General features: G+C 48.4%; 3 protein-coding genes across 4 annotated transcripts; 2 read left to right on the top strand and 1 right to left on the bottom strand.

The window, feature by feature from the left end:
* Window positions 1–16,928: 16,928 nt before the first annotated feature.
* Window positions 16,929–48,505, bottom strand: Selt (selenoprotein T). The gene is given in 5 exon segments (XM_077697774.1): window positions 16,929–17,308; window positions 27,378–27,609; window positions 32,581–32,668; window positions 41,387–41,624; window positions 48,293–48,505. Coding segments are annotated over 4 exon segments (615 nt in total). The 5' UTR covers window positions 48,463–48,505; the 3' UTR covers window positions 16,929–17,308; window positions 27,378–27,490.
* Window positions 48,506–48,682: 177 nt separating this feature from the next.
* LOC144168806 (peptidyl-prolyl cis-trans isomerase NIMA-interacting 4) lies at window positions 48,683–77,296 on the top strand. Of its 2 annotated transcripts, none has more exons than XM_077697775.1 (4): window positions 48,683–48,716; window positions 49,299–49,462; window positions 56,392–56,511; window positions 74,226–77,296. In XM_077697775.1, exons 2-4 carry the CDS (start codon window positions 49,310–49,312, stop codon window positions 74,382–74,384), a joined length of 432 nt encoding a protein of 143 aa, XP_077553901.1. In that variant the 5' UTR covers window positions 48,683–48,716; window positions 49,299–49,309; the 3' UTR covers window positions 74,385–77,296. The 2 variants fall into 2 exon arrangements, with proteins under 2 accessions (XP_077553901.1, XP_077553903.1); XM_077697777.1 differs by lacking the exon at window positions 48,683–48,716 and adding an exon at window positions 49,045–49,189.
* Window positions 77,297–84,170: 6,874 nt separating this feature from the next.
* Window positions 84,171–104,032, top strand: LOC144167880 (uncharacterized). Its single transcript, XM_077697024.1, has 4 exons — window positions 84,171–84,478; window positions 86,661–86,864; window positions 89,097–89,341; window positions 104,011–104,032. The coding sequence occupies exons 1-4, from the start codon at window positions 84,284–84,286 to the stop codon at window positions 104,030–104,032; spliced, it is 666 nt and encodes a 221-aa protein (XP_077553150.1). The 5' UTR covers window positions 84,171–84,283.
* Window positions 104,033–144,179: the final 40,147 nt, after the last annotated feature.

The following is a 144,179-nucleotide window of genomic DNA, read 5'->3' on the forward strand; positions in this document are numbered from 1 at the left end:
GTTGTATATATAACTGTTATGCCGTACGACAAACTCTCGCAAAAAAAATGTGCAGTCTGCATTGAAAAAATACAATTTATACATTACATATCAATGTAGATAAGATGTACCGGTCTGGGAAACAACTTTTGCATACTTTTATAAACCATGATCCGATTGGTTCAATACGGACGGGTTTCATGCATTTCAGATTGGCTCAGCGCTTGCTGTGAAATATAGTTTTGTTTGTTTTGTTTTTTATGACGGATAGTATCCAACTATCCCAATTTTCAGCCCTTTTTCAGAGGCAATGTGCTTCGAACTTCAAAAATTCAGGGAGACACATAAGACCGATTTCTTGGGGGATTGCGAACGCGTGACATGTTGTTTGATGATTTGAGGTCCTCTGGTGTTGAACGGTACGTCTGTCATGAGTATGTCTTCTTCTGTTGCGGGCATGTCTTCGTCAGGAGAGAGATATGTATGCCTGCGGTGCATTCCTGGCGTCATAGCGGCTGCGATGGTGTCCACTGGTTCTGGTTTTAGCTGCGCAAGCCCGGTCCCTTTGTTAGCAGGGCGGCGTTTTGTTTTCCTTTGCATTTTCTTTTGAGGCGTACAGCCGGTAAAAGGCTTGTCCATAACACAGCTTTCGTACTATCAGCCCTGTCCTGCCCCGCCGGAGCGGGATTCGAATAAAACTATTGCGGAATTCAGAAGTCTTAGCCCTTCGCTTTTGCCTCCGACATGTTTGGAACGAGTATGTTCCGGCAGTTTTCGAATGTAGCTGGTTGAAGTTGAAATCGCTGTTATAGACAAGCGTTTTACCGACTGTACTTCCGTGGGCAAACACATATTACAGCTCCGGCTGAAGTAGACGCTTCAGGGTCCATCGGCGTAGATAATGCACTGACAGCAGAGGCGTGACCAGTACTGGGACACGACATCTATGCCAGTGCGGTACGCTTTAATTGCATTTATTTCTCATTCATCTCTCATTCTCATTCATTTCTCATTCTCATTCATCCACTGCGTCGTTTGTGTTTTTTAAAGGGTTTCTTCTTTCTACCCCGGGGGGCAGAAGCGCCAACTACGGGGGGGCAGTGGGGCTCGTGCCCCCCCCCGGACGGCTTTACGGGGGGGCAGAGCCCCCTCCGGCCCCGGCTGAGCATTTTTTTAAGGGCTTGGCTCGGCTCTGCGCCCGTCGACATCGGACAGTTGGCCGTCCTGTCTGGCAACTATTGTTTACAATAGGGGTTGGGATCTTGAAAGACAGTTCCGTCCTCCCGATGGGCAGGGGAAAACGCAGGGCCGTGTCGCTTTTCTTCACGGTGAGTTAGATGTGCTCAGTGTGCGGATTGTTGACAACAATGTAGCGCTGCGCTTGGCTATGGTGGCTAGAAGGGTGGCCCTTCTAGCCACCATAGCTTGGCTTCAGCAGCACGGCAGCAAAGCGACATTTTACGGGAGCATAGGTCGGCGCACTCACTCGTGAGTACACTCATATGTACTCATTTGTACTCAAACTCACGAGTGAGTACAATGATGAGTGAGTACGCACACAGATTAAAAAAGTGGGTATACAGGGGTAAGTCCACTACTCGTGAGTACAGATCTCATGAGTATGAGTGCTCATGAGTACAATACTCATGAGCATGAGTACTCATGAGTATGAGTACTGGTGAGTTTGGTACTCATGAGTACACAGTACTCATGATTACAATACTCATGAATACTGTATTTTCGAGTGCTTGCACTCGTGAGTACAGCAGTGCAAACAAGTTCATCGCAAACTCAAGTCTGGACGCACGTGTACGAGTTTCAGACATTTAGCGGTGGTGCTGTGCTGCTTAACTCTCAAGGATGGTAAAATCAGGCAACGAAAACTGCACCTCCCTCCTTTGCCTGTCCTTGTTTGGCGCTGTTAGCGTTTTTCGGCGGTCGCTCGCTAAAGGGTCGTGGTGAAAAGGGAAAAAGTAGGGGGTTAGGTCCCGGTGGGAAGCGCGGCCACAGTTGCTGTTTCTACGGCACCTGTTGATTGGAACAGTTATTTTTGTTTACAAATGCGCGGCCTGGGAATGCGTAGCTGCTTCGTTCCGCTTGCTTCATTCAAATTGTTTTAGGGGAAGCGATGGGGGCTGCTCACAATGCATGCACTACGCGCACCGAAGTCGCCCTTTTTCAGTCTTAAGCAGTTTCCATAGATGCTCGTTTCCATAGTCGTTTCGTGAGCGGAACCGCCCATTTAAACAGTCACAGTTAGTTTACGTGATTCGCGTCAAATTGACTGCATGGTTTGCGTCAACAACATGGTTTTATTAGGCTCCTGTTTTGAAACGTTTTGCTCAGGTTTGGTAGGACTAAGTCCTGGTGCTGTCCGTTTACAAGTGAGCATATAGCACCAGCGTGCAGGTTGTGGGCTGTTAATCGGACATCATAATGTGCAGTCGAACGCGTGTGACGCCTTGTTTCGCCTCGCATATTTTGTCGAACAGCGCTGGCATCTTGCTGCTGGAGGAGCGTCTTGCTTTCGAATGCAAACCCTATGCGCTGCTTCTTGTTTATGCCACCGTCTAATGATGAAGCTGACGACGACGGTGAATTTCGGTGGTTGTTCTTCCTCTACCTTCATCTGCTGTTTACTGGCGGGGCGACCACTCCTCGCTAGCAACTTGTGCCGAGTTTAAGCTCGCACTGTGGAAGGCCTCGTGAAAGGGCCGTTTTATATGATGAATGCCAACGCCAGACGTTGGGGTTTTACCTTTAGCTCGCGTCTTGGAACGTCTCGTAAAACATGTTGCTTGCCCATAACGACGTCACCGCACTTTTTTATCGATAGCTCTCAGCTATCAGCGCTTCTCGAACCAAGAGCTTCAGATTTCCACTGTGCAACCAACGCACCAACACGGGAATACAGTGACGTCAGTGCAAGCTATCACGCATCCGAAAAGCCTGTCTGCAAACTTTGTTTTCGAGGTAACAAAGCACGCGAGAGCAGTTGGCCAGTGCTGTAACGGCTGCCAAGCACCGGCAGCAACTGGGTGCACTGCGGCCGTCGACTGCGAGCGATACCCGCTCCAAGCCTCCGAAACACATTCTCATACACTGTTGGGACTGGGCCATCCCAGCTCAGTCACTACTGTTGCGACGTTGCCCTGCCCAATCCGCTATCGACGCGGCGCAGACCATAGCGACGAAGTAGCCGAGCTGACGGTTATTTGAAGGAGCATTTATATAGAATATATACAAAGGTAGCGAGAGCGTTACATGGTTAAGACAAGAGCGATAGCACTTCTCAACTCAGGGCCTTCGATGAGATGCTGCCGCACCACTGCTGCTTCCGGGCTGGTTTTATACCCCCATGGTTCCGTTGCAGCCGCGTGCAGTTCCAAAGTCTCCAGTCGGAGCTATCACTGGCCGCATTATGAATCTGGCGAATGGAGGCGAAGCGATTGCGTCAGCCGAGCCGCCACGACCAGGAAAGGGAAGGCGACTCTGCGGCGGCGTCTCCAGGCGCTACTTGCTGCGTGTCTGCGGGGATTAGTTCGTCCCAGGCATGATTTGGTCTAGCCGTCGCGATGGGAAAGGGAGAGCAGACTCGGCGGCTCCTTTCCCGCCAAATCGCGGCTCGTCTGACGCGGGTGGTTTGGCCTAGGCACGAATCAACCCCGCCATCGGCACGTCACCAGGTGCAGCGAATTTGTGTCGGGCGCGCTGGCACAACACACACACGGATACAAAAATAAGTGGTCAAAGTCAGACCCGTTTTGGGGGCTCTTAACGGAAATGAACATAGCAGCGCGTAGCGCCCCTGTCGTGTCCCTTTCTTTTTACCCCAGAACTGCCCATTAAAGAAAAACAAATCAACTCGTTTTTTTGTGCTGATGGTTCAGTCATGCAATATTTTTGAATAAATGTGACCAGTAAAACACATATTCAAAGAAATTTCTACTGGATGCGTCAAACCACTGAAGTTCACGGCTCATAGATTTGCGGGACGTCTTATTTGGGGACACCTCGTAGTTAGCCGACACAATGTAAAAGGCCCTCGCTGCTGCAGGTGCCCCTTATGATGATGATGATGGTGATTAGTGGTAGCCTCTTTGTAGCGGGGTGATGACGTGTCATCTCATAGGGACCCCCCCACCGCTTCCTCCCCCCCTCCCTTCGCCGCTTCGAGGCGCACTCCAGGTCTGCCCCCCCCCGGAAAAATGAGAAGTCTACGCCACTGCCGGGGGGTATGGGCGCGCCCACTGAGGGCATTATTTTCTTCTTCGTCATCTTCCTCGCCATTTTAAGGCCTACACACCCCTATTGGCCTAAACGCGCTTCCATACTCGTTTCTGTAGCATGCTCATTCTGTAGACCTCGGTACATACCTGAACCTTTTTGGTTGCTTAACCGGAGTCTCGGTTGGCGTTGCGCGGGATTTGTATTGAACTCGCAATGTGTAGGACCCGGGTAGAATGTAACGCCCTCATAATTTTCTTTTATGCACTTTTAATCCGTTTGCTGTGTCGGCTATCTTTCCGACCGCAATAAGTTATACGCCGACGCCGAACTCCGCCTTTTTGCTTAATGTAATGTAACAGGCCCAATGCCCGTTGTGCGGCGGCGGTTTAGTTACACGTTATCGTCGTGCATATATATTTTTAGCACTGAACCTGCTATGCATGGTGTGTTGGCAACGATGTGTCAGTTTTCTACTCGCACAGAATGTGAAGTTGTGGGTAAAGCCTTGTACTCAACACACCTCTGCGGGCACCAGTGGCGTAGCCAGGCGAGGGAGGGGGGAGGGACGCTGACCGGGCTTTAGCTCCTCCCCCCCCCATCCCCCCGCCCCCCGAAACTTTACTGGCCGGCGACGTGCTGCCTTGTATATAAAAGCCTGCTACGTCGCCTGTGAACAGAGCTGCATATCCTTCGAAAGTGCCGCTATTCACGACTGAATGCCTGCGCCACACAAAACTGAGCGCCTGAGTCAGGATGGTTGCGGAGGCGTGCAGCCCCAAAAGCGATGACATCTACGCGTAAGCTCAGCTCAAGGGACGCCAGAGGCGTGCGTTCTGTCCCTTTATTCTGCGCCCACCCCCCCGCCACCCAAGATACGGGTGTGCGCTGATGTGATTCTGCCTGGATCCACAACTGTTACGTATACATTCTAAAATGTCGCATGAAGGAAATTTTGAGAAGTCTTCAGCATTGCTTAAGTAACCTAAATGACCGAATAATTATTATTGTAAACACCTTCGGAATTTTCAGCAAATCTATCATGTCCTAGCCCGAAGCCATGCTTCTGTTTGAACATCACGGCCGCTGTCACCGAAGGCAATACTTTACTTTAACTGTGCCATTACTGTCCGTTTCATGCTGAAACACGGTAGTCTGTAGCATTTATGTATGCGGGGGCCATGTCATTACGCATATTTTCTTGGTGCACTCCGGGAAAAAAAAATGCTGACTGGTTTCGAGCATCGCAACACGCCCGGAGGTTATGCTGGCTCTGTACAACTGCCCAACGCTCCGTTTTCTGGTAGACCAAAGAGCTTCCCAACCGCGTCTCTAACAAAAACTGCAAAATACCTGTGCGCCATATACATTCCACAGCCGCCCATGCTCATACTCTGCAAAGACTGTTTTATATTTTAGCTTTAAAACCGGCACTGTGTACTCGGCTAAAAAATGGCACCGCACGCATCATCTAAGAAGTATGCCCTTTCATTAAAGCTTGAAACCAAGATGGTCGGACCTCATTATATCTCCTTCCTAAGATCTCACGACAAAATTCCAAACGGAGCAATATTTTGCGGAACTTGCACAGGACATGCCTAACGGCAAGAGTATGGTCGGACACCGCCGTCTTTGCATTGTTATTTTTTCTTGCTAAAGTTAATGTTCGATACCGCATTGAATACTGAACTTTGCAGAAACGTGCTCTACCTTAACCAGGAGTGGCCGCCCCAGAAAAGTAATTGGACAATAGGCAGACAATAGGGCATTTATATGCACGGAGCATTGAAAACTTGATAGAGAATAATGCAATATTTCAGAACACCGGGGGGCAGCTCGTTACCGCAGAGTCGACATTTGAGCTGTGCCGAAATGCCAACCAGATTCACTATGGTACAAAGCCCCAGCTTCTCCTGTCCGCCCGGAGTCCTGATAGAAGCTACTAGATGGACTGCGTTGAGGCTCAAAACCGAAGCGGAAATTTTAAATGGCATGGCTTAACAAATACCAATCGCTGAATTATTCCGCTCTGCCTGCACGGCTCATCCTGCCATGTTCGTGTAATTTTCGCCCTTAACCGCGCTGTTCTTGTGCTGATGTCTGTGTTTAGGGTTGGTATTTGTAGAAATTATTGCTAGTGATATAATGCTTCTGGTATGCATTATTCCTAGCCTCTCGATTTTTTAAGATAATACCTGCGCTACGCATAACGTAAGTTCATAGATTCTAGGTAGGCTGCACAAAACGAGCTCCATTGGCCTTACAATGGAATCTGCTGTACGGGTGTAGAATGCTTATATGCAAAAAAATTTCCTCTGCATTTTGCCCTTATGGCAATTTCTACGTCCAGTCAAAGGAGGCAACAGACTATGTATGTCCTGCGAATGTCCCCTGTGTTAGAATTTCGCCACAGACTTTCTCCGTCCTCCAAGCGTACTTTGTGTTTCAGTCCTCCATGTGTACTGTATATTTCCCGAAGGCGATAGACCCTGTATGTCCTGCGAGTGTCCCCTATATTGAATTTGGCCACTGACTTTCTTCGTCCTCCGGGCGTCCTTTGTGTTTCCGTCCTCCATCTGTACCGTATATTTCCCGAAGGCACTAGGCCTTCTATGCCCTGCGAATGTCCCCTATATTGAAATTTCGCCACCGACTTTCTGCATCCTCCAAGCATCCTTTGATTTTCCAACCTTCACATTTCCTTCAAGCAACCTGCAGGTACCCATCTTCCACATTCTCAGCAACTTTTGAGTTTTCCCAAGTGTTGATAAATGCCTGCCAGATCTATATGGGTTGTGTTCAATGTCTCTACATTGGCTGAGTAGCTCAAGAACAACTTTGTATAACATTTTGTGGTATCTGGGACTGGCAGTGCCAACTCCCACAAGCCACGCAGCAAAAAACAGTGACAGTTATTTTGCCACTTTCATGTTTATTAACCTTATTTAGCCACCTGGCCCCGGACAAGCATAGACGAGAGGGAGCCAGAAATTTCGTTTTCACCAACCCCGAACTCCGAGCAGTAGAAGGCTGAAAAAAAAAAGAGTGAATGCGACAAAACAATTATTTATTTTGCAGGCATCATTATGATATTAAGGTCTACAGAAACACGCAACATGCACACATACTGGCATATATTAGATAAAAGGCGTTCATCAGTAGCTATTTCAATTTATCTAAGCAATTTGTAATAAAGGTCTACATTTGCACTGGCAAATTGCCGAAGTGCTGCACAACATTTTGTAGAGATAATGTGTTCTGAAAATGCGCCTCCACAAGCAGAGCTTTTTAAGGAAACAAACTCTGAAGATATAAAAAGAACACACACGTACCATACACAGTCTCTAGCCTGTTCAGAATGCATAATACACTCAATACTGTTAACTTACAGTTATAGATTGGGAGATGTCAACACAAAATTGTGCAAATACTGCAAAATGTAGAAAATGGGAACAATTGCCACCTGGGCATATGCTTCAAATACAGCTTACTGTCGCCAATGCTAATGCAAAGAAATTCCACATTTCTCTTTCCATCGTACCCGACCCATGGTAGAGTCCTAAAGCTGAAGATGGTAAGCTTAATTTCTTCGATGTCCTAAAAGTACCGGGCGGCCGTTGTATGGCACCACCGCCGCTTCAGCGAACAGCGCCGCCCGTGGCGAACCGCTCGTCAGTGGAATGCCTGTGGCGGTCAGCGCCGCGTAGTTGTGCAAGGCTTTCTGACGTTCTGCTGCGGTGCAGCTTGAAAACCGTAGATAAACACAGACGTTTTTCAGTTCGGTAAATCTTGAAACTAGAGGCGACCTTTGTGTGGCATGCCAAGTGTGTGATTTACACCTATACTCAGTAATTACAAATAGCAGACGATACTCAATGCGCCAAGCTGTACCTCAAGCCGGAAGTGCAGATCCGTTCCTACGTGCAAATTTTTCATGCCTGCATGTAGTTTGGCGATTCGAAGCATATATTGAAGCTAAGTGCTCCTACAAAGCTAATGTGTGCAGCCGATCCAGGAATGCTACGGCGCTGGCCTGTGCCAGTTGAGGACAGAATGGCGTAGAGCACAAGTGAAAGACAAAGTTGGAAGTGCCTTTTAAGTTTTTCCCCAAAACAAAAATTGTGATGGATTTTGTAACTTCGTTAAAAATGTGTTTAATTTCATCGAAATACGCTACAGTCACCGGTGATCGTTAACAGAATAAATACCACACGATAGTGATACGTTGTTGCTTGCCGTGAAAAAGCATTGTTTTACAAGACTTGGTTGCTGGCTAGTTGTAAATGTTTTTTTTTTCAAAAAACAATTCCTGCGCTGGTAAAGAACGAGAGACAGGAGGGTGCCAAAAAAATTCCCCGCATTTCCCCGAGGCGAAGAATGTCAAAGTGCGAATGCACGAGTTGAATTTGCGCGGTTCGGTAATGTTCGCGAAAGAGAGATCACACATACACACAACTACAAAGAAAGAAAGATGCATTTATTCACAGACACCTATTTGTGTTGTCGTTGTACTTGTTGCTAGAGCGGATCTCAGCTTTGAAATTTCGTGTCAGTACTCCTTTAAGCGGGTGCATTAGCCCTTCTCACGCCCGATTCCTGGCCAATCCCCAACGCGGGTATGTGCCATGTCAGCGGCCAGGCAGCGCGCGCCCATCTCCCCCCGTTGCTAGGGAAGACGAGGAGCGCACGCACCCGCAGCTGTTGCTATGCGGACTACGGCGGCGGACGATTCAGGCTCGCTTAAGAAGTGCATTCGCACTTAAAACCTGCCCTCGGTTTCACGACTGAATGCTGCGGTCACGTTTTACAAGCTGCCACCTACGCTTGAAAAATCATGCCCTCCTTCATCTAACGACGATGATGGTTTATTGGAAAGCTTTCTAGCCAAACTTTCTTGGTTGCCTTCTGGATTTAAACTTTGACTTGGTGAGCTTTGAATGTGACCATGGTCTTTTGATCGCAGTGTCTTTGACTGTTACCCTTCTTATTCTATTCGGCACAAAGAAAGCTTCGCGTTCAATCATCGTCGTCGTTAGACGGAAGGCTGGACGATTTTCCTGTAATTATGTACGGTCCATGCACACCTCTCGAAATCCCAATTGCTTCCAGCGTGTCTGAAATGCTTCTGTGCTGGAGGACTCGGGCTAATGCACTTTTATTTGAGAGCCGTGCGTTTTTGGTTTCTTCACAAGGTAATTCACGTTTTTTTTCACAAACCATCGGCATTAATTTTCTCACCATCTCTAGCCAAGCCAAAAATCTTAACCTGTCGAGTATAATTAGGGCTTACATGCTCGACTTCATGTTTACTTGAGTAAGCACAACAGGATTGTTTAGTTTATGGCACTTCAGAAAAAACATGTAAGGCAACAAATAGTTCTTTCTTCCACCCAACGTCCTAGAGGCAACACAAGGGACATAAGTCAGTCTTTCGACTTCATTTTGCCTTCGGTACATGCATGAGCAACAGCATTACGGCACACAGAAAAAGAATTAAAACAGCAAATTTAAGTTCTATCTTCCACCCAATATGCTAGAGGCAACACAGATGAAATAGGCCAGTCTTTTGACTTCATTTTGCCTTGAGTACACAGATGGGCAATAGCATTGCGGAACTCAGAAAGAGAAGAAAGCAAGTCAGCTTTAAAGTTTTATTCTTCTCGTCTGAAATAAAATCTTCGTATGGCAATTTATACTTCATTTTTACCATAGTACATATACATGTACTAGGGTAAAAATGAAGTTTAAATTTATATGTAAAACACCATGGCTGTTTGTCCGGCAGTCAATAAAAAGTACACAGCCTGCGTATCTCCTAGAGGTAACACAAAGTCGGTTGAATGCATCCACTGCTTTATATTGACGCTGCGACATCCCTGGCCCCTCCACGGTCCGTCGGCAAGCCACATGATGACCCCTCGGGGCCGTCCGCTGCGATGGATCCAGCTCACCTGTCGCTAGGCCTAGCAGCCCATTCGGTGTACCACTGCCGTGTTCGCCGCCATGCGGCTATGTCGGACACGTCGGAGAAGCTCGGCGTAGCTCTATCCACGAATCTGTTGGCGACACCCACTGCTACAGAAGCCGCTACTGACATGGCACTCGACGGCTCACTACCAATGGAGGTAACACCACCGCTCCCACTACCTCCGACTGACCCGTCCAGTCTACCGAAGCGCTTGTCGGACCAAACAGCACCCGCCGTCCCGACAGTGGACACAACTGCGCCTGCAGCCAAGAGGGTGTGTACACCAGCCGCAAACCCGTCACTCCCACCGTTGGGTGAACAAGCTACGTCACCGACTGCCCCTCCACCCCATGGAGCGACCGGCGGTTCCCAAGGTGCCACGGGTAAGGCTACAAACCCCTCGACGTACAAGGTTGCAATCAAGCATCGGGAGCGCTTCAACATTTCCTCGCTTCAACGAAGACATTGCAACAGACGCTCGTCAGCTGCCTAGGAACATCTGGTTTTACCGGCTACGCGTGCCACAATCGCACCAACTCAATATCAGTATGGTTGCCATCTCTTGACGCTGTCCAGCGATTGTGCTCCCTGGATTGTATTCCTCTCACGCCTGAAAAGAGCCCGTCTATACAAGCGTACCTGCTATCAGGAACTGACATCAGGCGCTATGTCGTTTCCGGCGTGGACCCAGGAGAAAATCCAGAAGACCTCCTGTCTGGCATCCGGTGCGCCACCCACCAGGCGCTCCTTGTTCGGTACATGGGCGCCGGCCGTACGTGTCTTGTTACTCTACGAGGACCACTGGAGCCACCTCACCGTTTCCTATACAACGGGTGCGTACTTCGCCCACGTCCATACAAAGCCGGAGTGGTGCACTGTTATCGGTGCTTTCGTCAGAGACACACGAGTTTGTCAGTTTGTCACATGAGTTTGTCAGAACTGTTTTGAGTTGGCGAATATTGAACATCATAACTTTGGCCTGTCTGGATGCGAGCTAAATGAGCGTAAAGAAGAACAGAAAATTAACAATAAGGAATGAGAAATCAGCAGTGCCATGGTGGGAACCAAACCCATCTCCTATGTGTAGTAACAGGAGCAGTGATGCTGGTCACGCAAGAGTACACAAAAATCATACACCCTCCCGTCTAACGACGACACTGGTTGAACACGAAACTTTCTTGTGATGGATTCTTTGGTTGACCAATCCCCCACTGCAAGTGTGTGCTACTCTGGAGGTACGCACCGCTTTTCTAGAATCATCACAGCAACTCCCAGGTGTGCACTCCGTAGGCCTGTTTCTGCTTGGCGTTGGCACCGACCATGTCGAAATGGGGCAATGAGATAGACGCCGGCTTCATGACGCGAGGACCCAGGTTCGATTCCGGCCGCGAGGAACGTTTTCTTTTACTTCACCCACGATCATCGATCATCGTCAGAGAAAGTTGGCTTTCCTGCAGGGCGTATCGGCGTACAACGGCATCGGTGAGGGCACCAAAGTTTCACTTTAAAACAAACAGCAATTCCTTGGAGTGTAGATGGAGCAGAATGCTGGGAAGCAGAAAGTGGGCTCGTTGGAATCAGCGACGTGGTAACACCACTGAACAAAATATCGAGTAAGGAAAAAAGGACGACCAAACAAGAGTCGATCCTCACAAGTGCTTGTCCATGTCACACCTGTCTTCACCGCTCATTCTTGCTTCTGCGCTGTCAATATTTGGTTGCACGGAGCACCAAGTCGTCCAAACTTTCACTTTCTTCAGTTCAAGAAAACGCCACGAATATTTGAAACTACAAAGTAGTCATAATAGTGCTATTAATTTCCTGAATGTTCAAGCGCACGTTGATTTTATACAAAGAAGATAAAGTTTAGGCACGACCGTAAGGAAGGTTAAATGAGATATTGCCGCGAACCATGGTGTTGGTTGCAGCGTTCCTTTTCTTCTTCGTCTCCTCCGGTAGTAGACCGGACTCGGGTGGTAAATCTTGCAGGCGGAGGCTGGCTCTTGTTGGACTGGCTTGGCGGCTTCCCGAGGTTGTAGTGGGCATGAAGGGTGCGTACCCCGCACCTCCACCAGATGTCACGAAGACAAGGACGATGCAGTTGTCTTGAATGAGAGACACGTTTATTGGAGCGAACTTGTGCTCCCCTAACAACTCAAAAGAATACAGAGGCGGCGAAGCAGCGGTCAACAAAGTGACTTGCGTCGGCGAGCGTCGCAGAATCGAATGCCCCGGCGTCTGCTCTGCAGGCTTTTTATCTTTCGGCGCGCGTGGTTCTCGAACCGTCGATTCGCATCGAGAACATTGTAGATCCAAGAAGATTATTCCAGGCTGTTCACGTTAGATCGGAATGCTCTCCCTATCAGAACAGATATCCACATGCGGCAAAGAAAGAAAGAATGGAACACGCGCTTCCCTTGGCACAGAGATGACACAGACCGGCGCAGCCGGGCGGTAAAAGCAAAACACAAATAAACAAACCCAATGCATGGTTTGCGGCAATATGAAGCAGAGAGGATGTACTTTCTGTAAACAAAGAATGATTTGGATCAAAATTAAGCAAAAAAAAAAAATTCCCGCGCCTTCCCGCGAGGGGAACACGAGTAAATGCAGAGCATTGGGGCCTCAGTACTGATTGAAGCCAGTGTTGCTTCCATCGCTTCTTCCGTGATGCTGGAGTAGCAGACACGAGTAAACGTGGGCACGAGCGTCAACCAAGGAAGGAAGGAGCAACGCAGTGACTGAAACACGAGCGACCGCTAGCCGCTATATTTGCAGCGCGCGCAGTAGAGGGAGAGCAGTACGGGGGGGGGGAGAGCGCGCATGCGCAAGCAGCGCGCGCCCTTCTACGCCCCACCGCGCAGCTATCACGCACCTGTTACGCCGAGACCGCGACGGAGCAAACGGGCTGACTACGACGCATGCGCGCGCCAGCTGCTGTTGAGAGAGAGGAGGGAAGGAGAGGCGCACCTGCTGCGGACGCGAAACTGTTGACACCGTCCGACGCAGGAACAGGCGAGGCTAAGAAATGCTCTGCATTTAAAAGAGATAAGTGCCACTTGGTTGTTGAGACAGCAGCGCAAGAAACTGTTTATGACTGGGCAATAAAATCAAATGCTGCTCGAGATTGCAGCATTTGTTTAGCACTCTGGAGAACGAAAATTTCGCACTTTCCCATGGGGAAGAAGAAGGGAGAGTATGGTCGCAGGAAGCAAGCTTCTGGGGAAGGAGACCACTGACCCACGAAGCGGCTGAAACCAAGGCGCCATTGAGGGGACATGCGCTAAGGATAACAAAACTCGGTGAGTTCTTTTAGGGGCGAAGCTACTTAAGGGTCGGGCTGTTGGCGTCTCATGTCGTCGCAGTACTAAAACATTGAAACACTCGTTGACGCCTCGCACTGGAACATAATGCACAGTAAAGAAACAAAACACTGGGACACTCGTTTAACCCCTGGCACTAAAACGCTTCGTGCTTCAATGACACGAGACTTTTGCGCCAAAGTTGTGTACCTCTACCACCCAATTGTTTCATCTCCGTTGGCAAAAACACCAAGGTGCCAAGAACACACTTACAGGGGTGAGACAGCTGAATCAGATTCGGGAGCAGTTTTTGGAGCAGCGAAATCTTGATTTTGGAGCAGAAGAACCTTGATTTGGAGCAGAAGAATGACATATTTATCTTATGTCACCTTAGAAGCCTCAAAAATCAAATTTTTGGTAACTCGGGGTGGGGGTGGAGAGTCGACTTGTAGATGCGGCGCATCTCTTGCTCTGAGGCATGTCCCCCCTGCGTCGTCGGCGTCCGTCCGCACGCCACCTGCGCATGCGCGACTCTCCTCCGTTCGTCTCTCCCACAGCTGTGCGCAACACTCTCACTCCGGCGCATTAGCATAACGACAGCTGGTGCGCTTAGTTGGCGCGCGCTTCGCTGCGTTAACGCTGCGTTAACAGCTGCTCCGGTGCGACTCTCTCCCGCAGTGTCCTCTCCTTTAAGCGCTGTGAATATAAAGCGGGTATCGCTCCGCGGCGGTTCAGTCAGCGCTCGCTCTCGTTATTCTCGAACATCGACGATGAAACCAAGATTCGACCACTGCTGCGGCAACCGCTCACTGTGCACTTTACTGACCATAAAGTCATCATTCTTAAATGTAATAAAGAGCTGGGTGGTGGTCGCTAAAACACGTGTACTCTCTCATTTCGCGTATGCATGCGCTGCATCACACCAGGGTTCCCTCGCGGGGAGGTGGGGGCAATTTTTAATCAATTGTGAACGTACATAACACTGGAACAGCCTTTCAATAAAGTTTTTTCTACCAGAGAATCACAAGGTACAAACTGCAATACCTTTATACAAACCATTTTTAAATTCTTAGGCTCTACGCATAGATAGCGTGGAGCTCCACTGAAAATATCGAATTGAAAAACTAAGCAATCGTAAGGCATTTTTATTATCATGTAAATGCTGAAATTATTATTTTTGTAATCCCAGAGTCGGCTTTAAAGGGGCCCTAAATAGGCTGCCAAATGTTACGATTTTGCGTGCGCAGTCACTGGAGTACTATTCAAGGAACGTCATCCCGCAAAAATTGTTTAAATGCGTTAAGTATTAGCCGAGTTATCGCTCATTAAAAGGGGCCGCCCATAATGCCTGGGGTTCTCCTCCTCTAGTAGCTCCTCCGAAGCACTGTGGAAGCCGCGACGTCACCGACCCGGCGCAAGACCACCGAGAGAAACAGGGCAATCCATCACCCTCCTTGATGTACGTGCAGTCATTGGCTGCGCCAAGCCCTGCGCGCTTTTTTTTTTTTTAGCACTCGACGCGCATGCTCCGCCCACCAGATTCCGGTTGCACGGTGAGCGCTGTCGCTGTGGTTCGCGTTCGCGGCGCCGCACTGGGCAGTGTCTCGTGCGTCATAGAGGCGCGTCAGAGCCGGAAAGAACTGCGTCAGAGTGCGCAAGTGTGGCGGCAAGGTATGGTTGGTGAGCCAGGAGAGAAAGTGAAATCTTTTTTTCGTGTTTGTGCGGCCCCTGCTTTACGCAGAGGTGTAATATTTGGTACACGTTGTCGTGAAGGGGTACTCTAGCGATTGCGCGATTGAAATGGCGACCTTCGGAAGCCTATTTAGGGCCCCTTTAAGCACAAGTGCAGAGCCAAGGCAAAGCTTGCGCAAAGCGACGTGACAGTGGGCGCACCCCTCCCCCTCCCCAGCCCTCCCATTTCAGGCGGAGAGTTGGGCGAGTTGGTTGCTGCTGACTAATGAACTCCTACTTCTAGCGAACTTAGCACAAGAAAAAAAAAAAAAAAGACGAAACCCACGCTAGCGTGTGTTCCGTCTTTTTTTTCTTCGTCCTGTGCTAAGTTCGAAGTACGAGTTCATTACTCTCATTTCAATTCCCACAGTGCACGTTCACTACGATCGTAATTTGAGTAACGTTGGTATGTTTAGCTACCTCTCTTTCGGCATTAAATTTCACTTCAGACAGATGAACCATTGCCATATTACTAGCTTGCAATAATAGCCCGTCCCGCAATCGGACACTGCTTGAACATTTTGTGGCGATGTAGCCTGCGTCGCCACTTCTGCATTGTCGATCGTCCCATTCCCGCCGCTCGCAAGGCAGCAATAACTGAGCGTTTTATAACACCGCAATGAGTCCGAAATTTCATTTTAAGCATGCACTGCGCCTCACACTCCAGGCCGAAACACGGCGAATTCGCGGGCACCACGTTGTTTTAGACGAACTTCATCTTTCGAGTAACGCAACTTTCCGCAACAGATCAGACGATTGAATGTAGAACCAGCCACCCCCATAACCACAACCACAGTAGAAATCGGCAAAGAGCACTCTGCCTGAACCACGAGCAACTGCTTCGCCAGGCGGCCATATTTTCGAATCTTCACCACACAAAGACGGCGGCGCCGTTCCGGAGATACGGCGCTCCAAAAATTGCTGTTTTTTCATCTACTTGCGCAAGTAGTTTGTCGCCTTTCTACAGGACTTTTGAATGTTTTTCGATGGGAAAACTTTGAAAACGCACAGAATATAACATGTGCAAACCGACATTGTGACTTTCAAAGAACTATCTCGGGGACAATGTGGGTTTTTTTGTTGAATGATCAATCAATTAAACCTTTACAAACAGCACCATTTCGGGAAAATTATGTCGTCAGTAAGCCTTTTCCCCCACTCAAACTGACGGAAGCATTAAAAGCCTCGGCTCTTATACTGTCTTGGAGCAGTTTGGCGCAATTTTAGCAATTTTCAAGCTTTTGGAGCAGCCCGGCGCAGAAAAACCCATTTGTATCAAAACTGCGCAATATGCGCAGCTGTCTCACCCCTGCACTTATACACTGGCTGCTTCGCCCCTCCATGGTTTCACGTCAGTGGAGATGGTGCAGGATTTTACGTTCTAGATGGTGGTGGTAAAAGTTTTAGCGTTGGGTAGATGAGAAACACTGGGGCAGGGTCAGAAGCAGATGATACACCGCGAAGCATTGCCACCTTGAACACCCCTCCGTTTTCCGACTCACCTGTTTTTGTTCTATCCATAAAAATGTATTGCAAAAGTGGTGGCCGCAAACGATGTATGGTATTTACTGTTCTGCCGCCCATCACAAACCACAGATCCACACCTCCACTGAAAAGCCCCGTAACAGATTGCACGAGCCGACCTACGCAACAGAGCCACGAGCGGTGCTTCGACAGGTTCCCTCGAGTGTCCTTTTGTAAAGGAGGAGCAATTTTCACAGTGGCATTCTAAAAGATGACATTTTATTGAAAAAAAAAGAAACGAAACAATTTGTAACATTCTCAAAGACACTGTGCGTACACGTCAGAGGTCTGTGTTCTGCACTGTTGGGGCCTAAGGTGAAGAAGAAGAAGAGGAGAAAAAAGGAAAGGTCTCATGGGGGGATTAGTGATGGGGGAAGGCTGCCAAGCCGTTGGGCCGAAGACGTAGCCGGTCGCTAGCTGGTCAGTTCCCAGTCATCTGGCGCCAAAGGGTGCATCCGCCGACCACGGACAACTGCGTTGCTTTGTGCGGCCGACTTCATGGGGGCGACGGCCACCGGGGACTTCCAGAGTTAGCGCTCAGCTCGGCAACGGCTCAACAGCATGGCAGGCCTCCAATCTGCGCGCGGTGCAAACGACATTGTCACAGCAGCTTTCGTACACAAATGCACGGCAGGTGCGACATTGCATTCCAAGATAGGTAAAAGTGCGGCACTTCCGGGGCAATGCAAAACGTTAAAGAAATGTGTTGATATGTCGCACCCAATCTCTGAACTGACCGAAACGATACCAAACTAGTTTCAGTTAAGAAAACAATGTACAGTGTAGACCATTTATAACGTAACCACTTATAGTGCGGGACCGGATATAACGCGGGTTTTTGTGACCACCGGTTTGCCTCCCATAGAACTCAATGCATAAGCTTAAGATGCGGTCGGCCGAAGCACAATACCGTTTATAGTGCGGTTTTTCGGCGGGTCTGCTCATCCACCGGCGCAGCTGGGGCATCGTTTTAGGGTAGCAAAAGAAAAAAATAAATGATGAAATCGGCCATCTGACGCAGCGCGCACCCCTTGCTCTCCTCTAACTTCGACACAGAAGCAAAAAATAGGCACCCTTTAGTTCGCGCGTACGTGATAACCACAGCTGTCCTTGCTTGATGCACCTCGGAAGATAGCGACCGGCTCCCCGTCCGCGCGTGGAAAGTTGCTTCTATTAATCGTGAACCGCATGGGCCGTTTTCGCACACGAATTGTGCACATCGGCGTTGCGCGTGCGTTTTTTTCATGCTCGCGTCTACGATTCCGCGCTCGCGGTGGCTTCTTCGCGTGGCAGTGGGAGGAGCCTGACGACTTGCACCAATGGAAACGCACCTAATGGCGGGAGATTCAAAGCGCTCCGAGCCGGCTAGCCGCGCCAGAGGTGTTTAGGCTTAAGTCCCTCGATCAGACGAAGGGACTTTAGTTTAGGCTTATCGCCGCGGTATTTTTTGATGGGCGCTTTCACAAGCAGCGTGGATGGCAGTTTATATTCCACTTTGCGGTCACATTATCAACTCTTTTCTTGCATGAGCATCTTCGCTTGCACCTCGTGCGGCATTTCAGCGAGCGGTTAGAAGTGGTCGCTGGAGCTGCCTGCACCGCTTCACGGCCAGTGCCGACGCCATGTTGCCGCCTCTTACCGCGCCGCACACATTACGTAAGTTGTATCCGCGCCGGCGTCGCCGCGCCTGCAGCGTGCGCTGCACGTTTTCGCGAGAAATCACTCCATGCGGTTCACGCTTTAGAACGTTGTGCAGATAAGCCACCGCTCTTCCCGATCAAGCGAGCCGCGCGAAGATTTCCACCACCAGTACGTTGCGCTGATAAGCAGCCGCCTTCGGCATCGTGAACGCAAGGTGGGGTAAAAAAAAAAAAAAAATCCCGCTGGCCTTTCTTATCATGTCCTGCGACGCAAAATACGCAGCCATGGTCTTTCAAAACACAAACACAACGGAAGTTAAAGCCGCACACGCCGTTTGTAAGACTGCGCTTTTGCAATGTGTGAGACCCGGCAGCAGCGGCTGATGTTAAAAATAATACGAAATGAAGACCCTTCCTTCGTTTTCAGGCGCTGTGCGTGTGGGTGATAAAAAATTTAGGATGACTTGAGAGGTAGGTGGTGATATGGTTGAATTCGTGCACGTTTTGGTTATAGTGCGGTACCGCTTATAGTGCGGATTTTTGCGGCTCCCGCGACATACGTTATAAGCGGTCTACACTGTATTTTCGCGTGTATAACCTGCACCAAAAATGCAAAAAGATCAGTCGCACAGTAGGGGTGTGGATAATACGCGAGGTTTTTGCTTTAGTGCGCTTCACGGCAATGCACGTTGATTCCTTTTAAACTCCTATGCAGTAACACTGAATAAACCTCCCATGGTGGTGAACGCGAAAAACATACAAGGACAAGGACGAGCGCAGTGTAACAACTCAATTTTATATTGTCAATTTATGACTTTCGCGTTGCAGTCAGTGTATTCAACTTGTTAAATATGCGCTTTTTCTGTCTATATAGTACGTGATGTGTTGCTTGAGCAGTAGCTTTGGTGCAGCCTTTCCTGTGTCAAATGTGCGGGCAATACGCGAGGATTTTTTTTTCTTTCCTGGTGGGCGGAAAGTAAGGGTGCAGATTATATGCAGGGATGGGTTATACGCGCAGAAATACGGTAATGCGCACAGTTCAGTTAACTCTTTCGGGACCGCCGGAAAAAGTGATGAAAAAGGGAGGTCTCGGTACAAATTTTTTTCTACATAAAGCAAAGGCACCATCCTGCCTTAGCATACACCAAAATGCAGCTAATTATATGTTCTTTTACATACAATACCAAGTTTTACTTCAACACTGATGATAGAACCATGAAAAAATCTGAAACTAAGAACTTCGTAAAAAAACTACAGAAAAAGATAGAAAAAAGCGTAAATATAAAAATATTAAAAAAGAATAAAATTATTTCAGGATATACAAAATCTAACACAATGCTTTGTTTCTTCATTGAAAAAGTTTGATGCGGCTAGGTGTAACTGGTTTTTTGTTTTGTGTGTGATCTCTTTGGCACTAGGGCCATGGCTACGTCGTCGCCCAGGTACACGCCGGGCTCTTGTCTTGGCGAAAACTTGATCCGTTTCTGCGCTGGTGTCAGGAGATCACCACCATAGGTAGTTAACACCCTAGCGAATAAATATAAACCAGCCAGAACATAGTTCGAGCGCACATACCTACTCCAGAGCCAATTGAAACCGAAACCAACACCCACCTTTGAGCGCGATTTGATGTTCCAGGCTGATCGACACCCGAATCCTCACTCGAGCTGAAATCCGATCTCTAAAGCCGCATTTCAACTCTTCACTGCCACTATCATCGTTAAAATCCACAGTAGAAGGCGAAGATATGCGAGCCGAGACGAGGCGGATTTCTTATCGTGCTCGCACGAGTATGACGCCATGTTTGTTCACATTCGAAACCACTGCCCGTCAGAATAAAATATCTGACGCGTTGCCGCCTGGCGATAAAAAAAGAAACTTCACAAAAGAGAAAACTCCAGTTTTCAAACTATCTCCTAGATGTCGCTAGGTGTTCCATCGAGCGAAAATTTGTATTCTGCAGGCTCGCGAAACCATCGATCATATGTGATCGATGGCCTATGGAGCGGTCCCGAAAGAGTTAAGAGAACATTTTACAATAAAAGAAATCGAAGCATTGGCATTGCTGGGGCTCGAACCAGGGACGTTCGTTCCAAACCCATGATTCTATCCATAGGCTACTGAGGCAGATACGGCCACTAGAGCTGAACACAAAAGTGTCCGTGCGGCATTGGAGAATGCACTGAGAATAGAGGGAAAAAGAAAAAAAATTTGGAAGAACAACAAAACGAAGATGAGTGCATCTCTTGCCTCAGGGGAGGAGACCTCGCAGAAACACGTCACTAAATATCCGTCCTAGAGATGCCCTTCTCACATCTGATTACTGGGTCACGGACTGGGACACAGACACGTCAGCGTTTGTAGCTGGGAAGGCCGTCGTATTGCTCAGAAGAACCGTGACATCTTAGCGCAGCCCACACTGATGCCGAAGTGGCAAGGTGAAGTGCTTGTCACATTTGGTTAAGTCGAAGTTGTCCCCTTTTTTTGCAAATCACTTAGAGTGGGCACGAGACGTGGTCAGTGTGACATTTAAGTTCACGGTGCGCGCGCACAGTCGTCGACCGCGAGCCTCCAAGAGAAAAGCACGGACAACAGCGCTTTTGCCTGTTTCGTACTGTTCTGCCCACTTGGCACCTCATCTTGTTGCACATCGCCCAGAAGCAAGAAGATGCTTCGGCTAATCTGAGCACGCAATTGGCCATGAGAGAGTCGCAGTACGCCTTATGGCTTTTCAACTCGCAGAACAAGAGGAATTTGACAAGAGGGGCGTCAGAGGAACACGGGATACAATTGCAGTTCTTTGATGGCAACAGTGGAATGGGACTACATGAAATCGTTCCTCCTATTGAAATCGTTCCTCCACGAGCAATGAACAACTTGTAGTAGAATGAGAGCCGCACTGTGAAGTTGCTGCAAGGTAACCTAACCGACTTTCAGAAATACAGTAGAATCTCGGTCATACGAATCTCAAGGGGTCGCAAAAATATTCGTATCACCCAAAAATTTGTATCGTCAGAAAACAATAAGAAATGGAATTGTGCCGCGCATGCGACAGGCGGCGGCAACATGGCGTCGGCTCTTGCCGCGCAGAAGTGCAAGTAGCTTCAGCTACCACTTTTAACCTTTTGTTAAAACGCAGCTCAATGTGTAAACTAAATTGCTCATGCGGGAAAGGAGCGGACAGTGTGGGAGAAAATTTCACTATAAAATGTCATCCGCGCCAAATATCCGCCGCAGAGGTGGCCCAGCCAGCTGCTGCGAGCGCTTCGAAATTGCCGCCATGAGGCACACGTCTCCCCATTGCTCCTCCCACTGCCGTTCGCGACAACCGAGGCAGAGGTTGGCGCCAGGGCGGCGGGCTGAATCGTCAACGCGGGCGCCAAAAGGACGCACGCTCATCGCCGACGCGAACCGCGCACACCAACTCAAGCGTTTTTGCAGAGATTGCTGCGCGTCAGCGTTGCATTGTCACGCTCGCGTCAGATTCTACCCCGCTCAGAAAATGACGCGCGTGGGAGGAGCCTGTGGACTTGCGCCAATGGGGAGGCACGCTTTTCATGGCGGCAGTTTGAAAGCGCTCCGGACAGCCCGCTGGCCCCGCCGGAGATGTTTAGACTTACGGCGGTGGCGGATATTTGATTGGAACTTTCCCTAGCCGCGTGGACGATGCTCGTTTTTGCCCACATTATCAGCTTCTTTACTGCACAGGCAACTTCATTTGTTCCTTAACTCTTTCGGGACCGCTCCATAGGCCATCGATCAAGTATGATCGATGGTTTCACGAGCCTGCAGAATACAAATTTTCTCTCGATGGAACACCTAGCGACATCTAGGAGATAGTTTGAAAACTATAGATTCCTCTTTTGTGAAGTTTCTTTTTTTATCGCCAGGCGGCAACGCATCAGATATTTTATTCTGACGGACAGTGGTTTCGAATGTAAACAAACATGGCGTCATACTCGGGCGAGCGCGATAAGAAATCCGCCTCATCTCGTCTCGCATAGCTTCGCCTTTTACTGTGGATTTTAACGATGAGAGTGGCAGTGAAGAGTCGAAATGCGGCTTTGGGGATCGGATTTCAGCTTGAGTGAGGATTCAGGTGTCGATCAGCCTGGAACATCAAATCGCGCTCAAAGGTGGGTGTTGGTTTCGGTTTCAATTGTCTCTGGAGTAGGTATGTGCGCTTGAAATATGGTCTGGCTGGTTTATATTTGTTCGCTAGGGTGTTAACTACCCATGGTGGTGATCTCCTGCCACCATCTCAGAAAGGGATCAAGTTTTTGCCGAGACAAAAGCCCGGCGTGTACCTGGGCGACGACGTAGCCATGGCCCTAGTGCCAAAGAGATCACGCACAAAACAAAAAACCAGTTATGCCTAGCCGCATCAAACTTTCGCTATGAAGAAACAAAGCATTGTGTTAGATTTTGTATATCCTGAAATAATTTTATTCTTTTTTAATATTTTTATATTTATGCTTTTTTCTATCTTTTTCTGTAGTTTTTTTACAAAGTTCTTACTTTAAGATTTTTCATGGTTCTATCATCAATGTTGAAGTAAAACTTGGTATTGTGTGTCAAAGAACATATAATTAGCTGCATTTTGGTATATGCTAAGGCAGGATGGTGCCTTTGCTTTATGTAACAAAAAATTTGTACCGAGACCTCCCTTTTTCATCACTTTTACCGGCGGTCCCGAAAGAGTTGATGAGACTTTCAGCAAGTTAACGAGTTGGCATTAACGAGTCGCATTAACGAGTCGGCGAGTCTGGCAACTATGGTTTACAGAACGGCCACTAGAGGACAACTGCTTCGTTGCCAAACATGTCCGCTTTGTCCTCCGTGTAGGTCTCATAGTTCCAGCGAGCATGCGGCAATGCTTTCGTGGGGTGCTATCAGTTCTGGCAAGAGAAAAGTGTTGTCTTTGAAAAATAAGGCAACATTCATGCAGATGCCAGTGGTAAAAAGAACGCCATCACAGGACACTGTGGAGTCCCACAGAGCTCCCCGTCATCATCAGGCTGTCTACGCGCACTGCAGGGCAAAGGCCTCACCCATAGATCTCCAATTATCCTGGTCGTGTGCTAACTTTATCCCCGCAAACTTCTTGATCTCATGTTCCCACCTAACTTTCTGCCGCCCCCTGCAATGCTTGCCTTCTCTAGGGATCCACTCTGTTACCCTTATGAGCAACGGTTATCCTGCCTTCGCATTACGTGCCCTGCACATACCCATTTCGTCTCCTTAATTTCCACTAATATTTAACATGTGTTAGCTTCCTGACCCACTCCTCTCGTCTTGTCCCTTTATGTTACACCTATCATCCGTTCCATTACTCGCTGAGTCGTCCTCAATTTAAGTTGAACCCTATTTTATTTATTTATTTATTTAGTTATTTATTTGTTCCTCAAGGGCCCCAGCTTGGGGCATTACATGAGGGGTGGGCGTACATACGACATTGGGTGGCATCGCAACACATCACGGGCGTCTTTCAATGGTTCGCCTAGAACACTGGGAATCAATGATAAGGGTGGTTTCGGCAGGCAGGTCGTTCCAGTCTCGAGCAGTGCGCAGAAAAAAAGATTGCCAAAGAGTAGCGGTGCGGGCATACTCGGGATACACTGCGTTAGGATGGGTGCTGCGTGAAATGCGGTGCGCTCTTCCGATGTGCTGATCATCGATGGGCAAAGAATGGAAAAAAATTTGTGATAAAGACAAAGTCGTGCAATTTTGCGGCGGGATATAAGTGTGGAAAGATTCAGTTGGGTTTTCAGGGGGGAGATACTTGAACCGCGAGAGTACTCGGAAAGTATAAATCTTGTTGCGCGATTCTGAACGAATTCCAGAACATTAATGATGTTCATTTGGTGAGGATCGAAAATGGCATTAGCATATTCAAGCTTGGGTCGGACACAAGTTGTGTAGGCAAGAACTTTAACAGCAGGAGATGTCAGGGAAAGATAACGGTGAAGATATCCAAGCACCCGGTTACCAGAATTGGCAACGCAGTTGATGTGAGTGGACGAAGTTAAATCAGATGAAATATGCACACCAAGGTATCTTAACGAATCAGAAGTTTCAATACATTGATTGTTAAGGGTATAATTTGATAAGACATAATTGTGGCAGCACTGAAAGGATATTAGCTTTGTTTTAGAGACGTTTAGAGACATAAGCCAAATGTTATACCAACGTTGGATGCAATTAAGGTCCTCTTGAAGAGCAGAGTTGTCAGAGCTATTAGTTATCAGACGATAAATTACACAATCTTCTGCGAAGAGACGAATGCCAGAGGAAATGTTAGAAGCCAAATCATTGATATACAGTCTAATACCGCTACAACGAAGTCCGCTTCAACAAAATATTTCCAATTCCCCGTCAGCTAGCCATAGAAGTCAATGCAACTAAGTCCTCGCCACAACGAACCATTTGTCTGGCTTGCTTTCGCTTCAACGAAATTTTGGATGATTCGGGCTGGGTTTGAACAACTATTTTACAATAAAATAAGCATAGCACCAGCTATCTGTAACTTTTTATACATTCAGGACGCTTAGTTTCACCGAAAACATGCGGTGCGCCCACACCGGCACAAAAAAAAAAAAAAAAAAAAAAAAAAAAAAAAAAAAAAACCTCATAGGCGGACACTATTGTTTGATGGTGATAACGATGTGACTGGCCATCTTTACACGAGGCGCAGACCCGGTTCGCCAAGCCGGAGCTACAGCCAATCCGTATCCAGTTGAAATCGCAGGAATGTGGTCCGGCACTGCTGGTGCGGCGCTGTCATGTATGCGTTGTGAGCAGCTGTCCTTGCCGTTTCCCTTCTACCATTCTTCAAAGTCAAAAGCATAAATAATGTTTTTGTGTTTAGTCTTGAACCCGCGTCATCCTATCTTTGTCGCGAGCGCGGGGTCGTGGTAAATGCAAGCACGCGTGGCTTGCCTGCGAAGGTCAGTTGCTGCCGTGCCTAGTCAGAGGATAAGATAACGGCGCTGTTCCTGCCACAGGTAAGAGGGGGGCTTCCAACCGCCTAGCAGCTATCTGCAAGTAATCCGCTCGGTGGAAACGCATTGCTGTACAGCAGTACGCTTTGCGCCTGCATTTCTTCACCTCTCCCTTTCTCCTCAGTATCGCGCTCTCTGCGTGCTGGTACAAAAATGGATAACCATTGGTATGTTTGTTATCTGAAGAAACACGACCTTACTGCGTGTCCCTCCTTTTTCTAAACACTGTATCATGCTGCAAATATGCGGAAATATAAGGGGCCTTTTTTCTTGCCCTTCCGTGCTGTGTTGGGGCAGATTTCGCCTCAACGAATTTTCGCTGCAACGAAATTTTTTGCACGTCCCGTCAATTTCCTTGTAGCGGGATTCGACTGTGTATCAAAAAAAGAAGAGGTCCCAGGACCGTACCATGCAGTACACGTGAGAGTACTGGTGCTAATGATGATGAATGAGAATTGACATGACAAACTGCTGTCGGCATGTTAGAAAACCCTGGATCCAGTTAACAACCCACGGGTGAAGGTTTAGGGATGACAATTTAGTAGCAGGCAAGCATGGGGAACTTTATCAAAGGCTTTCTCAAAATTGATAAAAATTGCATCAGTAGGCATATTGCAATCTTTTGAGGTATATTGTGAGTACATTGAGGTATATTGTGAGTTTCTGCCCCGTAGGCGAGTACCGGTAAGATGCAGCTGTCACAAACTTTCTTCTTCAGGCACAATGGTGGGCTGCCATTCATTACCTGAGAATGCCTGCCAAATGCACTCCACCCCATTCTCATCCTTCTAATTATCTCTGCCTCATGGTGGGGATTCTGGGCTTAAGTCAACCCCACTCAAATCGAAGGACACCTACTCGCCTCGTCGCAAAAAGGGACAAGTGGTCAGCCTAAGCAGCTGACGCTGACAGTGTATGGAAATGTGAATGAGGCAGTTTTCACGAGCTCGGTGTCTACCTGGGCACAGAATGGTCTCGTGTCCACTGACCTCCTCCAGCAAAAAGTGAAAGATTTCGACTGCATGCGAAGCTTAGACGGTGTTCACGCAAGCAGTGAACGGCGGCCGAGGTTCAACGCTTGGCCTGCAACTGTCAGCAAAGTGAAGATGATGATGCATCAGACTCCACTGCATGCATTTACGGCAATAAGAAGAGCAAGCTCCGTGTTTCGGTTCTGTTCTGTTGTGCTTCAATACAAACAGCAATGGCAACAAGAGGGCGCTGCTTGTGGTTGGGTAAGAATCCCCACTACTTGCCAACTCCCGGAAGCTCGATAGGACCCACACGTCAAACAGCCATGTGTGGATGACGCGACACATTTTCTGCACCTGGCTTCAAGCCTTGAAGGCTGATATAAAGGGCATTGGTCACAACTTTATTTGGACTGGCTATTTTTTCACGGAAGGGCTTGTCAGGGGAACAGCTTAGACTTGCTTTCAAAAATCTGGATATCCAGACTTGGAAAGTGCGACCAGGGCTGGAACAGCCACTGGTCGCACTGATCAGAAGATTGCACAACACAGCGAGAAACCTGGAAGGCACTGGAGCTGCCCCTGACAATATTGGAGTAGACGACTTTCTGTAGGGCTACTCTGCTCTCATCACTACGGATGAATTGACCGACGAGGCAATCGCAAGCAACGCTCCTGCAGCCTGTGATATGCCCAGCAGCCGTGACGTGGTAGGTGCGATTGCTGTTTTTAGGCGGTTGACCCAGCAAGGAAAAGGTGCGATGCAGGCCATGTGGCTATGAAAACATCACGTGACACCGCTTCTTACGTGTCCCAGAGAGAAGTGACAGACTAATTTCAGCCGAAATAGAGGCCTCTGAGAAGTTATGTGCAAGTGGGAAAAACTTTTTGAATCTTTTTTTCAACACTGAGATGTGAAGAAGTATGACTTTTACTACCTTTGTTACATTTAGTTACTTCAAACATAATTGCACAAACTGTTGACTTGGGGAATTTTCTTGAGAATGAGCCCAATGATCCGTTCCCAGACTCACCTTGGGTACGGGAGGAAGTAGTCCGGGCCCTTCTGATGTGGCGGATAGGGAGAGCGATTCCATGGTGGGGAGGGAGTGTGGGGGAGGGGGAGGGCCGGGCCAAGCCGAGCAGGCTAGCTGTCGGCCAGGCCCAGCACGGAGGACTTGAGGAACACCTGGTTGTCGATGATCTGGAACAGCTCGGGGGGAGACGGGATGCGGCCCGTCTCGATCTTGGACCACACGCGCACATCTGCGGGAAAGGAGGGGAGAAGGAGAACTGTAACAACAGCACAATGCTGCACAGCCTGCAAAACAAAGGGCTACTCGCAGATCCCAGTATTCATGTTAATGAGGGGACACTGGCCTTGAGGACCACAAATCTGCCAAAAATTGAATTTCCGGCATTAATTTTATTTGCAGTCCACGGGCCCAAAAATAGTACCTGCACAATATTATAGCTGTACCATAAGTATTTACAAAGCGGTCCTTTGAAGTTGCCTAAAAGATCATTTTCGCCTATCTTTTCAGACTTTGTGCACATGATGTCAACTGTTGGGTACAATATCTTGGGATGTACCAGTCAGATTTGTATCATTTTCACGGCGTTCAAAAGCTTATGAACTGAATGGTGCAATAAAATCACGAAAACATAGAATTTGCCTTTGATAGCACAGTTTTTCATGCAGTTCGTTTTACTAAAACATTGGTAATTGATGACCGGGCATTTAATAAGTTCACAGCAACTGTATAAACAACGCTAAAATTACTCCAGCGGTATAGTTGCACCCCCTAATCCTTCTAGAGCACAAAGGCATAAAAAGTATCCAAGTATTTTGTTGGTAAATAACACAAAAATTGCTAGGAACCATAAGGCATAACATGTTGCACAATGCTGACCTTACACCACACAAACGAAAACTGACCGTGTATTTATTCTCAGGAAGATAAAATACACTTAATGTGGAAATGTCAAGCACATAGGTTAAAAATAACAAGGATGTCCTCAAGACCAGTGTCCCCCTTTAAGGGGACGTGCTCCTCCAAACAACTTTTTTTTTAATAATGAAGTTAGGAGGCTGAAATTTTCACAGCTTGTAGAGATTGAGCTCCTCTGGTCATATATGTAATCAGATTTTGAATACCTGCTCCGGATAAAATGTTACGCAGCATGACTTTCAGAAAAATGGCTTTTTTGTGCACACTTTTTTTTATAGTAAAAATTTTTTCTGAAACTTTTAAAATAGCCTAGGTGGTTCCTTATGAACTGCAGAGTGCACAAATCTACCTGAAAAAGCCTCATCATCATTTTCCTCACCACGAAAAAAAAATGACTGGTAGTGTGCCTTTTTTTGTTCTGTATATTTTTGTTTTATGACCGTCAGAAATATCTAAGGACACAAATTGCATAATGAACAAGATTTGTGCACTCTACGTGTTATAATGAACATCTGTGCAAAATTTCATCCTGATACGACAACTTTAAGTGGGAAAATAAGTGCGCACAAACTCAGAAAACGGACAAAAACAACAAGCTGAGAAAAACGCAATTGAAAGTTTATTTATTTGGCAGATTCAGAAATTCTTGCTCAAACAACATGAAACTTGGTGGGGATACAGTCTGAAATGTCCACATTGAGGTACTAAAACTAGAATGCTCCTGCTGCATAAGTTGCACCCTCACGGTTTTTGCTGGGGTAGTCCTTGGTATGGGACCGTTTCACCAGGCTGTGGCAATGGGGTTAGCCTTAGCAGTCAGCTTGGCACACATCTGCCTGATCCTCCGCTGGTCACTTGCATTGCTTAGTCTGACCAGTTCTTCTGAAGGGAAGATTCCCAGTTCTTGAGAACTTGCTCAAAGCTAGTGTGGCCCCTGTTGAACCACAACCCTGCGAGGGCAGTGGCAGTCTCCACTACAGTGAACTGCAGGTTGTACGATAGCGTCCTGTGCCAGATGCGCAGTGCTGCTTCCGTCTCCATGGCATGGGATGAGCAGTCGACATTTTTTTCACACACAAGAGGCATGAAAGGCTTGCCACACTTCCTCCTCTTGCTCATCAAGCTTTTGGTGGTGGCTACAAGTACAAGTAGTTTGACAGCACCCCAAAATCCAGGCAGAGACCAGTGTCAAGAGAAATGGCAGTGCCAACACTGTTGTGGCTCGTGTCTTTGCTTCTGCCAAGTACCATCAAAAATCAAACTGAGGTCAGTCTGACCAGCTTGCAACGCAGTTACTTGCCTTGCTTCAGCAAGGTTGTCAGAGACGCCGTTTGTGGCCGCAACATTAACTTTCTTGGCAGTGTTGTAGAACGTCTTTTGATGCTGTGGTTTTGGTAGACCAAGAATGGCACAAAACCTGCACAGCTGATCGTGTCCGATGCCAACCGCGCGTGCAGCGAGTACTGCTTTCACATTGATGGCGAAACTATCACGGGGACTTCCCCTGCAGAGTTCCGGTTTGCGGCCTCCGCGACCGACGGCGGCAGCGCGCTGCGACGAGTAAACAGAAGAAATCACTCCCGCAGCCACTCCCGCAGGGCACTTCTTGTTTTTGCACTTCAGTTCCAGTACCGATGCGAGGCCCTTCCGCTTGTTCGCAACCTCAACTACGACGAGTTCGCACTTCCCGCACGTCGCGCACACGGTGCCACTCAAGGTCAGTCAGAGCGCCGACTTCACAGATAACTGCACCGCTCCCGTGGCTGGCTGTCTCCTCACCTAGGAAGGCTGCCGACTTCTTCTCCGATGCGCTTATAAAGCCGATATCTTCGCTGATAAAATCAGCCCCGCCTGGTAGAGCCGCGCTTGCAACGCTTGAAGGCGTTGCAAGCGCGGCGCCGTTAGGCCTCACGGTGCCGGTCGTGCCGGCATTGGCCGTGGTCGTCACAATGCTGCGCCGCTTGCGCTTTCCTTTGTACCGGCATGAAGTACGCTGCTTCCGGCGTCAAAAGTCACGCTTCTCCTCACCGTTCACGATTAAAAACACACGATAAGGAAACAGAAAAGATAGCGCGAAGTAGCGAACGGAACGATGCGGGTGATGGCGACGATGGCGGCTCACAAACGGCAAGAGCCAATGGCGGTCCCGCTTTCGCGTCACGTGATTTAAATGCCCAGTGGGAGCTCGCAAAACAAGCGGGAAGAAACATTTTTTTATTTTTTTTACGCGGAGATACGAAGCTGGCGAGCGGCTCAATCGAGAGAAGAAGGCTTGATCTACCTCTCTCAAGTGACCGAAATGGCGGCGAGCCACGCTGCCGTGCGGAATAAATTCTCAAACCTGGCCGAAATTTGGCTTGATTGCGCGATTTCTTGGGTCACCGCGAGTCATTCATACACATTTTTCACTAAGTTCTCGTTCGTATTTCGTTTTCATTTTTTTACCCATGAAAGAAGGATAGTCGAAGATGCTAATGCAAGGGAAAACAAAAAATCGGTATATTTCGAAAAAATCGCGTTTTTTCGACCCGCGTGTCCCCTTAAGAAAGGCGCACTTGGGCTTTGCACCCTGTGGCTAACGGTGCGCGAATGCTCAATACTCTGGACACTTTGTCTGTGGTTTGCCCGAATGTTTGTATGAATGTTTGCAGTTGTCACAACATCAACTAATCCACCCCTGCAAAAAAGCAAAGCTTGGAGCCACATGGCTTCTTCTGGTACTACACCAACCACTATATAGCCTGGTGCAAGGAACCCAGGCTTCTGTGACGTTGTAAACCACTGAAACACGGATGTTGTAAACCACTGAAACACTGTCTGTGGCTTTATCGAAACACGAATTGGATTTCTTATCGTAGGCGGCACGTCACTGTTCTTTTTTTGGCCTCCGTTTTTGATGTTTCCCTTTCTTTTTCCCCTCTCTTCGTGCTCCCAGACTTGTTTATAAGCGCTGGAGCGGCAATGAGCTTTTTGTTGAAAGTCAGCGCTTGTCCCGTCTACTCCTCGTCCCGTGTTTTTATTTAGCGCTTGTTTTCCGTGTGAAGATGAACCAACACGCACAAACCTTTTCCCTTCTGAAACACTGAAATATCCAAACAAACTCGAGAGCTTCGATTGAGTACAGTTACGCCTCATTATAACAAAATTCAAGGGGTGCCGTGGTTTGCTCGTTACAAGCAATATTTCGCTATACAGCAAAACCTCGTCACAAGACACACTCGAGGGACTGAATAAACGTTTCTCTCATAGCAACGGCCTCTTGTACGAAGTGTTGCTAACATGGCAAACAGGAAAACCAACCAACCTGTCTTCATTCAAATGTCTCTTTAAGCATGTGTCTCTTGTAACAGTGTCTCTTGTAACAAGGTTTTACTCTAGCTGTAGTGGGTATTTACTGCAAGCATTGCGCACTGTACTTACTCTACACAAATAGTTGGACCATGCCGTAGGGCGGTACACAGCACAATAACCGCAATCCAGAGATAAAAAGGAAAAGTTACACATGTTCTTTATTGTAGCTCAAAATATGTAACTCGTTATTTCAAATAGACTTTGCTGCAAAGAGGTCCGTAATTGGCCGCTGATGCATTTGATGCAAATGATGGCTTGGTCAGCCTCATTCCCTATGTGACTTCTTTTATCAGAGCTGCCTCCTGGTCTAGTGTTATAGTCTTTTGCTTCCTGCCTGGCGCATCCATGCTGCTTGAGTCATGCGTGGAGCGTGATAAGAGATAAGGCGGAAGCAGCAACAACAACACAAACAAAAACACACATAACTTCAGCAACGGAGCTTCTGCGGCGCATGTCAGCGAGTGAACGGTTGCAGGTGAGCGCACTGCGGCCGTGCTTGCCACGTGCATTGGCTGCGTGCCGTGTACAGTGAGAGGAAGGTGGGAATGGCTTCGCAAGCGCAAGGACGCATGGTGTGCCGTCCAGCTTTGCATGCACTGCGGGAGTTTTGAACTGCTAAATGTCGCATTGCACACAGTCTCGATCCGCATTGCGCACTGTCACGATATTGGCTCACACTTCCATTCCCGAACAAAATTTGCTCGTTTACACCATAATAAGCAAATTTTAAATTTTACCTCTTTATAAAAAGGTATTAAACACTGGTTCCTATGGGGACTTTTAAGGAGAATTACAACTCGCTCATTATATCCATTATTTTGTTATAGCCCGTCTCGTTATAACGAGGTGTAACTGTACATAGCCCCTCCCCCCCTTCTGATTCGCATGGCGTGAGAAGGGAAGGAGGCAGCAAAAGGAGCCAAGTGGTACGTACCGTTGAAGTAAATCTCGAACGCCCCCGTGGAGATGAGCTTGCTCTCAATGGCCCCACACACAAAGAACAGCATGAGGCAGGAGTACAGCTGCGCACATAGGGGGTGAGGAAAAAACAGGGTGGTGTGAGGCCACCACCAATCACCCCTGACAACTGAAAACAAGGGCAGAGGAAAATAGTACATACTTCCTTCAGCCGCCTGATGTGCAAGAAACGCGAAACACTTAGGCAAGGCTCTCCTCTCAAAAATGTGCACGTCGCAAGGCGTAAACAGAACTTTAAAGCGAACGCGTTAAAGGCACCCGGAAAAGCTTTGCGAAGGTGGCAATCAAATGCATTCAGGTGCCAGAACACATAACGGGGGGATTTTTGAGCCAAGTGTGAGCCCCATACGTTGTACGGATAATTTGTAAACAATTTTTGAAGATAGCCTTTCTCAGCCAATGAGTGCGACGTCGCGGCGAGCCGATCACTGCTGACGCAACGGCGAGCCGCCCCCTGATTCGCCCAATCGCCGGCGAGGTCGGCAAAGTATGGCATTATTTTTTGAATCAGTCAATTAGTTCCCAAGAAAATTAGAGATAGTCATTTTCAGAGGAACAATAGACAAAACAGTGTTATTCATAAAACTAAAATTTTTATGTTTTGCAATTCCCTGATGAATGCAATAAGAGAATCAGTTTTTTGATGCACCGCTTCGAACTGTACTGTGTTGCGCGGCTGCAAGTATGCAAGTATTGTATCACTCCTGCCTTGGCCACCAAGAGGTGGCTGGCAATATGTAATAAATAAATAAAATAAATAATTTTACAACTCATTAAACCTTGGTGTTTGAAATAGGCATTGGAAATAGTTCCTTGGCACTGTGACACCAAAGTTTAATGAGCTGTAAAATTAGTTCCAAACCGTGCATAAAAAAAAAAAAACGTTTCTCTTATTGCATTCACCTGGGAATTGCAAATCATAAAAATTTAAGTTTTATGAATAACACTGTTTTGTCTATTGCTCCTCCAAAAATGACTATCTCTAATTTTCTTGGGAACTAATTGACTGATTCAAAAAATAATGCCATACTTGAAATAACTGGGAAAAAGTCAGAAAGACTTGCAAGTTTCACATAGTTTACTCAAAACTTAAAAGGAGCTGTTTTAAGAGCAGTGTCCCCCCTTAAAGGCATGCTACTGATCCACTTGGTTTACGCTCGTATGGTGAGATTTGCTCGATTGCTTGCACAACCACCGCATTTACAGAAAACTATAATTTTGTAGAAAATTATAGGCTGGCCCAACTCCTTACAACCATGGTAAAGTAGTGTTGGTTACGTCATTTACACGATTTCTATCACTCTCACCCAAAGCGGCATAGCATTGCCCTAGGTCGGTTACATTGCTTGGTCACACAAGGCAAATTCAAGGAGAAACTTTTCAGCAGACATTGTTATACTGCATCCTGCAGGTTCATTACTCATTTTGTCCTCGATTGATTGGTTGATTGATTATGAGGTTTTAACGCGCCAATGCTACACAGGTGATGAGGCGTGCCGTAGTGGAGGGCTCCAGATTAATTTTGACCAAGTGTACTGTTGGGCGAGTTGGTAGTTCAGTGTAAAGGATGCTACAGCGCGAAATAAAACACAGACACAGGTGGTCAAATTTTGACCACCTGGGGATCGTTAACGTGCGCCGAAATCTCAAACACCCGGGCGTTTTCACTTTTCGCCTCCACCAGAAGAACAGCAGCCACCACGGCCGGGAATCGAACCCGCGTCCTTCACTCCGCACGGTCGCAAAATGAAGAAAGACTTGTTGTCCAGCAAGCTGGTTTTTCCCTGCGCTTTTTCTGCTGTTAAACCCCCACCACAGAGTTTTTAGCTTAGCTTTCCCAGGCAGGTGTTTAGCGCAGACAAAGGAGAACTGCACTTGTGCAAGTGCACTGCGAGAGTGATGTAAGGGCCCATTTTATGACCCCAAATGTGCGTCAACAGCAGTTGCTGCCCGCCAAGGACTGCACATCGTGCGCTGTGGCTCAGCTCAGCAAAACAGCGGTGGCCAAAAAAGGGAGAATTTTAGCACGTCCTGTCTTGAGCAATGCCGGACACAGGGGCGAAGATGCCTTGAGTGCAAATTGCTTCATTAAAGGGGCCATACAGACTTGCAAGGGTTAAGGCTTGGGTGAGTTGGTGCATGATTATAAAAGGGGAACAGCGCAAACTCAGACAAGACACAAGAAGAAGGAGGTGACAAACACGAGCGCTGACTTACAACTGAGCAGTTGTACAGTTAAACCTCGTTATAACGAGACGGGCTATAACGAAATAATGGATATAACGAGCAAATCGTAATTCCCCTTGAAAGTCCCCATAGAAGCCAATGTATTTAAAACCTCGTTTTAACAAGGTAAAATTTGCCCCTTACGGGATACAACGAACAAATTTCGTCGAGAAGTCAAATTTTGAGCTAATTTTACAACAGTGCGCAACGCGGATTTGAGACAGTGCGCGACGCGGCAACTGTATTAGCAGTTCAAAACTCCCGCCACGCGCACGAAGCTGGATGGCGCGCCGTGCGGACGCTGCGCCCGCGAAGCCATTCCCACCCTCCTCTCGCTGCGCACGGCATGCAGACAATGGGGCCCTTCGATTTACAGTCTCGCACTCACCACGGGCTCCCCGAGAAGCAGTCCGACGTTCGTTTTTCCCATGTATCCCTATGGCTTCGGGGAATCCGCGGACTACCCGCGGACTATCCGCGGTGAGTACGAGCCCCAATGCACACGGCGCGCGCGGTTGCGTCGCCTTCCTGTCCCCCCTCCTCCCCTGTTCGTATCGCCGACGTCGCTTTATCGTCGTACTGCCCGCGTGATTACAACGCGAGTGCGACAGGCGGGAAGCGAAAGACTATCACGCTTGAACAGAAGAAGGCTATGATAAAAGCCGTCGCATCGGGCGCGATGGAAGGTAAGGTGCACTCCGTGGTAAGGTGGCAAGAGACTTTGACGTGTGGACGAGTACGCTGTCCACCATCAGGAGCAACCGAGAGTCCATCGTCAGCGCTGTTGCACGTGGCGTGAAAGGAAGCGCTAAGGACGGCGTCGGAGGCACTAGATGCGGTGGACGTGCTGCGCCGATACTTCGGCGCGCACGAGGGCGTGAACATAGCGGCCGCAGCTGAGCGAGCCATCGCTCGCATCAGGAAGGTGCATCAACGTCCAATTACGGACTTCTTCGTAGCCAAGTCTGTTTGAAATACGAGTTTTGAACTGCAATAAAGTAGGTTCGTGACTTTTCCTTTTTACCTCCGGAATGTGTTTATTTTACTGACTACCGCCGTGCGGCAAGATGCTATTTCGCCCGCTTTTTGTTTTAGGATGGTTTTAGGTAACTACAATGCATAATATTTGCAGTAAATGTCGGCTACGGCTATAACGAAATATTGGCTATAACGAGCAAATTGCGGCGCCCCTTCAATTTCGTTATAACGAGGTTTAACTGTAATTGTCAGTTGTAAGTCAGCGCTCGTGTTTGTCACCTTCTTCTTGTGTCTTGTCTGAGTTTGCGCTGTTCCCCTTTTATAGCCATACAGACAAAACACAAGTTTGGTTCATTTGAAAGATTGCCTCGTTAGAATCACACTGACACCACTTTTAACACACACTTCGCTCAAATAAGCTACACAATTAGGAGAAAAAGGGAATGGCCATGCGACCCACTAGCTCATTTGGCTGCGGCTGGCAAAAGCAAGCGCAAATTAGGCAGAGCTTATATGCTTTACAGGGCATCTGTAGGGGCTAGTTGGCACTGCGTAGCTAGAGTGGAAAGCGCTTAAACTTTGACTGGTAGAGCAAGGACGATAAAGACTACAAAACAGGACGAAGCACAGAGGGAATGCACTTCGTCCTGTTTTGTAGTCTTTATTGTCCTTGTTCTACCAGTCAAAGTTTAAGCCTCTCCAGTCCAGCTTATAAGCTTGCTGAGTAAGCTGTTTGCACTTAAATGTAACGCATATTCATTTTACAGCAGTGAGAATGGTAGCGTAAACAACGAAAGTTACGAAAATACACGTAAACATAGATGTACCGATGTGCACTGCTGTTGCTACTGGGCGCACTATGCTTGTTTTAGCTACACAGCAGTCCGCCACTTTGGAGTTGTCTTACACGGCACTGGCCGATTGGTGTAAGCGACGCTGTCTTACGCAACCCTGTTTGTCGAGCATACCCCACGTCTCACGAAGCGATTACTTTCTACCGTAACACACACAAGCCAGGTGCAGATACGGCCAAAAGCAAAGCAACGGCGGACAACGGTCCGCGGCTCCGTACGGCAGCACCATCTGGGAGGACTGGCGGCAAGCGAGGCTGTGGAGCCTAATGGCGCACTGGAATTTCGTTTGAATACCGCCTTTGTGACTTCACTGCAGACGTCATGAAAACGCACGATTTGGTGGGAGAATCAAAACTTTCAAACCTAAATTGATTAATTTCTCGGCGAATACAGCATCGTTAGCCACCGGACAAGCGCCGGGGGAACGATAAAGCACGAAATCTTTCGAATAAAACAAACTTGTATTTTGTCCACATGGCCCTTTTAAGTGAGGTAGTATATGCTATCCTATCCCCAAATCCAGAATAATTTCTTTCTTTAGGGAACAGGGATGGGAAAGGGGACGTTAAAAGTTTCCGCCACCTGACAGCTGCGGTGTCCAGCTGTACAAGTTGCTTCGTCACAGCAGGAAGAGCAGCAAAAATACACTATCAAAGGCGCAAGTTCCGTCCTATACTTCCTTTCTGTTTATTCGTGCAACTTCAGCTAACGTCTTCACTGAGCACTGACTAGAATCAGAAATGAAAAATAACGCTCACTCCCTCTCCATCAGGAGTCCTTCCAAACATTGGAATATGATCACCAGAATAAAGCCTTACCTTTTAAAAGACCATGTCTATCACCAGGATTTCTTTAAAAAAAATATTCTTATGCTAACGCCTTATCCACTTATGGCTCTAGTACGAATAATTCAGCAAATGACATACATACACAAGGAGATATTTTTTGCTCTCAACATGATCTTGCAAATTTAGACTTGCACTTCATTCTGTCCCACGTTCATACTAGAACACCCAAAAGCTCGACTTGCACTTGGACACAAACCTGACATTCAGTGGCTGCATTCGTGAAGTTCCTTCAGATCGAGGGAATCATAAACCAAAGAACCATAGGTTTACCCACTGTGCACTAGTTTAAATGTACTGAAGCAACAGCTTGGCCCAGTCAAGCACAGCCCAGTCAAACTGTACCTTTGCTTTTAAGTGTGCAATTATTTCCTTTTCAAATTTTTACAAGCTATTGTTTATGATGCTACGCATGTTGCAACTAGGTAGCCCATTTATGACAGATTAACCGCATTTTAAATAAATAAGTACCAGTTGGCGTCTTTACACTGATGCAAGCAACACCTCACAAATGGCAGGTGTTTCTGCACTATTTACACTACCGATTCCCTCGGTAGAATGGGCAGATGATGAGCTTGAGACGACGCTGCTTTGCACAATAATCTGCACACGCATGGCTCTTTCAGCACTGAAATTTCAGTCTGGTGACGAAATCTTTCCTCTCCTTGTTCTTTGCATCCAGCCATGCGTCAAACCCTGTTGGCTGTTTCAAGGTCAAATATGCTGGACCGGTTCGTAGATATCCCTGCACTCTCTCTCGAGATCAATTGCAGGATTTGCGCAGAAATGAACAAAAAGTGTGCAGCTGGTACAGGCAGCAACCAGAAACAGCAACGACGATAAACTGCAAAATCGCTCAGGAATTGCAGGCAGCACGGAACTTACATTTAGGGGGGACACACGGATTGGGCCGCGGAAATTGTCGAATGAAATCGGTTTTCGAAAACTGCCTGCTCTGGCATCGACAACTCTTATTCTAGGCGGTATAAAAATATTGTGCTGGAAAACGGCCCCTAAAGGCGCTAGAAAAATTGTTTTGACAGCAGAGACAGAAGTGAAACCGATCGCGATGATTGAAAAACACCCATTTTCGCAAAGTCACATCAGACGAAGGGGCAAAAGCCCAAGAGGCCATTCCCTAACAAGGACAGCAAGGACTATGTGTCCCTTTGAGGGACACCAAGTACTCCGTAAACTTTGAGAGCCGTTTTCTCAAAAGTGCGTTCCCTGTTGCTCGTGGAGAGGACACCACCGCAACAACTGGACAGATTTAGTTCTTGTTTTTTTTTTTTTTTTAATCCTTGAAGTGTTCTGCAGGGTATGACATTTCTTGATTTTCAATTTGGGGCGTTGTTATTTTTTTTATTTAGTATTTATGCCAATGCTCGCTGTGTCCGAATGGTTACAGGTGAAAATAATGCTGTATATAAAAGAAACAGGCTTTAAAAACAAATTCTAAGAATGTCAATACCCTGTAGTGTTCTGTTTGCTACAATTTAAAAGTATTCAGGCCTTCCTGCCCTGTTTCGCCACTTTACAAGGCTTTCCACGAGCGGGCAAGATCTAACTCAAAAACTGCTGAACATACCATCACCATTTGGAGAGCTTTCCAAACTGCCTACCAAATTTCATTACACTACGCCAAGAAATAAGAAAGTTTGCTCCGATCCATACCTCCCCCCTTAATTAAGGAATCTGCATTTGACAGTCAGCAACTTGAATGCCCTCTACAAATGAGCCAGCTGAAAAGTGCAAAACAAAATCGTGTATCTGTGACAACCTTGTTTAACTCACGCATACCCAATTTGGAGGCGATAGAAGTATATAGTGGGGTACATCAACAATGCAATGTACAAAATTCCGCTACCTAACTTGCGGTCATATTCTAGCATTAATGCTCCATGGACTTGCTTTGAGCTTCCCGAAATGGTACTGGGCTCAGCACTAAAGAGGCGGGGTGCGCTGACATGACATTATTAAGGCCATTTTCTTTCGAGTCTAAAACCACACATACAGTAGTTTTCCATGTGCCTGGTGCGTGTCCTGGCTTTCTCGCACAACACTGGTGCTGTGCAAAAGAGCCAACTTCATAGTGCGCACTTCTCAAGACCAAAAGAATGCACGTCGTCATCGTCATCATTGTCATCATCATCAGGTTCTGTCTACGTCCCACTGCAGGGCAAAGGCCTCTCACATGGATCTCCAGTTACCCCGGTCCTGTGCTAGCTGTGACCAACTTATGCCCGCAAACTCCTCGATCTCATCTCCCCATCTACCTTTCTGCCACCTTCTGCACGCTCGACTTCTCTAGGGATCATCATCAGCATCATCCTATTTATGTCCAGTGCAAGGAGGAGGCCTCTAAAACCTCGTGCCTGCACAGCAACAAGCAACTGCTAGCCGCCTGATCTTTCTTACATCATTACTCCATCAAGTTAGATCCATCTTCTTAGATCCCCACTGAAGTTCCATACATGATATGCAGCAAAGCCACCCCCACAGTTTGGGAGAGAAATAATATGCAGTATTTTCCCAGGGTTCGTACAGGCTTCAAAAGCAAAATTTCAAGGGTTTTCAAGGACTTTCAAGGACCAGAAAACACATTTTCAAGGTTCCCATCTAATGTTTTATCTGGGATTATTTATAACCTTTCCAACACAATGCAAAAGTTTTTTATTGCACAATACCTAAGCACATTAGTGCACATTTAGATAGGTGCTAATGGGTTCGTAAATGCTCCCCCAGCTTTATTTTTTTTATTTCATGGCTGGTATTTACAGGTTTTTCTTTTTTTCTCTGTGTTTTTCTGATGCTGTTTGATTTCTAAACTTAGTTCATGTTGCCTGCATCTCCTGTTTTGTCAGCAAGAGCATCAGCTGGAGCAAGTATTGCTTCAAGGCAGGATGAACCATGTGCACGTCTACCATTTGCACGTAAAAGCAAACGTAGATGGAGCGTATGAGGCACAGACTAGATGGAAGATGCAAGATAGAGAACAGAAGTTGGCTTTCACTGGATTGTATCATGATATGGATTGGATGACAAGTGCCTGCTCCCAATGTTGCCTTGTAATAATGAAAATCCACCAAATGTGTAATTTCACACAATACACTGAACTTGATTGTTGTTACAATGTTTCCTTACATTTGTTAACACCTAAAATCCACGACAAACACTTCAAATTCTTGTGAAAAGGCAGGGCCATTGATTCTCTCCGGAAAATTCAAGGGTATTCAAGGACCATTTAAAAATTCCAGGAATTTCCAGGACTTGAAATCGACACTTCTAAATTCAAGGGTTTTCGAGGTTTTCAAGGACCTGTGTGAACCCTGTTTCCGGTATGTTGGCATTTCCTTCCTGCAGCATCCTCTAGCCACACCCTAGCATACCGTATTTTCGCACGTATAACCCGCCCCTGCATATAATCTACACCCCCACTGTCAGCCTTCCGGAGAAGAAAAAAAAAATCCTCACGTACTGCCCGCACATTTGATACAGGAAAGGCTGCACCAAAGCTACTGCTCAAGCAACACATCACATACTATGTAGACAGAAGAAGTGCACATTTAGCAAGTACAATGCACTGACGGCAAGGCTAAATAAAGTCCCAATCGCTAATACAAACCAGCTGCTAGAGTGCGCTCGTCCTTGTTTCTTCATCCTTGTATGTTTTGTGCAGTCGCTGCCACGGAAGGCTCAGTCAGTGTTACTGCGTGGGAGAGTTTCATGGCACAGCGCGCATTGCCGCGAAGCTGCGCATTAACCACACCCCCACTTTGCCACTGAAATTTTCGCATTTTTGGTGCGGGTTATACGCGCGAAAACACGGCAGTCCTCCCCCAGCCCTCGTAGAACACACCTTGTTGGAGAGCATCCAGAGGAAGAAGGGCGGGGTGCGGTGGCCCATGCGGGCGAAGGGGTCCACCCCGAGCAGCACCAGGGCCAGGAGGGCCAGCTTGAGCAGCGACAGGGCGTGCGCCAGCTGCATGCGGGGCGGGGGCGGGGGGAAGGCGTCCCCCTCCACCGACAGCTGCGGGTACTTCTCCAGCAGCAGGCCCGCGTACTGCTCAAAGGCCCGCCGGTAGCCTCACGAGTGGCTGCGCACAGAGAGGGTTGGTTGGAGAAAACAAAAAGGTGTACTAGAGGGCAGTCATCGCAATCAACTGCCATTTCCCCTACATTGCACACTCAGCTTTTGTCTACGAAAACCTTTTCAAAGCCCCACACACAAAAAATTTACCTTTTACACACGTTTATGCAAGCGCGAAATGCTGCACTGCAAGTAAACGAAGCATGGTCCCATCCGTGTAGCCGACTGCAGTCCAGTCAGCCAGTTCACGTCATCAGACGGAACGAGCAGAAACCCAACTGGTGGCACATCTTCAAAGAAATTAAGAAGACTGCAAGGGAACATGGACAGAGAAACACAAGTAGACTGGACGATTGATTGATTGTAGGGTTTAACGCACCAACGCAACGCAGGCGATGATGAGGCACGCCATAGTGGAGGGCTCTGGATTAACTTTGACCGCCTGGGGATCTTTAATGTGCGCCGATATCTCGTACACACGGGCGTTGTTGCTTTTTGCCTCCATCAGAAAAGCCGCCACCACAGCCGGGAATCGAACCCACATCCTCGTGCTCAGCAGCAAGTAGACTGGACGAGCACTCACTACCAACTCGTGAGCGCTCATCAACTCAACATATGTTTGTCTGTCCACGTCCTTTGCACTCTTTTTGATTTCTTGAAAGCCATGAACCAACTTGCCCAACAAAGCATTTAACTTGTAGTACGTGATGGCATCAATGCAGAAGAGTTTGCTCCCACCTATGGGTCCCATTTATAGCTGCAAAATGCAAGCACAAAAGAGAAAAAAAAAAAATAAAAGGGCCATTTTTTCAAGCAATTCCGTGCAACTTTTATAGCCTTGTGTGGCTCACTGAGTAGGGGCGGTTGCCTCCTAAGTCCAGACAGCAAAGTGGCTTTAGGGATTAGGCTCATGGGAAAAGGAATAGAGAAGCCCTGGGCTAACAAACTTACAGGTCTTCCAAGTGAAGCACTCGCGAGTCTAACCCTACCTATCGTCTGCAAGAACAGAACGAAAAAAGATACATAACAAAATGGGGCTTTGCATCGCTGCTTGCACAGCACTTCGCCATAAGCAACGTGCACCCTCTGTCAAAATTTTCTAGGCCTAACCTAAGCCTACTGGAGCGCAAAGTGTTCAAGGAATAATCTTTACCTTTAAATGTGACAAAAACATGCACCGACATTAAGAAAGAACGGTGTTTTCTCTAGCTTTCTGGGACTAAATGTTCTAGCCTCGCTTGGGACGTAAGCTTGCACATTGCATTTTTTTGCGGCATGCGCACTTTCGACTTGGCCTACAAATTTTGACGAAGACTCTACACGCTGGGCATATCACACCTGGTCCACAATAATTGTGAATTACCGCTGACTTAGTCACATTTCATGCAAAGGTAATGAACATAACAGTGAAAAGAGAAGGCATACAAAAGGAAACACAGCCTGCAAGAATGTTGCAGTGCCCTTTAATTCACTTCGGTTAAGTCATTACGATATGTTAGAAAATTGGCCCCATCTATTCATTTATTTTATTTATTCAATACTGCAGGCCATACGTGGCCCAAGCAGGAGTGGGGGTGTACGCAAATTGTTACATTGACAGTAAACATAGACATCAAGGGTAAACATACAGATGTGCATTGCACAAAACTGCAAAGGGGAGAAAAAAAAAAACAAAGATGCAAGTGTGATTAAACAGGTCAGAGAAAAAAAAAATGGTGGGGTTGGGGTGAGGGGTCATTACACAAATCTAGTGAAAGAATTAATCTTGTAACTGCTCAATACAGGAACGCACATTTCTTGACATAAACATTTCAGGACGAAGCGCATTCTAGTCACTTATAGTACGAGGGGAAAAAAGAGTGTTTGAAGTTGTTTGTGCGAGCAAAAACCAGAGTGAATTTTAGAGGGTGATAGTTCCCAGTTGGGCAGCATGAAAGAGGCTGCAAGTACAATGAAGGATCGAGCAGAAATTCGCGGTTCCAGAGTTGGTAGAGAAGCTTAAGTCTGGCTAATTTCCCGCGAGCTTGCAGTGTCATTATGTTGTTTATTTTCATTAAATTGGTTGGGGAATCATTATGACGGTAACGGTTGTAAAAGAAACGTCCAGCAAGTCTCTGGATTCACTCGAGTTTATTGATGTCCTTCTTAGTGTGAGGATCCCAAACAATAGCTGCGTAATCTAGAATGGAGTCTTACAAGAGTCTCCTGACCAACCCAAGTTAACCAACAAACTGAAGTAGTGCCTTCCGGGAACTGAAATGTTTGAGCAAAAAATAACGCACGGCTAAGTGAACATCACCACTTGCTCTGCTGCGCATCACAGAACGTATATGTCAGAAAATGATCCCTCAAATATTTCTGCATCCAAGGAGTGAATGAGTACCTAAAAATGCTACAGGTTCTATCAAATTTCTTTCAACCTGAAAGCTCACCAATTTTTTTGAACAATTTCGTATGCAAATAAATGTGCATCTTACTAAAGATCATCCAAATTTCCCAACATTCTTTTCACTTAAAACATCCTGTGGTCCAAGGGATGCAATTTTGTTATACTTTAGGTTTGTCCTAGAAACGGGTCACGAGACTTGCCGATTACAAATTAGTAGAAGAACCACCCATTCACAAAAGTGGACATATTCCCTCGCCTTACAACTATTGACGCTTACTTTTTGTACGGTTATGGTGCAAAATGCTCTCGCACGTATTAAACTCGCACACGTACAATCACCTGGTGGAACACAATCGTCACATTCATTTCTCTGGACTTAAATTTGAAGGTTATTCAGCCCATGTAAAGTTGTTCCAAAACAAACACTATAAAATAGAAGAGATGGCACAAGAAATACCAAACACGAGTTCACTTCTTTTGTGCTATTCGTTCAGGCCGCTCGGCAGTTAAACTGTCAGTGCATGCACGCAAGAGAAAAACATCTGCAGCTTGAATAAGAAGGAAATGTCAAACAGTCTCTCAAAATGCCACAGCCAAGGCTCTGTTGAGGTCCGCAGACTTTCACTTTAATAGAAAACAGCCCTCAACATAAACGAATATATTTGTGATGAAGACGTAGAGCGTAAATTCTAGGGCTCCCACTTCTCCCTGTTGAGGGACTCGTATAGCAGCTTTTCCTCTTTTCCTCCACTAATGGCTCCCCTTTCTCTGTAAATACATTGAGGTCTGGCTTGTCTGCGGGCAAAAACAAATGAACATGGAACAAAGCGAAGCCAAGCGACTGCCTACATTTAGCCACAAAATGAAGGAGAAAAAATGTAGCTTCATCACATTAATAAAGTTAAATTAACAGACAAATGTACTGGAATACACTCGTATTTGTGCGGCTATCGATGGCTCCTTTGGACCAAGCCAGAGAATCTAACGATGAGTGACAAGTTGGACATCCCGACAAAGATGAACAAAGTTACACGATGTGAGTGATAGGTTAGACAAGAGGAGTATGTCACAAGGAGTGTTGCAAGAGGGCCTGCGGCTGTCTCTCAATAGTCTGCATTAACTTGTATTGAGGCCTCAATATATGGTTGATGATGATGATGTCAGGTTTTCTTGGTGCAAGGGCATCAAGGCCAAAGAGCACCAGTACTATGATGAGGATTAGTTCACCACAAAAATGAAGCAGAGACTGTATATAATAGTAGGTGATAAAATTTATCTATGCATAAAAACTACATAGTTAAATTTTTTTGGTGTAAAGGACCAAGTAAAAACAAATGTCACTGTGACATGAATTTACGGGCCTCCGTCCTTGCGGTAGCAACACCACATCCTTTAGGGTTGAAAGGTGAAATGGTGTATGTTTCATATCATCCATGACATCAACACAACAAAATACCTAACGCCATGCCACGGAAGAAACCTGAGAGGCATAAACGATGACACATACGAATTGCCGCAACAGCGTGTCAATGTATATGCAAATTCGTTTTTTCCAAAAACAATTCGCCAGTGGAATGCTCTGCCATTACCACAGGTTCACTGTCATTCACTGGAAAAATTTGAGGATGGGCTCAAAGATTTTTTTCTGTAAGCATGGTCTACTATTTTCATTTATTTCCCTTTGTTTGTATGCCTACTACGACTGCATTTTTCTTTGGCCTCAATGTCGGTATTTTCAATGTATGCCATGTAACATCTCCTGGTTGATGTGTTGCTGTTTAAATCGCTGTATGATTTTAAGGTATTGATGCCTGACATTCTTAGTATGTCACGCCCCTGTAACAGCCGAAAGGCTAACAGTATTCCGAAAATAATTAAAATAAATAAATATCTTAACAAATCTATGTCTGACAAGTACTTAAAAATATGGTTAAGAGAAAGAATTGGTTCATCCGATAGAAATAGCAGTGGATGTTGAGGTATCATGCGTGTATACAATTCTGGAAAGTGGCGCTTTCTTTGCAGCTCCAGTATTTTGCATCCCACTAGTACATGAATGACGGATAACAACCCTCCACATCTCGAGTAACGTGGCTGTTCTGTACCTCTCAATAGGTACGCATGTCTAGCACGGGTATGGCCTATCCACAGTCTACAGAGACCTGCCTCAATTACCCTTTCTCGTTTATCAGTGACTGATTCACCTATTCTAGGTTTTATCATACACGACTTATTCGTTTTTTTCCCTGTTCCACCCTTCCTGCCAATGGTCACGCCGTCTTTTCTGAACACAGGATTTAACATCCTCACAAGGCACGCATCGAACATGTAGGTTACTTTGAACAGCAGCCGCGACAGCATTTCCGTCTGCTTCTTCATTTCCGGCTATGCCGCAGTGGCTCGGAACTCAACAGACTGTGATTTCCAGGTTTTGCTTGTATGCTAAGCAGAGCTGCTCTAGAAGCCTATTAAAAACGATTTCTCTCTGCGCCCCTCACAGCCTGCTTTTAACGGAGATAACAGTTGGCCCCATCGTGTCACCAACCAGCCACAAATAAAAAACACTCCAAACAGACAAGTGGCGGGAGCTGCAGTCGTTTAGTGCGCCAGAATAGGTGCTGCAGTATGCCTCCGTTGACGCCAGCTGCAGCCGGCCAGACAAGCCCTCCACATGCGTGCGTGTGGCTCAGAAATGGGATGCCGTGCTAATCATTAAAAACAGTTTTGCAGAAGCAGGACAGTTTAGAATAAAAAAGAATAGAAAGAAGAGCCATTTCCTTTGCGCCTACACATGCACTTGTGCCTCGCACACGCTAGCGCAGAAAGCGGGGATAGCAACATTTAGATTACTGGCAACTGAATTACAATTACTCAAACATTGCCCAGCTTTTCTCCTTGGTTCCAACTTGCTCGCTCACAATACTCAAACACAAAATATGTACTTTCGAACGTAGTAAGGGCTTTTCCGCTTGGTTCTAACTGACCTCCTTTCATGCTCACACTACTGAAGCATCAAACATGTCCTTTATGACGACCAAAAGATTTGTAAAGTTCCACTAGCCATCCTCCCCTGATTATGAAATGAACACTACAGAAGCGCTACACCCCTGAAATGACACCAAAACTTACTGAATAACTTTGATATTGTAACACGTAAGTATTCCTGTTAATAAAACAGCTAAAAATAAAGTCCAGACCAAGATCCTCGGAGGCTTTTTCCCTCTTGGAGACCTTTGAAAGCATCAACGTTAGTCCACTTAATTTTTATTTAGGAAACAAATCAGTCAACTACGCCACAAGCCAGTGAAAGAAAAATAACAGGGCCAGCTTCGGCCTAAAATGGGGACTTTCGGCCACTACATTTACATGTAGATATAACACGTTCTGGGGGAGCAGCCCCTCAAAGCGAAACCAAGGCGAGGATTACTGCTTTTCACTTGGACTGATCGCGATACTCGCTTGGAGACATGTGGCTTCGCGAAATGACATGCATGCGCCCATGTTCCCAATCAACACGTGTCATAGCGCTCTTCTCTAAACCGTCATTGACGGATCGAAAGACATGTCCCCTCGGCAATCGCACAAGGGCAGTTGACGGACGCAAAATGAAAGATAGCATGCAGGAGACAGATGTTTAAACAGGCTTTCACAAAAGCACAACGCTATTGTGCCAGGGCACGCGGCATTCGCACCTCACTTGAGACACGGTCGACTACGCGGTTGGTTTACGGGAGCAGCGACCTAATAGGAGACACGTGACGGACGCGCCCATTTCTTCGTCGTCGCTAAAGGTCGCGTAGCTCGACGGGTCGTCAAATGCTGGAAGAACTTCGCAAAAACGAAAATCGTACAGTTATAACAGCAGGATACGAGACACGTTCGATACAGTGGCTGACGTTCCGAACCAGTCGCAGCAGCCTTTCACGCTCAGAAAAAAAAAAAATCATAGCTGGCAGCGGAACTAACTCGAATTATTGCATCACATACAGCGAAGAAATATAACCTTTCTGCAGTATTTCTGAGCTATCGGCGGAGCACGCGAGCCCGATGTTTGACGCAAGTCCGTTGCGCCAAGCATCGAACGTTAAGCCAGGCGGCAACTGCGCGGCGGACAGATAAGCAAAGATACAATCAAATCCGGGGGAAAAGAGCGTGCCGGAGATAAGGTCGAAGACCGTTCAGGGACGAATACGATCAGGCGGTCGAACGTAGTCAACATCTTTTTGTTTTCCGTGTTGACCGGTGCCCGAAGGAAGCACTGCGCGAATCGTCGTCGTCGTACTCACCAGTACAGAAATCTTAGTTTAGGATTCGCGAAATCCGTCTTGAAACTCGTCTTCGGGATCTCCTTCATCTGTGTTGTGCTCTGCTCTCCGCTGAGGAAGAAATCCTGCAGGCTGTACGCGAGAAATAGTAAAAACACGCCGCCGTAGAAGAGCTTGGAATTATCGGCCATCTCTGACCGATGACGAGCCGAACCTGGATTGGATCAGCTCAGTCTACGCGACTTTGGCTCCGTTTGCTTTTGTCTGGATTGTTTTCTATTTTCGAGATAAAATGTTTTGATCGTGTTTCTAAAATACGATAAAATAATCGTAATTAGAATTGTAATTTATAACATTGCAAATGAGCGTTTGGGTGTTTATTTTTGTTTTGTTTATTGTTTACGGTAACACGTGTAGCTCTTCGCCGGGAAACGAGATTCAAGATGTGAGTTACTCTCTCTTCAAATACAGTTCTTTCATCGCTCATGCAAAAATAATTGTTTTTGTTGTTATGAAAAACTGCTATAGCAAGCATATTACGTGCGTTAAGCGTTCACTGGAAGCCGTGAAACGGCATCCTCTCTTCCCACAGCTACCGCTACGAATTCCTTTGATTGCCTTGGGGACTTCGGTTTCGCGCGAGGTTCTACAATAACAACAATAACAATACTTTATTTCAACCCAGGAGGGCTGGGGTGTGCTGGAAAGGCCAAAGGCCCATACCGAAAGGCCCAGCACACCGAAATCATTTCGCCCCTACCAGCACACTGGTAGGGGCGAAATGATTGCCTCCACGGGCGTTGCCCAAATTTCTCGTATACTGTAGCTTATTGTAGCAGCAAGCACGTTGCTTACAGGTGCAGTAAAGCGCAGGGCGAAAGAGCAAGCCGTCTGTGATCAAACATCACAAACCCCATCGTACGCTCTCCGCGGCTACTGTTTGCCGACGCTTTTATTAGTGTCGCCGCTCAGCACTGTTCATACGTAGCGGTGTTGGGGAGTCAACCCGTGTCTCTGCTGGTTGCAGAAATACCCGGGATGCCGCCTAAAGGAAAAGGCGGCGACGCCAAAGGAGGCAAAGGCGACGCCAAGGGGGCCAAGGGCGGCAAAGCGGCGGCAGGCAAGGGTGGCGGGGAGGAGGCCTCCGACTCCAAGGGAGGCAAGCAGGCCAAGGGGGGAACCGCCGTCAAGGTGAGCGAACCAAGCGTCAGTCAGGTGGCATGACTGCGTCGGCAGTGGAGTATGTCGAATGATCCCCAATGTGTCCTGCTGTGACGCCCTGCGGATCGTCACGGGGAAGCGAGTACTTCATTTGTATTGGTTCCTAGATGTCGGTGGGGCTGTTCAGTGGTGCATGCTCCTAGGGAGTATGCATGGGTGCCGACTTGATGCATTGTGGTAAAACGCCAACTTCATCATCATCATCATCATCATCGGGCTGTCTACGCCCACTGCAGGGCAAAGGCCTCTTGCATAGATCTCCAATTATCCTGGTCCTGTGCTAACTGCGACCAATTTATCCCCACAAACTTCTTGATTTCGTCTGCGTGTTAGATGTGTAGGAGTACGGATGGCCGAGCGGTAGGAAGTGACTACCGCGAACAGGAGTGGGCCATCAGGCCCGCGAAAGACATGAGCTCATGCCGAGCCGTTTGCCCAGAACGAACTGCGTTTATTTTCTCAAACCGGCCACTCGCCGCTGTGCCAGGCTTGCACGGCTGAACACAGAACTATCAGCGTCACGTGGGGGCACTGCACACGAGCTAGCATTGTAACACTGCCCATCCAACTTTCTGCCGCCCCCTGCCCCGTTTGCCTTCGCTAGGGATCCGCTCTTACAACACCAACTTACCGTCCTTCAAACCAGGTGGCCGTTGCAGTCACCAATGTCGACAAGATTACCGCACACTGTTTTCTCAAGGGTCAGCTCGAACGCACTGATGCTCCTGGATCAATCTTATTACACAACAAAAACAGCGTCAACGAGGCGTGCTTCTAAAAATGGCATCATGCAGACCTGATCCCTTGGTGCTTCACAGAGGCGACTGTGCTATGTGCTTGGAAGTGTGGCCACACATTTTTGACATCCTCAGTGGTTTTATCACTACAATAACCATCCCCCTTCAAATCGATAAAAAGCCTGAAGTGCCTGGGACACCGCAGTATTTTCGCCTCAAGTATTCAAAGCAGCAACTTTTTGCCTTCTTTTGATGCATTGCCTTTTTTTTCACTGCACAAGTGACAAAAAAAACAGTGACACACTCCCACTTGGACTGAAGTCATCCTGGCATGATGAAAACACAAGTTCCTGACTGCACACACATATTGCGAAAAACTTCAGCAAGTCGCACTTTGCCTTTCACAAGTATGTAGTATTGGCAATTGCAGCGGTAACACGCTAAGGTCCCGGCAATAGTTGGCTTCCACATGAAACGTGCACTTAGTGAGCGCGTAGACAAGTAATTGTTTGTTTACCTTAAATATGGTAATCCCGCTTAGTGTCTTGACCTGCTTGTGAGAAAACCTCCAGTCACTTCTGGTTTGGCAGCGATAAAATTTATTGTGGAAAGAATGAAACCAACGGTGGCAGCGTCGTCGACACACGGCCACAGGTTCACACATAGCACTGTCAGGGATGAAGAGCAGGTACAAACCAGTTTTTGTCCTATTAGACGCCCTACTGATATCGGTTAGCATTGAGACATTATTATTAGGTGTATTCGAGGGCACTGGTGGATTCGTGCAGCTGCTGACAAGAAAACTGCAGCATGGGCTTATAGCAGCGACCGTGCTGGCCTTGTGCTTCAGAGCATGGCAGGATGGCATATTACCCATAATGGATTATGTTGGCGGCGTCCATGCATGCTCCCTATTTCGTGAGTGGCTGTGACACTTTAAGGGGACAACGAAGTGTAAAAACAAGTTTGCTTTTATTGGTAGATCGCAGTGCTGTAAATGCAAATATGCCCCTCGCGGCAACACCAGTTGCTTATTAACGCTGGGAAGGCCAAAAGCAGTGCATTCGCAGATACGCGCATGCACGGCTCTGTTCTCCACTGATAAAGGAAGACTTGTTTCACACCTTGTCGTCTCTTCGAAGGAAGTCTGTTGTAAGCACGCTTACCGTTCCCTGCGCTGTAAACCTCCATCCATGGTGTGACTCGTGTTGGCTGAGGAGATGGGCAGTTGCGCTGCAGTGGCCGTGAAGAAAAAATGCCCGCGCAACAGTTGTCAGTCACATTGGTGGAATGAGATTTTTTTCACTCTAATTGACTCGAACGGTCGCTGCCCTGTGCATTCTAGGCTAGGCCTGATGTTGCCTGAGTTTGTAGTGTGCAGCTAAAGCAGGCGAAAGCCACCAGCGTTGACTCACAAACACTGAGGGAATGGATGAATTTTTTTAAATGAAGTTTCACATGGCTCATTGAAAGGAAAATCTGGCAGTCCAGTGTGCAGTTAAACCTGGATGTAACAAACTTTTACCTGGATTTAACGAAGTTTTTCAGTTCCCCGTTGTCACCCCCATTGAAGCCTGTGTGTTTGCAACCTCTATGTAACGAAGGCATGCAAAGATTAATCTCAATTTAACAAACTCGCAATGCTGATGAGTCGTCGTTTTTGTACTTGCCCTGAAAAATTAGAAATGCACTAACTTAGCGAATTTCACTGACATCGCAAACTATAGTGTGCATTTCCACATGTGAGTGGGGGGGCGGTTATGTACTAGGCATGCTCGTCACCGTGTAGTCGCACGTCTCCACTGCTATCTGTGGTGTCAGTTCGTTGTTGATGAGTTCTGCTTTTGGAAAAATGAAAAGTTTTGTCTTTTCGAGGCAAGCTTTCGAATGCGGTCTCCGCCAATTAAGAAGAAAAACGTTGTGGCCAGTACAGTTTCCACCTGCTCAACTATTTTGATTGCCGAAAAGAGCATGAAGTTTGCAAAAAGGCACCCTTTCAGCATAAGTTTGGTGCTTGAAACTCATTAAGGTGCCGAAAAGTGTCAAAGCATGAAAGCGCGAATTAAATTACAAACAAAGGGTTAATGACGTCGCTTCTTTAGAGCTTCGTATAGTGCCTAAGTTCGTGTGAATGCAGCCGGTGGAAATCACGCTGTTTTACCCCGTGAAATAAATCCTTGAAGGGCGAGTTCACATTCACCGATTTCTAACATTTTGGTTTTGTTTCTGCTTCATTCACGCAAGCCTCAACCTGAAACCTGCCAAAAAATTGCGAATTTTCGTCAAGTATCCAGGTTTGACTGTACGTAGAAGACTCCTGCGGAACGAACCCATGTGCTGCATGCATGAAAAAACCTGGTTAGGGAGGTGTTAGGAACAAGGGGAGGGAGATTGGCTCAGTTTATCGCAGCAGAGCATGCACACAGCAAGCTACAGCATGGATCGCAGCTCAAGCAATAATGGCAGTGGTGCGGCCAGAGCAGCGTCAACGTGGCAAGGGCAAACACTGGCTTCACGTCAGGCTTTGCTGGTTAACCACCTGTACAGGCGCATTTTTCTCTGTATCATTGCACTTTTTCGGGGAGCAGTCTTCCTTGAGCACGTTGAGGGGTTCGAGTGAGGGGCTGAGGTCTTTGGTAATCCCAGAGTGGCTGTGATCCCGCGACGTGTGGTCATTGTCGCCCCCCACTGCTGTTGGGGACACTGGGGGATCAGGCTCCTCATACCTGCAGTCCCTGATCTGATCAGGGCAGGGACAAAATGGCACTGATCACCCTCTCAGTCGCTTTCCCTCGCAGCTCCAGCAGAACAAGAAGGTGACTACTGTAGTGTCAGGTTTCTTCCTCTGTAGGGCAGTGGGACACAGGGAGGTGGTTACTGATTGGACAAAAAGTCCATTCAGAGAGGACTTTACAGTTGCCAGCAGAAACAAGGAAAATAAACGAGAGAACAGGGGTAAAGTAAACAAGCTGCAACGTGTAAATGGACAGCGCACACGATGCATGTCAATTTAGCCATGGTGTGGCGAATTAGACGAGTTGGAATAAGTTCATGATGGTCAGCACAGTTGGAAACGGGATGAAAAATAGTACGGACGAATCGTGTTGTCCATACTCTTCTTGTCCCGTTTTCATCTGCGCTGACCAGATTGAACGATTTTGTTACTGAAGCATGGTCTGGCTGTTAGAATGCATGGTGCTCTATGGCGTGCTCCCGCACAAGGTGGCATCTCCAGGAAGACTTGCACAGTTTGTGGGTGTAGCTCCCTCACAACGCAAAGACATGAAGAAGTGCCAGCTTCCCCCAGGAAGGCTGTGGCTTTAACAAAACGGAGGTGGTGAGCTGCGATTGGAACAGTAGCTTTGCGCAGCTGCTTGTGTGAGGGGTTGGAAAGACAGATACCAAACGAGATGCTTTGCCCCTTCTGTCCTCGGACATATCATAACTCAGTTGGCGGTACAATAAATGTGATTTTTTGCATTGATAAACTATTCATTTTAATTTATGTATTTATTTATTTGTTTGTTTGTTTGTTTGTTTGTTCGTTTGTTTATTTATTCAGTTCTGCAGCTTGAAAGCCCAAGTGGGGGTGGCAGGAAATGTGCAATTGTATACAAGCCACTTTTTGTGCAAAAAGTAACAGAACAAAAATACGGGGTCAAAAAAAAAAAAAAGAACACCGTGAATTTGGAAACACAAGAAATTAGTGCAGTGTCAATGGTGGGAAAAAAAAAGACTTGAAAGGAGGCGAATAGCTTCACAGAAAGGCGCAGGACCAGAATGCATTCAATAATGGCTTCAGTCAAATATGCTTACAAGCTTTGTACAAGTGCCAGTGCAGGGACAGGTAGCAAATTCCATTCTTCGGTGGTGCGGAGGGAAAAATGAAACTCAAAAATGTTGGTCTTTGGAATGAAAAATGGGGTTAACACCTGTCCATGTTTCAACTGGAAAGAACCATGTTTTTGCACGCGCCTCAGGTGACAGGTTCAGTGCAAAAACCCACAGGTGTATGCTGCCTTTTTTTTGTCAATGCCTGACTGAGCAAAGCAGCTTTAATGGGGGTGTTGAGCCAAGGCGTGGCGGGAGTCGAAAAATGAAGCTCTCCAAAGAGAAGCAGAGGGTTTATTTTCGTGGCACCCAGTGGTGTCTTCGTCGTTCGATTCCTCGAGGAGCCAGCCGCGAGAGCGAGCTCTGAGCGCGAGCTATCCCTCACCATCTCCGTCGCATCTAGGTTTATTCTTCGTCCTCTTCATGCATCGGAGAAGCGTGGCGATGATAATTTTCAACAGGGGTGTTAGTCTACAGCTGAGTTTTATGCCTTCTCCACTGCACCCACTTTTCCGGTATTGTGTGTTTGTATTCTTTTTTTGCTACAATTTTTGTGGTAACAAGTTTCTACATGTCTGTTGTTCAGGGATTTCTTGAATTGTTTTAATAATAGTGGCCTTCATAGCTGTCATTCAGGTGTTGTAGCTATTTCCCAAGAACCAAAGAACACAAAATACAACTTTGGTTTGTTTAACAAAATGCTTTTTCCCAATAACAGTCATACCAGTTTTATCGCAACCTTCAAAGAAACAATCAAGGTATTGGCGAACATGCACAAAGAAGTGGCAACTCCTTGCCCACTTTCCGGCAATACCTCCATGTTGTCACAGAATCTTATTTATGCTAATGACGGCTGTTGAAACATGTCTGGGCAGTTGCAGTGGGTCCCCAAGTTCCCTATGATCGCATCACTGAACGCTAACATGCAGTTAAAAACACTGATGACGATGTGTTTAGTGATTGACCATGATACATCAGTCCTGCTCCTAACATGTCACTGTAGTGGGAAATTTGAAAGTTTTCCAATATTTCTTGCCTTTTTTTTTGTTAGCGGAGGACACTGGTCTTAAAACAACTTCTTTTTAGTTTCCAAGTAAACTTTGTGTAACTTGTCAGTCTTGCTGTTTTTTTTTCCCCACTGATTTCGAATGTGCCATTAGTTTTTCAGCTGGTCAATTAGTTCCCGTGATAATCAGAGATAAATAGCCATTTTCGGTCAGACAATAGGCAAAACAGTGTTGGTCATAAAACTGTTATCTTTACATTTTCTGATGCTACGAACCCTGGTGAGTGCAATAACCAAAGCAGTTTTTTTTTTCATGCACCGCATGTAACTAATTTTACAGCCCATTAAACACTGGTGGCGCCAGTGGCAAGGAACCATTTCCAATGCACATTTCAAACACTGAAGTTTAATGAGCTGTAAAATTAGTTCCAAGTGATGCATGAAAAAACTGCTTCTATTATTGCACTCACCAGGGTTCATAGTATCAGAAAATGTAAGGACTGCAGTTTTATGACCAACACTGTTTTCTCTATTGTGCAACTAAAAATGGCTAATCATCTCTAATTATCATGGGAACTAATTGACCGGCTGAAAAATAATGGCACATTCGAAATCGCTGGCAAAAAGCAACAAGACTGAAAAGTTTCACGCAGTGTACTTCAAAATTAAAAGTTGTTTTAAGACCGCTGTCCCCCCTTAAAAAAAACGGTTTTTTGTGACTGTGGTTTATCTGAGTTAGTTACCAAAGGCTAGTTCTTCCAAACCAAACAAAGCTGTCTTCATGGCAACCATTGAGGCACAAATAATCATCATCATCATCGTCATTTATTATACCCTTAAGGGCCCCTTGCGGGGCATTACATAAGGGGTGAGCAAGTACAGAAATTCCACCGCAGGTGATGGCCGATAGTACAGGCGTAGAAGTGAGGCAGATTCATAAAGAAATGGCAGCAACACAGCAAATATATGTACATATGTACCGAAAGGAACTGTAACAATAAAAATAAGGAGCGAAGACCCCTTTCAAAATAATTAATATGAGCCATTGATTGGCCACATGAACCAATCAATCCCACACATGTCCCCACCCGCGGTCACGTCACCCAAAACTCACTCTCATGCACTCATAGCACTCATAGACATAGAGTCACTGACCGCGCGGAGTGGTCAGTGGTCAAAAAATGTGTCGATCCTTCTGTCTAAATAACACCTCTACTGCCGAGATTTCTCTTTCCCATTAGTTTAGAAGCAACGTGTTGCTGGCAGCTCTGCGTTTGGCTCTCCCCCCCGGTGGCCGCTCGCTCTACGTGCGATGATGCATGCAGGTGCGCCACGTGCTCTGCGAGAAGCAGTCCAAGGTGCTGGAGGCCCTGGAGAAGCTCAAGGGAGGCATGAAGTTCAACGAGGTGGCCGCCGCCTACAGCGAGGACAAGGCCCGCCAGGGGGTGAGTCCATGAACCAGCCCTGCCTGGTCAGGCTCACGGAGCAAGAATAACAGCGTCATGCGAGTGAAACTGATTGTTATGGGCTTGTCACGTCATTTGGCCGGGCAAACCGGATGCATAAGAACAAGGCGTGCAATCTGCAAGAACAATAGCGTGCACGGCGCCACACATCACGCCACTCCTCACTGCCGTAATGTTAAAAGGTTCTCGACGCAAGCACAGTGTACAGTTAGCTTTCGCTCACTTTCCCGGTCATGTCTGTTCCGGGTTGTAGCTGTAACCCGTAAGGGTCCGGTAGTGGATCACCACTTGAGAAGCTTGCCAGACACGCTGCCGGAGACCAGGTTGCGTAGCCCCAGGTGCCGTCGGAAACTTGTCTCGAGTGCGCCGCCCGAGCGTTCAAGCCCAGCAGCCCCCACTGGTGCTCGTTTCCGAAGCCGCGAAGGGTGCGTTGCCTTTGGCTGCTATCTGGAGGCCGGCTGGGCACCTTTCCAGGGTCGTGGCCTAAAGCTTCATCGCAGGTGGTGGTGGGGGTACCAGTGAAGTGGCTCGTGTCTACTCAGGGGCCCAGGAAATGGGCGCCTTACCAAAAGAAATTTTGTAATTTTTGTAGGGAAGGAAAAATATTTAAATGTTAGAATGGATTAGCAGTAGATGACTAGAGAAATAAAAGTAAGGAGATTGGAGAAGCAAATGAAAAAAAAAGGTAAAAACGAAAATGTCAACCTTCTCCCCCTATCCTCCTATTCCTATGTATTCTTTTCTCCCTATCCTCCCCCTCCCCCCCTACACCAGCAGGCGTTCCGGTGTCCGCCCCCTAGGCGAGACAAACTACGCCTGTTGGTGGCTTTTCCTTTTCCTAAGTACAATAAATACATACATACATACATTGAATGACAATAGACCCTATGCAAAATGCGCCCCGCCATCTCACGTCGACTCCGGTAACTAGGTCCGCCATTTTGGTACGGTCGTTTGAAACCGAAACCAAGTAGCAAAACATAGAAGGCGGGCATTGACCGCTCTTGGTGATGGACTACAATGCCGGAGCATTGCTGCGTGCTGCAGTGCACGCAACGAGAAAATACCTGTCCAGATGGAGAAAAGGCACGTGAAGTTCCACACACTTGAACGAACTTTCTGACGCGAACTATGCCGGCGCGAGCAACCTTTGTGACACGCTGAGCGCGATGCGCTGGGAGCGAATATTTGTCATTGGTTCGCTAAGCACGGGATTTCGTAGTCGCTGTCCAGATGAAAAATACAGCTGCGTTGGAGTTCTGTGGTTCAGCCTTTGTATTATAAATGAAGCCTGAGCGTGCGTCACCTATTTATGACTGACAGCGGCGCTCGAGCGGGGAAACAGTACCACACGTTGTCAAAATTAGGCTTTATTTCTTCACTCGTCCCTGTGGCTCTACGCCCGCTTCATTTCATTGTTAAATGGTACCGCTTAGCCCCTACACGAGCCTTTATCTTACCTAGGGCTGTAAACTTTTCTTGCCGCACTACGCCGTCACGGCGCGGTTGAAAATTTCCTCTGTGGCGGGCGCGCACGGTATAGGAGTATGTTGTTAGTTTCTTTTCGGTGCATTTAGCCGCGTGTCGTTGCGGAAGTGGCGTACACTGTTTTATGATGATCTGACGTTAGAAAATTCGAGTTTCTGCACTTGGTTCCCGATTGGCCGGGCTGACAGGTTTGTTTACGTCAAGTTAACTTGTTGCCCATTGTCATTTCAGCCGCGATGTATTTACTGTCGAATATTTTGCGACTAAAATACACTCTCACTCCTCTAGTCGGTTACATACTGCATGCATGCCTCCGACGTAATGATAGTGGCCATTGATGTAGGTAGCTGAAGCAATTTTCAAGTTTTCATAAAAAAAAAAAAAAAAAAACGGCCAGAGTTGCATCAGTCCGCCGCGCATCAGCTTGAGTGCTTTTGCTTTTTTTTGTATCCACAGTAAAAATCCAAGTAAATTAAAATACTTCGCTGATTTCTAGCGCGTGCAGTATAGCAAACTGTGGATATAAATGGAGCAAAGGGAAGCATTCGCGCACCGCTGCATGCAGCTGTCTAGTAAACACGACGTTGCCCAGCCGCTGCGTGCTCGCGAGATGACCACGGCGAAATGTGGCTTGAATGCTTGCTGGTAGCTCATAGGTGACCCTCCAGGTGCCATGCCAGTCCTTGTCTCTGTTACTGTGTGTGTGTGTGTGTGTGGGGGGGGGGGGGGCGGGGGGTGAGGCCAGGAAAACTGAGGCAAAAAACCCATTCCAAAGGCTACCAAGTTTTCTCCCGAGCGCTTGCACGGCACTTTATTGCTGCTCGCATTGCTCCGGCACTCGACGTGCGCCGAACAGACGCATTGGCAAGGGAAGGGAGGGGCCATTTTCTTGCGGGCTTCTCCAGTCAATGTCTTGGACACTCGCTGGCTTGATGCCCTGCTGTTTCAGACGTCCCCACTGTTGTGGCAGTTGTGCACGCAAGCTCCGGTGGCGCCTCTTTAAAACCTTGGGCTTGCAAGAGGACGAGTAGGTGCACAGCTGCCAGGATGTGACTGCATGCTCCACTGCAACCCGCCGGGCTCTCGCACGCTGCCTCCACAATCTCCCCACTGTCCGTCTCAGAGGTGAGGCACACAACATATAGGGCCGGTCAATTTTTCTCTGGGAGCGAAAGCAGCTGCTAACCACATGGATGAGGCCCAACCTGCAAAAACAGAGAGAGTAACAGTAAATAGCACTCAGGGAAGAACAGGACTAGTCCGCTACAGTTTATGCTAAAGGGACAGAGCAGAAAGCAGTGGCCGCAAGGAACAGACTCAAAATGACCAGATTTTGTGTCTTGCTTAACACTGTTGCAAGGGCAATAATCTACACCTCAAACAGCAATGATGTCAAAATTGTTTTTCAAGTTCGAGCGTGCAAGTATCGCTGCACGCTTTGTTAATGTACTTTCAAGAGAACCTCACCGTAATGATACCAGTACCCGCATATTCGTGTTCGTCATAACTTAAGCAAGCAAGATAATGATTATCTGGAACTCACTTCCAAAACCTTTCGAGATAAACAAGGAAACATTCTGGCTATAGCGATGACCCATCGAATTTTTTTTTTTTAATTTTAGTTCAGTGAGTTCGAGCTAACGAGGTTTTACGGTATTATCTGTTCGGGCACACTCAAAACATGCGCTTTAGAAACTACCACAACCACCCCACTGCCAAAAAAGGTCAAGCCAGACGCACAAACAGATTTTTGCGGCAGGACATGCGCAATAAATAATGAAAACACACACAAAAAAGAAAATTCAAGGCGCATGTGCACTTTTGTAGTTGACTTCGCCGCAAAGCACGAATGCTTTGCGGCAAACGCGCCGGCTGACGACCGTCACGGAAAACGGCCGCAACCTTTCCGTGAACATCAGCGCCAAAAATCGTCCCGTAAATTCCATGTACAGCATTTGAAAATACCTAATCCACCCACTAGTGGTACGGTCTGGCGATTGTCGCTTTCCTCTTTCAGGGTTACTGCAACAGGGTCCCCGCTACGCATTTACATGGTAAACAACGGTGAACAAAGTGCTATACAAATGCTCATACCGGCTAACTCGCGTCAAGGAAAAAACAAAGATTTACTTACTGCGAGTCGCACGTGTTTGTCCACACCGATGAAGGCGAGCAATGCGGCTCGGTGGCTAGGCGGCATGCCCTGCTCCGCTGCCGCTCGGATGGGTCTTTGGCGCGGCACCCCGAGTGGTGTGAGTCCTCAGACACAGTCGGCATGCGCAGACGAGTCCTTCGTCCACAATCCGTGGTCGGGACCCGGAAAACGCAGTCCAGTTTGAGCCATACCGCGTTACCGTCACCTACTCTTCCACAGTAAACAATACGAGACTTCGCGATCGTCGCCCGTACCAATATGGCGGACGGTCTTGTTTACATCAGTGTTGCTAGATCACCAAGCAATTTCGCATAGGGTCTATTGGAAGTCATAAACATGAAGAAGGAATGCGGCACAGACAAGGCAGTGAGCTAGGCGCGCATATATCTGACAGGGGAATTCAGCAGAGCCAAATGATGTCTAACACAGCAGGCGGCCTAATTCCAGGACGAATGAGTGCGACGCACGGCAAAGATCCCCGTGGCAGAATCCCAGTTCCTACGCCCCAAATGACAAAATAAGTGGAGCAGACAGCGGAAGGTTTAGCCAGCTGCATGTGCTTTCTAAGTGCCTTCATCTTATGTCAGCATCACTTGCTCTCCTCGCTCCACAGGCCTGCCTCTTCCTCTTCCACTTCTTCCAGTCCCCTCCTTTGGGGGGTCGCCCATGACATTCCCCGTGTCTCCTTTCTTCCTCTTCTTCTAGTCTTCTTCGGGAGGTTGCTCTCTTTGGTGGGTTGCTCATGGCAAGGTTGCATGGTGCTGAATGGTTTTGCGTGTGTTCGTGGCAGTCATTCAGCATGCGTACGGGTGAACGGTAAAACCTGTTCCATTGGTCATCCCATCATCTCTGGCCATTGGTTGTTGCCCTTATCATTAGCTGTAAAGAGCAGAGACAGGCAACGCATTTCTTATTGTCAACGTTCTTCTCAGTGCGCTTGCACCAGGCCAGACACGACCAAAGTTAAAACTTAAGCATTGTGCTGCCATTGCCACATGGCATAGGAAAGGAGCTGTAAAGAAGAGGAGGGTGCAAAAATCACGTACGCTTACAAGCTGCAATCTTTGCCTTTCTCATGCCATTTGTGCTGGACTGCTCCCAGTGGTTCTGTGGGAGTATTTGAAACTTTCAAATGTCGAAGTGAATTACACAGTGCTATACCTAATTTACCTTCGAATCGAATAGCACCGTCCGAAAACCTTTTAAATGCATCTCAAGGCTGCAAAACAAAAAAGGGACACTTGTTTCTGTGAACTCAGATACGTGCATGAAATTGGGCCTAAAACACTAAAACACGTACACAACATATTCTTTGCAACGACCTAGAACTGGTTGGGCACCGAATGTATGGTAATTTGAGCTCTTACAATTGGCCGTTGCAAACGTGCACCTGCTGTTTATCTGCTAGCAGTGACAGGCTTTCCCACAATGCACCGGTGATGTGCGGGTAAAGTGCAAGAGGAAGGTGCTTATTGGTATAGGGCCAACTCTGCCCTCCTGCTTCTCTCTTTGCTTCGTGATAATATAGTGGCCACCCTCCGACATAGTCCCAGTTTGCTAATCAAATGATGCGCACAGTTTATGTTGCTATTAAGCCTGCAATGTTCCTTTTCTTTTTTTCGTAATAAGACATTGGAAAACGGTGATCTTGTCTTCTATCTTAAAAGGACCGACAACCAACTTTTGTGGAGTGCATTTCATCTAGCTCATATAAAAGCCGCAATTTCATGTAGTGGGGTCCCAAACCACAAAGTATTTCTAAAGAAATTGGCAGAAATAATTTTAATTTGGCAATAAGCTACTAGTTGAACTCTGAAGGGTCCAAGTGAGTGTGTGGCAGTACTTGAAACTTCCAAATATTGTAGTGAATTACACAGTACTACGCCTAATGTACCTTCGAATCGAATAGCGTCGTCCGAATGTGTCCAAATGTGACACTACGACACTATTGCAAACAGCTCAGTTGGTTTCAATGCGTGATTCAAAAGCTGCATAAAGAAACGGGGAAGGCTGCACTTTAATGTTGTCGTAGCAGGGAACGAGTTTTTAAATACAGTGGAGTCTCGTTGATACGATTCGGCATAATACGTTCTGCTCCTTCCCGGCCGACGTCACTCAGAAATACAGTCGAACCCAGTTATATCAAACTCGCAAAAAAACATCGATTAGTTCAATATAGGGGATAATTCGATATAAGTAAGCTAACAATTTACACATCATAAAAGCACATAGCATTTATAAAAACATTTTGTTGATGCTGCCTTGCTTTCTCACGAAATAGACCTGTATTTTCTACTTGAACAACGTCGCTGTCTGATACAGTATGCACTTTTCCACGTTGTCTGAAAGGTCAGAGCAGCTGAGGCTGCAATCTTTCACATTTGCGAAGAAGCACCGGACTAGTGCAAGTGCACCAATCACTTTGGATGTTGTGGCCAAAAGATTGTTGTTACCCGCCGCAGTGGCTCAGTGGCTAAGGCGTCCGCGGCGACCGCTTTTCTGATGGAGGCGAAAAGCGAAAACGCCCGTGTGTGCGAGATTTCGGGGCACGTTGAAGATCCCCAGGTGGTCAAAGTTAATCCGGAGCCCTCCACTACGGCGCGCCTCATCACCTGCGTTGCGTCGGCGCGTTAAACCCTACAATCAATCAAAAGATTGTTGTTGCGCCTGCTTTCACTCACTATGATGTTGGCCTTCCAAACTCTCCCATGGTTGCGACACCATCATCCCCACTCACAAACTTGCCGACCATCGATCTGGCAACGGCTTTCGGTAATTTCGATAGCTCGCTCCACACTTAGGTAACACCAGCTTCGTTGCACTCCTCATGATTTTCAGTCATCACGTGCACGGACAAGCCGGTAGATTTTAAGTTATTTCGGGCCATTTCTTTCGTAACATCTGCCTAGAACATATTTCGACAGGGTGCTCTCGGGAATTTTGTGCCTGACAGGGACGTCTGACTTCTCACCAAGTTCGACTTGATTTACGACTGCCAGCTTCACGGCGAAAGGGAAATTTAGCAGCTTTGTGCTAGCTAGAGCCACTACGTTATCCTTTATTTAGTGACAGTAGCACTAGCCACCACAGCTACGCTTCCGAAAAAGACCACAAAGTGTGAACAACGCAAATACAACAAGCGAAAAAAAAAAAAGCATGGCAGGTGGGCCGAGACAAGTTTTTTCACCCGGGGGGGGGGGGGGGTGTCGATGGCGCGCCCTACACGGCACGATTATGCTCCATCTAGCGACCATAATTTCTTCTTTGCCCCAGGGAAAGCCAACTTGGGGGGAACTTTTGCATAATTTTGCGTTCGGTCTATCGGTTGTCGCTGGTATTTTTTTTTTCGATATAAACATACTTTTTGCTATATATTCTCATTGAAAATGTAGCGTGTCCAGAAATAGTTTGATATAAAGGATATTTCGATGTAAACAGGTTCAATATAGACCGGTTCGTCTGTAATGCATATTGTTGCGCTTCGTACAATCGCATTTTTGCCGAAACCTGGATAATGCAGCCACAAAAGTACATCTTGAGCAACAGTTCTAGAAATCTTCCACGAGTTGACACGGTTACCGTCACAGGTGGAGGTTATCCACTAATGTCGAGGTAAGAGTCTGGAGTTGTTGCCCAACATAGAACAACAGCTCATGCGGGGATGTCAGGATTTGGTGTGAATGCAGCAGTTGTTCAAATGCCGGCTTGACTGCTTCGATTAACGAAATTGGCCTTTTTGAAGCCACACGTTTGAAATCCAACTTAGTTAATTAAGCTTTGAAAAACCTTAGTTAATTTCCACACTGATGGCATATTTTAGGACCCTTTTTGGGAAGCGTGCCAAATTTGGGGTAGACACAGTGTTACATGCACTCAGTGTTTACTGATCGCTGCGTAGAGCTTTTGCAGGGCTTTGTAACGGAACTGACTTGTAAACTGACTTGTAATTGAGCGGAACGTGAAATTTTCGGATTAACCAACCCACCTTTATTGTTTGCACAATGAAGTACAGAAGCTAGATTTGACTATGTACCAAGCCACACTCACGTCTCGTCTCCTCATTGATGGGTCATTTTGATCTGCCAATAAACATCCTGTGAAGTCATTCAAGTCAGGAGTCGAGTACCTGCTGAAAGCTGTGTCTGATGCATTTAGCCTGATACAACAGCGACACACGAGCTTATCAGGCAACTTGCTCTGCGACCTGTTGAGTATAACCTGGCAACAACGAGTTGGGAACTTATACAAGCCAGCGTAAATATGGAGTGATGGCTCATTGGTTCCCTTGCAGTCACCCTACGTAATTCCTCAGTACAAACTGTAGGCAAGAAATTTTTCAGGGGGATCAATGTGGCGCAATAAATGTATTGTATTTGCACGTAAGGCATTCCCAATTTAAAGGAGCCATGAAGACAAAATTCAAGTTTATTTTATTCGAACGATTTCGTGTTTTATAGTGCACCCAGCGCTTGTCCGGATGCAAATTATGCTTTATTCACTGAGAAATAATTCAGTATAAGTTAAAATTTTGATTTTCCCGCTAAATCGTGCGTTTTCATAGTCTGCAATGACATCACAGGAAGCGCCACTCTGCAGCCGATTGCGGCATGGCCGAACTCCACTCTCCTACTCCGGCACGGAGCCTCGTTTACTATTAGCCAACCTAGATGGCGCCACCATACCGTGGCAAGCCATTTTCTGCCTGTGGTTTGTTTTTGTGCAGGAAGAAAATACTCGCTTTGTGAAACATAGTGCTCGCTCGACAAATATGGTCACGTAATGCCCTTTCTGGCGTCAATCGGCCAGTGTCGTCTGAGACAAACCCAAAGCACCGCAGTCCTGTGCACCTAAACCAAGCATAGTGTGTGCAGTACCAACAGCAGTATACGCATCGGTACTTCTGTGTTTACGTGTGGTTTTGTAAGTTCCACGGTTTGTCCCACGATTCTTACTGCTTTAAAAAGAATGTGCCCTAGATGTACCGTAAAATTCCGAGCAAGCGCCCCCACCCGTGCAAGCGCCCCCCCACCACTTCAGTGCTAATGTCAAATTTCCGCGCCATTCTGGGAAAGCGCCCCCCCTACCTCCACGCAGTTATCACGCACCACGTGCAGGCAACACTGGCTTGCTGGAGCCAGTCTAAGAATCCAATCCAATCTGCTTCAACCGAACGCTACACGCCATTTGTTTCTTTGTGTTGGTGGTGGTAGGTCATGCATGCCTACACAGTTGCAAAGAAAATCGAGGTGATCCGATGGCACCGAGAGTACGGGGGGTCAAAAGGCAACTTTAAGAAGCCGTCGCGGCAGCAGGTCCTTGTGGCGCGCTGCTTCAAGGGGTGCGGCATTGCAAACGCAATCGATGGCTCCGTGGACGGCGACCTGCACGGCGGGCTGGCAGATGTCGGAGCCGTTGTGCCAGAAGACCGGGGCGTACTGGAAGACGAGTGCGCTGAACTGTTTTTGGCTACAGACTCCGAGAAGCCTTTCGATGGTTTCGAAAGTGACGAACAGCAGTAAGATCAAGCCGTGGCACCCGAAGACTGAGGCAGCAGAGTGCTGCAAACTTTTTTTTTTTTTGCTGCTAAGTTTTCCAATGGTTTCCAAAGTAACTAACAGTAACATCTTTTGCGTAATAAAGTTCATCTTCCTAATGAAAGTTTAAAACCACGTGCACTGCGTTTTTTTTTTTCGTAAAAACAATTGTCGCCGCCATCTTGAATTTTGTTGCCGTTCCGGGATAGCGTCCCCCCTTCACTTTGCCGGTAATTCCGCCTTGCTGAGGGGGGGGCGCTTGCTCGGAATTTTACGGTAGGCGCAAATAGCTCCTTTGCCTAGCTTATAAGTGCTGCCTAATTTGCGTTTGCTTTTGCCGGCCTCCGCCAATCGCAGAGCTGGCTCGCATGACATCATAGGTTCTGTTGCAGAAAATGAGCTGGTGGGTTGCATGGCCATTCCCTTTTTTCCTAATTATGTAGCTTATTTGAGCCAAGTTTACCTTAAAAGTGCTGTCAGTGTGATTCTAACGAGGTAATCTTTCGGATGAACCAAACTTGTGTTTTCTCTTCATGGCTCCTTTAACACCCAGGTGTAGCTTTGGCATGATAAGCAGTGGACGAAATTTCTTTACAAGCACACTTGTCCCGAACACGAGAGTCTTTTCTGCAAGGGGCATTTTGGGCCTAATGTAAACATATAAAAAGAATGAGACGGAAATCAGGGCGGGCACTTGAAAATAAATGTGCACCCATCATCACGTTGGCAAACTATCTTCATTAGTGGGCAGTGTCAGCACCTTCATGTTGAGAAAATATTGTTGTGGCTCGCAGGAGAACAAAGCTAGACAAAATTATCCTCTTTCCAGAGTAGTATATAAAGAAAGAAACATTGCAGGTTAGAAAAAGATACGCTTTGCCCATCTTTTGAGTAGAAAACTGGAGGGACTTGGGCTGTCAGTGTGCAGCTGGGCTTTCTTACCCCGCGGGTGTTGACAAAAGGAGCTGGAGTGTGGCCACATTATCAGGATGCGAAGAGAAACACAAGGGAAGAGTTAGAGCAATGCCAAGGGGGTAAATAAATAAATAAGGCTCTCCCTGAAAGTACCTTCCTCTCGCCGTTTAGCCGCATGTCACCGGTGCGATGCAGGAAAGCCAGTCACCCGTCGCCACGGGTAGAACCCCAATTTTACGGATTTCTCGGAACCGTGAAAAAGCGTCGTACAATGCAGGCGTCATAAAATCCAAGCAACAACAGTTACGCCTATTAACACAGTTTTGCGTGATGGATTTGCTAGTAACTTCAATGCAACCTACAAACTAATGCTTTGCAGGGCTCGGAAACCCGCACCATTAAAAAAAAGTAAACGCGAAAAGAACAAGACAGTGCAGGTACCGATCATGCTGTATTAAAGAAAACCTTGTAATGCAGTTCACTGCCGTGATTCTCGCCAGCCAGTCTGAATCATGGCACACATGATCATGACAAACACCCGTGGAATCCTAGGCAGGTCAGCGTTTAACGTCGTTGGCCATTCACTGCTGAGTGTGAGAATAAACACCTGCTCACTGCCCCCGTGACCGCTGCGCAACAAGGCAAGAAGAGACGCCAGCGAGCAGAGGGGGGAAAGCGGTTATGCAGGAGAATCGGCGGATGCTGGATGGGAGAGAAGCGAAAGATGAGGCGGAGAAGGAAGCTGTGCCGGAAGTGGTCCAATTGAGCCACCCAAGGTCTGCAAAACAGGCCCGCGGCACTTTGCTTTTGTCCTCTGGTCAGTTGCGTGCTTTGCGTGGGTTGTCGGATAACACCGGCCAGGCAAGAAATCGCGTCGGATAACTGAGGTCTTTAATGCGTCATTTTTAATGCGTTGCCGGGACTCAACTAGTCTGTCATAAAGCCCCAGTTGTCATGAAACCCGGGGACACATAGCCGGGTTTTCACTGTATTAGGAGCCAAAACGGCCCATTGCAGCTGGCGTGCGGGCAAGAGACCAGATAGTGTCACAATAGAAGCCAACACAGGATTACAAACGTTTCTTAGCTGCGACGGTGTAGGAAAGGTTAGCGGCACTTGATCGCGGCGGCTGCGCAGTTTCTTCTCCCACGACAGATGCTGCTGGCTTAACCTTGGCCCAGCGCTTGTGATGTTATCTGGCCTCATAAAGGGTTAACAGCGCACAAACACGACGACACACAAAGAAGAGAGGACAGGACAAGCGCTGAACTACAATTGATTTTTTATTTCGCCATGAAAGACATATAAACCAAGACATATAAATCAGTTGTAGTTCAGCGCTTGTCCTGTCCTCTCTTCTTTGTGTGTCGTCTTGTTTGTGCGCTGTTAACCCTTTATGATGCTACACCAACTAGCCCACCAAGCCATCCTCGTTATCTGGCCGTTCTAAGAAGTGCCGTTTCCCCGGCTGTCTTGTTCTCACTTTTTGCCAGTTGCGAAGAGAGAAGCCTTTTTCAGGATCTGGAGGGTGATCCTACAGTCCTAGTCCAGGCAGTCTAATGTAATGCAGAGATCCAGCGCCTTCTTGGTGAGGGTAACCAGAAGGAGCGGCTCAGGATAGGAGCCATAGGCTGAGTCTGCAGGGTGGGACTGAAAAGGATGCGGTGCTTTCTTTGCGGGTGGACTGCAGGTATTTCGGAAATCATTCAGGGGCGTTCCCAAGGTACTTTGCTGCCTCCTCCGCAGTAGTTGCCCACATGAAAGTTAGGCTGTGGTGTGAAATAGGAAACTGTCTCTCTCTTCTTTTGAGCTTTAACTGTTTTAAATACCTTCAAAGCATGCTAGACCTCCAACGCCAGTGCGTCTTTGCCATAGTCGACCATAGCCACTCGAAGTGCTGTACATCCTGTTCACAATTGGTTATGAGTCTATGCAAAGCATATATTTTGCTTGTGCTTTAGCGACACATTTGTAGTTTTTCAATGAGGCAGAGTTACAGATGCACTTGTCCTCACTATAAAAAACTGTGCCTTTCATTTTTGCACTTTGAAGTAGTATCTAAATAATTTATTAGAAATTTATGAATAGAGCTGTCTGATTCAAAGCTAAATCGAATATAGTGTTAATCACTTCAGTATTCGAAAGTTTCGAATATTTGCACTGTCCTAGTCAATTTCTACTAAATCAATTTCATGTTACCACTTAATTTTGGGGGTGGGGGGGTCCGTGTAAGGCTATATTCGATTTTATTTTTTACTCGCCCTTATTTCAGTGGACTATCGAGGCCGACTTTTCCGGGGGAGTCTGACCTGATATTGTAGATCCTCTATTTTTTTATTGCTTTGTTTACTTTAAATTAAAGCCAAGTTAGTTTTGTCAGTTCAATACTCAGAAATCTTATTTCAAATGCATAGGTGCATGTGGATTAGTCTCAAGGTAAGGCTCTGTTGTAAGCAATTCGAAGATGTATTTTTACTTTTTTAGCATGCTTTAAAGAACCTATAGGGGAAATCAGCTTGTAGGGCTGCCAGGTGTGGTGGTAACAGCGTTTCTCTGCATGAAGCACATCCACGACATCTGCTCTTTACATGCTTTTACAAGGCTGCACAAAGTTGACATCTAGGATTACACGAAATCTCGTGTGGTTGACTAAAAGATTCATAGTAAAAATACATGCTATCGCCAACCAAAGGCTTATTAAAAAATTACTCCCACCTCCACTCGCGGGAACCCCTGTGTAGATGCGACGCATAGGGGGTTCCGTTGTTGTTTCCGTTAGGTTGAATCTCCCATCGCGTGAAACGTGCCGTGAACCCCCTGCCACGGCTATGACGCAACACAATCCAACACAATCCACTTTAATCCAATCCAAGCCAATCCAATCCAATGCCCCTCGCGAGAGAGTGTTCCCTATCGGAGAGGAGAGGGGGTGAGCGGAGGAGAGCGCAGCTCGCACAGCGAGGAGAATGGGGGAGGGGTGTGGACGGACAACAACAACGCCATATGGAGGGACAGGGCGAGTGAATGAGATGCAGTCGCATCTAAAAGACGTTTTGATGAACAACGCATGGAAGTCAAAACGTCTTCTTTAATAAACTTTTGGTCTATGACACCATGCTTCTGCACAAAGTTAGTGGGCCAGAGCATGTGTGCTCCAGCCTTAAAGGGACACTGAACTGATATGTAAACATTGCGGGATTACTTGCGCAAATTGTAGTCCCGAGTCCCCGGACCATGTTTCGACCACCCTGGGCGCGTTTACGCGATTTTATTTAGTAGAAAAATTAATTCGAAAATGCTGTCCTCCTCTCTTTACGCTCGCCCATTTGCTGCGGCGTTTTCGTGTGACGTCGAGAGGAGCCGAGCTCGCAATTGGCTGCGCTACTGCACGGCTCCCCTGCCTTCAGACAGTCAGTCGGCGCAGAGTTTCGTCCGCTGGCCGCCGACGGGTCGTCGCAATTCGTTCGCTCAGTTGAAACGAAGCCAGGACACGTTTTTGAATGGTAGAATCTGCCTTTCTTTACTTGGTTAGTTTGTACACTGTATCTAGCTCCAAGTCAAGGTCGCTTCACACAAGCGCTGCACAAGCGCACATGCGACGCTTCGCTGACTGGTACGCCAGTAGGGAAATATAAGGCCTCTTAAAGGCGGGAGAAGAGTCAGCGAAGTCAATATAGGTACTAGCGAAATAAAATCAAATGATATTTTTACCGTACAGCGTAAAACTAGGGTGCGGGAAGCACTTTTTTGCGCTGGGCGAACAAGCACAGCGGTCAGCAACACGACTACGCATCTGCGAACGCTTTTCCGTCTACGAAATGCAATTGCTAGACCTGAGCTATTGTGGAAACGGGGGACGCTTACTGCACGAGCGCAATACAACAAATAGTCACCTAAGCTGCTTGAAATGCCAAAACTAAATAAAAGTGTAAACTTGTTGTACAATATATACCCTATATTACCAAGGCCAGCAGAGCCCGCTCTGTGGCCGAGTTGTTTGGGGCGCTAGATATGCCACCGCGGGTATTTTGCAAGTCACGAGTTCGAATCCCCGCGGCTACGTGCTTTTTTTTTTTCTGTAAGTTAACTTTTTCGTTTTCCGCCGATGTTTTCTTATTGAGTTCACCTTTTTTTGGGCCGCAACGTGCATGGCTACACGAACTAGTTCACAAAATGCGCGCAGGCTGGCACTGGCGCGCTAGCGAGTTCTCGTTGGCGTGCTGTTGCCATAAGCACCGACTGCTTGCAGGCAGTGGGCACAGGCCAGAATGAACAGACCCTTGGCCTGGTGCGAACACGCTTTTTACAATACAGGCATGAGGGAGGCAAGCTCGAAATATGGGGGAAAAGCGCATGACATTTGGGCGTCTGCGGGTACGCGGAGGGCGTTCATGCACTGCGTAGGTTTCGGCTAGTGAATGCTACGATTCCAAGCCGTCCTAGGAGGCTTATCTTTATGCATTTTTACAGCTGACAACATGGCAGAAGCGCGGTACGATGATTACTGAGTTATTGAGAATGCCCATCCAACAATGCCAACGGTTGTGTTTTACAGAACCGAAACCGAAACCGAAACTTGTGTGATTGCTCACCTTGGGCATCGTCCAATCACGGCGCCCCTCCTCCCAACGTCACAGCTTTAGTTGGTGCGGCCGCCGCAAACCGCGCATGGTATTTTTTCTTCTTTCGCGCTTTGTAAAATAATTACCGATTTGTCAATCGTAAAAACGATGAAAAGTGTGCTAATTTGGGCCAGTCTACACAGTGCAAGCAAAAACGGGAGCTTGACAAATTCACTTCAGTGTCCCTTTAAGGGGGCACATGGGTCTTGTGAGTGAAAAATTGACCAAAAAAGCATTTCTTTAGGTACAACTTTTCTCTTGGTTTGCACAGCTTTTCGTCCGAAAATTCCATACTTGCAACAGTACCAGACACTTAAAAAAGCCATAGAAGTCCGACTTAAACAAAAACATGCATTTTTTTTTTTTTTTTTTTTTTTTTTTCACAATTGCGCGCTTCAGCACGAGTGGAATCGCAGTGATAGGAAATTCTCGAGAGGTACATCACCCGTCGCGGTGGCTCAGTGGCTAAGGCGTTGCGCTTCCCGATTCCCGGAAGGAGTTCGATTCCCGGCCGCGGCGGCAGCTTTTCTGATGGAAGCGAAAATCAAAAACGTCCGTGTGTACGAGATTTCGGCGCACGTTAAAGATCGCCAGGTGGTGGAAATTAATCCGGAGCCCTCCACTACGGTGCGCCTCATTGCCTGTGTTGCGTCGGCACGTTAAACCACGCAATCAATCAAATCAATCGAGAGGTACATCCTAGCATGTAGTGCAGCTAGGAAGATCTCTTCTTTGGCACTGTGAAGCTAAATGTTTAAACGATCCAATAAGGGAAGCCAATTTTGCATTTTGCGTTTCAGTAGTTGTTTAATTAGCATTTCTTTTAATTGGTTAGCAGGAGTACTGCAAACCTAGCAATTAAAATTGGCGTAAACTTGTATGTGACTGCAAAAAAGAAAAAAACTGCTTCCCACATTTCATTCTCCGCAACTTCTGGTATCTATCCATGCCTTGGTGGTAATTTTGTGTTGAATAGTTTTTTTCTCTATTGTTCTCAAGAGCAATCAAGGAAGTTTTTTAATTAACTGAGAAACTAGCTATGTCACATTAAAATAATGGGATGTTTGAAATCAGCTAAAAATTCTGAACAAACCTTTTATTAAAATTGCTTTGAAAGCAAAAAAAAGTGTCTGATACCAGTGTGCCCTTTTAACTCTTTCACGACGGCGCCATAGGCAGTCGGAAGCCGGCGTCCGATGATTTTAAATCTCCCGCAAAATCTGAAACCCGCGCTCCACAGGCAACTATTGCCATCTGGTGTGTTCATTGGCAACTCTCTTTCAATTTCGGTTTCGTTTGTTTATGTGTCTCGTGTGGTGGCGGCGTAGCAAGAGAAATTTGAACCGAAGGGGGAGGGGAGGAGGAGGAAAAATGGCGTCGGGTTCGCGCCGCGCTCCGCAAAGTCGGACTGCTGTACCAAGCACTTCGGCAGCTCCTGATGTCGATTTTTCTGATTCCAGCAGCAGTGAGGGGTCAAACAATGATGTGGGATCTTCAGATTTTAGTTAGGACGACAAAGCTCCGGTTCAGGTGCCTCGCACTTCAACAAGCACTGGCAGGTAATTTCGTTGTAACTGTGCGCTGTATTTATAAACAAAACGCGCTTCTTATCTGACGGCTGCGGTTTTGATTTGGTGTTTAGGGTCTCGACAACGTACGGCCAGGATGTTTTGCCAAATGCACCGCGCCATATCGCGCTATCACCTTCAAGATAACCTGGCGCTCGTGTCAGATTAGCGGTGCAGCGTTCAGGTGCGACGCTTGTCGAGAGCGCTCAATTTTTTTTTTTTCTTGTTTTTTACCACCGAACTGATAAGGATTTTGTGCGAGAACACAAAACAGTATACCGTAATTACCCGATTCTAACGCGCACCCGATTTTTCTGACAAAAAACCGAAAAAACTTGCACCTCCGATTGTAACACGAACAGAACTGTGTGAGCAAGAAAAACGAATGCGAGAGAAACGGGTGATTTATTTCCCGAAGTATTCTCACTCATCTCACTCCTCGTCGCTTTCCGCTGACCACAACATCTCATCCTCGGTGCCGTCAAGCACGTTCGCGATGCCACACTTCTGAGCCAACGTTCAACCATGGTCGATGGGATCGTGGCCCACGCCTCACACGCCCATCCCGCGAGCTTCTCCAGAGGCGCATGCTCCAGCCGACCGCTCGTTTTGAACGCGTGACAGCCGCTGCTGCCATTGCTGTTATCAAGCGCGTAAGTGGAACGATTGGACGATTTGTGTGAACGCCGATAGAAAAGCCTAGGCGCCTGTGCTTCGTGCGTCCGAAAAATCGTTGCTAAAAGCTTTAGCGCCATCTTGACATGGTGATGGCGATGGGTGGGAGGAAATTTCCGCTGTTTCGGTTTCGGTTTCGTATCCGATTCTAACGCGCATGCAATTTCTCGACCTATTTTTCCGGAAAAAAAGTGCGCGTTAGAATCGGGTAAGTACGGTACTTGGATGCACATTTTACAGAGACTCACTCACCCTTGAGTGCCCTCGCGGCGTGGCACAGCCTTCAGTTGCGCTAGGTTGACGGGCCCTCAAAACTCCAAAACTTGGTGTACACTGTTGATTTATATATTGAATCATAGCCAAGGAAAGTACGAACAATTTGTATATCTTAAAATACCTGAAATAATTTTTAGTCTTGGTAAAAGTGCCGATTTGTGTTTTTCGTATACTTTTCTTGGGGGATTTTTTCTGATTACTTGACGAATAAACTGTAAGTAATTGTACCTTTAACAAAACTGCTGCTTTGTTTTCGGAAGAGCAATCTATAAGCTACAATTTCATGCATAGCAAGGCTACGTGTGTCCAGTAGCTCAAGAGAAAAAAAAACGTTTTTGTGGAAGCACCTAAAATTGCCCGTTTTTCCGCCGGAACGAAAGAGTTAAGCTCTGTAATCCAGCCCTGTCCAACTGCTGTGTGTGTGTGTGACACCCTCCTTGCCCCCCCCCCTTGCCCCCAGGGCGACCTGGGCTGGATGACGCGTGGCTCCATGGTGGGCCCCTTCCAGGACGCGGCCTTTGCGCTGCCTGTAAGCAGCCTGGGCAGCCCCGTGTACACGGACCCCCCGGTCAAGACCAAGTTTGGCTACCACATCATCATGGTCGAGGGCAAGAAGTAGCCGGTGTGTGCGTTACAGCAAGACCTGTGGCTGTTGCGGAGGGAGGACTACTACATCTATCTCTTGGTGACTGTAATTGCACACTCAAGGGCTGAGTGGCCGGCCCTTTGACAGGCAGGCCCTTCTTCAGTGGACGCCTGAGAGACTCCAGAGGGCACATAGTACCTTCGCAAGATTAGTCCTGGAATTTCGAATACTGAGATGCCGCTGTATTGAAGATGTGTCAGTTTGAGAGCCTGAACTGCCCAGCCATTTTGAACGGCCCCCATCTCGGCATTTGTGAAAATGTTGAATAAACCACCAGTGGGGAGCAGGGCTGCCAGTTATGCACGTTGTAATAGTTTGAAGAATTGTTGGGTTGATGCTGCAATGACACTGAATCACGGACTGTGTGAGCACCTGACGCAAAGCAGAGCCTTTCGCAGACAGTGCATGAGGCCCCAAATGGGTCGTTAGGGAAGTTCTTCTCAGGGTCCACTGCTAATGACCACCTTCAGTGAAAGGTTTCTGGATGCACGCATACGCGTGTCACAAAGTCCCTCCATACAATGCCGGGCTAAGGTGTGCTAGCTAAGGCAAAAAGCATCGCACATGGTGTCAAGGAGTGCGTTGGAGTACAAGACTACGTGTGTAGCATGTGCACTGGGATAGCAAATTTTCGCACGTATAACCCACCCCTAGAACTGACAATTGGCCATGCAGAGAAAAAAAAACAAATTTGTTTTATTCGAAAAGTTTAGTGCTTTATAGTGCCACCAGCACTTTTCCGGTGGCGAAAGATGCCGTATTCACTTAGAAATTAATCAATTTTGGTTAAATGTTTGATTCCCCCACCAAATTGCGTGTTTTCTCGTCGTCTCCCATGAAGTCACAAGGGCGGGTATTGAAACGAACTTCCACTGTGTCATGAGGCTTTGCAGCCTTGCTTGTCATCACTCCTCCCAGATGGCGCTACCAAATTGACCCGCAGACCGTTGTCCGCCGTTGCTTCTTTGCTTTTGCCCGTATTTGCACCTGACTTGTTCTTGTTGCAATAAAAGTAATTGCTTTGTGAAACGTGGGGTAGGCTTGACAAACAGGGTCACGTAAGACATCGTCGCTTACGCCAACCAACCAGTGTCGTGTAAGACAACTCCAAAGTAGTGGACTGTTGTGCAGCTAAACAAGCATAGTGCGCCCAGTACAGTTAAACCTCGATGTAACGAACTTGAATGTAACGAAACCCTCGATGTAACGAACCCCGGAATTTTTCGTAACCTCAAGTGTATGCTCACCATGTATTTTCACCCTCTGTGTGACGAACTCTCGTTTGCCGAAATTTCAGTGTAACGAAGTTTCATGGAGAACTACCTAGGCACGAAATTTTAGTTAGTAGATTTGTGGAGACGCAAACGGCGAAACGGGGTCTGAATAAAACGCAAACGGCGGCACGGGCCACCCAATGCCACGGATGCAGTGAGCCGCGGAGTCTTTGAGCGAGCCCCTTGCCTACAAACTGCGTGGCGTGCATACACGGCTGGCGCACTGTTTCCATTTCTGTAGGAGCTTAATTGTCTACGCGGGCGTCAGCATGAACCGCTGCATGAACCACCTGCATTGTGCGGGTGGTCTCTGCGGCTGCGCCAGCACACCTGTGGCTTGAGGGGCGCATTTTTGCGGGGAGAAAATGCCTCATGCGGTTCACGCTGACGCCTGCGTAGACGATTAAGTTGCGACAGAAACGGAAACAGAGCGCCAGCCCATGTGCAGCTTTCCCGCTCATGGCAGTCCTTTCAACAGTGATTACTCTGCACTTTTTTAGCGAAATGAAAAGTTATTTTGCACAGCTAATATTTGGGGTGAATACTTGCTTTGTGCACAGTTTCAAGTCGCGCACGTTGCGCGACTGGGTTCCTGAGCCATGGGAACTATCCCATAGAAATGCATGGGGAGTTAGATTTGACAGTGAATTACACAAACAAATAGTCAGAAACCTGAAATGTTCTTCTAGCGTTTTAATCTTCACGTTGGCTTCTAGCTTTATGGCAAATACCGTATTTACTCGCGTAATCCTCGCACTCGCGTAATCCTCGCACCCCTAATGTGAGCCACCAAAACTTGGATTTTTTGGTTCCTCGCATAATCCCCGCACCCCCAACTTTGCAGCGGCAAAAGTTGCCTGCTCGCGAAACCCGCATGGGGCACACGCTCTCCAACACGCGCCCTCCCCCGCCGCCTCTCCGTCGGCGGAGAGCGCTGTGTATCCAAGGCCATCCAGGCGCCCTAACAACCTGCATGGCTACTCCCTAACAGACGCCCTAACACTTCTCACACTGTCCTTGAGCTGGTTTCGCGCATGTTTCGCGTGCGCGCAACTAGACGGTGTTCGCGCAGCCCACTGTCGTGTCGTCGTGTCGCCGTCGTGGTCCCGTCGTTGAGCGGCAGCAGTCAGTGAGTCACTCGCGTCAGTGGTGGATAGCTCGCTGCCATTTTGAGAACTTTTTGATTTCTTTGTTTTGTGCTTGGAGCCACTTCGCCATGGGGAGGAACGCCAGCTACACTGCCGCTTACAAACTGAAAGTGAAAGAGTACGCGATCGAACACGGCAACCGTGCCGCAGGCAGGCACTTCGGCGTCACCGACTTCAGCGTGCGTTACTGGAGTAGGGCACGCCATACGACGACGAGATAGGGCGCGCGCCAGAAAGCAAAGGCGGCAATTTCATGATCACTGATCGACGGGAGACTGTTTACGTTGTAAATACATAATAAAATAAAAAGAAATAGCTGCTATTGGCAACACTAAGCTTACAAATACAAAAAACGACCGCTACATTTAGCGGGATTGGCAGAAGGGAAATTGGCAACACTGTGCACCGGAGTTTTTTTTTCCTCATAATTCTCGCACCCCTAACTTTGCATTGACTTTTCCGAGACTTTTCCGAAAAAAAAGTGCGAGGATTATGCGAGTAAATACGGTATCATTTTCCTACAGTGGTTTTGCTAGGTTCCCGAGAGGTTGTAATTTTGAGCGAGAAAGCTGACAGGTTTTCATTTGCAGGCAACGCTTCACGCGATGATCACTTCATTATAACTGTAAATTTCAATGTAGCAAAATTTCAATGTAACGAAGTAAATTACAAATTTCACCTACTTCGTTACATCGAGGTTTAACTGTACCAACAGCAGTGCGCATCGGTACATTTATGTTTATGAGTATTTTCGTAACTTTCATTGTTTACGCCGCCATTCTTATTGCTGTGAAATAAACATGCATTACATTTGAGCGCAAATAGCTCGTTCGGGAATCTTCTATGCCTTGCCTAATTTGCGTTTGCTTTTGCCAGCCTCGGCCAATTGCAGAGCTGGCACATATGACATCATAGTTTCTGTTACAGGAAGTGAGCATGGCCATTCCCTGTTTTCCTAATTATACAGCTTATTCGAGCTTAGTGTGCATTAATTGTGGTGTCATTATGATCGTAACGAGTCAACCTTTCGAATGAACCAAACTTGTGTTTTGCTGCATGGCACCTTTAAGAGCAACTTTCGAGTGCAGGTAACATGTGAATTCTGTTCTCAAATACAGCTTCGCCACAATGCACCAAGGTGCATGCATCATCACCATGTGCCATTAATAACGTTCTTCCAGCTCTACTCTATCCGCCAGCTTATAGCCAAAAGCAAGAATAAAATTGAGTTTTGTATGCTTAAAAACTAACACGTTTTTCTTTGGGGGAGGGGGGGGGGGGAGGTGATATTTTTCTCTCTCTGAGGTAATGCACCGTTTAAATGCAGCTAAAAAAAACAAAGGTTCAACAAAAATTAGTACTGCAAAGGTAGGTTATATGCAGGAAAGTACTATTATGGAATACCATGTTTTGAAGTACAATGTATGCATGACTGAGAGAAAATATACCGCCTCAGATGCTTACGTGAGCATGCATTCTCTTAGCTATCACCATGAAGATGTGGTATGATGAGCCAGACTGGGATCGCAAGGGGCAGTGGTGGTTGTCCGGCTACTTACTAAAGCGGGGGGAAAGCGAGGGCCGAGGTGCCCTGCTTCTCTACAGAGACGGAGGTGGACGTGCCATTACCCTCACTATGATCTCTCCCCTCAGAATGAAAGTGATTGGGGAGCGGAGTTGCGGTTCCTAAAGGGGGTCACCAGCGCCTCACTGACGCCATTTAGGGACAGAATGTGGGCCGTGGTTGTGTGTTTGTTAATCATACAAGTGCGGTCGCATTGTGCATTTACTAATTCCTTTCAAAGAAGAAACCTGAATTCCTTTTTTTTTTTTTTAATTTCCTACCCACACATATTGGCCACATTGTCTGAAAGGGCTTACTTCATATGTTGCTAAAAGGAGCCGTCAGTGCAAATAATGCATGGAACAGTGCCACGTGATGCGATTACATGTGGAGTAGCCATCTCCATGGGACATCAACAGTCAGATCTTGGAGCTCACAAGCTCCAATGAAGCCAGAGGTATTGGATTCAGGGAGGTTGATGTGTAATCTGAGCAGCAACTCAGGTGTGTTATTCTCTGCAGGCCTACCCAGCTGTCTTTGTGCTGAAAAACATTCGGGACTTATTTTTGACTCATTTACACGTGCACTGAGTGGAGATCAGCAGTGTGGATGCAGTGTTTTAGCGCCTGCCTGCGGCCTGTGAACCAGCTTACATGAATAAACAGTTCCAGCGCCAGGTAGAAAGTAACGGTATTTATTACATTTGTGGGTTTTCAGTTTCATGAATGGGTAGTCTTTACTTTCTAGCCAAGTATTAATTGCTCCTCATGTCCGTTCTTGCAAAAACACTCGTGAAGAGTAACCCCTGTGGGGAGCGTGGCCATTATGCTCTCAGTTGTAACGCCTGCATAATCACCCACCATTTGAGAAAAAATATGCCGTGCACTGTTCCGAATGACCCCGTTTTGATGCAAGGCACTTCGTGCTATTCTGCTGTGTGCACCAAGCATCTGGCCAAAATAAAAAAAAATATGCTACAAAACGCTTTCATGTGTGTTGACGATTGGCATAGGGAAACAGAAATTGGCATCTGCTGGGAAGTACAGCTTCTTTCTTAGTGGGCACGACAGCCAAGTCTTCTCATAAACATATCTGAACATTGCAGTACAGTCGAACCCCGCTACAACGAACGCCGCTTCAACGAAATATTTCAAATTCCCCGTCAGCTAGCCATAGAAGTTAATGCAGCAGGCGCCTTGTAGGCGTTGTGAAATACCCCCCACCCCGAGACGGCCTCCGCAAGAGCAGTCTCTTGATTTTACCTAACCGGCCAAACTGCTTCCGCTCGCTGACTAGCCAGAGTCACTGTTAATTATTGATAGTGACGCTGGATAGTCAGTGAGCGGAAGCGGTTTGGCCGGTTAGGTAAAATCAAGAGAGATTGATCACTTGCAGTTGCGAAACGACACCAGCTAGGATTGCTGTACTGGACGGGAGCAGTCTGTCTTGATTTTACCTAACCGGCCAAACCGCTTCTGCTCACTGACTAGCCAGCATCACTATCAATAATTAACAGTGACTCTGGCTAGTCAGTGAGCGGAAGCGGTTTGGCCGGTTAGGTCAAATCAAGACAGACTGCTCTCGCGGCGGCCATTATTCGGTGGGGGGGAGGAGGGGGGGGTAGATTTCACAACGCCTACGAGGCGCCAGCCGTCAATGCAACAAAGTCCTCGCCACAACGAACCATTTGTCAGGCTTGCTTTCGCTTCAACGAAATTTTCGATAAGTTGGGCTGGGTTTGAACAATTATTTTACAATAAAATAAGCCTAGCACCAGCTATCTGTAACTTTTTATACATGCAGGATGCTTAGTTTCACCGAAAACATGCGCGGTGCGCCCACACCGCTACCCGAAAAAAAAAAAACTCATACGCGGGCGCCATTGTTTGATGGTGATAACGATGTGGCTGGCCGTCTTTGCACGAGGCGCAGGCCCGGTTCGCCAAGCCGGAGCTACAGCCAATCCCTATCCATTTGAAATCGCACGAATGTGGTCCGCTGCTGGTGCGGCGCCGTCATGTATGCGTTGTGAGCAGCTGTCCTTGCCGTTTTCCTTCTACCATTCTTCATAGCCAAGAGCAAAAATCATGTTTGCGTGTTTGGTCTTGAAGCCAAGTCATCCTATCTTAGTCGCGAGCGCGCGGTCATGTTAAATGCAAGCGCGTGCGTCTTGCCTGCCAAGGACAGTAGAGAGCTCCCGTATCGGCGGCACGGCGGGCACGGTCAGCGAAACCGGAGCGAATGCCGTTCGCGGTCAAGCGCGCCACGCATGCGCAATGGCGCTTTCGCTTGCTATCTGAGCGGAGCGGACCGCGAAAAACGGTCAGCTAAAACTCTCCAATAGCTGCCGTGCCCTGTCGGAAAGATAAGATAATGGCACTGCTACTGCCACAAGCGAGAGGGGGACTTCCGACGGCCTAGCAGCTATCTCCAAGTAATCAGCTCGGTGGACACGCCTTGTTGTACAGCAATACGTTTTGCGCCTGCATTTCTTCACCCCCCTCCATAACGTGCCCTTCTTTGGGTGCAGTGAAAAAACAGATAACCATTGGTATGTTTGCTATCTGAATAAACATGACGTTATTGCGCGTCGCAGTAACAGTCTATCAGGGGCGCTATTCTCGCAACTGTCCCTTTTGAAAACGTCCCTTTTGAGTCCCTTTCATCGTGACGTACTTCCGGTTAAGCAATGAGCGTTGACAGTAGGTTTGTTGGGCTTGCGTTACGTCACTTCCGGTTGTTTGCTTTTAGCCAATCAGGGCTCGCCAAAAGGGACAAAACTCGAGAATACCGCCCCAGGTCTGTAGCAGAAGTATGGTCCCTAGAAATTGTGCTAGTCTGCCGTCCGCGCGCTTTCTCTATGGGAAGGCGTGTCCGCGCCGCTGATGCACGCACAGCGCTGCGCAGAGGGCGCTGCGAGCAATCGGAGCGCCCGAGCGGCCGGAGCGAGAGCGGCCGGCCTGTGCCGCGCGCAACTGCCTCGGAGCGCGAGCGCGCATCGGGGTTTGTCGGCCACTTAGAGCGGTGAAATCGAATGGTACGAGGTACATCAGCTCGCAATTGAAGGTACGATAGTACTATAAGACTTTTTAGTTTCACGCCCCAAGTTTTTCGCGAATTGGAGCTTCTTTGCGGCCGCTGAATTTCGCGAGCGAGACCGAAGGATGAAACCGCAACAACCAGCGTAGCCGTTTCACTACCACCGCTTGAACCATTATTAAAGTGAAGCTTTCTATGTCTCACTGATGGCCTATGTCGCCTCGAAAACTCATTGCAGGAAAGCCAACTGCCTCTGATGACGGTGATGTTTGTGAGTAAAGTAAGAGGGAAAAAAAGCGCTTCCCGTGGTCAGAATCGAAGCTGGCTCCATCGCGTTTTGAAGCCGACGTCTATCTCAATGCGCATTTCCAACATGGTCAAAGCAGTTTGGATTTGGAGAGGAGTGCAGCCAGAAAAATTATCCCCTCTTCCACTCCGCAACGATGGTTGAACACGAAGCTTTCTTCGCGTGAAATCAAATGGCAAGGATCGATGTCAAATCCGACGTGATCATAAGTCCAAAATGCGTTCGAGTCAAAGTGAAAGCTCAATGAGTCAAATTCAATACTCAGACGACAAGGAATCGCTCACAAGAAAGCTTCGCGTTCAACCATCAACGTTCAGACAGTGAATCCCGTTCAAAAAGAGCTCCCTGCGGCACCAGAAGCTGCGTTTGTTCCACATCGAAACTACCGCGGGTCATTCCCGAACGTCATTGACGGTGACAAGCACGCAGACAGCTGTAGGCTGACAAAAAGAAAAGCGAAAGCTTCAGTAAAATGTTGTGCCAGCAAAAACGTGTTGCTATATACTTTGGGCAGAGTGCGGGGGGAGGGGGGATAAAGCAAGGTATATATGGTCATGACAGTATAAATCAACCTCAATACTTTTACCCCTTGGTTTCAAACAGCCGCGATTATAATGATTGGCCATAACACAAATATTCTCCGGTTTTGATATTCCCTGCGTGCGTCTCGCAATTTCCTCCGAGTGTGTGGGTGACCAAAAAGAACCTGTGCAATGAGGAATGCAAGCGAAGTTACTGATTTGCAGCCGGGTGTTATTAAAAATCAGTTTCACGTACCCAATGCTGGCGAATGTTTCAAATCGTGGTATTCACGAAAATTACAGGCACGCAAAAGAGGTTTGATAGTACCCAAATTTTTGAAAATTTCGAGGTAAGCGGAGTGTTGGGTTAAGCAAAATGCGAAAAATGTATGACCAGATCACTGGAATAAGAGCTAGTGCTGGTAACAAACGCTCCAATGCACAGGGATGCTTCCGGAATACAGGCAAAATAATTTGAAGAAAAACATTTTTTTTAGGTATTGCGGAAAAAGAACTGCGTGATGCACGCCTGTTTCGCCTTCGCATCTGGTCCCAAAAAAGTGTTTTCGAGCTTCTCAATGCCGCATCAACTGTTGGTCGCCAACGCTATATTCTATCTTGCTGTGAAGCAGGCAAAGCTAATGTTTTTCTTGTTCCTGCCGTTTTTGGCACTTCTTGAGACTCGTCGTCGTCCACATGATCAGAAGCGTCTTCCCCAGCTATATCAACAATGAAGGCGTCGGACAGCACTCCGCTAACGGGACATCGGCCGCGCACAGTGCGTACCCCGCGCAAATTGGCCGTTCGCGACGGTGTTCGGCGGGTAATGGGAGCTAAGCTTTAACCGAGAGATTATCAGTTGCCTGCAGCGGATGTTGCATTGCGTCCTCTTTGTCAACATTTCGAGATATCCGTAATCCCCGAATGGACGTTTCGAGACAAAGGGTGGAAAATGTCGCCTATGGCAGGTATATGCACGGCAAAAAAACGTTTCGACTTAACCGGTATTTCGAGATATCCGAGTTCGAGTTATGGAGAAATCACTGTATCTGATGACTGAAGGTGATTAAACTTCGTATGCGTGTGCACACGTCTTGTTTTTTTATTCGGAATTTACATTTAACAGATTCCCAGTTGACTGGACGTAACTGAGGGGGCCGCGAAGACGCGCGCTTAAGGGCCTCCAGATCAACGATGCGAAAGGTCAGAAGGCACCGGTTCGAGCTGCTTTATTTACATACATGTACAGGGGACAATATCTTGGGAAACTTGCAAAGAAAGACGGTTCCGAAGAGCCATACAAAAAAGCGGAGCGCCTTCACACCACACACACATTTTCAGGCGCTCCATCAGTTAACAACGGCGGGGATATTCACAAAGAACGGTTGTTTGCTTGGTAATGTAGCTGAAGTCCCGCATGATGTCGCCAAGCTGGAAAACGATGCCGTGCCGGCAGTGTTCCCGAAGCTCCCGAGTATGTGTCGAAATCGAAATAGCGTAGCGACACGATTCCGCGGTTTTTAGGAAACTCGATCCTCCATAACACGCGAAAACGTACTCCTGTCACTTCACGCTTCGGTTAAAACATTCCTACTGGTAAGAACCAACTTATTTGCTAATCTGGTTTGTCGACAGAAGCGCATAGGGTTCGAAAAGGGGCAATTAAAATGGGCTGAACCCGCCCAGAAACAGGGCAGAAATACGAAGGCAGCAGCGGCACGGCAGAGCGCCGTCCGCCGCTGCCCATCGCGCCGGCCGGCCACCGCGCTCCGATTGACTGCAGCGCCGCCGCTGCATGCATCACGGAGGAGCCCCTTCGCGGCCGGCGGACGGCAGACTAGCACATATTTCTAGGGACCATAGCAGAAGTTACGACCGTTTGAAATTTGGGCTACAAAGGTGGAAACCTGAAAAACCTGTTGTGCATTTTAGGCCCGAACTTCCAACTCGATCATATTTAGTTTATGCCGAAGGGCGTACTTTCGCAATAAAAACAAAAATTATGACCCGGGGTTTCTGATGACGCCGCACACATTACGGCCAGCAACAACAGCTCGGCCGTTAATAAACATCATCATCGTCATCAAAACCAAAAGAGAAAGAAATAGCGCGAGGCCTGTGCACGTGCCCAGAAGCGTTCGAAGACGGCCCCACCGGTCGTCGTGGCTCCCGCACAGAAAGTCACCCTGCTCACGCCATCCGAGAGCAATCAAGGTAAGAGTCGTTGTTGCTTCCTTAGCTGGGTGTTGTCGCCATGCTTGTAAATCAAGGTGACCGGCCCATTTTCCGCGCCGGCTAATTTTTAAGTTGCCGGTGATCGCCCGGGGAACCGGGAGTTAGGCCTAAAACGGGGTACGCCGTTTACGTCTTTCTCGTTTCTTTACCGGGCGTCGTGTTTCATTGCAGTCTCGAGGAGTAGGTGGGCTGGGGCCCCGCTCGCGAGGTTTTCTTTTTTAATATTAAGTGCAGAGCCATTTAGGGGCTCGCCTTTTCCTCGTAGCTTGTTCGCTGTCACAAAGTATGGCGGCTGCCAGCGGGATAACGGGCCCAGGCAGGGCCCAACGGCGTAACCTAACGGCGTCCCACAGTGGGTTATAAAACCAAGTGGTTTATATGTATTATGTATAGTCATAACTGTTCGAAACCCCTGAAGTGCTGGCGCTTGTCTTACATCTCCCCGTTATTTACCACGAAGAAAACTGCAGGTGCATTTGAGGCAAAATTTGTGTATATAACCGGCAGCCCCCGCGACCATTTAGTTAGGAACGCCCGTTCGGTTGGTTTTTGCTACAGTATGCGAAAAAAGGTGCCGCCGAAAACGCCGCGTTCCAAACTGCCCACTAAGGCGCCGGCACGTGCGGGATGAAAGCGAGCATAAAAAGAACAGAACTCCCGTTCGCTCTGTTCGAGGCAGGGGGCGCGCGAGCACTGCGAAAGCGGGAATTTAGAATTGTATTGGAGAAACCTCCGTTTAATTCATAAAGGAGTGAGACAGGGAGGCGAGGAGCTTCATGGGTGGTAGCAGTGAGTTGATAATGGCGCGATGCCCATTATGGCGAATCACTGCTCTGCACTTACGACAACTTTCAGGTTCAGTGGAACGACTTTCATATGTGAAATGTTCTTGGGAACGACGTGTAACCGGCACTGCGTTCCCTCGCAAACTGAACTTTGGCGTCTGGCATTACTGGTATGCTTTACGCCTGCTAGGTTTGTGTCATCACATCACTTTAATAAAGAACTGCGCGAGAGACGCTGACAACAATCAAAGCCCTTTTTTTAAGAGAAAGATGGTTAACGAGCGAAGATTACGGCATGCAGACTGAGTCAAATTGTAGACCAAAACCCAGGCTCCTGAAGTCAGAAATCCAAAGACCAAATCCCAACTCCACTTCAACCCAGCAAAAGTCCAAAACGAACGCCCGCGCAACGAACCCGATGGAAAGCCTGAGCGACGCGAAATGCGATGATGGAACATTCATTATCAGAGATTCACGGGCAATGCGAATGTGTGTTCCAGTGCTCTACGTATCGTGTTTTGTGCGTGTAGAGGTTCCGTTAGCTATGTGACTGGTATGCTTGATGTGCCAAAGGCGGCTTTCCTGGAGTGCGTTTCGGTGGCGAAACTAAAATAATAATAAAATGCAGTCTTTCCTATTCATTTATCCGGCTTTCGAACCACGCATTGAAACCGACGGAGGTGTTTTTATGCACATGGTAGTGTTTCGTTTAGAGACACTACTTAGTGCCACCTTTATGATTTCAAAAGGTTTAGTGTCGAATTAAAATTATTTCCGCCCGGAGAGGATACCTCCTGGACTTAGGTGGCTAACTACGCCGTTCTATTCCTTTCCCTTTAAGCTCATTAAACGTTTTCACTTTCATTTAATCACTATTGTTTGGCGCTCTTTGCCCTTTGTCGGCCTTGCGCCATTAAACTCCAAACATCATCATCATCATCATCATTAAACGTTTTACCAACAAACCGATCAGCCAATTAACCAATCAGCCAGTTTTATTAGAAATTCCTTATGTTTACCCCACCATACAAAACGCTTGTTTTCACATGAGCTGGAGGACGTAAACTGCGGAATAATCGGTTGCCTGTTCCTTTTAGCTCGCGAATACGGGCCTAACGGGAGATGAACGCTAACCGCAAAAATACCGCTCGAATGGCGGTGTTTCGCCTTCTTTCTGCTGCGGTCTCATCGTGGACGTGGGAAGGATCAAGGTGCACCAACAACTTTGGTAGAGTGCTTCACTCCACCTATGTACAATGCCGCTGGGAGACTCTCTGTTGCCCGCGGTGCCGCCGCTGGTGAAACCTCTGAAGTGAGCATTGCTCGCTCGACCGGAGCTTCTTGCGGTGTGACAGCGTCCGTTGTTCCAATTTCAGGGGGAGATGCAGCCTGCGGATCTGCAGGTGTTGAACACCGGGGCGAGCCTGCTTGGCGACGCTGGCATCCCCCCGGCAACGCTGCAAGAGGAGGTCATTGACGCGCAGGCCGCGGGGAGTGCAGGCGATCGTGACTCCGTGTCTCCTCTCTGCACCCCCATCGACGAGCCTCACCGACGACAAGGGCACGTCCTGGGTCCCCCGGTGAGCGTTGGAGGGACAGGAAGTCACGTTACAGCATCCTCTTTCTTCATTTCCGCACAGTCCATTCCGAGAATACAAACGTCGAGTGTTTTATATAGGCAAACGGAAGTTGGAGACGGGTATCTGTGAGCGGCGGATAAAGTGTCGTAAATATAGTACTGTGGCGGCAAAAGTTAGGCATAACTGAACTTTATGCAGCTAACCATAGCAACAATGAACCAGAATACTATTTTGCGGCAAAAGCTCCGCCGCGGACAAGGCAGCAGAATAACTAACTTGACAACAGCGCTGAAGGACGGAATGAGGAAGGACAGCACGAGGCGCTCGTCCCGTCCTTTAGTGCTGTTTTGAATTCGCCCAAACCACCGTTCTAATGGAGCAGAATAGTTCGTAGGTATTCACCTTGTTGGTCAAAGCGCTCAAAAAACAGAATGAAGAAAGAAAGAGGACGTGGCACATCCGCAACTGCTGGTGTAATGAGAAGACGTATGAAGTTATTATGACCAGACCTCACGCGACATGTTCGTCTCACCTGGGATCAAACCATGGAAAAATTTCTCGGTAAAATTACAGGAACTCAAAAATCGCAGTTCAATTCAAGTGGATCGGTCAACCGAAGATCGATGATTGAAACGATGGCTCGTGATCGACGGCACGTGGCAAACGATGAGCTACTCCAAGCAATTGTACAATGTGTACATTTTACACTACGTATTTAGAACTCTCAAGGCCGCTCTCCTCTTCTGTCCCCCTCAAAACATCAAACTCCTCGGTGTTACCACTAAAACCCTTCCCACAAAAGGGACGTTCCCGTTTGAGAGTGAGGATGGCTCATTCATTAACTCACACCAGGCCACTGATCGGCCACAGTGACAAACAAAGCTAGGTGGGTTCAAAATAGTCACGTGACCCACCCGAGGTATTCCGCAAAACAAAACTATAACATACTTGAAAATCACCCCACTAGAAGCAAACCTAGCGCCGGCCATACGTTGGCAGGCGGATCGCCTTAAAATATTGTCCATACCCTGCGCGTCTACAACTGCGACCCACGCCGCCAAAATTGCTTTCCTTTGACAAAGCCTTGACGCATCTAATCCGCCAAATCGCCAGGGTCAGACGGGTGATGAACGGGAACTTCGCCCAGTAGCTTTGAGCAGTGCATCTGTCGTAGGTAGAATGTCTGGTGCCCTCTTCCTATGTTTGGCCCCTTGACTGACTTCCAGTTCCTGTCCTGTTCGGGCATTCTCGGGGCGGCAATCGCGATCGTTGAAATGCAACGGTCCCCTCCGCCGGTTTCCCAAGGAAATCCTCCTCCGAAAGCTGACATCGCTTTCACCTATTATGGGGTGACCGACTCGTTTGTATGCGTCGTTTGCGGGCCCCCTCGTCGGGTTAACACAAAAGCGCGGCGAACAAAAAAAGAAGCTTCCACGGTTTCTCCCTGCGCCCCTCTCGCCCAAGTCAGCCCGGCTGGCTGGAAAACAAACACAATACAGGTAAACACGCTATCCCCACGGAACGATACCTATTTGCAGGGCGGTATTATTTGAGGTGCGCGAACTTCACAATCACTATACCACTTTTGCACTGTCTGGGACAGGTGTGAGTATTCTGTGCCTGTTACGAAAATGGAGTGGGCGCTTACACAACGATCTCCGCCCCTCTTATGTGAATTGCAGTGGTTTCGTCTCCGCGTCTTGGTAAGACTCGCGTGTCACATCTTGGCTTGTAAGGTCAAAGTAAAACTCCCACTTATCAGAACGCTGCACCAGGGGTGAATGTTCACCAATTTCTTTGTGATACGTTTTGATTTTTCGTGAAAAGCGAGCGCACTACACAGACGCATGAAGGTCAAACGCCGCGGTACTGGATTCGGCGACGCTCTTCTGTTCCGCCACTTCGCGTTTATACTGCTTCTATAAGCTAGTTTATTGAGGTTCACAAGTTCTTCCCAATAAACTTGATTGCTTCAATAACCCTCCGTCATTTTCTCCCATCTTACGACATCTCTTCCGTTACTTTTTGTCATGCATCGCAGTCACAGGTTCTAAGTATATCGCGTGCTGCCACAGTTAATTTATCCCGAGATACGGTCATTTTGGGTATAGGTGGTGGGGAAGACCAATTTGGTGTGCCCATCGAGCGAGCTTTTACGGTCCTTATGCAGTGTAAATTTTGACTAGATAATGTCGATAGTCCACGTTCATGTTTAATCGGCCTCTTGTGCAGACCCGCCAGGAGCTGAGCTCCACGGTCAAGGCAGCAGGAGGCCCGGGTCCGAACACCGGCAACGCGGCGGGTACCTCGCAGTGCATCGACCGAAGTGGGCACGCTGACGGCGCAGGGGACGGTACCAGCGCGGGTGCCGCTGTTGGCTGGTCGGCGCACGGCAGGGACACGGACGAAGGGGTATCACACTTCGGACGCCCTTCAAACGCGTGGGATAGCGACAATGAGAAGCAGCGAATGCGAAGGTATGCCGTTCAGCGCCCACGTTGCGTGGTACAGGAAACGGAGGAAATTTTTTTTATAATGGTTTTCATTTCTGACAATTATCAGGTTGAAGGGAATAATCACGAGCGTACCTGCCCGACCTCGTTGATGCGCCGATACAGTGCCCTCTTGGCTTTCAACAAGAAAGCGCAAGCGTTGGCTTAGGTCAGGTAGCGTTCGCATGGCCGCCAACCAGTTTCGAAGGGTGACGTCAAATCGAAGCCGTAAGTGGACGCGTCAGTCGCGCAGAGTGTAGGCACAATATCCCGCTCCCGGAAAGGTTGCAGTCAGACACTTCCGTTGCGATGCGGATTATTCATTAAACTTGTTAATATATAGGACCATACCGATAAATACGCCTAAAAGGTAGCACACCACGCTTATTTACGTAAAGAATGCGGAGAATTGAGCTAGGAAAACATTCTACGATCAACGATAATCGCGGGTAATTGGGATAAAATTAACTTTGTTGGACCCAAACTCACCCCGAAACTCCCACGGTACTAAGGCTGAGCAGCGGAGTTCTTTAGAAGGCGTACAAAAGTCTGTTGGCAATGTTTCAAGTGAAGCAGTAGGTGGCTCTGGGTTCTCACGGGAAGTGCGGGACTTGTACGTACGTTGGAACGGGATGATGCCGTCTAGACGCGCCTCGCCAACGCTTGACGCATTGTAAAAGGAAGCGTGCAGAGAGTTCAGGGCCGAGTATACGTGGCGGGGAGGATCGAATGCATCAAAACTCCTACACTGGTGGACACCAAAAGGACTGAGGTGCACCCGATGCCACTGCTAGCTATGGCAAACGTGTCCACTGAAATGTTACAACGCAAAGCCCGATTGGCGCTGTGTGCGAGGAGGGTGTGAGAGAAGCCGTAATGCTGGCTACTAAAGCTTGGAACAGGCGTGCGTATCGAGCCCAGCATCACGTAAGCGAGCGCGAGGGATGAGATAATCACGTTTTATGAGTGGTCGATCAATAGATCTAATACAAAATACATTTTTTTTAATAGCGGAGGGCTTGACGACGTACGGGTTTGGTCTCGCGTTACGCTCCCTCCGGAGCAGGTTTACCACGCTCCGCAAAAACCAATACTCAGAACATACAAAATTCACCAGAAATAATGGTGCGACGGCCTTCATATATCAATACAGTAAAAGCTCGTTAGTCAGAACTCGAAGGGGACCATAAAATTGTTGGAATTAAGCCGAGTTTGAATCAGCGGGAGGACCTACAATCAATGGACATCGCGCCGACCGCACGGGCAGAACACAACAAAGCCACCTGTGGACTCATTATCGCCAATTAGGCGCTACATCACGTTTATTGCGCATGCTACGTGGTCGCAGGCCCAGACCAGCGACCGCGGCACGAAGAAAACGTGCAACGGTTTTTGCTGTTGCAGCGAAATATGCTACCGCAGCAGCGTAGCCAGCGCGCTGTTCTTATTCTGTTGTTTAACTGTTTGGTTGTGTTTCATCTGTAGCAATTAAATTTGGTTTGTTTTAGATGCGAAGGCATCTCATTCACCCGCCTTGTCCCTGCATCCGGCGTCGGCGTCGTCGTCGTTGTTGTCGGCGTCCACCCCTCTCCCATTCTCCCCGCCGCGTCAGCTTCGCTCTCCGCCGCTCACCCCCTCTGCTCTCCGATAGCGAACACTCTCTCGCGAGGTGAATTGGATTGGATTCGATTGGATTGGTTTGGATTGGATTGGATTTGGATTGGATTAAAGTGAATTGTGTTGGATTGTGCTGCGTCATAGGCGCGGCAGACGCACTGGCGCCAGCGCGTCTCCTCACCGTTATGGGCGCTATAAAACGCGGTGCCTGCGCCGCTCCGCTCCATCGTTCCAGCGCCGTTCCTCCGCTTTCCAACGCTGCAACGTGAACCCGCTATGCGTCGCATCTACACAGGGGTTCCCGCGAGGGGAGGTGGGATTTTTTTTTGGATTTGCAACACATTGTAAGAACTCTGGGCCGACGTGTTCTGCGAGGAGTGATGGAGACCAAGGTATCCCAGTTCGAATCAACTGTTCTGGATACCGCCGAGTTCGAATTATCAAGAGTTTTCTCCATTGAAATACATAGGGCTGTGGTGGACCACGACGTCACTTCGAATTAGCTGTAAAATCGAATTAAGCGACTTATTTTTAATGTGTTTTTACTGTAAAGGGCGCGCTATATTACCCTTTAAAAGGTCTCTCCTCACCAATGCATTTGTCTTTGGAGGTGAAACCCACTTTAGGGGGCTGGTGTTAGCTTGGCAGTTGTAAGCTGGTTTTCTCGCATTGCGTGCTGCGTAGTAAAGCATGACCGTCCCGGAGGGAGTATAACAGAGAACGGAGGCAACTCTTGTGTCATCAAAAGTACCCCAAAAGAAATATAAGACAATTAGCTGCTAAGACGAGTCCACCACTATGTCGAGTTTCATTTACTTGTCCTTAGTAAGATCACAGTGAAATTGTAAATTTTATAGAATTACTGTCTGCTGTGAATACATGGTCATCTGTAACTGCTGTTTTACCGACACTATCCTTAAACAACTTATGACAAATTAGCGGCTAAGACGACATCGACTCTAAGGCACCACAGCTCTGCTGGTCATTCCTGTTCTCAGAGTAGGAGGGGACTGATTGTTTTTCTTTTCCTTCTTTTAGGAGGCGGCGAATAAAATCGTCCAGTGATTTCTCGAAGATGCACCACGGAGCGCCAAGACTGCACCTGGCTGGGAACGAGTGGTCTGTGCGTGGCGACTGCGAAGAGAACTCGCATGGATCCTGCGCTTCGAACTCCTCGCGTCTTGCTATTGAAGTTCTCCCGTCTGCCAGGGTTGTTCTACAGCCCCCATTGCTCATTTTGCGATTCACGTTATCTGTATTACGAATAACCTTAATTCCACGTAATTTCCTCGATAATTCGATTTTTTTTGTGATATTTATAGCCTGCTCGTGTGAAATAAAATTTTCTCGATTATTGGGCTCCTTCCCTCTTAAGAAAATTCGCTGCACCCATGGGTACGCACAAGGGTTGCTTGGAAACAATGCTCTTAAGTAAGCAAACCTTGCGGCTGGAGGGCGAAGTTTTATGCTTACATGTTAAGGAAGCATTTTGGGATCCCGCCTTCTAACGGCTTGACCGGACAAGAGTATGAGTACATAAATAAATTCCCCGCATTTCCCCGAGGGGAAGAATGTGAAAGTGCGAATGCACGAGTTGAATTTGCGCGGCTCGGTAATGTTCGCGAAAGAGAGATCACACACACACACACAACTACAAAGAAAGAAAGATGCATTTATTCACAGACACCTATTTGTGTTGTCGTTGTACTTGATTGCTAGAGCGGATCTCAGCTTTGAAATTTCGTGGCAGTACTCCTTTAAGCAGGTGCATTAGCCCTTCTCACGCCCGATTCCTTGCCAATCCCCCACGTGGGTATGTGCCATGTCAGCGGCCGGGCAGCGCGCGCCCATCTCCCCCCGTTGCCGAGGAAGACGAGGAGATTCCTGGCCAATCCCCCACGTGGGTATGCTATGCGGACATCGCCGGTGGACGCAGGTTCAGGGTCGCTTAAAAAGTGCATTCGCACTTAATAAATGCCAAACGAATGAGTGACACGTACCATGTGCCTCAAAAATGGGATGGGCACGTTCGTAGACCATGAAAACACTTTTGCAACGACTCTTATGGTACAGAGTCGCCGGGTCATGTTCCGTGTTGAGCACTGTAACTCACGCTAAATTCATTGTTCAATTAGGTGAGCTTAGGCCAAGCAGAGCCACTGGAGAGAGTGATTTATGGTTGGCAGCGCATCAGACTACAAGCAGCCATGGACAGCAAGGACAGGCAAAGCCGGTTGCAGAGATCCTGTTGAAATTCCTGTTGTGAAATCTGTTGAAAGAGAGGAGCGGCGCTTCTCTTGTGTAGGGTCGAACGTCAATGGGCACTCGCCCAAGAACGGCAGTGCCGTCGCCACGAAAAATCTGGTTGGTTGGTTTAACTGGCTTATTGATTGGAAAGGTTGTAAGTGAATGTGCTCCCGGCTACTCCATTTCACCAATATATGTATGGTCATACACCTGGCTCCACACGTCCACTGGGAACGATAATTTCGTGAGTACTAATAGTTGTCTATGAAATGTCCTCCTGGGTTGGTACTGTCTGAGTCATGGTAAAAAGCTAATACGTCACCTAATTTTTTGTCGCTATTTCTTTCGAGGTAAAAGGACATTCTGGGCACGAACAAGAGAGAGAGAGAGAGCAACTTTATTAAAGTGCCTGCAGCTCGGTTAGATCCCCTCGCGCGGGGAACAACATTATTTTTAAGTCCCGCATCAGGCCATCGTCCTAGTAGAGATGCAAAACACAACACACAATGGTTATGTAATGGGAGTTTGTGTAGACTTCACGTCTTTGCCGGGATGGACAGTCTAGCATCACGTGGGAACCATCTTCCTCGGTATGTATGTTTGCACAGTGAATTCGGAACAGAAACGACTTTGTATAAGCCTCACCGAGTCGCATACAGTGAAGCAGAGTTTCTACATTTCGTGACAGCTCCACATTCACACCCAACTGTAAGGCTGGGTCTATTGCGAACAGCAGTGACCGCGTCGTATCTTCATCAATCCACGCCTCTGAGCACCGTTGCTCACTTAGTTTCCGTATGATGCTCCTTATATCATCAGTGAATAGAGGAACGGTGAGCTCGTCGCCGTTGTCGTGCCCTTGTGTGGCGAGTCTGTCGGCTGTCTCGTTTCCTTTTAGGCCACTGTGGCTGGGTACCCATTGGAAGTCTACGACATGCCCTTTATCGCGGGCTGTTTGAAGATGTTCAGCAATCGTAAGGGTCATTATTCGGTACCCGTTTCTTGCCTGAACATTTGATAGGAGCACAAGTGCTAGCTTAGAGCCTGAGCAGACAACCCACCTAGCACTTTGCTGCGTTGTGGCAATAAACTTGACACCATCTGCAATGGCACAGAGTTCAGCAGTTGTCGAGGATGTTCGGTGTGACAATCGGAACATCTGCTCCACAGCTAATGCAGGCACTGCGAACGCGCTAGCGGAGCTACGTGTATTGCCAGATCCATCCGTATACACATGTAGCTTGTCTGCGTGCGCATTATACGTATGCATCCGCACTAATTGGACCACCGCCGGGAAAGGAACATTGACCTTCTTGTCGATGCGTGGTATTCCAGCAGTGATGTTAGGCTGTGGAAGAAGCCAGGGAGGATCGTGTGAATCCAGGAAGGAGTGCTTGGCAGTCTGGCAGCATGGCAGAGGTAGTCCAACCAGTTCGCTTCAATATTGCATCTGCTAGTGGGTGGTAATGAATGAATGAATTTATTGTCAAGAAAAAGGAAAGGAAAGACCACCAGCAGGCGTAAATTGTCACACCTAGGGGTGGACACCGGAACGCCTGCTGGTGTGGGGGTTGGGGCAGAGGATGACAGATTCATAGAGAGGAGAGACAGATGATAGAGGTGACATGTTTACAGAACACAAGAGAGAGAGGGGCATATTTACAAGTTAACACACACTCCCACACCCACACAAAGTCTGGAGCAAGGGAAAAAAAAAGTTCGCACAGTCTCGTAAAAGTTCCCACAGTCACTGTGCCAGATAGTCAAGTGCCAGGCGGAGCCCTGAGGCATCCAGGTAGCCGCCCAGCGCCTCGTGGACGCTGTCCCTCGCCCTGGTGTTGCCCGGCGGCCATAGTAGCTCGTCTAGCGGCCGAGCCCTTCCTCCCAGGGCGGGCAGCAGTTCCGGCCTCCCTGCCGCATACTCGGGGCACTCGAAGAGCAGGTGCGGCAGGGACTGGACAGGTGCGCGGCAGTGCCGGCAGGCAGGGCTGTCTGCCAGCCCCAGGCGGTGCTTTCGTTCCGCCGTCCACACCGCCCCCACGCGGAGGCGCAGGATTGCCGAGCGCTGCTGTCGGGGCAGCCGTGCGGCCCGCACAGGTGGTGGGGCCTCTCCAGCAGCCAGCCGTGGGTCCGGGTGCTGTGCCCGCACGTGCCGCTGTATAAGCAGGCGGGAGTCGTCCGCCGCTGCCTGGGCATCCGTGGCCGCGGGCGTCAGCTCGTGGGCCTCAGCGGCCAGCTCGTCCGCCCGCTCGTTGCCCTCGAGCCCGATGTGGCCAGGCACCCACTGCAGCCGCAGCCGGGCACCCCTGCCTGCCAGCCGCTCCGCCTTCTCGCGCACTCCTCGAACCAGACGGGAGTGCGGGTCGCCCTCCCGGATGCGCAGCAGAGCCACCCGGGAGTCGCACAGCAGGGCGCAGCGCTCGGGTGCGGGCTCCAGCTCCAGCAGCAGGTCCAGGCCCAGCTGGACCCCCACAAGCTCTGCCGTGGCCGAGGATGCGGCGTAATGCAGCCGGGCCTGCCGGGTGGCCTCCCCCAGCACGGCGGCCGCTGTAGCGGAGCCCTGCCGCCGCCGCACAGAGCCATCCGAGTACGCCAGGGTGTGGCCCTCCAGGTCTTTCCAGACGACGGCCCGGTTCAGCTGCAAGGGTGTGGCCCTCCAGGTCTTTCCAGACGACGGCCCGGTTCAGCTGCAGCAACCCGCAGTGGGGCGTTCGCCGCTTGCTGCGCAGGCCCGGAATCTCCAGGTGCAGCTCGGCCGCCAGGTCCGGAGGGCGGCTGGAGGGCCCCAAGTCTGTGGTGCCCACCACCTGCTCGTACCGGGCCAGCATGCTCCCCATGCGCGAGTGCCGGTGGGTGCGCAGCCGCTGCAGCAGGGGGCCGCCCCCCTCGGCTCGGCGCAGCCGGTCAATGTGGCCCAGGGCCCTCTGCTCGGCCGTCATCTCCAGCGTCCACACCCCCGCCTCAGCCAGCGTCCTGTCGCACTGCGAGTTTCGGGGCAGGCCCAGGCAGGCGCGGACGCCCTTTCGATGGTCGCCCTCCAGCTGCCGCCAGTTGGGTCTCCGCAGGGTGACCAGCGGCAGCGCGTACATCAGTAGCCCCACGGCCGAGGCGCTGTACAGCCGCAGGGCTGTCTGCTGGGAGCAGCATTTGTCCCGGGCGACCATCTTTCGCACGGAAGAGGTGGCCAGCTGTGCCCTGGCACGTAGCTCCTTGGCGGCCTGGCGGAAGTCCACCCTGTGGTCCAGGGTGAGCCCCAGGTAGCTCACCCTGGTCTTCCACTCGAGCTCCTCGCCGTCTATGCGGAGTTTCCTCGCAAATTCTAGGATTCGCTCTAAAGTTTAGGCAGTGAAACGTCGTTGGTGGGAGGCTCCCTCCCCTCTCCTTTCCGTAGCGGTAGGGACAGGAACCCGCCCCTGTCCGAGTTGCTGTATGCTTCACAGAAATTGCTGGTGAGCTTGACCACACCGTACTACTCAAGCATTGGTTCATTTATTTTACCCTCACTGAAACGCAGACCACTTGTAAGCGCATACGATGCGGTTAAGTGAAAACACTATGTGCCTCATGAAGCGAAACCCCCAGTGTTCCGCGTGCCTTCCAAAAAACAAAATAAAAAGCATGTCGTTGCAGTAACAGTAATGGAACCAAGGACTGCGATGTGAAAGGAAAGTTGCCAAACCACTATACGCCTATGCCACGCAAAGCACGCCTTTCGACCTGCACTTAAGTCTGCTTGCGCGCTTTGAATGTGAAAGCGGTATGCATTATCCTGGCAATAAACTTCAATTCCACATTGCCTGTGTGTCATGCTGGTTTCATGAAGCTCCTATAATACAGGATAGGACGGCATCTCTGTACGGAGTTCCGAATGTTCTTCGAACATGTGCCGTACTCACTCAAGGGGATTGGCCGATGATGACGACAGACGCTGTCAGTTTAAAGAACAGGTATCGAAAACAGGGACTCGCGGTGACAGGCAACTGACTGAACGGTTACATTATGCCCACGCCACAGGGGACATGGCTCTCGAGGTACCCATTAATTATGCTTACGGTATTCGAATACGAAGAGGCATCGGACACATTCTGGCTTCGAACACCCGAGCTTTGGGAATGGGCCGTCGGCAGTTCCTCCCTCGCCATTCAACGGCAGCTGGTAGAGCGGGAGGATATCGGCCGCGAAAAGCAGTGAAGACCTGAAGTGAGGAACCCACCCACCTCAAAGGGCAGACAACCGACGTTTGTGAAGTGCATGCCCTCTAGTTCATATTAAAGCCAGCGTTTTAAATAGGGGGTCACCGCAAGGAATTTCTAAATAGACAGGCGGAAACAATTTTCATTTAGCGCTAAAATTTCTGAAGTCTGAAAAATGCGTCAGAACGTAAGACTACGTTACGTGTCCACACTACCAAACGTAACACTACGTAGCGTGTCCAAAGAACTCCGTCGACTACAGCGCGTGAATCAAAGACGGCAAGAAAGAATTTAAAATATTGGAAATTATTGTTGTTTTAGCCGGGACAAGTTTTGAAATACCTCTTTTATTCTCACGTGAAGTTAAAGGTGTGTTGCCGGCGGCTTACTGTGTGGTTGCCAGCATTTCTTTTGGTGGGACCGTATAGCTGGTACATCTAAAAATTTCCATTTGAAACGTTCTAGGGCGCTATCCGCAAAACCGTTTTGGGTTCAGGTGTTTCAAGTGATGCCCTTACATGTGGGATAGAGGAAATATACTTTTTATACCGACAAAAATCGATGGCCTGTCCCTTTAATGATACCCCACTAAACTTGTTTATTCTCTCTCTCTGTCTATCCGTGTCACGTCAATGGAAATTCATTTTCAGGCGCAAACTTAGCGCAAATAAGCCAAGGTATTTATACAATAGATATTCATGAAGTTTACTAGAGATTCGGCAATACGTTCGGCGTTTAGAGACTGTTCCATCGGGCGAGGGGTAAACGTACCCTCGCACTCAATGGTCGCGGCAAGCGGGCCGCCTTTTCCCCTCTTTGAAATGTGCGTGCCGATAACGGCGCGCCGGGCGCGGCTGCTCCTTCGCCTTGACTACGCTTTGTAGGCATCGCGCGGGCAGGTTTACCGCTAATTTACGCAACAGTTTAATTAAATGTTGCTAATGAATGAGTCAGACTGGCACCTTGTGAGTTGCGCACTTTAAAGCAGTCCCGCTTTTTGGCAATTTTGTTCTGCTGAGCTCTTTCTGTACACATATTTTGGAGTAGCGGCAGAAAATTGGGCAAAATGTAAGGACCTCTGTGCTGGGACATCATATTTCTTCGCTGCAGGTTGACGTCACAATGAGGCAGGGACAAGGAGGAGGAGTAAACGCTTTTAAGGCGGGGGGGGGGGGGGTCATATTTTTTTTCTCTTCGAGGTAATGCACTCTTTAAATGCAGCTAAAAAAAAGGTTCAACAACAATTAGTATTGCAAAGGTAGGTTATATGCAGGAAAGTACTATTATGTAATATCTTATTTTGAAGTACAATGTATGCATGACTGAGAGAAAATATACCGCCTCAGATGCTTACGTGAGCATGCATTCTCTTAGCTATCGCCATGAAGATGTGGTATGGTGAGCCAGACTGGGATCACCAGGGGTAGCGGTGGTTGTCCTGCTCCTTACTAAAGTGGGCGAAAAGCGAGGGCCGAGGTGACCTGCTTCTCTGCAGAGACAGAGGCTGTTGAGGGGGTAGTAGTAGGTGGACGTGCCATTACCCTCACTATGATCTCTCCCCTCAGAATGAAGTGATTGGGGAGCGAAGTTACGGTTCCTAAAGGGGGTCACCAGCGCCTCACTGACGCCATTTAGGGACAGAATGTGGGCCGTGTTTGTGTGTTTATTATTCATACAAGTGCGGTCACATTGTGCGTTTTACTAATTCCTTTGAAAGAAGAATTAAACCTGAATTCCTTTTTTTTTTAATTTCATACCCACACATATTTGCCGCATTGTCTGAAAGGGCTTACTTCATATGTTGCTATACTCGGTTACAACTCAAGAACGGCACCACCTCATGTAGTGTATCACTCCGCCAAAGCGCCGGACCCGTGAAGTCAGTGCGCGCGCGTTTTGAAAGGGGTTTGCTATGAATGCGTGATATCGTCTGCCTTGTCTCACGCAGTTTGTTTGTCGTCACTGGAGTCGTTTATAAGCATTTTAAGTCCAAAAAATCACGGGAACGGCTCACGCCATGTTCAAAATATTCCCAGTAACGCCCTACTTGCGCCGCGCGAAGAAACATCTGGCTACGGTGATAAGGCACAGCGGCAACTTCCGGTGCCGTTCTTGAGTTGTCACCGAGTGTAAAAGGAGCCCTCAGTGCAAGTAATGCATGGTAACGTCTGTCACGTGATGCGATTACGTGTGGAGTAGCCATCTCCATGGGACATCAACAGACAACGCAGTCAGATCTTGGAGCTCACAAGCTCCAATGAAGCCAGAGGTATTGGATTCAGGGCCGTTGACGTGTAATGTGTGCAGGAATTCAGGTGTATTAGCGGGTCGAGGTATTCTCTGCAGGCCTACCCAGCTGTCTTTGTGCTGAAAAACATTCAGGACTGATTTTTGACTCATTTGCACGTGCACTGAGTGGAGATCAGCAGTGTGGATGCGGTGTTTTAGCGCCATCCTGCTGCCTGTGAACGAGCTTATATGAATAAACAGTTCCAGCGCCAGGTAGAAAGTAACGGTATCTATTACATTTGTGGGTTTTCAGTTTCGTGAATGGGTAGTCTTCTAATTTCTAGCCAAGTTTCAATTGCTGCTCATGTCTGTTCTTGCAAAAACACCCGTGAAAAGTAACTTCTGTGGGGAGCATGGCCATTATGCTCTCAGTTGTGACGCCTGCATAATCACACAATATTTGAAAAAAGATGCCGTGCACTGTTCCGAATAACCCCGTCTTGATGCAAGGCACTCCGTGGCATTGTGCTGTGTGCACCAAGCATCTGGCTAAAGTCAAAAGAAATGTGCTACAAAACGCCTTCATGTGTGTTGACGATTGGCATAGGGAAGCAGAAATTGGCGCCTGCTGGGAAGTACAGCTTCTTTCTTAGTGGGCACGACAGCCAAGTCTTCTCATAAACATATCTGAACATTGTAGTACAGTCGAACCCCGCTACAACGAACGCCGCTGCAACGAAATATTTCCAATTCCCCGTCAGCTAGACATAGAAGTCAATGCAACAAAGTCCTCGCCACAACGAACCATTTTTCAAGCTTGCTTTCGCTTCAACGAAATTTTGGATAATTTGGGCTAGGTTTGAACAATTATTTTACAATAAAAAAGGCCTAGCGCCAGCTATTTGTAACTTGTTATACATTCAGGACGCTTAGTTTCACCGAACACTTGCGCGGTGCGCCCACACCGCCACCCAAAACAAACCCCCCCCCCCCCCCCCCCAAAAAAAAAAAAAAAAAAAACTCGTTGGCGGACGCCTTTGTTTGATGGTGATAACGATGTGGCTGGCCGTCTTTACACGAAGCGCAGGGCCGGTTCGCCAAACCGGAGCTACAGCCAATCCGTATCCAGTTGAAATCGCACGAATGTGGTCCGCTGCCGGTGCGGCGCCGTCATGTATGCGTTGTGAGCAGCTGTCCGTGCCGTTTTCCTTCTACCATTCTTCATAGCCAAGAGCAAAAATCATGTTTGCGTGTTTGGTCTTGAAGCCAAGTCATCCTATCTTAGTCGCGAGCGCGCGGTCATGTTAAATGTAAGCGCGCGCGCCTTGCCTGCCAAGGACAGTAGCTGCCCTGCCCTGTCGGACGGATAAGATAACGGCACTGCTCCTGCCACAAGCGAGAGGGCTTCCGACTGCCTAGCAGCTATCTGCAAGTAATCAGCTCGGTGGACACGCCTTGTACAGCAATGCGTTTTGCGCCTGCATTTCTTCACCCCCCCTCCGTAACGCGTTCTTTGGGTGCAGTGAAAAAACAGATAACCATTGGTATGCTTGTTATCCGAATAATCATGAAGTTATTGCGCTTCACAGTAACATTAAAGGTGGAAACCTGAAAAAACCTGTTGTGCCTTTTAGGCCCGAACTTCCAACTCGATCATATTTAGTTCATGCCGAACGGCGTACTTGCGCAAAAATTCCCCGCATTTCCCCGAGGGGAAGAATGTGAAAGTGCGAATGCACGAGTTGAATTTGCGCGGTTCGGTAATGTTCGCGAAAGAGAGATCACACACACACACACAACTACAAAGAAAGAAAGATGCATTTATTCACAGACACCTATTTGTGTTGTCGTTGTACGTGATTGCTAGAGCGGATCTCAGCTTTGAAATTTCGTGTCAGTACTCATTTAAGCAGGTGCATTAGCCCTTCTCACGCTCGATTCTTGGCCAATCCCCCACGGGGGTATGTGCCATGTCAGCGGCCAGGCAGCGCGCGCCCATCTCCCCCCGTTGCCAAGGAAGACGAGGAGATTCCTGGCCAATCCCCCACGTGGGTATGTGCTGTGTCAGCGGCCAGGGTGCGCGCGCCCATCTCGACGTGCGCGGACATCGCCGGTGGACGCAGGTTCAGGGTCGCTTAAGAAGTGCATTCGCACTTAATAAAAACAAAAACTATGACCCGGGGTTTGTGATGACGCCGCACACATCACGACCAGCAACAACAGCTCGGCTGTGAATAAACATTATCATCATCATCAAAACCAAAAGAGAAAGAAATAGCGCGAGCCTGTGCACGTGCCCAGAAGCGTTCGATCGAAGACGGCCCCACCGGTCGTCGTGGCTCCCGCACAGAAAGTCACCCTGCTCACGCCATCCGCGAGCAATCAAGGTAAGAGTCGTTGTTGCTTCCTTAGCAGCGTGTTGTCGCCATGCTTGTAAACCAAGGTGACCGGCCCATTTTACGCGCCGGGCGAATTTTTAAGTTGCCGGCGATCGCCCGGGGAACCGGGAGTTAGGCCTAAAACGGGGTACGCCGTGTACGTCTTTCTCGTTTCTTTACCGGGCGTCGTCTTTCATTGCAGTCTCGAGGAGTAGGTGTGCCAGGTGGCCTGGGGCCCCGCTCGCGAGGTTTTCTTAATATTAAGTGCAGAGCCCTTCAGGGGCTCGCCTTTTCCTCGTAGCTCGTTCGCTGTCACAAAGTACGGCGGCTGCCGGAATCCGGCTGCCAGCGGGATAACGGACCCAGGCAGAGCCCAACGGCGTAACGTAACGGCGTCCCACAGTGGGTTTTAAAACCAAGTGGTTTATATTTATTATATATAGTCATAACTGTTCGGAACCCCTGAAGTGCTGGCGCTTGTGATGCATCTCCCCGTTATTTACAACGAAGAAAACTGCAGGTGCATTTGAGGCAAAATTTGTGTATATAACCACAGAACAGATATAACCGGCCAGCCCCCGCGACCGTTTAGTTAGGAACGTCCGTTCCTTAGGAACGCCCGTTGAACGCCCACCGTTTAGTTTGGAACGCCCGTTCGGTTGGTTTTTGCTATAGTATGCGAAAAAAGTTGCCGCCGAAAACGTCGCGTTCCAAACTGCGCACCGAGGCGCCGGCACGTGCGGCATGAAAGCAAGCATAAAAAGAACAGAACTCCCCTTCGCTCTGTTCGAGGCAGGGGGCGCGCGAGTGCTGCGAAAGAGAATTGCATTGGAGAAACCTCCGTTTAATTCATAGAGAAAGGAGTGCGACAGGGAGGCGAGGACCTTCATGGGTGGTAGCAGTGAGTTGATAATGGCGCCAATGCCCATTACAGCGAATCACTGCTTTTCACTTCATACAGCTTTCAGGTTGAGTGGAGCGGCTTTAATTTTGGAATGTTGTTGGGAAGCTCTTGTCACCGGCAAATGCGTACTCTCACAAACTGAACTTTGGCGCCTGACATTACTGGTATGCTTTACGCCAGCTAGGTTTGTGTCATCACATCACTTTAATAAAGAACTGCGCGAGAGACGCTGACAACAATGAAAGCCCCCTTTTTAAGGGAAAGATGATTAACGAGCGAAGATTTCGGCATGCAGACTGAGTCAAATTGGAGTAAAATATCCAGGCTTCTGAAGTCAGAAATCCAAAGACCAAAACTGAACTCCACTTCAACCAGTCCAAAATGAACGCCCGCGCAACGAACCCGAAGGAAATCCTGAGCGACGCGAATGCAATGATAGAACATTCATCATCAGAGATTCACGGGCAATGTGAATGTGTCTTCCAGTGCTATAGCGTATTGTGTTTTCAGCGTGAAGAGCTCCCATTAGCTATGTGCCTGGTATGATCGATGTGCCGAAGGTGCCTTTCCTGGAGTGCGTTTTGGCGCAACTAAAATAATAATAAAATGCAGTCTTTTCAATTCATTTATCCGGTTTTCTAACCACGCATTGAAACCGATGGAGTTGTTTTTATGCATGTGGTAGTGTTTCGTTTAGACACTACTTAGTGCCACCTTTATGATTTCAAAAGGTTAAGTGTCGAATTAAAATTATTTCCGCCCGGGGAGGAGGCCTCCTGGACTTAGGAGGCTAACTACACCGTTCTATCCCTTCCCTTTAAGCTCAGTAAACGTTTTACCGACAAACCGATCAGCCAATTCTCTTAGAAATTTGTTTACCCCACTGTCAGGCGCTTCGACGCACCAACTGGAGCGGGCCGGCGGACGCGTAGCGGCGCACAAATGAAACGCACGTGTCGCGCCGCGCCTTGAAACGCCGTGCATTCCGAGGAAGGTCGCGTCTGCTTACACCGGATGCGCTAATGGCCACCACATGGGGTTGGACCCCCACGAAGGACTCGCTTTTCCCTCTTCCCTGGCCCCCAGCGGCAGGATGGAGAAAGGATGAAGACAAGGAGACGACATCGGGACGCCGCAGCTCGCGGGTCGTCGTCTTTGGGCTCCGCCCGAGCACTGTTTCCGAGCCGCCCGCCGGGCTGTAAATAAATGTATAGTTTTTGCATCGGAAGCTGAGTTTGTCGGTTGGAGATACCCGGGGTCAGATCTTCAGCGCTACTGCTGCTTGGAGGAGAAGCCCTGGGGAAAAGAACATCACGAAGATTACTCCCACCATAGAAAACGCTGGTTTTCACATGAGCTGGAGGACATAAACTACGCAATAATCGGTTGCCTGTTCCTTTGAACTCGCGAATACGGGCCTAACGAGAGATGAACGCTAACCGCAAAATACCGCTCGGATGGCGGTGTTTTTCCTCCTTTCTGCTGCGGTCTCATCGTGGACGTGGGAAGGATCAAGGTGCACCAACAACTTTAGGTAGAGTGCTTCACTCCACCTATGTACAATGCCGCTGGGAGACTCTCTGTTGCCCGCGGTGCCGCCGCTGGTGAAACCTCTGAAGTGAGCATTGCTCGCTCGACCGGAGCTTCTTGCGGTGTGACAGCGTCCGTTGTTCCAATTTCAGGGGGAGATGCAGCCTGCGGATCTGCAGGTGTTGAACAACGGGGCGAGCCTGCTTGGCGACGCTGGCATCCCCCCGGCAACGCTGCAAGAGGAGGTCATTGACGCGCAGGCCGCGGGGAGTGCAGACGATGGCGAGTCCGAGTCTCCTCTCTGCACCCCCATCGACGAGCCTCACCGACGACAAGGGCACGTCCTCGGTCCCCTGGTGAGCGTTGCAGGGCCAGGAAGTCGCGTTACAGCATCCTCTTTCTTCATCTCCGCACAGTCTATTCCGAGAATACAAACGTCGAGTATTTTATATAGGCAAACGGAAGGTGGAGGCGGGTATCTAATGTGAGCGGATAAAGTGTCGTAAATATAGCACTATGGCGGCGAAAGTTAGGCATAACTGAACTTTATGCAGCTAACCATAGCAACAGTGAACCAGAATACTATTTTGCGGCAAAAGCTCCGCCGCGGACACGGCAGCAGAATAACTGACTTGACAACAGCGCTGAAGGACGGAATGAGGAAGGACAGCACGAGGCGCTCGTCCCGTCCTTTAGTGCTGTTTTGAATTCGCCCAAACCACCGTTCTAATGGAGCAGAATACTACGTAGGTATTCACCTTGTTGGTCAAAGCGCTCAATAAACAGAATGAAGGGAGAAAGAGGACGTGGCACATCCGCAAACTGCTGGTGTAATAAGAAGACGTATAAAGTTATTATGACCAGACCTCACGCGACATGTTCGTCTTCACCCGGGATCAAACCATGGAAAAAATTTCCCAGTAAAATCACAAGAACTCAAAAATCACAGTTAAATTCAAGTAGATCGGTCAACCGAAGATCGATGATTGAAATGATGGCTCGTGATCGACGGCACGTGGCAAACGATGAGCTTCTTCAAGCAATTGTACAATGTGTACATTTAATTTACACTACGTATTCACAACTCTCAAGGCTCATGATCGCATACAAGAGGCCAGGGAAAGCCCGCAGCGAGCCTGCTCTCCTCTCCTATCCCCCTCAATACATCAAACTCCTCGATGTTACAACTAAAACCCTTCCCACGAAAGGGACGTCCCTGTTTGAGAGTGAGGATGGATCATTCGTTAACTCACACCAGGCCACTGATCGGCCACAGTGACAAACAAAGCTAGGTGGGTTCAAAATAGTCACGTGACCCACCGGGAGGTATTCCGCATAACAAAAATATAACACACTTGAAAATCACCCAACTAGAAGCAAACCTAGCGCCGGCCATAGGTTGTCAGGCGGATCGCCTTCAAGTATTGTCCATACCCTGCGCGTCTACAACTGTGCCCCACACCGCCAAAATTCCTTTCCTTTGACGAAGCCTTGACGCATCTAAGCCGCAAATCGGCAGGGTCAGACGTGTGATGAACGGGAACTTCGCCCAGTAGCTTTGAGCAGTGCATCTGTCGTAGATGGAACATCTGGTGCCCTTTTGCTATGTTTGGCCCCTTGACTGACGTCCAGTTCCTGACCTGTTCGGGCATTCTCGTGGCGGCAATCGCGATCGTTAAAATGCAGCGGTCCCCCTCCGCCGGTATCGCCAGGAAATCCTCCTTCGAAAGCTGAAATCGCTTTCAGCTATTATGGGTTGACCGACTCGTTTGTATGTGTCGTCTCCGGGCCCGCTCGTCGGGTGGACACAATAGCGCGGCGAATAAAAAAAGAAGCTTCCGCGGTTTCTCCGCACGCCCCTCGCGCCCAAGTCAGCCCCACCGGCGGGAAAACAAACACAATACAGGTAAACACGCCGTCCCCACAACGATACCTAGTTGCAGGGCGGTATTAATTGAGGTGCGCGAACTTAACAATGATAATACTACTTTTGCACTGTCTGGGACCGATATGAGTATTCTGTGTCTGTTACGAAAATGGAGTGTGCGCTTACACAACGATCTCCGCACCTCTTATGTGAAAGGCGGCTGTCAACTGCAGTGGTTTTGTCTCCGCGCCTTGGTAAGACTCGCGTATCACATCTTGGCTTGTAAGGTCAAAGTAAAACTCCCACTTATCAGAACGCTGAACTGTGGGTGTATGTTCACACATTTCTTTGTGATACGTTTTGATTTTTCGTGAAAAGCGAGCACACTACAGAAACGCATCAAGGTCAAATGCCGATGTACTCGATTCGGCAACGCTCTTCTGTTCAGCCACTTCGCGTATATACTGATTCTCAACGCTAGTTTATTTAGGGTCACAAGTTCATTTCAATAGACGTGACTGCTTCAATAACCTCCGTCATCTTCTCCAATCAGTGAATGCCTCTTCCGTTACTGTTTGTACTACACTGCACTCACAGGTGCTAAGGGTAGCATGCTGGCGCAGTTAGTTTATCCGGAGATACGGTCATTTTGGATGTAAGTGATGGGGAAGACCAACCTGGTGTCCCCATCGCGGTAGCGTTTATGATCCTTCTGCAGTGTACACTGGGACTAGATAATAACGATCGTGCATTTTCATGTTCAAATGTTCTCTGGCGCAGACCCACCAGGAGCTGAGCTCCACGGTCAAGGCAGCAGAAGGCCTGGGTCCAAACACCGGCAACGCGGCGGGTACCTCGCAGTGCATCGTCTGGATTGGAGACGTTGACCATCCAGGGGACGGTACCAGCGCGGGTGCCGCTGTTGGCTGGTCGGCGCACGGCAGTGACACGGACGAAGGGGTATCACACTTCGGACGCCCTTCAAACGCGTGGGATAGCGACAATGAGAAGCCGCGAATGCGAAGGTATGCCGTTCAGCGCCCACGTTGCGTGATACAGGAGACGGGGGAAATTTCTTTTATAACGGTTTTAAATGCAGAGCATTTAAGTAACTCACGATGTCACCCGCGTTGGCGTCCGTAGTCCGCACGCTCACTGCGCATGCGCGTCGAGTCGAGGCGAAAGCGAACACTCTCTCGCGAGGGGCATTGGATTGGATTCGAACACTCTCTCATGAGGGCATTAGATTGGATTCGATTGGATTGGCTTGGATTGGATTGGATTGGCCTGGATTGGCTTGGCTTGGATTGGATTGGATTTGGATTGGATTGGATTAAAGTGGATTGTGTTGGATTGTGTTGCGTCATAGCCGCGGCACGTTGCGTCATAGCCGCGGCAGACGCGCTGGGGCCGGCGCATGTGCAGTACTCTCTCTTCCGCGGTTTCCTCTCCTTCAGGCGCGCTGCGCATATAACCGGTGTGCCGTTCTCCGGCGAAGCAACATCCGCGCTTGGCTCAAACACCTAGGGTCCTCGCCGCTTTACAAGTACGCCAACGTCGTCGACTGGGACCGGCTTACGCAGTCCCTTCAACGTATATAAGCGGCTGAGCGCGCGTTCGGAATTCAGTCAAGGGCGTCTTTGCTTGGCTTTCGCTTGACGTGATGCTTTGCTTGCCTCGAGTAGATGCGACGCATTTACTCGAGTTCCCCCCGTGGGAAGATGCGGGCGGCTTTTTTATTTCTGACAACCAACATGTTGAAGAGAGTAATCACAAACGTACCTGCCCGACGTTGTTGATGCTCCGATACAGCGCCCTCTTGGCTTTCAACAAGAAAGCGCAAGCGTTGGCTTAGGTGAGGTAGCGTTCGCTTGGCCGCCAACCAGTTTCGAAGGGTTACATCAAATCGAAGCGGTAGTGGACGCGTCTAGGTGCAGTACCCCGTTCCCGGAAAGGGTCAAGTCGGACACTTCCGTTGAGATGCGGATTATTAATTAAACGCGTTCATGTACAGGACCATACCCATAAATACGCCTAAAAGGTGCCGCACCACGCTTATTTACGTTAAGAATGCGGAGAATTGAGAATTTTGTGGTCAATGATAAACACGGGTCGTTGGAAAAAAATTAGCTTTGCTGGTCCCAAACTCACCCCGTTCGCGCCAAGAAACCGTATTTCGACTCCCGCGGTACTAAGGCTGAGCAGCGGAGTCTTTTAGCCGACGCACAAAAGTCTGTTGCAGTGTTTCAAGTGAACGAGTAGGTGGCTCTGGGTCCTCACGGCAAGTGCAGGGCTTGTACGTACGTTGGAACGGGATGTCGCCGTCTAGACGTGCCTCGCCAACGCTTTCACGCATTGCCAAATGAAGCGTGCAGCGAGTTCAGGGCCGAGTATACGCTGCGGGTGAGGATCGAATGCGTCGAAACTCCGATACTGGTGGACACCAAAAGGACTAGGGGCATCCCATGCCACTGCTAGGTATGGCAAACTTGTCCGTTGAGATGGCTACAACGCAAAGCACCATTGGCATGGTGTGCGAGGAGGGTGTGAGAAACGCCGTAATGCGAGCTTCCAAAGCTGGGAACAGGCGTGCGTATCGAGCGCAGCATGACGTAAGCGAACGCGAGGGACGAGATAATCACGTTTTATGAAAGGTCCGTCAATAAATCTGTTACAATTTCCTTGAAGCGGAGTTGTTGTAGGGCTTGACGACAGTCGGGTGTGGTCTGGCGGTACGCTCCCTCCGGAGCACGTTTACCCCGCTCCGCAAAAAGCGGTTCTCAGAACATAGAAAATTCACATAAAATAAAGGTGCGACGGCCCTTATATATCCATACAGTAAAAGCTCGTTAGTTCGAACTCGAAGGGGACCATAAAATTGTTCGAATTAAGCGAAGTTTGAATTAGCGGGAGGGCCCCAGAATCAATGGACATCGCAGAACACAACAAAGCCACCTGTGCACTCGTTATCCACGACGGCACACGGAAAACCTGCAACATCTTGTACCGTTGCCGCGAAATAAGCTACCGCGGCAGCGTAGCGAGCGCGCTACTCCGTTGTTTCTCTGTTTGGTTGTGTTGCATCTATAGTAACTAAATTTGGTTTGCTTTGGATTTGCAACACACTGTAATAACTCTGGGACGACGTGTTCTGCGAGGAGAGATGGAAACCAAGGAAACCCATTTCGAATTGGAACTGTTCCTGATACCGCCGAGTTCGAACTATCGCGAGTTTTCCCCCATTACAGGGCTGTGCCGGGACCACGACGCCATTTAAAATAAGTTTGAAATAACCGACTTAGATTTAATGAGTTTTTACTGTATATATGAGGCGGGTTATATTACCCTTGAAAAAGTGTCTCCTGAGCATGGCACTTGTCTTCAGAGGTGAAACCGACTTTAGGGCGATGGTGTTAGTTGTTGATGATGATGATGATTGCTATTGGTTTCCCCTTTGAAGTGGGGTGATGACATGTCATCTTACCAAAAAGGACTAATATAACCATGTTTTACACTCTTGGTTTAATACTAGCGCTGCTTAGTCTGGCAGTTGTAAGCTGGCTTTCCCGCATTGCGTGCTGCGGAGTAACGCATGACCGTCTACGGACAGAGTGTAACAGAAAACGGCGGTGACTCTTGCGTTATCAAGCGTACTCCAAAGGAAATTATAAGACAGTTAGTTGCAAAGACGACTCTACCATTACGCCGAGTTTCATCTACTTGTCATTCGTAAGGTCACAGTGAACTTGTAAACTTTATAGAATTACTCTGTGCTGTCAGTACATTGACTGCTGTTTTACCGAAACTATCCTGAAAGAAATTGACCATTAGCAGTTAAAGGGACCCCGAAAAGCTTTGTGAAGGTGGCAATCAAATGCATTCAGGTGGTAGAACACATAACGGGGGATTTTTGAGCCAAGTGTGAGCCCCATACGTTGTACACATAATTTGTAAACAATTTTTGAAGATCGCCTTTCTCAGCCGATGAGCGCGACGCCGCAGCGAGCCGACCGCGGGTGACGCAACGGCGATCGCTGCTGACGCAACGGCGAAGGCGCCCCCTGATTCGCCCAATCGCCGGCAAGGTCGGCCGCCGGCGGCGTCACTGCCATTGGCTTCCGGCTGCTCTTCCTCCTTCCTGCGCGATCCCGAGGCAAAGGCGGCAAAGGCGGGTCCGCAGTGATTGACGCGAGCCTAGGCGGAGGAATGTAGCTAGCTGCTTTGAAGGAGGCAGAGAGGGAGGAGGAGTCGATCGGCAAGTGGGGAGAGGTGCATTTAATTGCTTCTGGCGCAGCTAATACTGAATGTAGATCAATAATTCCAACGGCATTGCATCGCTATAGTGGTGCTACGTGACAACACAGGCCTTTTGTAACTTTTACAGAAGGCTTTTCTGGGTCCCTTTAAGACGACATCGACTCTAACGCACCACAGCTCCGCAGGTCATTCCTCTTCTCAGAGTGGAAGGGCACTAAATGTTTTTCACATTCTTCTTTTAGGAAGCGGCGAATAAAATCCTTCCGCGATAACTTCAAGATGCGCCACGGAGAGCCAAGGCTGCACCTGTCCGGCGACCAGTGGTCTGGACATGGCGACTACGAAGAGAACTCGCATGGATCCTGCGCTTCGAACTCCTCGCGTTCTGCTATTAAAATTTTCCAGTCTACCAGTCTTCTTCAACGGCCCCCATCTGTAATTTTCAATGCACGTTATTCGTATTAGGAATAAGCTTATTTACACGTAATTTCGTTTAGAATTCGATGTTTGCTCATTGTCTTTATCGATCGCCTGCTCGAATGAAATAAAATTTACTCGATCATTAGGCTTCTTTCCTTCAGAAAATTCGCTGCACTCGTGGGCACGCCCGAGGGTTGCCTGGAAGCGTATTTCCAAACGCTTCGCTGCACAGAGCACGCACGTGACATGTCTGTTCTCGCGATGGAAAACGGTAATTCAACGTGGTCATTGACTGCGCCCAAGCCTAAAGCGATCTAAAACATACCAAATCACCATTATTAACAAAAAACAAAGCGTAGATTTGAGTTAAAAAATATATCTAGGAAAATATACGAAATAAAAAAAAAAGCAACCCACGAGATAGACCTGGTGGGGCTCGAACCCAAGCCGTCAGCGCCAGTACTCAGTGCCCTACGTCAAGGCTACAGACCCAGAACGGTGGGTTTGTTTTAGCAGGAGCCTAAAATAAAAGCGCGCGCAGTGACATCACACATGTCACGTGCGTTCTCTGTGCAGCGAAGCGTTTGGAAACACGCTGCCTGGAAACAATGCACTTAAGTAAGCAAATTTTTACGCTTACATGTTAAGCAAGGATTTTGGGACCCCGCCTTGTAACGGCTTCACCGGATAATAGTACGAGTAAATAAATAATGCATGCCAAACGAATGAGTGACACGTACGATGTGCCTCAAAATGGGGATGGGCAGGTTCGTAGACCATGAAAACACTTCTGCAATATGCAGAAATCAGCTCATACGACTCTTATGGTACGGAGGTCGTCGGGTCACGTGGCGTGTCGAGCACTAGTTGTAACTAGGCGTTGAAGTCATTGGTCAATTCGGTGAGCTTAGGCCAAACAGAGCCACAGGAGAGAGTGATGTATGATTGGGAGGGCATAAGACTATACGCAGCCATTGACAGCAATGACAGGAAAAGGCGGTTGCAGGGATCCTGTGTCTCGAAGCGTTTATTCCAGTTTAAAACATTGCAAAACAAAATTAACCCGCTACCACCCAGTGTGAAATCTGTTGAAAGACAGGAGTGGCGCTTCTCTTGTGTAGGGTCGGACGTCAAGGGGCACTCGTCCGAGAACCGCAGCGCCGTCGCCCCGTAAATTCTGGTGGGCTGGTTTAACTGGTTCATTGATTTGAGAGGTTGGAAGCGAATGAGCTCGCGGCTACTCCGTTTCACCAATACAGGGTCATAGCCCCGCTATACATGACCACTGGGCACGAGAATTTCGTGAGTACTAATAGTTGTCCATAAAATGTCCTCCTGGGTTGGTGCTCACTGAGTCACGGTAAAAAGCTAATACTTCACCTAATTCCTTGTAGCTATTCCTGCCGAGGTAAAAACACATGCAGGGCACGAACAACCTTATTTTGAAGCCCCGCATCAGGCCATGGTCCTAGTGGAGATGGTAAACATAGCACACGACGGTTATCTAATGGGAATTTGTTGAAAAGTTCACGTCTTTGCGGTGAATATAATGAACAGTCTAGCATCACGTGGGAAACATCTTCCTCGGTCGCTCCGCATGCGCAGGATGGTGAGGTTTGCACAGTGAATTCGGAACAGAAACGACTTTGTTTAGGCCACACCGAGTCGCATACAGTGAAGCAGAGTTTCTACACTTCGTGACAGCTCCACGTTCACAGGGTACTGTAAGGCTGGGTCTATTGCGTACAGCAGTGACCGCGTCGTATCTTCATCAATCCACGCCTCTGAGCACCGTTGCTCACTTAGTTTCCGTATGATGCTCCTTATATCATCAGTGAATAGAGGAACGGTGAGCTCGTCGCCGTTGTCGTGCCCTTGTGTGGCGAGTCTGTCGGCTGTCTCGTTTCCTTTTAGGCCACTGTGGCTGGGTACCCATTGGAAGTCTGCGACATGCCCTTTATCGCGGGCTGTTTGAAGAGGAGCAGAATTGCTGGCTTAGAGTCTGAGGAGACAACCCACCTAGCACTTTGCTGCCTTGTGGCAATGAACTTGACAGCCTCTGCAATGGCACAGAGTTCAGCAGTTGTCGAGGATGTTCGGTGTGACAATCGGAACATCTCCACACCTAATGCAGGCACTGCGAACGCGCAAGCGGAGCTACGTGTATTGCAAAATCCGTCCGTGTACACATGTAGCTTGTCCACGTGCACGTTATACATATGCATCAGCACTAATTGGACCAATGCCGGTAAAGGAACATTGACGTTCTTGTCTATGCCTGGTATTCCCGCAGTGATGTTCGGCTGCGGAAGAACCCAGGGAGGACTAGGATCAAGCCACCGTGTGAATCCAGGAAGGAGTGCTTGGTAGTCTGGCAGCATGGCAGAGATAGTCCAACCAGTTCGCTCCAATATTGCATCTGCTGGTGGGTGGTACGCAAATTATAGGATTCGCTCTAAAGATTAGGCAGTGAAACGTCGTTGGTGGGAGGCTCTCTCCCCTCTCCTTTCCATAGCGGTAGGGAGAGGAACCCGCCCCTGCTAGAGTTGCTGTATGCTTCACAGAAATTGCTGGTGAGCTTGACCACACCGTACCGCTCAAGCATTGGTTAACTTGTTTACCCTCACTGAAATGCACACCACTTGTAAGCGCATACGATGCGGTTAAGTGAAAACACTATGTGCTTCATGAAGCGAAACCCCCAGTGTTTCGCGTGCCTTCAACAAAACAAAATAAAAAGACACGTCGTTGCAGTAACAGTAATGGAACCCAGGACTGCGCGGTGATAGGAAAGTTGCCAAACCACTATACGCCTATGCCACGCAAAGCACGCCTTTCGAGCTACACTGAAGTCTGCTTGCGTGCTTTGAATGTGAAAGCGGTATGCATTACCCTGGCAATAAACTTCAATTCCACATTGCCTGTGTGTCATACTGGTTTCATGAAGCTCCTTTAATACAGGATAGGACGGCATCTCTGTACGGAGTTCCGAATGTTCTTCGATCATGTGCCGTACCCACTCAAGGGGATTGGCTGATGATGACGACAGACGCTGTCAGTTTAAAGAACAGGCATCGAAAACAGGGACTCGTGGTGACAGGCAACTGACTGAACGGTTACATTAGGCCCACGCCACAGAGGACATGGCTCTCGAGGTACCCATTAATTATGCTTACGGTATTTGAATACGAAGAGGCATCGCACACACCCTGGCATCGCCCACCCAAGCTTTGGTACATTCTGGCTTCGAACACCCGAGCTTTGGGAACGGGCCGTCGGCAGTTCCTCCTTCGCCATCCAACGGCAGCTGGTAGAGCGGGAGGATATCGGCCGCGAAAAGCAGTGAAGGCCTGAAGTGAGGAACCCACTTTGGAAAAACCGTTTGAAAGGGCAGACAACCTATTTTTGTGAAGTGCATGCCCTCTAGTTCGTATTAAAGCCAGTGTTTTTAAATAGGGGGTCACCGCAAGGAATTTCTAAATAGGCAGGCGGAAACAATCTTAATTTAGCGCTAAAATTTCTGAAGTCTGAAAGATGCGTCAGAAGGTAAGACTATGTTACGTGTCCACACTACCAAACGTAACACTACGTTGCGTGTCCAAAGAACTCCGTTGACTACAGCGCGTGAAACAAAGACCGCAAGAAGGAATAGAGAAGGTTGCACATTACTGTTGTTTTAGCCGGGGACAAGTTTTAAATGCAGAGCATTTAAGTAACTCACGATGTCACTTGCGTTGGCGTCCGTAGTCCGCACGCTCACTGCGCATGCGCGTCGAGTCGAGGCGAAAGCGAACACTCTCTCGCGTGGGGCATTGGATTGGATTCGAACACTCTCTCATGAGGGCATTAGATTGGATTCGATTGGATTGGCTTGGATTGGATTGGCTTGAATTGGCTTGGATTGGCTTGGCTTGGCTTGGATTGGATTGGATTTGGATTGGATTGGATTAAAGTGGATTGTGTTGGATTGTGTTGCGTCATAGCCGCGGCACGTTGCGTCATAGCCGCGGCAGACGCGCTGGGGCCGGCGCATGTGCAGTACTCTCTCTTCCGCGGTTTCCTCTCCTTCAGGCGCGCTGCGCATATAACCGGTGTGCCGTTGTCCGGCGAAGCAACATCCGCGCTTGGCTCAAACACCCAGGGTCCTCGCCGCTTTACAAGTACGCCAACGTCGTCGACTGGGACCGGCTTACGCAGTCCCTTCAACGTATATAAGCGTAAGCGGCTGAGCGCGCGTTCGGAATTCAGTCAAGGGCGTCTTTGCTTGGCTTTCGCTTGACGTGATGCTTTGCTTGCCTCGAGTAGATGCGACGCATTTACTCGAGTTCCCCCCGTGGGAAGATGCGGGCGGCTTTTTTAAAGACATCTTTTATTCTCACGTGCACTTAAAGGTGCGTTGCCGCACGGCTGACTGTCATGGTTGCCGGCATTCCTTTCGGCAGGACACGTATGGCTGGTAGATCTAAAAATTCCGGTTTGAAGAGTTCTAGGGCGCTATCCCCAAAACCGTTTCGGGTTCAAGTGTTTCAAGTGATGCCCTTACATGTGGGACTGAGAAAATATACTATATATACAGACAAAAATCGGTGCCTGTGTCTTTAATGATACCCAATTAAACGTGTTTATTCTCTCTCTCTTTGACTATACCTGTCACGTCCATGGAAATTCATTTTCAGGCGCAAATACAAATACGCTTAGCGCAAATACGCCAATATATTTATACAACAGATATTCATGAAGCTTACTAGAGGTTCGGGAATACGTTCGGCGTTTATACACCGTTCCATCGGGCGAGGGGGCAACGTACCCTCGCACACAGCGGTCGCGGCAAGCGGGCCCCCTTTCCCCTTTTTGAAGTGTGGGTTCCGATAAAGGCGCGCCTGGCGCAGCTGCTTCTCTGCCTTGACTAGGCTTTGTAGGCATTGCGCGGGAGGGTTTACCACTAATTTACGCAATAGTTTAATAAAATGTTGCTAATAAATGAGACAGACTGCCAGCTTGTGAGTTGCGCACTTTAAAGCAGTCACGATTTAAGGCAATTTTGCTTTGCTGAGCTCTTTCTGCACACCCATTTTGGAGTAGCGGCAGAAAATGGGGAAAAATGTAAGGCCTCTGGATACTTTGGCCTGTGCTGGCGAGGCTACTCTGGCAGGAGAAATAGGACCTGGTCAGCCTTGCCACCCACCGCTCATAGGGAAGGTAATAAAAAATTAATTTATTGTTCCCTGCCGAAATGCCATCCAAATCGTGTGTAAACAGAGTCTTGTTTTCGCGGTAGCTGACGCGATTTTCGCAATCATGCTTCATTCTAGTTCTAGTTCTGGCACTTCGAATGCCTCTTCCGCCAAGAGCAATAAGCGGCGCCAAAAAGGCTAGACAAGTCTAATATCTGTTCAGATTAGAGTCACCACTTAGTAGCTGCGTTCGAAATCTTGTAGCGGTAGGCACCTAGTCGAAGGTGAAGAGAAAATCATGGTTGTTTGTCTGCCCTTATACGTACGTTTTTTACCAAACTGCAATGGGTCTTGAAACTAGCCTATGCCGGAGGTGGAATTAGTTCTACCTCCACCGTTGCTGCATTCAGATTGCGGGATACCCAGAACCAATAAGTATTACGCGGGCTGCCGTTGGCCATTTTCACAGTGACTGCTATCTCCCTAGGATGTCCCTTTCCATAGCCAATTTGAGGGGAAGTTGAAGAGGGGAGGGGGTAGCTACTGAAGAGTATTCCGCCACCCTTCGTCCCCCATCCCCGACTTCGGGCAAAATTAAGTTGTTCATGCACTCACTCCAGCCAAGAGGTCGGTCTGTTGCTCAAATGGGATGTCTCTTTGTCGGCAACATCAAACTAAGCAACACAAAAACGAACGCCTGTCTGGCTGCCAAACGGGGACGCTTAAGAAGTCCTTATATAACGCTCTCCAGGAGACGTGTTGTTTATTTTATTTATTTTGTACATTAGTTGCGCTGCTAAATTTTGCTGCAGAGTAGCTTGTAATTCTAGAGAGAAAGTTTAGTTTATAGTTGGCGGCAGTGGTGGCTGAGGGTGGTGTGTTGAAATATCGATAAGATTTGATTGATTGTGGGGTTTAACGCCCCGACGAAACGCAGGCTATGAGGCGCGCCGTAGTGGAGGGCTCCGGATTAATTTTGACCACCTGCGGATCTTTAACGTGCGTCGAAATCTCATACACACTGGCGTTTTTGCTTCTCGCCTACATCAGAAAAGCGGCCGCCGCGGTCGATATCGATAAGATTTAATACAGAGTGCATAATATGCCAAATACAGACTAAGCTCACCCAAAACTACATGTATTTCATCCTACATGGATATGAGGCCAGAAGTCTGTTACAAGGACGCGCTTCGGCTTGTTGGCCATGGGCGTCGAGCGTATCATGGTTAGATCGTTTTAACAAACATCAGCTTTGCAGTAAAGCGATCAAAATACCCGCTATACGCGATCCCAGTCACGCACACGAACAGAAAAACAACCCGTGGCGAAGTATTGCAAACAAATGCTCGACACGGCGTCGTTTACCCACCATGCAACACGCTACCTCGAGGAGAATTTTCAGCTCCACCACGGCACCAAACGATGCCAATTTAAGCCACATCACTTAAACGGGTCCCGTGCTACAACTTTCCCTATAAAGTATGTTACAGAAAAGAACGTACAACGCGCTATAACGAAATAAACATAATCATCATCATAATCACCAAAAAAGGAGGAAATAGCGCGAGCCTGCGCACGCGCCCAGAAGCGATGGTAGCGTTCGAAGACGGCCCCACCGGTCGTCGTGGCTCCCGCACAGAAAGTCACCCTGCTCACGCCATCCGTGAGCAATAAAGGTAAGTAAGAGTCATTGTTGCTACCTTAGCAGGGCGTTGTCGCCATGCTTGTAAACCAAGGTGACCAGCCCATTTTACGCGCCGGGCTAATTTTTAAGTTGCCGGCGACTGCCCTGGGAACCGGGAACTAGGCCTAAAACGGGGTACGCCGTGTTCTTTCTCGTTTCTTTACCGGGCGTCGTTCTTCGTGGCAGCCTCGAATAGTACGTTTGCCAGGTGGGCTAGACGGTTCGCTCTCGAGGTTTTATTTCTGTTAAGTGCTCGCCTTGTCGTCGTAGCTCGTTCGCTGCGGCTGCCGAAATCAGCCGGCGCAGCGAGACAACAGACCCACGTAGAGGCTGGCGATGTAACGTAACAACGTCCCACAGAGGCTTTCAAAACCAAGCGGTTTGTATAGTGATAACCATTCGAAGCTCCTGAACCGCTGGCGCTTGTGGTACATCTCCCCGTTTTTTAGTGCAAAAAAAGTGCACGTACAAATTAGGTAAAATTTGTGCATATGACGGGCATCCCCCGCGACCATTTAGTCAGGAACGCCCGTTAGGTTGGTTTTTACGATAGTAAGCAAAAAAAAAAAAAACATCCCCCTCACGAGGGGCACGATCAAATGCAGATCATTTCTGCGGGGGGGGGGGGGGGGCGCCTGCAAGTCGTTGTTGTTGTAATTGTTGTCTTCCAGCGTAGACATTGTCGATGAAGTCGATGGTGAAACGTGCCGTGAACCCCCTGCCGCGGCTATGACGCAACGTGGAGCGGCTATGACACAACACAATCCAACACAACCCGCTTTAATCCAATCCAATCCAAATCCAAGCCAATCCAATCGAATCCAATCCAATGCCCCTCGCGAGAGAGTGTTATAGCGCCGAAATCGCCACCACGCGAACGCGTGATGCTGACGTCACGATCACGCCACAGATGTTAGCGACCGCAGCGCGCGCGAACGACATATGTGGTTTAAGCGCGAACCGACCGCGGCGAGAGAGCGCGATGCGAGCGCCCCACCTGTTCTTGCGCGCGAACCTAACGCGGCGAGAGAGGGTGTTGCGCATGTCCCCACCTGTTCTGCGCCCGAACCGAACGCGGCGAGAGAGGGCGTTGCGAGCGGAGAGAAGGCGAGGAGGACGCGGGGAAGAGGGCGCACTTCTGGCCGATGGTTGAATGAGTCAAGGATATAAGGCACGTTCGTAACCTTCCGTTCTGTGTCGGCTTTGTGGCTCAGTTGGTAGAGTACCGTGCACCTTGCGTTCCGCCCGCAGAGTCGTAGGATCGAAACCTGGCGCCGGCAAGTATTATTTTTTTATATAGTGTAGGGGGAGCGATGCGGACGCGGACTACGGACGCCAACGCGGGTGACATCGTGAGTTACTGAAATGCTCTGCATTTAAAAAAGTGGTCGCCAAAACAGCGCGTTCCAAACTGCGCAGTAAGGCTACGGGCCGCCGGCACGTGCGAGGTGAAAGCAGTGAAAGCAAGCACAAGAAGAACAGAACGCGCGCTCGCGCTCTTCCGGCAGGGGGCGCGCGAGCACTGCGAAGGCGGGACATTCGAATTGCATCGGGCAGACCTCCGTTAAATTCACCAAGAGAGGAGTGAGTGAGCGCGGGAGTCGAAGAGCTTCATGAATGGTAGCAGTGAGTTGATAACGGCGCCAATATGGCCATTATGGCGAATCACTGCTCTTCACTTCCGACAGCTTTCACGTTGAGTGGAACGACTTTCATATTTGAAATGTTCTTGGGAACGTGGTGTAACCGGCACTGCGTTCTCTCGCAAACTGAACTTTGGCGCCTGGCATTACTGGTATGCTTTACGCCTGCTAGGCTTGTGTCATCACATCACTTTAATAAAGAACTGCGCGAGAGACGCTGACAACAATCAAAGCCCCTTTTTTAAGAGAAAGATCATTAACGCGCGAAGATTTCGCCTTGCGAACTGAATCAAATTGCAGTCCAAAACCCAGGCTCCTGAAGTCAGAAATCCAAAGGCCAAAACCGAAATCCACTTCAACCCAGCGAAAGTCCAAAACGAACGCCTGCGCAACGAACCCGAAGGAAATCCTGATCGATGCGAATGCGATGGTGGAACATTAATCATCAGAGAATCACGGGCAATACGAATGTGTCTTCGAGTGCTCTACGCATCGCGTTTTGTGCGTGTAGAGCTTCCGTTACAACGTGCCTGGTGTGATTGATGTGCCCTTGTGTAGACCCATTGTGTAAAGGCGGCTTTCGTGGAGTGCTTTTTGGCCTAACTAAAATAATAATAAAATGCAGTCTGCCCTATTCATTTACGCGGTTTTTGAATCGCGCTTTGAAACCGACAGATACATATACATATGGTAGTTTGTACACAAATGCTAGTGTCGCGTTTAGACACTACTTAGTGCCACTGTTCAGATTTCAGAAAGTTTAGTGTCGAGTTAAAATGATTTCCGCCCGCACAAGAGGCCTCCTAGACTTAAGAGGCTAACCACACCGTTCTACCCCTTCCGTTTAAGCTCAATAAACGTTTTACGAAGAAACCAACCAGCTAATTTACTTAGAGTTTCGTTGTGGTTACCCCACCAAATAAAACGCTGGCTTTCATATGAGGTGGAGAGCATAAACTTCGCAAAAATCGGTATTCTGTCCCGTTTAACTCGCGGATACGGGCCTAACGGGAGATAAACGCTAACCGCAAAAATACCGCTCGGATGGCGGTGTTTCCCCTTCTTTCTGATGCGGTCTCATCGTGGACGTAGGAAGGATCAAGGTGCACCAACCACTTTAGGCAGAGTGCTTCACTCCACCTGTGTACAATGCCGCTGGGAGACTCTCTGTTGCCCGCGGTGCCGCCGCTGGTGAAACCTCTGAAGTGAGCATTGCTCGCTCGACCGGAGCTTCTTGCCGTGTGACAGCGTCCGTTGTTCCAATTTCAGGGGGAGATGCAGCCTGCGGATCTGCAGGTGTTGAACACCGGGGCGAGCCTGCTTGGCGACGCTGGCATCCCCCGCCAACGCTGCAAGAGGAGGTCATTGACGCGCAGGCCGCGGGGAGTGCAGGCGATCGTGACTCCGTGTCTCCTCTCTGCACCCCCATCGACGAGCCTCACCGACGACAAGGGCACGTCCTGGGTCCCCCGGTGAGCGTTGCAGGGCCAGGAAGTCACGTTACAGGATACTCTTTCTTCATCTCCGCACAGTCCATTCCGAGAATACAAACGTCGAGTATTTTATATAGGCATACGGAAGGGGGGGGGGGGGGGGGGTGCTGCGGATGAAGTGTCATAAATATAGTACTTCGGGGGCGAAAGTAAGGCATAACTGAACTTTATGCAGCTAAACATAGCAACAGTGAACTAGAATACTCTTTTGGGGTATACTCTTATGCCGCCCCAAACAACGCAGCAGAATAACTGAATTGAAAACAGCGGTAAAGGACGGAATGAGGGAGGACAACACGAGGCGCTCGTCCCGTCCTTTAGCGCCGTCTTGAATTCGTCCAAAGCACCGTTCAAATGGCGCGGAATAATTCGTACTCATCTTGTTGGTCAAAGCGCTCACAAAACAGAATCAAGGAAGAAAGGCAACGTGGCGCACATACGCAACTGCTGGTGTAATTAGAAGACGCATAAGAAGTTCCTGCCTGACGCGAAATGTTCGTGTCGCCCGAGATGAAACCATGAAACAAATGTCCCAATAAAATCACAAGAATTCCAAAATCACCTAATTACTGGTCAACCTAAATTTCACTTCTAACGCAGACAAAGACGAAAAACGAAGCACAAGCGCTGACACTACCAACTGAATTTTTATTACGCCTCGCCATGTACATTTATACCCTCCCTTGGCCAGTGGTCCAGGAGTAACAGTGCGCAAAAATTGTTTTTCCTTATTGGTTAAACCGATAAAGAAAAACTAAAGAAAAACTAAAAAAAGTTTATCTTTATCGGGTAAACCGATAAAGAAAACTATTTTTGCGCACTGTTACTCCTGGACCACTGGCCAAGGGAGGGTATAAATGTACATGGCGAGGCGTAATAAAAATTCAGTTGGTAGTGTCAGCGCTTGTGCTTCGTTTTTCGTCTTGGTCTGCGTACTAACTTGAATTTAAGCTAATCAGTATTTAATCAATTATGATCCAACTAGCTGAGGTTCCGCCTATTCAAAAACCACAGTTAAAATTAAGTGGATCGGTCAACCGGAGATCGATGATTGAAACAATGGCTCATGGTCGACGGAAAGTGGCAAACGGTGAGCTACTCCAAGCAATTGTACAATACGTGCACTTTATTTACACTACGTATTCAAAACTCTCAAGGCTTATGATCGCATACAAGAGGTCGGGCAAGGCCCGTGTCGAGCGGGGCTCGCCGCGCTTACCTCGCCTGTGCCCCCTCAAAACATCAAACTCCTCGGTTTTACCACTAAAACTCCGCCCGCAAAAGGGACGGCCATATTTGAGAGTGAGGATGGCTCATTCATTACCACCACTAGGCCACAGTTGAAAAGAACGCTAGGTGGGTTCAAAATAGTCACGTGACCCACCTCTCAGTCTCACACAGAATCCCGGAGGTATTCCTCAAAACACAAATATAAGTCACATGAAAATCACCCATTTAAAAGAAAACCTTAGTGCCGGCCATCGGTTGTCCAGCGTCTCCTCTTAAGGTATTGTCTATACCGTGCGCGCCTATAACGGTGTCCTACAATGCCTAAATTCATTTCCTTTGTAGACACGCGGATCGTCTAACAAAGCTTGGTCGCCTACGTATTGATGCACCGCAGCCAAGTCGCCAGGGTCAGACGTGTGACGAACGGGAACTTCACCCAGTAGCTCTGAGCAGTGCATCTGTCGTAGATGTAACGTCTGGTGCCCTCTTCCTATGTTTGGCTCCTTCACTGACCTCCAGTTCCTTGTCCTGTTCGGGAATCCGCCTCTTTCACAACGCTACTGCGCATGCGCATGTCCCTGGCGGAGGAAGTTGGAAACAGTCTGGAAGGGGTCGGCCGGTCTGCTCCGCGGTGACCCCGCTGCTGTCTGCTGCTGTAACTGAGCCCGTGTAGTGAAAGCAGGCGGACCGGGTTTCGCCCCCACAGAGAAAATGAAGTACAGTACGTTTTACAAATGCAACTCGAGCAAACCATAACATGCAGGGTGAAATTTTTGTTTCTATCGACACACGCCAACCCCGAAACAGGAGTGAACAAATCAGGAGCTGTCCGCCACGGCACCATGCAGAAACGCCCCGTTCTTCGTCCCGTCGCAGTCACACCAGGCATTCACGCCACCCGGGACGACAAACTGTTGACCCGCCAAATCCCGAGATCGCCTTGTCATATTACTCCTACGACGATACAAACGCACCGACGGAGCGAGTTGTGATAGGTTAGTTGACCGACTGGCCCCGACAAGGTTCGGGCCGCGATGAATGTGCCTCTATTTTGTTAGTTCATAGAGCATAATAATCTTCGTAAGGTCGACGAAGCAAAAGTACCTTAATACTAGGTATGCGTTCCGTATTCCGTGGCTAGCGACGCTTCTCTGACTTCGCTTAACTGAAGCTTCATATGCGTGCACGGCTGGCACGCTTGTAGAAAATGTAAGGCATGTTAAGTCCACACGAAGAGTTACTTAACCTAATCTAGGAAACGAAGAATCAAAATCAACCAATGTTTTCATCGTAAAGCGCAAAACAAATGTACGAAGCGCACATTTTTTTCGACGGGTGGACTCGCGATTTGATTGCGAGCTAAAATTTGCGATCGTATTTCCTGGCCTAATAAGTAACGCCCGCAGCCTCTGTGTATCAAGTATTCGTGGGGGTTCAAGAGTCTTTCAGTGCGCGAGCGCTATTCAAACAATGATCAGTTTCTGTGCCAGCAATACTATAAAAAAACCTTTTCAGAGAGGTGCAAAACATAAGCTAAGCTTCAGCTTCATGACCGCGCTATTCAGGTAGTGTCAGTTGCTGCACCGTGGCCGAGTGGTTTAGAGCGTCGGACACAACGCACCGCTCATACGTGGCGGTTCGAACTCTGCTGGGTGCTTTTTTTTTTTAAATTTTTGTCCTGGCATGCTCACGGAAAGTGATGTTTTTTTTTTCGTTGTAATCTGCATACAGCCCTTCAGTGCAGGGAAATGTATTAATCCAAATGACGAGGAGCGTGCGATTTCAGTAGAAATGTAGTTCCTAAACACCATTGTTTTTTTTTTCGCCCGTGATAGCCACTATTACCACTGTTTAAAAGGAATGCACCAATACCAACTTTCCAGATTGACAGTTCTTAAGAAGGAAGTGTAATCGTGCGACTAGGATGCACAACTGCTGTTACGAATATAAATGCACCACAAAAAGCAATTCTCTGAGATTCGTTGGGACTTCGAAGTCCCAACGTATCTCAGAGAATTGCTTTTTGTGGTACATTTATGTCGGTCAAAACGCTCACAAAAGTAATCTGCACATGCATTTATGCTCGTTATGATAAAAAACAGAGCAGAAAAAAAAAGAACAGTGGTATTGAGTAAATATGCAGCCACGTATAATTTTTCTTCGCTGAAATCCTCATACCAGCATCAAGCAATGATTTTTATAAAGACCACCTTAGTTGCGTGCGTTTATGCTGCTGTCTGACAGATGCTGATGTCCCCCTCCTTTCCCTTTTAAGAGCCAGAAAGAAGAGAGAAACAAATGGTTTGAGACCGTCGCTTTCACAGCCTCAGATAGCCACCCTCCGGTACTGACACTTGCGGAACCGATGCAAAAAGTAACGAGCGTCGCACGTTTGTTCAGATGTTTCCCACGTTGAAAACGTACGTCTTCCAGCATAGTTAGTAGTTTTGCAGTTTTAGGCTGGCTATACAATTCACGTAAAACATATAAACACCAGCTACGCAGGCCTGATTCCCCTTCCCAACGCCCCTCTCGCCCTAGTCAGCCCCGCCGGCGGGAAAACAAACACAATACAGGTAAACACGCCGTCCCCACGGAACGATACCTAGTTGCAGGGCGGTATTAATTGAGGTGCGCGAACTTAACAATCACTATACTACTTTTTCACTGTCTGGGACCGATATGAGTATTCTGTGCCTGTTACGAAAATGGAGTGGGCGCTTACACAATGATCTCCGCCCCTTTTATGTGAAAGGCGGCTGTCAACTGCAGTGGTTTTGTCTCCGCGCCTTCCTAAGACTCGCTTATCACATCTTGGCTTGTAAAGTCAATGTAAAACTCCGACTTATCAGAACGCTGCACCAGGGGTGAATGTTCACCCATTTCTTTGTAATACGTTTTGATTTTTCGAGAAAAGCTCGGTTTAACCACCATCGGCGTCTACAGCAATAGTTACATAGGTGCTTAAATTGATGTGAGCGCACCCCAACCGCGCTGCTTGTCCTTACTCACAGAGTGGAAGGGCTGACTAATTTCTAACTAGTCTATGCAACGATCCATAAAAAGCAAGGAATAGTACCGCAGCCTCTTTTAGTTCGAGTGCAATTAGGTGGGAGAATAAGTGGCCAATAAGTCACTTAAATCTCATTTCAAAGTTGAGATGACAAGGTTGATTCGGAATGCTCAATTACAAAAATTATCCCATTTATTGAAGCTTGTATATTTACTTACCAATATATTTATCTACGTATATAACTCGCCTATTTATCTACGTTTTTTGTCTCTTTTCTTGTTCCTGTGTGGAATGTCGCAGTTTGACAGCGCCGTACAGGTGCGCTCAGTCGCCCAGCAGGTGTCTCTGACAATCGCCGCGGCCGAGTCGGCCCTGGAGTTCGAACACCGAGCGCTCTCTCCAAACCACGTGCTTGTCAAGCAAGCCCATGACGAAGTGGCGGCGTTCTGGATCGCCGCCAGACCGCACCTCGTGGACAAGTTCGGCGTTCAAGCACCCATCGTCGACTTCTCCACATCGTCGACTTCTCCATGCCAACTGAACGCTAGGCTACCTCAGCCGCAACTTTTCTACTGCCCCTGTTGCCCTAAAAACACTGCTATACCAAACATTAGTCGGCCCAAAATTGAATATGCTTCTCCAATTTCGGATCCCGGCTTTGAAACTCTCTCTTGAACGTGTTCAAAATAATGCTGCCCGTTTCATCTACCGTAATTGTAGTCGTACATCGAGTGTCACTTCCATGAAAAACTCACTTTGTTTACCAGATATGGTGACTCGGCTCCGGTACCTCCGTCTTATGCCTGTGCTACACGGTGCCTTTCGATTGACAGATGAATGCTAAGTTACAGTAGGAGGGTTTGTAACTGGGCTAATTGGTTCATTGCATGAAATTGAACAGCGCAGGGACGGGACTAAGAGTAGAGGCGACAAACAGCGCCCGTGTTTGTCGCCTCTATGCTTAGTCCCGTCCATGCGCTGTTCAATTTCATGCTAAGTTACAAGTTCGCCCTACGTATTTCCAATGGGGCACTCGATAGCCAATTGGTTCAACGGCCTTCGGAAGGCGTTTGAAACGGTCGTGTAGCACAGGCATTAGTTTCTCCCACAAGATGTTTTACCGTACTCCAGTTCTCTGCACATTATTCATTCTTTCACCATCCTATGTCTCTTCACGCAGTGATCATGAAAATTAGGTCGCAGCAGTGCATTGTCACGCTAAGACATGTTCGCAGTCATTTATACCCAGGACATCGCAGGACTGGAACCACCTTCCGGGGCCAACAGCTGCCATCACAGAGCCTCTACAATTCCGAAGGAACTTAGTTGACATCAGTTTTGTTGGCATGATTTAACAATGTATTAAGTGCGAATGCACTTTATAAGCGACCCTGAATTCCGGTGACCGCCGTCCGTCCACATAGCAACAGCTGCGGGTGCGCGCGCTCCTCGTCTTCCTTGGCAACGGGGGGAGATGGGCGACATGGCACATACCCACGTGGGGGATTGGCCAGGAATCTCCTCGTCTTCCTTAGCAACGGGGGGAGATGGGCGCGCGCTGCCTGGCCGCTGACATGGCACATACCCACGTGGGGGATTGGCCAGGAATCGGGCGTGAGAAGGGCTAATGCACCCGCTTAAAAGAGTACTGACACGAAATTTCAAAGCTGAGATCCGCTCTAGCAATCAAGTACAACGACAACACAAATAGGTGTCTGTGCATGGCACATACCCACGTGGGGGATTGGCCAGGAATCGGGCGTGAGAAGGGCTAATGCACCCGCTTAAAGGAGTACTGACACGAAATTTCAAAGCTGAGATCCGCTCTAGCAATCAAGTACAACGACAACACAAATAGGTGTCTGTGAATAAATGCATCTTTCTTTCTATGTAGTTGTGTGTGTGTGTGTGTGTGATCTCTATTTCGCGAACATTACCGAACCGCGTAAATTCAACTCCTGCATTCGCACTTTCACATTCTTCCCCTCGGGGAAATGCGGGGAAATTTTTATCATCACTCATGCTGCTTTTGTTGTATCTTTTGTTGTTTTTACCCACTCCCCTCTGAAAAGCCCCTGGCCTTGAGGGTAAAATAAAGGAAATGCCGCCTTCTTCTGTTCCGTGAAGGTCTTGGTGAAAGTCCCTCCATCGTTTTCCCAGGGAGCCCGCCGCTGTTGCGGAACAGCTAAAGCCCATTCTTCATGGGTCACATTTGCACTGCGAATTAGCTGAAGCGCTGCTCGTGTGCCGAACCGTCTGTTTTCGTTGCTGCCCAGGATACCGAAATAGGTCGTTTTGCCCACGAGTCGCGCAGCATCTGCGAACTAACAGGCAAATTTTCACCGTGAAGAACGGGCTTAGGGCGTTCCGATGCTGAGCCTGAGGACGCCGTTTGAATCCCGGCCACAATGTTTCATTTCGCCAACAGTTCAGAATTGGCCCTTCCTGCACAGCGCACATCATGGATTAAATACGGTGATAGGTGGCATACTTCGGTAAAGCATTCGAAAGCATACACGTTTGTTGTTTATAGAAAAACAGACAAAAATTGGTTTAAACATTCCTAATTAAAGCCATTCGTAGGTTTACGGAGGTTCGAACCTGAGTCGTTACAATAGCACAAAATCTGTACCTCAAAGCGACTAGGCTTGATTGGTGAGTTTTTTTATGAGTTGGCCAAAAAATCTCGCTAGTGTAGAAAGGACACCGTAGATGGCGCCAGGTCGCTCCACTTCTGTATCGCTAATGAAGCGGACCATGGAGGAAGGAAAAGCTTAGGAGACCCACTGCCGTCACTTCTTCTGAAGCCAAAAACGCCGGTTTTTGGTAGGCCGCCCTTTTTTGCTTCTATATTGCGGGTTCGCGCCACCTACCCCGCCTTCGCTTGCTCCACTGTCGTCTGCTTCCCCTCCGCCTGAAGACCATTGGTTGCGGGCTTGGCCATGCAGTGATGTGGGCCCTCGGTGGGCCGCTCTTCGCCGCCGTTGCCAGGACGTGGTTGCAGCGTCCTTCAAAGGACGTAAAAAATTACGTCACTTCTTCCACTTTTCTCACAATGCGCCGGTGGCCAGCGGGGCCCCTCCTAAACTTTCTTTCCTCCTTGAAGAGGACTGACGCTACCCGGCTGCAACGATCATTTTTCGGAGTAAAAAGAAAAGCAAAAAATCCCGTATGTGGAATGTTCGGCACTTTGAATTTTCCTTTCAGGAAGAGCATGAGAGGAGAGCGGGAAAGTGAAGGGAAGCGTTTACTTGGCAAATGTCGACAAAGGACTATCGTCTTTCCTCGACATTCGCAACGAAAGGAGCAGATATGCGGCCAATTTTTTCTCGGTGATGGTTGCTTTACTTATTCCTCCCACAGTAAAACACAAAAAGAATATCAACTACCCCTGAGAACCAATTGAATTAACTGCTCCGTAAAGCAGCAGAAATCCTTTAAGTGCCGCGGAGGCGAATTTCCCCAGGAGAACACGACAGTTATCGGTGCAGAGCAGGGCCTAATAACATCATCTGATTATATAGTAAATTTTCTGCTAACTGACTGGTCTATGTCTCTCGCAGAGAGCAAGCCTGTGTTTGCGGACATGAATAAAGTGCCTCGGAAAAAGTGCCAGGACTGGGGGGACACCTTCGCCATGGTGTACAGCTACGTGAGGTGAGGGGAACCGGGTGCTTCTAAACGTAGATAACCTATAATAAATCGATGTATGCAGAACACCTGTAGAAAAATTTCACAGACGAAACAAATAATTATATACCTTCGACGCCAAAAGGCTTTACAGGAGGACGGGGTGTGGTATAAACAATTGTGAGCGCACAATACTCAATAGCAAAATAGCAAAAAACTGAAATACGGGTCAACTAACGAAACATTGAAAACATCAATGCGGTCATGATGGCCAGCGGTCTAAAATGAAGAGACCCCGATCATAAACTATCGAATGTGAAAGGTTCCAAGCAAACAATGTTACGTGCCACATATAGCATGGGGATGTAAACAATCGACGTTGCCGATGTCCAGTAGACATTCCCATTTGATCAAAATTACATACAATCCACGTCACTAGAAGTATAATTTTGTTTGCAAATAACGTGAAAACAAGAGAGTAGACGTGTAGTGATGCTTTTATAAACCGTTTACGGTATGTTACTTAGTGGCACGTTTTATATTGTAGTGGTACATGATTCCATGCTTTATGTTTTCGGAATAAAGGGGCAAAAATCGGTTAGTATTACAGTGGGGAAGATTGACTATAGGACCGGAGTCGACACGGCATGACAAATTAGACAATACAGACATATATTAGGATTTATTGTGTGTATTTAAATGGTAAAAATTATGATATAAAACATACGGGCTATTTTTCTGTGTAGGGGAAGATTGGGGAGGTTTAAAATAGATTTTATAGCGCGAACATAAGACATCCCAGAATAGATACCCAAAATCAAGCGCGCAAAACCATGGTGTAGCGATTCCAACATTTTAAGAAGAGAAACAAAGTCCTGCGTTGAACTCGCTTATTGTAGCATAGGATGCATCAAAGTGTTATACACCAGCAACTTATACGTGACTATTAGATGATAAATTGCATCGCAAGTATCTAAGGATACGGTTTAGCGTTGTTAACAATGTAATTCCTATGTGGCCGCGAAAGGAGGTTGTTCCATGGCTGAGCAAATTTCTGAACATTTAATAGCGAAACATGTTTGTGTTGCGAAAATTGAATACGGTATTCGCATATCTGAGATTGATCAGCTTGTCGAGAAAATCTGCTCGTCTTACGCTTGTAATTCATGCACACTTATGACTTGTTACACCACGTAGGAACTTTTTTGAGGTTGTTTTGCAGTTCTCAAATATCAGAATCAGCAGCGATGGCTTCATAAATGACAGAGTCATCTGCATGCACAACACCCCGTGAGAAGATTAGCTAAATATATTGATATATCCAGAATGTGCAGACACATATGGCAGGTTGATACGTACGCCCGACGTCCGCGGAAGAAACTACTCTTTCGGAAGCGTTCAGATAGCATGAGACGTCTTGTAGCATGAACTCTACTTCGTAGTAGCGCGAGATTGCTCTTATAGAGGCGTTCCATAACATAAGGAATTTTATAGCGTGCAATTGAACTGCATAATAGCGAGAGACGGCTGCTTCAAAAGCGTTCTATAGCAAGAAGCTTTTTATAGCATGAGCTTGGACTCTCAAGTAGCGCGAGATGGCTGCTACAAAAGCTTCCCGTTGCATGAGGCGCATTATAGTGAACAAATGAAAACAAGTAGTGTTTTATAGAATGAGCTTGAACGTTGTAGCAGCGAGAGATGGCTCCTACCGAATAATTCCACAGCACAAAACGTTTTATAGCAAGTTTGTATTCGGTAGTAGAGAGAGATGGCTCTTACGTAAGCATTTCATAGCACAAGGGGTTGTATATCATGAAACTTGTACTTTCGAGAGATGGCTCCAACGAAGGGTGCGATAGCATGAAGCGTTCCATAGCGCGAAATTTTACTCTGTAGTAGCGAGATATGGCTCCTACGGAAGCGTTTCGATGCACGAGGCATGTTGTAGCATGAACTTGCACTTTTTAGGAGCGAGAGATGGCTTCTACGGAAGGGTCGCAGAGCGCGGGGCGTTCAACACTCCCAGCCGCAACTCAGCACTAGCGAAGTTCCAAGCCAGTACGCCGCGAATTAAGACAGCGGAGTAAAGCAGGCGAGCGACTGAACAGACAAACTGACAAATTCCCCTTCGTGAATTCTCCCGATACACAGTGGAAGGAGCGAGCAGTGCCGTAACCTGCATGAGGCGGAACGAAGCCGTTCGAAAGGATTAAGGCGGATCACAAAACAGTGTCCCAGCGGCAAGATTACAAAGTCGTTCGACAAGGCGAGGCGGAAGCAAAAGTGAACATTAATGCTATCGCATTGACAACCCAAAAGAAGTACTCAGAGATTTTACATTTAGTAACCGTCTTCCTGCCTTCCGCATAGGTCCACAGTGAGAGCCTGTCCCAGTTCTTCTCCTGGATCAACATGGCTTACTTGGCGGAGTTGACTGGGAGCCTGGTGCGTAACCACGATTCCAAGTTTTGGCACGAGGACGACGCGACCGAGCGGCAGGCCTGGCGTGGCGTCTGCTCTTGGCTCGGCGAAATGCCGCGATGCACCGGTGCTAAGGAGTTCGTCCTGGACCTCTTTGCCCAGAGCGCGTGATCCAAGATCTCGCCCACCTGCTTGTGATGTCGTGTAGTGGCGTTGCCCGCTACACGGTCACGTTCAATCTGAAAAATGAATTGTGTGGTGTTTCTTTGCGCGTGTCAGCACTACGTTCTGACGCGTACACGTTTTTATACCCTCTGCCGCTCTCACCTTTTTTACCAAGCTTGTGTGTTTTTGTCAAAGGTGAGCACAAATTGTTGAAGGGGGTTCACCCGTGGCAAGATGCATCTAAGCTGTAGTGTGCTTAGATGCTTAGTGTAGATGTGTGCATGGTTTGAAACAGATTTATCCATCTGTCCGTCTGTAAGTACGTACGTAGTTACTTAGGTCTAGACATCACCATCGACTTAGGGTCATCATAAACCGCTTCTTACCAATACCTGGAGCGGAACGATGACGTCACAATGTCGTGAACCATGAGAAACAGTGGCGGGTTTTTGATCACGTCACTCTTAGCTGGAGCAAAGGGCAGAATCTGGAACGAGATCCTCACGAGGAATCTACGCTTTTTCCGCAAAGACTCTTGCCGAATAATAAAGGGGGTATACAATGCCTGTGTTATTTTTGTTATTTTTCTCTCGTTTTCGCTGTGTAACCGAAACCTGTAATTCGGGCTAGTGCGTGGGAGACAACCGTTGTAGTCGGATAAGTCAGTGATAAGTCCGGAGTGCGACGTTGCCAAAGGCTCCTATTCTGCTACTTTTATCGAGAGCCCGAAAAAACGAGAAGCTCTTAGGTTGTCCTCAGGAATGCAGCAGATGGACGTTAGAGGGATTGGGCGATTACTTTTAGGTGATTGTTTATTGGCGGCTTTAAACACGGGAACTATCTTACCAATATTCTGTCGGTGGGGAGCACATTTCTAGATAAAGAGTGCCTGAAAATGTGATATAGAATATTAAAGGGAAGGGATGTTGTTTTCAAGAATTTCGGAACTAATATTGCCAATGCTAGTGGTGGTGGTGGTGGTGGTGGTAAACTTTATTCACAATGGTAGAAGAGGAGGGGGTGGAGTCAAGGGTGGAATCCTATTTCCAGGACTCCAGTGGCGAAAGCCCCTAGCTTGGCTCTTTCCAGCAGTTCTCGCTGACTGGAGAGGTCCGAGCTGGACAGTGCCGCTTCCCAGGACTCTATTGATGTCTTGTAGTTGTTCTGTTGCCATATGGTCGGGCACTTCCATATAGTGTGGAAGAGGTCTGCCTTCTGATGGCATTTCTGGCATTCTTCGTTATACTTATCCGGAAACATGAGTGCTAGTCTAGACTTATGTGGGTAGGTATTTGTCTGAATTTTGCTAAGATTTCTGGCCTCCTCTGCATCTAGTAGAAGATGAGGTGTTGGCATGGTTTTTCTGCTTAGTCGGCATAACCGGAGTCGGTCGGTAGCCGCACTGTATCGAGGAAGGGCGTATGAATGCTCAGACTCCCCGCGGTCCATGATTTGCCTCGCGAGGGAGTCCGCTTTTTCATTTCCTTCCAGTCCTTGATGGGCCGGGGTCCATATTATTTTGTGTTTGCCTTGCAACTTATTGATATAACGACGGAGGGTATTCCACTTCTTGTCAGTGATCCTAAATTACCCACATCACCTGGCATTGGTGAATATAATGCCTCTGACACCAATGCCAGGTGATGTGGGTAATTTAGGATCACTGACAAGAAGTGGAATACCCTCCGTCGTTATATCAACAAGTTGCATGTATTTTATGTCGTGTTTGGGAAAGCATGGAATCTCAGAACGGACAGCAGGCATAAAAGCGGATAAAAAGAATGCATTAAATGCGGACATGCAATGACTGGTGCGCATGGTCATCATCCAGCAAAGAGATCTGCTGTACAGTCATCCACCATCTAAGCTGGAGCAACGCTTTCCGCCATTCCCGTCGTCTGCGTTCCTAATGTAAGGCAATTTGTCCAAACTTTAGCAATGCTCATAGGTTAATGGTGGGACACAAGTCCTCTGCAGCGCCTTGAACCGCTTTACGTCGGAATGTTTAAGCTACTCCACGCTTACGTAGATTGTGAGGCTCCAGCTAAGCATGTGCAAGACTGCATTGGGATGCGGAAAAACATTATTTTCTATTTTCCAAAACTAGGAACTTGATTTGAGAAGGGAAGGAAAATCATTAGAGAAATATCTTTGTTTAAGGGATTGAATGGTTGAGCGGTAGGTTTTCTTAAATCTTTGTATGCCTTCCACGCAGAAGACGTGCCAAGTAGTTTCGGTGTGCCATATTGACGTTTCTTTCTGTTCGTGAACTGTCGGATGGACTTCGTAAACCAGGGGTTAGTTTTGTCGCGTCTCACCCAAGCAAGCGGAATGTACCTATTTGCTACCGCACTTAATTTGTCTCCGTACAGCACCCAGCTATCACTGCTTTAACGACAGTAAAAGTATGGCAGGAATATTCAAGAAGATTACGAATTCGGCGTTGATTTTGCTGTAGTTATCCTTACTGTGGAAAATGTTTTGCAGCGAAGCTGTTAGATTCTCATTGGTCGGAAAATGTGCCGTAAGCATCGCAAAGGCGCGAACGGTCACCGTCGCCTCGGCAATCATGGCGGCGGCAAGGGTTGCGAGAGAAGACGGCGCGGCGGACACCTTTTGCCCCAACTTCCACCAAAACATCATGTTGGTGAGTACCCCCGACGAGGGGAGAGCTCTGTCCTACGCCAAGATCCAAGCCATACGAATCGGAGACAAGAGGCACGAAGTAGGCGCTTATCAAACCACGCCAGACGGCACGGTTAAGGGAGTCATACGCGGCATTCCCGTCGAAGACACCCCCGCAGAAATCGACCGAAGCATCGTCAACCCAAGGAACCCGCTGGCGAGAGGAGCGCAGAGAATCGGCAACTCGACGACGGTCATTGTGGTCTTTGAAGGCCAAAAGGTCCCAAACTACGTACGCTACGGCCCGGTACTCACGAGATGCAGCCTATACCGCAAGCACTTCGATGTCTGCAAGCAGTGCGGCAAGGTAGGCCATAGAAGGGACGTCTGCCCCAACCCGGATGCGAAGGTGTGCTTCAACTGCGGAACGGTCAACCCGACGGAAAATCACGAAAGCGAATGCAACCCGAACTGCAAGCTGTGCGGAGGGAAGCACCCAACGGGTGGCAGGGAGTGTAAAAACAAGTACAAGACCCCCTACGTAGTGACGAGGAGACAATGGGAACGCAAGATGGCGGAACAACAGGAGAGACAGCAGCTGGCCCCGAGTGAGTTCCCGCCGTTGATGACATCAAGAGAAAGCAGCGCAGCGGGCAGCCGAGAATCGCGCCCGATAGCGAATAAAAGTGCGGACCGAAAACGAGACCGCAGTGCGAGTCGCCAGCGCCAATACCAATCCCAGGACCGAGTCAGCTGGGCGGCAAAAACGGAGGCACCCAAAAGGTCGCAGCAGCAAAGTAGCCGCCCGGATAGCTGCACGAGAAACCAAGGAGAGAGCGAAATGTTGCGAGCCCTCAAAGAAGAAAACGACGCGTGGAGAAAGAGATACGCGGAGCTCGAGGCAAAGATCAACAAGATCAACAGGGACATAGAAGAGAACCGGAGAAAGATGGAAGCCCAATTACAGCAACAGCAACAGCAAACGCAGCAACAGCAACCACAGCAACAGGAACCGACAGCAGCAACAACAACGAAGGAGGAAACAGAAATGGAAATGGACCCGAGAGGGACAGCAGCGGTTGGACCGGCACCAAAGAGAAGAGCATTCGAAAATCTCAAGGAGCGCAAGCTCAGTGACAGAATCGACAACCTGGAAGACAGATTCAACCGGTTTGAAGAATACAGCCGTGCGTCCTTCCAGGCATTTAATGATCGACTAGCGACACTAGAGCAAATGTGCCAACAACTAATGACGACAGTACAAGGACTAACAGTACAAATAGCGAACCTCCAGCAAGCATGGACAGGACAACAACCGCAGCACCAGCAACAGCAGTGAGAGGCCTCCTGGCCTGGCACTGGAACTGCAACGGATACGACCCAAAGAAAGCGACACTGCAACAACACCTGAGACAAGTAACGAGAAGGCCGGACATCATCATGCTGCAGGAAACCCGTGCCGAAAACGTCCGACTTCCGGGCTACCGATCCGTTGCCAGTCATCCCAAAGACCGGGGAACGGTCAGGAGGGGTGGCAGGGGAGTCTGCACCATGGTGAAGAAGGGCACCACGTTTGTCGAGCACGAGCTTCTCAACAATAGCATGATAGAGCACACAATGGTGGAAGTGGTAACGGGAAAGAAGAAGAAGGAAAGCACGTACATAGCAAACGTATACAGTAGTCCGTCGCACGGGAATCAGAAATTCAAAGCTTTACTGCACAAGGCGAGCAAGATCGCGGGACCGGACAACAGATTGATAATATGTGGAGACTTCAACGCACAGAATCAAGCGTGGGGGTACCAAAGGACATTAGCAAAGGGCAGAGACTTGCTGCAAGATTCCACGGACCTGGGACGAAATCTAATCACGGACCCGACCCAGCCCACAAGAACCGGCAACTCGGTCACCAGAGACACAACGCCGGACCTCACTTTCGTCAGAAAGGGCAAAAACGACAGGGCAGACTTCGAGTGGCGCAACACGGGAAACAACCTGGGCAGCGACCACTACATCGTGGAACTCACGATCCCGATCGGGTGCAACGGAGGGACATACAGAGGCCACCGAAAGCACCGACACACGGATTGGGACGCCTTCCGAAAGCTGCTACCCACCGAGCAGACGGACATCACGGACATAGAGGAGTGGACAAACGAAATCAGGGAGAAGGAAAAGGAAGCCACCAGAACCATCGAGACAGAAGACAACGTCGGTAGAATCGACAGCCGACTGGCCCACCTCATCGAAGCCAAACAATCGATACAGGCAAGGTGGAAGACGCAGCGAACCAACAGGAACCAACACAGCAGGGTGCTGTGCACCCAACAATGGAACGAAGTGTGCAACGAGGCGGACAGCCAGATGCACTGCGGCAAGACGTGGAGCATGCTGAAAAGCCTCTTAGACGATAGCGCAACCAAATCCCACCAGCACGACAACCTGGCCCGAATCATCCACAAAGCCAGAAAAGAGCACGGGGAAGACGAGACGAAGAGGAGAACCAACAACAAGTACCTACCGACCGCACCCACCGAGGAGCACCCGGAATACCAGGGGGAACAGAACGAGTGGCTGGACCGGGACATTGAGGTGTGGGAGGTCAGGGCCACCCTACAAGAGTTGAACACAAAGTCGGTGGCGGGGCCCGACCGCGTCACAAATAGAGCACTCAAAAATCTAAACGAAACGGCCATCGAGAACCTCACGGCCTACTTAAACAAGTGCTGGCGCGCAGGGTCGCTGCCCCGACAATGGAAGACGGCCAAGACCATCTTAATCCCAAAGCCAGGCAAACCTCCCGGCATCGAGAACCTCAGACCAATCTCGTTGACGTCCTGCGTAGGCAAGGTGCTAGAACACGTCCTCCTGAACAGATGGCAGAGGTACCTAGAAGACGGAGGGCTCTACCCCAACACCATCATTGGGTTCAGGAATAAGCTCGGCACCCAAGACGCCATGATTCAATTAAAGCACGATATTCTCGACGACACAATGGGAACGAGAGATAACAAGGCCATACTGGGCCTGGACCTCCAGAGCGCCTTCGACCAAGTGAGGCACTCCGCGATCCTGGCGCAAGTGGCGAAGCTAAACATGGGCCGCAGGACGTATGCGTACATTAAAGATTTCCTGACGAACAGAACCACTGAGATCAACGCCGGTGACCTGCGGCTACCCGAGAAGCTGCTGGGCAGCGTCGGAACCCCCCAAGGCTCGGTCATCTCACCATTACTCTTCAATCTGTTAATGATCGGGGTGGCCAAGAGACTCTCGCGAGTCGCGGGGGTTCGACACACCATATACGCCGACGACGTGACGCTGTGGGTACCGGGGGGGAGTGACGAGTACATCGAGAGCACGCTGCAAGAAGCAGTCGAGGCCATCGAAGAGCAACTAGACGGGTCCGGCCTCATCTGCTCTCCACGCAAGTCCGAGCTACTGGTGATTCTACCAAAGAGGTCAACCGGAAGGACAAAGGAAGACAAATCCGAGAGAGAGAGAGACAAGATCAGGATCAAGACGAGAAGCGGCCTCACGATCTTTGAGGTCGAGAAGATTCGGGTACTCGGCATGCTAATCGAACGGAAGTGGGTGAACGGCGAGACGGTCAACCGAGTGACGGCCAAAGTGTACGCGGCCATACGACTCATAAAGAGAGTATCAAACAAGAAAAAAGGAATGAAGGAGGAGAGCCTCATGAGACTCGTAGCGTCCTTCGCAATAAGCCACGTAACGTACGTGGCAGCATTCCACAACTGGAGGCAATGCGAGCGGAACAAAATCAACGTGCTGATACACAAGGCGTACAAGGCGGCACTCGGGCTCATCGACGGCACGAGCACGGAGAAACTCCTGGCCCTCGGCGTGCACAACACGCTGGAAGAAATAGCAGAGGCGCAAAGAACGGCGCAGCTCGCGCGCCTTACAGAAACAAGAACAGGAAGACAAGTACTAAGGAACCTGGGCATAAGCCTGAGGGAACAAAATAGAACAGAATAGACAATCCCAGAAGACATCAGCAGAAGGCTACGAGTACACCCAATACCGAGAAACATGAATCCAGAATATAACAGGGAAAGGCGAGAGGCGAGAGCCAGGGCACTCATCGACCTCCACGCCAGGGACGAGGGAGCCGTATACGTGGACGCGGCCGAAAGCCTACGCTTTCGGCCGCGTCCGAAAGCATAGGCTTTCGGACGCGGGAGACGAGAAAGCCTACGCAGCAGTCGTAGTCCAGACCACGACATGGACAACTAAGGCAGCAGCAAGCGTGCGCACACGGAAGCAGGAGCGGCTTGGTTGTGTGTGTGTGTTTTTTTTTTTGTGTGTGTGTCGGGGGGCGGGGGGGGGGGCCGGCCGTCGTAGTCCAGACCACGACATGGGCAACTAAGGCAGCAGCAAGCGTGCGCACACGGAAGGCGCATCGGGCAGAGGAGGTGGCCATCGCCCTGGCCATCGCCGACACCGAGTGCACGACCATACTCAGTGACTCCAGAACGGCAGTACGCAACTACGCCAGGGGAAGAGTGAGCAGCGAAGCCGCGCGAATACTGAGAGCGACAAAAATCGAGAGCCGCCGCGTGGCGATCAAATGGTTCCCTGCACACATGGGCGAAGACTTATCGGAAAGAGGGTACGCAAACCACAACGAGACGGCGAACGCCGTGGCGCGAGGCCTCACTAACCACCCTGCGGCAACTTCCGCCGTCGATCCAACGTGGTGGTGGGAGACCAAAGACAACATGACCACATACAACGAGATAACGAAGTGGTACAGACACAAGAGGAGAACGATGCCACCGCCCCACCCGGGCCTGACCAGGGAGGAAGCGGTACTATATCGGCAACTCCAGACGGGGACGCTACCCACCCCAGCCCTAATGAAGCACGTGTGCCCGGACGTGTACACGAGTGACCTATGCCGCACATGCCAGAAGGAGAGAGCCACAGCGGCTCACGTCCTATGGGACTGCAGCAAAAATCCACACGAAGCGGCAACGAGGAAGTCGATCCCGCCGCTGCTAGAAGCAGCGACGAGGAGCTACGACAGGGAGACCCAGATCCAGGCCGTCCAGCAGGTCTCGGCCGCACTCGAAAGGCAGCGACCCAGAGAACCCGAGGGAAGACTGCCGCTCCAGACCAGGGGCAGGCGTGGTCGACCCGAGGAAGTAGCGGGGCCGCGGCCAAAGTAGAGGCGACACCAACCGAGACGACGTCAAGGCCGCGTCGCGGCGAAGTACCCTAACAAGACCAGGGCGACAAGCCGTCTGCAGGCACTATCAATAAAGTTGTCGTACCGTACCGTAAGCAAAGAGCCAGGCAGGACCCAGCCGTTCCCACCCAAGACGCGGAGCGAATGCGTCGGGCTAATCATGCGCACAGCAAAGAGCTCACAATTCGTGTGAAAACCCCACAAACAAGCATCCAAACCACATGAAGGAAGATGACGAACCTGCGATGAACGGGAACTGTCACCGTTTTCTTTAGAGGGCGCACTCCTAGAGAATATGGGAAGTCAGCCCGGGCAGGCAAGCAACCCCACCGAATCTACAGGGCACCGTTGACGAGCGGGTAGTCGTCTGATGCGGGGCTTTCGCCGAAAAGAGCGGTAAGAGTGATACAGAGTTGTTAAAGAACAAACACAAAGAGAGGCTGATATTTTAATTGGCGAGTAACTGTACAGTATGCGAGTATGAATATTAGAGAGGTTGTCGTTTTTTAATTGCACTAGTATGGCCGTTGGCATAAATAATATGTTACAACTATAGATTAACTCCGGTTTCGCGAAGAAAGGCAAGGAGTGAGCGGTGGTGAGGTCCCCATATCCACCGATGAAGGTCAGGTGGTCTGCCAGGGTGGAGGCCTGAGCCTCGAGCGTGTCGTGTTTTGGCCGCTTACAATGAAGGGAACATCCACAGCAAATGTTCCACTACCCACATCGCACTTTTTAGCCGACGAACAAATGTTTTATAGTCAACGTGTTCCTAAGTTTTTAGCTGGCACAAAATTTCTGCAGCTCTTGTCATCATATCACGTGTAATTACCCTGGCCCTATACACCAGCCCTCTACTTGTATTTTGCATTGCGTCACTTTTACTTCAACGCAAAAGTTTTGGCATTTACAGTGTCATCAACCATTAAATAACTTCTTCTCTGGCGCTCTTTGCCCTTGTTGGCCTTGCGCCCTTAAACACCAACCATCATCATCATCAAATGTTCTGTGTACGCATCTTCAGCAGGAGCCGTGCAAAAGCGGCAGTTCTGTGCCAACGGGGCATGATTGCGTAAGGGCCATTCCCGGTTAACAGCGGGAGAGAGGACTAGAAAGTGTTCGTAGCAAGATCTCCTCCCAGCGAGCGAGTTTGCTGCGGAGGTCTGTTCCACACGGTGGAATAAGAGCTCGTGTGGCGCAAGGAAGATCTTCTTTCCTTTGGAGAAACTGTCCTGGGGTATCAAAGACAACAGCACAAATGCGAGATGTAAATGTTACAGAGAATACCAACAAGCACCGCAACAATGAATAGTAAAAAAAAAAAACAGAGTAGGGCTACTGGAAAAGTTCGATGTATATGTAAGAGAAAGTCACACAGTATTCACCGACCGGGCCGGATGATGCGTGCGGTTACCTTGAAAGGTTGCTTCGTCATTGGCCAGGCCGACCGTTGACTGTCGAGGTGAATTCAAGACCCAGAAGTACCTTGGTGTCCTACAGGGCGCAGGTTGCCGATGGCAATGTACACACGGGCAATGGTTACATCTCGACCTCCGAACCTCCGAACGGAACTGGTTTACTTTTGGCGCGAACGGTCTTTTATAACCACGCTAACGCGGAGAAAAAAAAAAGAAACTAGGCGCCCAGCGCCGTTCCCGGGCATATTTCCGTTCTGGAAAGTTCGGCGTCGTCCCATGCCGGCAACTCTAAGCCGCTTCGCATGGTAACGAAGCTGTGGCCGCTTATATTTTTACTATTTACTTTGGGCGTTAACGAACATGAATTCGGTATACGTCTTCGGTTCACGCCGGCGGTCGAGCGATAATTCGTAGACGCTCTCTTCGAGAAACTTCTCCGAGGTTCGAGGGTAATAGAAAAGGAAAATGCCATGGGCAGAGCGTCTGTGTTGCGTTAATAAAAAGACGCTATACATAATGATGCTCAAAAATTATACAATAATAATAGCTGTGTACGCGGGAGTTTGTGACAGGAACACGCCCTCCGCATTTGTTTCTCGTAAAGATTACGTTCGCAACTGCTATGGAAAAAAGGGGTTGACGTAGTCCAAGGGCAAGCACATGCATCAGGGTAGAGAGGATCCAGCATTTGCTGCATGAGAAGCCAAGCGCAGGCGAGAAGCCCGCTCGACGAGGAACATTTCATACCCTCCCCAATAAAATTGTGTAGTGGTTTACAAAAGCTTCACTGGACATCCGCTTTGGCAGGGCGGGATGGCCGGCATTCTCTTCTCTCAAATGCCAGTGAACGGCAGCCTAATGTTAATTAAGGGTATTTGAAGAAGGCTATGAACGGTCAATTTGTTTATGCGCAGTACGGTATGAACAGTTTCAGGAGCTGTAGTCATAATTACAGGAAGGACGTTAGAACCGCGAGTTGGCTGATTCCCCATTGGGGACAATGTAAAGTTTGAGGCTAGGTAGATAAATTCCGTACACACGCGGCAAGGAGAAAACAACCACTCGTTCCAGTCGATGGTGGGAAAATTGCTATCGCCAAATCTATATATATATATATATAGCGGGAAACAATTTCTTGGACACCGGTAAGTATAATGAAGAAAATGAAACACGTCGAAAGAGGATAGGTTTTAACGTTTCGACCGGGGACCGGCCTTCGTCAGAATAACAGTACCAAGAGTAGTTGTACAGTATATAAAGGCGTTCGTTGCGGTGACAAAAACCACGTGGCAGCATAAATCACAAGAAAAACAAAAACAACAACAACAAAATCAGCAAGGAACATAAAGTGCAATGCACTGTCGGGGCCCCGTTTTACAGATATCTAACCAGTAGCAGTCTAATCATATGTTCGACATGTGCGATACAGAGTGTCACAAATATCAGCACACGCAAAAAAAAAGGATTGACATCACAGGTGCAAGCAACTCAGTTTTCCTGCACTTTCATTCAAACCACGTGCGATTGTGTTAAATTTGAAGATTAAAAATGACTCGCGAACTTCCCTATCATGGTGCGTTCGAAAGCCAGATTCGAGCATCGTGACTTTGATATTGTCAAAAGTGTGACCAGCGATATTGGCATGCTTTGATAATGGAAGATGAGGTAGTGCAGAAATATGAGCCTTGTGATTGTTAAAGCGAAGTCTGAAGGATGTTTGAGTCTCCCCAACGTACTGCATTTTACAAAGATTGCATTCAAGTAGATAAACTACGTTACTGGTATCACAAGTATAGTTACCATTTATTTTTAAGCTAAAATCAGAAGCAGTGCTATTCGCGGTTGATGAGGTAGTCATATGGTGGCAAACCTTGCAGCGCGTTTTGTTGCAAGGGCGGCAGCCTGTAGTCAATGTAGATTTGCCTTTTGAAGATGTAAGAAAGTCCCGCAAATTCCGGGATCTTCTATATGTCACACGAGGTGGTTCTCTGAAAATTGATTTCAGTCGTTCGCTCTGTAAAAGTATGTTATGGTGTTTTCTTAAAACGGCGTTTACACTTTGTGCAGGTGCGGAATAGGTTAGAACAAGGTTAGTATGCGATGAAAGTGACTGTTTCTTCTTGGTGCCTAAAAGTGCTTCTCGGTCGTGGCTATCAGCACGCTTGATGGCGTCATCAATTATCTGGGAAGGGTATTTTTGCCTGACTAAAGCGTTTCGAAGATGGGCACAGTTTGAATTAAAATCAGATTGTTGGGAGCATATTCTTTTAAAACGAAGGGCCTGACCGTAGGGTATGCTAGTTTTACAGTGCTTGACATGATAACTGTTGAAGTGAAGATATTGCTGGCGGTCAATAGGCTTTCTATAAACGGTTGTAGCGAGCTGGTCATCACACATCGTCAATGTTACATCTAGAAAATTAACAGTTTGTTCTGAGTATGTGTGGGAAAAAGAAATGGACGGATGCGCGTTGTTAAAATCATGGATGAAGGATGAAAGGTGAGCTTCCCCGTGCTGCCAAATCATAAAGATATCGTCGATGAATCGCTTGTAGTAGAGTGGCTTCAGCGCGCGACCTGCCAGAAATTTGTTGTCGAGTAAGCCCATGAAAATATTTACATAAGTAGGGCCAATGGGCGTGCCCATCGATGTGCCATTAACTTGTAGGTAATAAACCGCATTGAATTCAAAATTATTAAATTCAAGTATCAATTTTAAGAGGGTTACCAAGGTGGAGCTGTCAATTATTTTGTCACAAACGGACTCGTTGTAGGAGTGAAGTGCTGCCTGTATTCCATCCGCATGCGGGATATTGGTGTAAAGGGATGCCACATCTAAAGTAACCAACAGTGAACCAGGAGGCACAAACAGATCGACAATGTCTGACAAGAAATGGTTTGTGTCCTTAATATAGGATGGAAATGAAGGGAATCGGGTTTATTACTGAATCTACAAATAAGGAGATTAATTCTGTAACTGTGCCTATGCCAGAAACTATTGGCCGTCCGGGGTTTCCCGCTTTATGGATTTTTGGGAGGAGGTAAAATCGACCAGCGACGGGGCTCAGTGGAACCAGAGAATTGAGAGCGGAAGCAGGAATTTTTTGTTGTTCAATTAGGTTGGTTAATGAATTTGAATGAGCGATTTAAAGTTTGCGGTGGGGTCTCCATCGAGTCGCTGGTAGAACGTGGTGTCTTCAAGCTGCCTGGTAGCCTCGCCGACATAATCTAATTCGTTTAGTATTACGAGTGATCCGCCTTTACCTGCAGGCTTGATGATTATGTCATCACGGGATTTAAGGTGCTGCATTGCCGCCATTTCGTTTGATGAAAGGTTTCTTTTAAGCGGAGCTTGTTTGTTATAAATTTCTAATACGTCCCGTTGAACGGCGGCGATATATAGGTCCAAACATTTATCTCTTTGCGTAGGCGGGATCCAATGTTTGTGGGATGGAAGGATGGGAGCAGTA

Source organism: Haemaphysalis longicornis, unplaced genomic scaffold (assembly GCF_048455015.1).
Source record: "Haemaphysalis longicornis isolate Haplotype H1 unplaced genomic scaffold, Haemaphysalis longicornis Haplotype H1 scaffold_2, whole genome shotgun sequence".
Classification (NCBI taxonomy): Eukaryota; Metazoa; Arthropoda; class Arachnida; order Ixodida; family Ixodidae; genus Haemaphysalis; species Haemaphysalis longicornis.

Coding starts and splice junctions, on each gene's coding strand:
- LOC144168806 (XM_077697775.1), top strand. CDS start 49,310: ATGCCGCCTAAAGGAAAAGGCGGCGACGCCAAAGGAGGCAAAGGCGAC. Junction 49,463..56,391: donor AGGGGGGAACCGCCGTCAAG/GTGAGCGAACCA, acceptor TGATGCATGCAG/GTGCGCCACGTGCTCTGCGA. Junction 56,512..74,225: donor AGGACAAGGCCCGCCAGGGG/GTGAGTCCATGA, acceptor CCTTGCCCCCAG/GGCGACCTGGGCTGGATGAC.
- LOC144167880 (XM_077697024.1), top strand. CDS start 84,284: ATGACGCCGCACACATTACGGCCAGCAACAACAGCTCGGCCGTTAATA. Junction 86,865..89,096: donor GGCACGTCCTGGGTCCCCCG/GTGAGCGTTGGA, acceptor CCTCTTGTGCAG/ACCCGCCAGGAGCTGAGCTC. Junction 89,342..104,010: donor GAGAAGCAGCGAATGCGAAG/GTATGCCGTTCA, acceptor CCTGGCCCCCAG/CGGCAGGATGGAGAAAGGAT.